At 44.8% G+C, this 144,179-nt stretch overlaps 1 protein-coding gene across 1 annotated transcript; it reads left to right on the forward strand.

Annotated features, from left to right (window-relative positions):
• Window positions 1-5,417: 5,417 nt before the first annotated feature.
• On the forward strand, window positions 5,418-8,575 carry LOC130277470 (protein L-Myc-1-B-like). The gene is made up of 2 exons (XM_056528144.1): window positions 5,418-5,492; window positions 7,745-8,575. Exons 1-2 carry the CDS (start codon window positions 5,418-5,420, stop codon window positions 8,351-8,353), a joined length of 684 nt encoding a protein of 227 aa, XP_056384119.1. The 3' UTR covers window positions 8,354-8,575.
• Window positions 8,576-144,179: the final 135,604 nt, after the last annotated feature.

Below are 144,179 nucleotides of genomic sequence, written 5' to 3' on the forward strand. Positions count from 1 at the left end.
TTCCTGTGCCTCCCGCCGTGGAGGCTATGCAGGTCGACCGGTCTCGCCTGACACCTCAAGAGAGGACACGACGCCGTATGGAGAACCTCTGCCTGTACTGTGCTAGTACCGAACACTTCCTGAGAGATTGTCCTATCCGTCCTCCCCGCCTGGAAAGACGTACGCTGACTCCGCACAAAGGTGAGACAGTCCTTGATGTCTACTCTGCTTCTCCACGTCTTACTGTGCCTGTGCGGATGTCTGCCTCTGCCTTCTCCTTCTCTACAGTGGCCTTCTTGGACTCTGGATCTGCAGGAAATTTTATTTTGGCCTCTCTCGTCAACAAGTTCAACATCCCGGTGACCAGTCTCGCCAGACCCCTCTACATCAATTGTGTAAATAATGAAAGATTGGACTGTACCATACGTTTCCGCACGGATCCCCTTCTTATGAGCATCGGATCTCATCATGAGAGGATTGAACTTTTGGTCCTCCCCAATTGCACCTCGGAAATTCTCCTTGGACTTCCCTGGCTTCAACTTCATTCCCCTACCCTGGATTGGTCCACTGGGGAGATCAAGAGTTGGGGGTCCTCTTGTTCCAAGAACTGTCTAAAACCGGTTCCCAGTAACCCTTGCCGTAACTCTGTGGTTCCTCCAGTAACCGGTCTCCCTAAGGCCTATATGGACTTCGCGGATGTTTTCTGCAAAAAACAAGCTGAGACTCTACCTCCTCACAGGCCTTATGATTGCCCTATCGACCTCCTCCCGGGCACTACTCCACCCCGGGGCAGAATTTATCCTCTCTCTGCCCCAGAGACTCTTGCCATGTCCGAATACGTCCAGGAGAATCTAAAAAAGGGCTTTATCCGTAAATCCTCCTCTCCTGCCGGAGCCGGATTTTTCTTTGTGTCCAAAAAAGATGGCTCCCTACGTCCTTGCATTGACTACCGCGGTCTTAATAAAATCACGGTTAAGAACCGCTACCCCTTACCCCTCATCTCTGAACTCTTTGATCGCCTCCAAGGTGCCCACTTCTTCACTAAATTGGACTTAAGAGGCGCCTATAACCTCATCCGCATCAGAGAGGGGGACGAGTGGAAAACGGCATTTAACACCAGAGATGGACACTTTGAGTATCTGGTCATGCCCTTTGGACTGTGCAACGCCCCTGCCGTCTTCCAAGACTTTGTCAATGAAATTTTTCGTGATCTGTTATACTCCTGTGTTGTTGTATATCTGGACGATATCCTAATTTTTTCTGCCAATCTAGAAGAACACCGCCAGCATGTCCGTATGGTTCTTCAGAGACTTCGTGACAACCAACTCTATGCCAAAATTGAGAAATGTCTGTTTGAATGCCAATCTCTTCCTTTTCTAGGATATTTGGTCTCTGGCCAGGGACTACAGATGGATCCAGACAAACTCTCTGCCGTCTTAGATTGGCCACGCCCCTCCGGACTCCGTGCTATCCAACGCTTTTTGGGGTTCGCCAATTATTACAGGCAATTTATTCCACATTTTTCTACCATTGTGGCTCCTATCGTGGCTTTAACCAAAAAAAATGCTGATCCCAAGTCCTGGCCTCCTCAAGCAGAAGACGCCTTTAAACGACTCAAGTCTGCCTTTTCTTCGGCTCCCGTCCTCTCCAGACCTGACCCTTCCAAACCCTTCCTATTGGAGGTTGATGCCTCCTCAGTGGGAGCTGGAGCTGTTCTTCTACAAAAAAACTCTTCCGGGCATGCTGTCACTTGTGGTTTTTTCTCTAGGACCTTCTCTCCAGCGGAGAGGAACTACTCCATCGGGGATCGAGAGCTTCTAGCCATTAAATTAGCACTTGAGGAATGGAGGCATCTGCTGGAGGGATCAAGTTCTCCTGTTATTATCTACACCGACCACAAGAACCTCTCCTACCTCCAGTCTGCCCAACGGCTGAATCCTCGCCAGGCCCGGTGGTCTCTGTTCTTTGCCCGATTTAATTTTGAGATTCACTTTCGTCCTGCCGATAAGAACATTAGGGCCGATGCTCTCTCTCGTTCCTCGGATGCCTCAGAAGTTGAACTCTCTCCGCAACACATCATTCCACCTGACTGCCTGATCTCCACTTCTCCTGCCTCCATCAGGCAGACTCCTCCAGGAAAGACCTTTGTTTCTCCTCGCCAACGCCTCGGAATCCTCAAATGGGGTCACTCCTCCCATCTCGCAGGTCATGCGGGTATCAAGAAATCTGTGCAACTCATCTCCCGCTTCTATTGGTGGCCGACTCTGGAGACGGATGTTGTGGACTTTGTGCGAGCCTGCACTATCTGTGCCCGGGATAAGACTCCTCGCCAGAAGCCCGCTGGTTTTCTTCATCCTCTGCCTGTCCCCGAACAGCCTTGGTCTCTGATTGGTATGGATTTTATTACTGATTTACCCCCTTCCCGTGGCAACACTGTTATTTGGGTGGTCGTTGATCGATTCTCCAAAATGGCACATTTCATCCCTCTTCCTGGTCTTCCTTCAGCGCCTCAGTTGGCTAAACAATTTTTTGTACACATTTTTCGTCTTCACGGGTTGCCTACGCAGATTGTCTCGGATAGAGGCGTCCAATTCGTGTCTAAATTCTGGAGGGCTCTCTGTAAACAACTCAAGATTAAATTAAATTTTTCTTCTGCATATCATCCCCAGTCCAATGGACAAGTAGAAAGGATTAACCAGATCTTGGGTGATTATTTGCGACATTTTGTTTCCTCCCGCCAGGATGACTGGGCAGATCTCCTCCCATGGGCCGAATTCTCGTATAACTTCAGGGTCTCTGAGTCTTCCTCCAAATCCCCATTTTTCGTGGTGTACGGCCGTCACCCTCTTCCCCCCCTCCCTACTCCCTTGCCCTCTGGTCTGCCCGCTGTGGATGAAATTTCTCGTGACCTTTCCATCATATGGAGAGAGACCCAAAATTCTCTCTTACAGGCTTCATCACGCATGAAGAAGTTCGCGGATAAGAAAAGAAGAGCTCCCCCCGTTTTTTCCCCTGGAGACAAGGTATGGCTCTCCGCTAAATATGTCCGCTTCCGTGTCCCTAGCTACAAGTTGGGACCACGCTATCTTGGTCCTTTCAAAATTTTGTGTCAAATTAATCCTGTCTCTTATAAACTTCTTCTTCCTCCCTCTCTTCGTATCCCTAATGCCTTTCACGTCTCTCTTCTCAAACCACTCATCCTCAACCGTTTTTCTCCCAAATCTGTTCCTCCCACTCCTGTTTCCGGCTCCTCGGACATCTTCTCGGTCAAAGAAATTTTAGCTGCCAAAAAGGTCAGAGGGAAAAATTTTTTTTTAGTGGACTGGGAGGGTTGTGGTCCTGAAGAGAGATCCTGGGAACCTGAGGACAACATCCTAGACAAAAGTCTGCTCCTCAGGTTCTCAGGCTCTAAGAAGAGGGGGAGACCCAAGGGGGGGGGTACTGTTACGCCGAGCGCTCCGGGTCCCCGCTCCTCCCCGGAGCGCTCGCTTCTCTCTCCCCGCGGCAGCGCTCCGGTCACGTCCTCTGACCCGGGGCGCTGCGATTCCGCTGCCAGCCGGGATGCGATTCGCGATGCGGGTAGCGCCCGCTCGCGATGCGCACCCCGGCTCCCCTACCTGACTCGCTCTCCGTCTGTTCTGTCCCGGCGCGCGCGGCCCCGCTCCCTAGGGCGCGCGCGCGCCGGGTCTCTGCGATTTAAAGGGCCACTGCGCCGCTGATTGGCGCAGTGGTCCCAATCAGTGTGTTCACCTGTGCACTTCCCTATATCACCTCACTTCCCCTGCACTCCCTTGCCGGATCTTGTTGCCTTAGTGCCAGTGAAAGCGTTCCTTGTGTGTTCCTTGCCTGTGTTTCCAGACCTTCTGCCGTTGCCCCTGACTACGATCCTTGCTGCCTGCCCCGACCTTCTGCTACGTCCGACCTTGCTTTTGCCTACTCCCTTGTACCGCGCCTATCTTCAGCAGCCAGAGAGGTGAGCCGTTGCTAGTGGATACGACCTGGTCACTACCGCCGCAGCAAGACCATCCCGCTTTGCGGCGGGCTCTGGTGAAAACCAGTAGTGGCTTAGAACCGGTCCACTAGCACGGTCCACGCCAATCCCTCTCTGGCACAGAGGATCCACTACCTGCCAGCCGGCATCGTGACAATCACATTTTTCTGCCCTCATAAGTGCATACCGCATACGTACATCTAAGTAGTGTACTATTTTGTACCTTTTAATCTGTCAAGGGCCTACATACTGTGAAAGTCCAGCCAAAACTTCTCACCGGCTGGTGTTGTACTCAGATACTTTTTTAAGTGTACTGTAGAGTATTTTCTGTCCTCATTAGTGCATACCACATACCTACATCTAAGTAGTGTACTATTTTGTTCCTGTTAATCTGTCAAGGGCCTACATACTGTGAAAGGCCAGCCAAAAGTGCACACCTGCTGCTGTTCTAGACAAATACTGTTTTAAGCTTAGTGAAGCGTATTGTACTCCCCTCATATACGCACTAAGTATGTCAGGCAGAGAAGTGCCAGGACGTGCACAGAGGAGTGGCAGAGGCCTAAATCCTTCAGTCAGAGGTCACAGCAGACTTGGGGTGAGTGGCAGCAGGAGTCACAGCGAGAGGCCTTTGCTCCCGTTACCAGCTAGCGGTCGTGTCTCGACCAACAACCCGTCTGCCGTCGTCTGTTGGTTAACACGGTCATCCACTTCATCACAAATGACATCTGACACCCCCAGTCAACAGTTGGTGGGATCCTCAGACACAACCCTCAGTTGGCATGGCCCAGGAGCAGTCCCTGTCCTCCCATTGCCTCTGTCCTATGCTGTTCCCACTCCTACAGAAGTATCTTATGCTGTGGGTTCAGCTCCACTATTCACTGAGGATGATCTAATGGAGGACAGTCAGCAGCTACTGCCCAGCCAAGAAGTGGAGGAGACATGCGCTGCTTCCTCCGCTAGGCGGGCAAGTAGTGATGAGGAGAATGACCCGGGAGGCGGTGTTGCCAGGGTTCAGGGTCCTGAATCAGACACTGTTACAGTGACGTGCAGACACAACTCGATGATGATGAAGCCGATCGCAATTGGAAGCCGGGTGCAGAAGGGGCTTCATTATTATCAGGAGAAGAGAGCTGCAGGTTGCCCTTGAGGCAGCAGCTGAGCCAGCAAGGCGGTAGCATGGTTGGCAGCCAGCATAGTGGCAGAAGTAGAAATTCTGGAGCAAAACATGCCTGTGGGAGACCACCTGCTTCACATCAGCCTACCTTCCCGGGAGGTAGTGGAACAGGGGTTCCTGGAGTCGGTGGCAGTAGCAGTCAATTAGTGCGGACTGTTGGTGGGAAAATAAACTACTCGGTGGTGTGATAGTTTTTCATCAAGCATCCGGAGGAGGTTCACATAGCCACATGCAAGATATGTCGGCAGAAGGCGAAGCGTGGCCAAGGTCCAAATGTTGGCACCACAGCCCTGCGTCAATGTTCTGCAGTCTAGCCTTATTTTCATGTGTCAGGTCACCGCTCAGGTGGTGAAGTCGATCCAGTTAGTCCATGAAATAACCTTTGGATTTGTTCTGTAATGCACTTTATGCTCTTCGTGTTGCCATCGTGCCAGTGAAAGCGTTTCCTTGTGTGTTCCTAGCCTGTGTTCCAGACCTCCTGCCGTTGCCCCTGACTACGATCCTTGCTGCCTGCCCCGACCTTCTGCTACGTCCGACCTTGCTTCTGTCTACTCCCTTGTACCGCGCCTATCTTCAGCAGCCAGAGAGGTTGAGCCGTTGCTAGTGGATACGACCTGGTCACTACCGCCGCAGCAAGACCATCCCGCTTTGCGGCGGGCTCTGGTGAAAACCAGTAGTGACTTAGAACCGATCCACTAGCACGGTCCACGCCAATCCCTCTCTGGCACAGAGGATCCACTACCTGCCAGCCGGCATCGTGACAGTAGATCCGGCCATGGATCCCGCTGAAGTTCCTCTGCCAGTTGTCGCTGACCTCACCACGGTGGTCGCCCAGCAGTCACAACAGATAGCGCAACAAGGCCAACAGCTGTCTCAACTGACCGTTATGCTACAGCAGTTACTACCACAGCTTCAGCAATCATCTCCTCCGCCAGCTCCTGCACCTCCTCCGCAGCGAGTGGCCGCTTCTGGTCTACGACTATCCTTGCCGGATAAATTTGATGGGGACTCTAAGTTTTGCCGTGGCTTTCTTTCCCAATGTTCCCTGCACTTGGAGATGATGTCGGACCAGTTTCCCACTGAAAGGTCTAAGGTGGCTTTCGTAGTCAGCCTTCTGTCTGGAAAAGCCCTGTCTTGGGCCACACCGCTCTGGGACCGCAATGACCCCGTCACTGCCTCTGTACACTCCTTCTTCTCGGAAATTCGAAGTGTCTTTGAGGAACCTGCCCGAGCCTCTTCTGCTGAGACTGCCCTGTTGAACCTGGTCCAGGGTAATTCTTCCGTTGGCGAGTATGCCGTACAATTCCGTACTCTTGCTTCAGAATTATCCTGGAATAATGAGGCCCTCTGCGCGACCTTTAAAAAAGGCCTATCCAGCAACATTAAAGATGTTCTGGCCGCACGAGAAATCCCTGCTAATCTACATGAACTCATTCACCTAGCCACTCGCATTGACATGCGTTTTTCCGAAAGGCGTCAGGAGCTCCGCCAGGATTTGGACTCTGTTCGCACGAGGCGTTTCTTCTCCCCGGCTCCTCTCTCCTCTGGTCCCCTGCAATCTGTTCCTGTGCCTCCCGCCATGGAGGCTATGCAGGTCGACCGGTCTCGTCTGACACCTCAAGAGAGGACACGACGCCGCATGGAGAATCTCTGCCTGTACTGTGCTAGTACCGAACACTTCCTGAAGGATTGTCCTATCCGTCCTCCTCGCCTGGAAAGACGTACGCTGACTCCGCACAAAGGTGAGACAGTCCTTGATGTCTACTCTGCTTCTCCACGTCTTACTGTGCCTGTGCGGATATCTGCCTCTGCCTTCTCCTTCTCTACTGTGGCCTTCTTGGACTCCGGATCTGCAGGAAATTTTGTTTTGGCCTCTCTCGTCAACAGGTTCAACATCCCGGTGACCAGTCTCGCCAGACCCCTCTACATCAATTGTGTAAACAATGAAAGATTGGACTGTACCATACGTTTCCGCACGGAGCCCCTTCTAATGTGCATCGGATCTCATCACGAGAAGATTGAACTTTTGGTCCTCCCCAATTGCACTTCTGAAATTCTCCTTGGACTTCCCTGGCTTCAACTTCATTCCCCAACCCTGGATTGGTCCACTGGGGAGATCAAGAGTTGGGGGCCCTCTTGTTCCAAGGACTGCCTAAAACCGGTTCCCAGTAACCCTTGCCGTGACTCTGTGGTTCCTCCTGTAACCGGTCTCCCTAAGGCCTATATGGACTTTGCGGATGTTTTTTGCAAAAAACAAGCTGAGACTCTACCTCCTCACAGGCCTTATGATTGTCCTATCGACCTCCTCCCGGGCACTACTCCACCCCGGGGCAGAATTTATCCTCTGTCCGCCCCAGAGACTCTTGCCATGTCTGAATACGTCCAGGAAAATTTAAAAAAGGGCTTTATCCGTAAATCCTCCTCTCCTGCCGGAGCCGGATTTTTCTTTGTGTCCAAAAAAGATGGCTCTCTACGTCCTTGCATTGACTACCGCGGTCTTAATAAAATCACGGTTAAGAACCGCTACCCCCTACCCCTCATCTCTGAACTCTTTGATCGCCTCCAAGGTGCCCACATCTTTACCAAACTGGACTTAAGAGGTGCTTATATCCCATTCCTCTGGATCTGAAAGTACAAGTGACTCTGAAGAGGATGAAATTGACGTTGTGACTGTGGGAAAAAGGAAGTCTTATCACGGCCGTCAGCCAGTGACCTTAACAGTGAGAGCAGACCCACTAGATACTGTTACAAAACTCTTCCACATATCTATCCACCAACAGCAACATAACTACGCTGCACGCCTGCCCCCTGAGCCCAGTACTACCCCTCCACCGGACTGTCCATCTCCTGCTGCAGAAGAGCCTGGTGAAGTCAGCTGCCCTTCAGTGCAGCCCTGCAGCCCCATTGAACCTAACTCACCTACTCAGTCAGGAGGCTTGGACAGTGAGGACCTGGCCAAGCGAAAGAATCACAACTATATGGAGCGCAAAAGGAGGAACGATTTACGCTCACGATTCCTGGCACTTAGAGAAGAGGTGCCTGGTCTGGCCCATGCATCCAAAACTCCCAAAGTTGTAGTTCTGAGTAAAGCGACAGAGTACTTGCAAGGTTTGGTTAGTGCTGAACAACATCTTTTAGCAGAGAAACTAAAACTTCGTACTCGTCGCCAGCAGCTCTTGAGGAGAATTTCCCAGTTGAAGAGCTGTTAAGAGGGACACATGGCAGGAGTCTGTCTGGCACATTTGCACATTTGTGAAGTTATGTCTTGGGATTGCACAAAACTGAGACTTTCACTTCTGGGTCAGTGCTTCTCAAAGCGCTACTGGAGAAAGGGTTGGTCATATCAGGTGAATCTACATGGTTCCTCAGGTTCTACATATGACTTTGTTTATCTTTCTACACAACAGAATCTGGACTTTCTGCGTAGACTTTTTTTTTTTTTTTTTTTTTTTTTTTTTTAATATATAAAAATTACTCAAAGGGACCTCAAGGTACAGCTGTAACTGTTCTGCAGTCTAGCCTTATTTTCATGTGTCAGGTCACCGCTCAGGTGGTGAAGTCGATCCAGTTAGTCCATGAAATAACCTTTGGATTTGTTCTGTAATGCACTTTATGCTCTTCATGTTGCCATCGTGCCAGTGAAAGCGTTTCCTTGTGTGTTCCTAGCCTGTGTTCCAGACCTCCTGCCGTTGCCCCTGACTACGATCCTTGCTGCCTGCCCCGACCTTCTGCTACGTCCGACCTTGCTTCTGTCTACTCCCTTGTACCGCGCCTATCTTCAGCAGCCAGAGAGGTTGAGCCGTTGCTAGTGGATACGACCTGGTCACTACCGCCGCAGCAAGACCATCCCGCTTTGCGGCGGGCTCTGGTGAAAACCAGTAGTGACTTAGAACCGATCCACTAGCACGGTCCACGCCAATCCCTCTCTGGCACAGAGGATCCACTACCTGCCAGCCGGCATCGTGACAGTCAATACATGCTTCACCACCATAAAGCGGCCTAGGAGAACCGTGGCTCTGATGTAGTGGTCAAGCCTGCTGCATCACCCATTGGCATGCCGCTCCCTCTTTCAGCAAGCCAAGGCTCCACCACCTCAGCTGAAGGGAGCTGTGTGTCATACCCTCCTTATGTCGCTCCAGATGCTCCTGCTTCTCCCACTTTTAGTCAGACATTCAGTCTACAATCCATCCGCGAAGCCATGTCCAAGAGACAACAGTATGTGCTCACTCATCCAATGGTGGAGAAGCTGAATGTGCTCCTGTCTAAGTTGCTGATGCTGCAGTCCCTCACTTTTCAAGTGGTGGACTCTTCACCTTTCAGAGAACTGATGGCTTGTGCCAAGCCGAGGTGGAGAGTGCCAAGCCGTCATTTCTTTGCGAAGAAGGAAGTGCCAGCCCTGCACAATTTTGTGGAAGAGAAGGTGTGCCAGTCCTTGAGTCTGTTGGCGTATCCCAAAGTGCACGGCAGCGCCGATGTCTGGAGATCTAACTACAGTCAGGGACAATACATGTCCTTTACAGCTCCACTGACCGGACAAGTCGCAGTGGCCCTTCAGCATACCATGTGTGCAGGGCACGGCAGTGTCACGCTGTTCTTCACATGGTTTGCCTTGGCAAAAAGAGTCACACATGGGAGGAACTGCTAGAAGTAATTCGTAAAAAAATCAGAGCATGGCTTACTTAACGAAAACTGGAAATGGGAACCATGGTGACCGACAACGGGAAGAACATCTTGGCTGCGCTGCGACAAGGAAGGGTGAAAAATGTGCCCTGCATGGCACACGTCTTAAAACTGGTTGTTAAGCAGTTCTTGAAGTGTCCCCCGCCCCCCTTTGCGAGACATCCTAAGAATGGAAAGGAAACTTTGCATGCACTTCATCCACTCGTACAGCGCAAATCACACCCTCCTTGAGCTGTAGCGTCAGATTGGTATCCCCAACATAGTTTGATTTGTGGCGTTGCCCCACATTGGAATTCCACCCTCCATATGTTGGACCGACTGTACGAACAGAGAAAAGGAATCAACGATTTCTTGATGATCCAAGCGGATAGGGGTACTCTCCTGTGTAACTTCAATGTGAACCAGTGGCAGCTCATACGTGACACCTTTTCTCAGGCCCTTTGAGGAAGCCACATTATACGTAAGTCGCCAGGATTACGGGATAAACAAGGTCATTCCACTGCTTCATTTCCTACAACAAGTGTTGGAAACGATGGCTGGTCAGGGCAATGGAGACGTTGCGCCTACATCTCTTGGCCACATGAGCCCTGTGGGAGCTGAACTGGAGGAGGAGGAGGATGAGAGGCACAGTGGAGCACAGTTTAGGTTTGATGAGATGAGCGGTGTTTCTAGTCATGTGACAGGAGAGGAGGAGCATGATCAACTAGAGAAGCTAGAGAGTTATGAGGAAGGTGAGACAGAGGACCCAGATACACTGTGACAGTATGCAGTGGAGATGGAGGCAAGGAGTCCCTCTGAGTCACTTGCATAAATGGCACGATGCATGCTCAGTTGCTTGCGTAGTGACCACCGAATTGTCAACATTCGGCACCGGGATGACTTCTGGCTCTCCACCCTATTGGACCCTTGTTACCGCCACAAAATGGGGGCCTTTTTTACACCCACTGAGAGGGAGAACAAACTGACCTACTACAGAGAAATCCTACGTAGTCACTTGGCCAATCGGGTCTAGTAGTCTGCAACATCAGGTCTTACTTGGGGGGCCCTCTGCACTCACCTTCCACTGCCATGGCTGCTGGGGAGGGGTGGGGTGGCAGTAGCAGTACTGATGAGTACCTTTCTTCACCCTCATAGTGATGCAACTCATCAGCATCAGGTAGACATGGAGCAGGACCTGAACCAGCAGGTGGTGGCATACCTTGACATGGCCATGCCAACACACCTTGAAGATCCGCTGGACTTCTGGTCAGCCAAACTTGATTTGTTGCCACAACTAGCAGAGTTTGCCCTGTAAAATCTGTCCTGCCCATCCAGCAGTGTGCCATCAGAGTGGGTGTTAAGTTCGGCGGAGGCCACAGTCACCCCAAGGAGAACTCGTCTGTCCACGAAAAATGTTGAGAGACTGACCTTTGTCAAGATGAATCAGGCTTGGATCAGCCAGGATTTCCACCCACCAATGCCAGATGCATCAGAGTAGATTGACCATGGTGCTACACCAACAATTCACAAATATGGATAGTGCGTAACAGATTTAAGACACTGCTCCTCCTTTACAAACATTCCTGCCACCTTCATCACCGGGTACTGGTATTGCCACCCACCACACCATTCTGTCACCAGGTCACTTTCAGGACTCCTGACACTCCTGATGCCACCTCCAGGCTGTTTCATTCAGCCACTATTTTGTCTCCTTATGCTTCTGCCACCAACAGGCTGCACCATTAAGACACTATATGGGCTCCTTATGCTTTCCCCACCTCCAGGCTGTGTCATTCAGCCAATATATTGTTTTCTGATGCTGCTGGGACTGCCTTGGATATTAACTACAATTTTTTTATGGTAGCACTAACAAACATACATGCTCAATAGAGATTTCAACATTGATCTTTTAATGTTAGGGGATGTGAAGCCTTCTTTTGTACGTATCCTGCTGCCTGATCCAGGCTGTGTGTTTCAGGAAGTACTTGGCTTACTGATGCTGCTGGGTCTGTGCCTAAATGTTTTTGATGTTAGCACTAGCTAACATACATCTTCTATACAAATTTCAATATTCACCTTTTCATGTTAGGGGTGATTAGGCCCCTTGTCTACTTCTGCTGCTGCCTGATCCAGGCTGTGTGTTTCAGCAACTATATGGCTTAGTGATGATGCTGGGCCTGTGCCTAAAATTTTTTGATGTTAGCACTAGCTAACCTACATCTTCTATACAGATTTCAACATTATAATTTTAATGTTAGGGGTTGTGAAGCCCTCTTTTAAACTCATTCTGATGCCTGCTCCAGGCTGTGTGTTTCAGGAACTACTGTGCTACTGTGCTGCTGGGCTTGGGCCTTAAATTCTTTGATGATAGCATGAGGTAAAATACCTCTTCAATCTTAGGGGATATGAAACCCTCTTGTGTACTGCTGATGCCTGCTCCTGACTGTGTGTTTCAGGAACTTCTTGGCTTACTGATGCTGCTGGGCTTGGGCCTTAAATCTTTGGATGTTAGCACTAGCTTACATAAATGCTTATTTGAGATTTCAACATTGTTCTTTCAATGTAAGGGGTTATGAAACCCTTATGTGTACTACTGATGCCTGCTCCTGACTGTGTGTTTCAGGAACTACTTGGCTTACTGATGCTGCTGGGCTTGGGCCTTAATGTTTGCACTAGCTTACACACATGCTTCATTGAGATTTCAACATTTATCTTTCAATCTTATGGGTTATGAAACCCTCTTGTGTACTCCTGCTGCTGACTGCTCCTGTCTGTGTCATTGAGCAACTACATGGTTTAGTGATGCTGCTGGGCTTGGGCCTTACCTTTTTTGATGCTAGCACTAGCTAACATGCATCTTCAATAGATATTTCAACATTCACCTTTTAATGTTAGGGGTTGTGAACCCCTCTTGTGTACTCATGCTGCTGCCTGCTCCTGTATGTGTCATATAGCAACTACATGGTTTAGTGATGCTGCTGACCCTAGGACATTACCTATATATGTTTATGGCAGCACTAGGTACCATACATCTTCAATTGAAATTTCAAAATTCATCTTTTATTATTTGAGATTGTGAGGCCCTATTGTCTCCTTATGTGCCGCCAATTCCAGGCTGTGTCATTTAGACACCATATGGTCTCCATATATTGACTGTGTATTGTAGGAAACATGTGGCTATCCTTGAGTTACTCTCCCAGCATTATTGCCATGTTGATACCAGACCAGTAATAAAAGGAATATTGCAAAGGACTAGCAGAAACATGGAACTGTGGATACTGACCACCGGCTGTTGGAATTGACTGTCTATCCCAGGTGGTAGATTTACCATTTTGGAGTTCCTCAGTTCCAGTAGGCTTTAAGTCGTTCATTCTTTGTTGTTGTTCTTCAGTTGCAGAATTAAGTTGTATCATGTTTTCCTGTTACACCGATGAGCTAATGTCACTGGAACACACAAAACTCATATTGTCATCCAATGAAGGATCCTTTTCTTCAGAGAAAGTATAATTTCATTATTTTGAATGTCAGGTGGTATTCTGACAATTTCTGATTATAAAGGAATTTTGTAATCTGGGACACAGGTAATAATAAGTATTTTTAAGCATAATGTAGCAATTTTTTTCTGCCCTCATTAATGTATACTACATACCTACATCTAAGTAGTGTACTATTTTGTACCTGTTAATCTGTCAAGGGTCTATATACTGTGAAAGGACAGCCAATAGTAAACACCTGCTGCTGTTCTTAAAAAATACTGTTTTAAGCGAAGTGAAGTGTATTGTACTCCCCTCATATGCGCAATAAGTATGTCAGGCAGAGTAGTGACATTTCAATTACAAAATTCAATGGTCTCGTCATGTTGCTGCCAATTCCAGGCTGTGCCATATATGGTTTATTGATGCTGCTGGGCCTGGGAATAACATTTTTTGTTATGGTAGCATTAGCTACCCAAAATCTTTGGTTTAAATTTCAGAATTCATCTTGTAATCCTAGGGATTGTGAAGGCCTAGTTTCTACTCATGCTGCTGCCAACTCCTGGATGTGCCATTCAGACACTAAATGGTCTCCTCATGCTTCAGTCAACTCCAGGCTGTGCCATTCAGGCAATACATGGTTCACTGATGCTGCTGGAACTGGGTCTGGGAATAAAAAATTTGTTATGGTAGCACTAGCTACCCAAAATCTTCGGTTTAAAATTCAAACTTCGTCTTTTTTTCTTAGGGATTGTGAAGCCCTGGTGTCTACTCATGCTGCTGCCAACTCCAGGCTGTGCCATTCAGGCAATATATGATTTACTGAGGCTGCTGGGCCTGGGAAAAAAAATGTTGTTGTGGTAGCACTAGCTACCCAAAATCTTTGTTTTAAATTTCAGAATTCATCTTGTAATCCTAGGGATTGTGAAGGCCTAGTTTCTACTCATGCTTCTGCCAATTCCTGGCTGTGCCATTCAGACACTATATGGTCTCCTCATGGTGCCAACACAACCACACTGTGTCATTCAGCCACTATATGGTCTCCTCATGCTGCCAACACCTCCACGCTGTGTCATTCAGCCACTATATGGTCTCCTCATGCTGCCAACACCTCCACGCTGTGTCATTCAGCCACTACATGATCTCCTCATGCTGCCAACACCTCCACGCTGTGTCATTCAGCCACTATATGGTCTCCTAATGCTTCAGCCTCATCCAAGCTGAGTCATCCAGCCACTATATGGTCTCCTCATGCTGCCGCCACCTCCACGCTGTGTCATTCAGCCACTATATGGTCTCCTCATGCTGCCAACACCTCCATACTGTGTCATTCAGCCACTATATAGTCTCCTCATGCTGCCAACACCTCCACGCTGTGTCATTCAGTCACTATATGGTCTCCTCATGCTGCCAACACTTCCACGCTGTGTCATTCAGCCACTACATGGTCTCCTCATGCTGCCAACACCTCCACGCTGTGTCATTCAGCCACTATATGGTCTCCTAATGCTTCAGCGTCATCCAAGCTGAGTCATCCAGCCACTATATGGTCTCCTCATGCTGCCGCCACCTCCACGCTGTGTCATTCAGCCACTATATAGTGTCCTCATGTTGCCGCCACCTCCACACTGTGTCATTCAGCCACTATATAGTCTCCTCATGCTGCAAACACCTCCACGCTGTGTCATTCAGTCACTATATGGTCTCCTCATTCTTCAGCCTCATCCAAGCTGTGTCATCCAGCCACTATATGGTCTCCTCTTGCTGCCGCCACCTCCACGTTGTGTCATTCAGCCACTATATGGTCTCCTTATGCTGCCAACACCTCCACACTGTGTCATTCAGCCACTATATAGTCTCCTCATGCTTCTAACACCTCCACGCTGTGTCATTCAGTCACTATATGGTCTCCTCATGCTGCCAACACCTCCACGCTGTGTCATTCAGCCACTACATGGTCTCCTCATGCTGCCAACACCTCCACGCTGTGTCATTCAGCCACTATATGGTCTCCTAATGCTTCAGCCTCATCCAAGCTGAGTCATCCAGACACTATATGGTCTCCTCATGCTGCCGCCACCTCCACGCTGTGTCATTCAGCCACTATATGGTGTCCTCATATTGCCGCCACCTCCACACTGTGTCATTTAGCCACTATATAGTCTCCTCGTGCTGCAAACACCTCTACGCTGTGTCATTCAGTCACTATATGGTCTCCTTATTCTTCAGCCTCATCCAAGCTGTGTCATCCAGCCACTATATGGTCTCCTCTTGCTGCTGCCACCTTCACTCTGTGTCATTCAGCCACTATATGGTCTCCTCATGCTGCCAACACCTCCACGCTGTGTCATTCAGTCACTATACGGTCTCCTCATGCTGCCGCCACCTCCACGCTGTGTCATTCAGCCACTATATGTCCTCCTCATGCTTCAGCCTCATCCAAGCTGTGTCATTCAGCCACTACATGGTCTCCTCATGCTGCCAACACCTCCATGCTGTGTCATTCAGCCACAATATGGTCTCCTCATGCTGCCAACATCTCCACGCTGTGTCATTCAGCCACTCTATGGTCTCCTCATGCTGCCAAAACCTCCATGCTGTGTCATTCATCCACTGTATGGTCTCCTCATGCTGCCGACACCTCCTCACTGTGTCATTCAGCCACTATATGATCTCTTCATGCTGCCAACACCTCCACACTGTAACATTCAGCCACTATATGGTCTCCTCATGCTGCCAACACCTCCACGCTGTGTCATTCAGTCACTATAAGGTCTCCTCATGCTGCCGCCACCTCCACGCTGTGTCATTCAGCCACTATATGGCCTCCTCATGCTTCAGCTTCATCCAAGCTGTGTCATTCAGCCACTACATGGTCTCCTCATGCTGCCAACACCTCCATGCTGTGTCATTCAGCCACTATATGGTCTCCTCATGCTGCCAACATCTCCACACTGTTTCATTCAGCCACTCTATGGTCTCCTCATGCTGCCAAAACCTCCATGCTGTGTCATTCATCCACTGTATGGTCTCATCATGATTCAGCCTCATCCAAGCTGTGTCATTCAGCCACTACATGGTCTCCTCATGCTGCCAACACCTCCATGCTGTGTCATTCAGCCACTATATGGTCTCCTCATGCTGCTGACACCTCCTCACTGTGTCATTCAACCACTATATGATCTCCTCATGCTGCCAACACCTCCATGCTGTGTCATTCAGCCACCAAATGGTCTCCTTATGCTGCCAACCCCTCCCCACTGTCTCATTCAGCCACTATATGCTCTACTCATACTGATGCCACCTCCATGCTCTGTCATTGTGCCGCTCTGTGGCAGTGATTCTAAAAGCGGTCGGTAATCTGCATGTGATTCTGAATAACAGTCTTATTTCACTACCCCAGCACACTCCATATGCGTGTTAGAACACAGCAAAGTGTTATTCACCCCTATTGAGTCTGTAGGCCAGAAATAGACGTTTTTACAATAGATTCACCGCAAATAAATTTGGATCAAAAATAATTTTCATCTCTAGATGTCACAATATGGTGAAATAAATAAAACTAACAACCAAACTGGCTTGCTTTCCTATGGCAACCAATTACAGCTCAGCTTCCATATCTTTGAGAACAATGGCAAAACTTAAGCTAAGCTGTGAGTGGTTTCATTGGGAAAAAAATCCAGTTTTAATGCTAGTCGATTTTATTTATTTCCCCATATTGTCTTTACTCCAAAGTATAAATCCATGGAGATGATGATACAAAAGTCTTTAGAGTTGCATTCATTTTCTTGAATAAAAGGGTTAATGGGGTTGTAAAAGTTTAGAAAGCATGGATACTTATTTCCAGAACCAGTGTCATGCCTTTTGATAGGATGTGTGTGGAATTGCAGCTTAGCCTCATTAAAGGGTTATACAGAAATAGAGAAAAAGAGCTAATTTATTTTTAAAAAAACGCTCCCCGTCTGTCTCCAGGTTGGGTGGGATTCTGCAGCTCAGTTCCAATGAATTGAATGGAGCCAAGTTGTAATACCACACCCAACATGGGAACAGACGTGAAGCTGTTTTTGAAAGAAATTAGCTCTGTTTTTCTATTCCTGAATAACCTCTTTAATATAAGGAGAACACTACAGAAAGAACTCCTGTAATGCTGACTGGAGTGTCTTATAATGATGTCATCAATAATATTAGAGTTATTAGGATTTCATTTTCAGGTAATTTCCACTTAATCACCCTCCTCCGTTCCCTCCGGGGGCCTGTCTTAATGAAGTCATTCCCTTACTCATTAAACTATTACATTTAGCCTAAATCTACACAATCTTACTCATTTAGCCCAAGTGAGAAGGTTCTGTAGAGTTCATCTCTTTAATTTGGGGTATAATAGACCTGACATTTAGAGCAAATAAGAGGCTTAGAACAATATTTGGATGAGTAATGAAAGTAATGACCAAGACCAAACATTCAATCATGTTGCTCTCCCAGGACCAAATCTGCCATTCGTGGTTACACCATGCTTCCTAAGGAATTTGTGGAAACCTGCATTATAGAAGCCCAGCTAAGCTTTTTAAGGCATGGGGAGTTAAAGCAGGATGGAGGAGGGATGGGGTAGAGTGGTATTAACCTCTAGAGGTTTGTGATGGTAAAGCAAGCTGCCTGGTGGTGACTGCCTTGCCGTAGGAGATGGTGCAGCAAGAAATGCATAGAGACAGTATATTTAAAATGCAGAACTTATGATGGCTGTACTTGCAAGAGGCACCTATGCTTGGTGGTACAGGAACATGTATACAAAGTACCAACCACATAGCAGTTCTGACAAATAGGCACAAGCTTGCTGTTCCTTTCCACCATGAACTAAACTTAAAGTCCCTGATTTTGCTTCCTGACCTCCTCTCTTGTGCCTTACAATAAACACAATATAACTAACTCTTACAACCAGGGTTCTTGGTATATACAAACAAAAGCTATTTACAGTTCACTGGACTCCTGCCCTAGAAGCCCTTTACAAAAGTTCTGTACTTGTTTAACCTGTGGATGTGTCTCGCCACTGCTTACTCCCATTTAAATGGTAGACATACTCTCTTACCTTGTATACACCGTTCTCACATTACAGTCATCTCAGCAGCTCAGCTTCTCAATCTCTCAACCCAGCACCATACTCTACTTGCAAATATTCTCTGCTGCTTCAGAAGAGGTTAGCACAGGTTACACTTCTCCCAGGCTTCCTCGATTCAGTCCAGCCTAACCCAGAAGACACATTACATACATAACTCCATACCTTCTCAATTTCCATTCAGCTTACATTTCCTAAATGAATGTTGCCCTTATCAATGCAGCAGCTGCCAGCCTTAAAGGGAAGATTGGCATATATTACAGCATGCAGCCTTTGCAGGTACTTCTGACATTACTTGACCCACCAGTTGTACACACATCCATAACTCTTTGTATTGAAAAAAATTTAGGGCATTAAAGAATTTCAGTCCTTCATGCCATATTTTGTTACCAACTGTTTTCTTGGTGACTATGGTCCCAGCTTCATTGAGATCATTGACAAGCTCCTCCTGTGTAGTTATTTGCTGATTCCTCTCCATTTTCATGATTATTGAAATGCCATGAGGTGAGATCTTGCATGGAGCCTCGGAACGAAAGAGATTGACAGCAATTTTGAGTTTCCTCCATTTTCGAATAATTGCACCAACATTTGTAAACTTCTTGCCAAGCTGCTTAGTGATGGTCTTGTAACCTATTCCAGTCTTGTATAGGTCCTTGATATCCTTGGACAGCTCTTTGGTCTTGGCCATGGTGGACAGTTTGAAATCTGATTTTTTTCTGTGGACAGGTGTCTTTGATACAGGTAACAAGCTAAGATTAGGATCATTCCCTTTAACCCCTTAAGGACTCAGCCCATTTTGGCCTTAAAAACTCAGACAATTAAATTTTTACGTTTTCATTTTTTCCTCCTCGCCTTCTAAAAATCATAACTCTTTTATATTTTCATCCACAGACTAGTATTAGGGCTTGTTTTTTGCGCGACCAGTTACCCTTTGTAATGACATAACTCATTACATCATAAAATGTATAGCGCAACCAAAAAACACTATTTTTGTGGGGAAATTAAAAAGAAAAACGCAATTTTGCTAATTTTGGAAGGTTTCGTTTTCACGCCGTACAATTTACGGTAAAAATGACGTGTGTTCTTTATTCTGAGGGTCAATACGATTAAAATGATACCCATTATTACATACTTTTCTATTATTGTTGTGCTTAAAAAAATCACAAACTTTTTAACCAAATTAGTACGTTTATAATCCGTTTATTTTGATGATTTCTAACTTTTTTTATTTTTCCGTATAAGCAGCGGTATGAGGGCTCATTTTTTGTGCCATGATCTGTACTTTTTTTGCATACACCATATTTGCATATAAAAAACTTTTTATACATTTTTTATAATTTTTATTAAATAAAATGTTTTAAAAAAGTAGCAATTTTGGAGGTTTTTTTTTTTCGTTCACGCCGTTCCCCGTACAGGATCATTAACATTTTATTTTAATAGTTTGGACATTTACGTATGCGGCAATACCAAATATGTCTATCAAAAATTTTTTTTTACGCTTTTTGGGGTAAAATAGGAAAAAACTTACGTTTTACTTTTTTATTGGGGGATAGGATTTTTCCCTTTTTTTTTACTTTTACTTTTACATATTTTTACATTTTTTTTTACACTTGAATAGTCCCCATAGGGGACTATTCATAGCAATACCATGATTGCTAATACTGATCTGTTCTATGTATAGGACATAGAACAGATCAGTGTTATCGGCGATCTTCTGATCTGGTCTGCTCGATCTCAGACCAGAGCAGGAGACGCCGGGAGCCAGAAGGAGCAAGGTGAGGGGACCTCCGTGCAGCGTTCTGAATGATCGGAAGCCCGTAGCAGCGCTGCGGGCGATCCGATCATTCATTGAAATCGCGCACTGCCGCAGATGCCAGGATCTGTATTGATCCCGGCACCTGAGGGGTTAATGGCGGACGCCCGCGAGATCGCGGGCGTCGGCCATTGCCGGCGGGTCCTTGGCTGCGATCAGCAGCCGGGATCAGCCGCGCATGACACGGGCATCGCTCCGATGCCCGCGGTTATGCACAGGACGTAAATGTACGTCCCGGTGCGCTAAGTACCACCGCACCTGGACGTACATTTACGTCCTGCGTCCTTAAGGGATTAAGAGAGTGCTCCTAATCTCAACTTGTTACCTGTATGAAAGACACATGGAAGCCAGAAATCTTGCTAAATGATAGGGGATCAAATACTTATTTGTCCGAATAAAATGCAAATAAATTCATAACTTATTTGAATTGTGTTTTTCTGGATTTTTTGTTGTTATTCTGTCTCTCATTGTTCAAATGAACCTACCATTAAAAGTATTGACATATTATTTCTTTGTCAGTGGACAAACATACAAAATTAGCAGGGGATTAAATACTTTTTCCCTTAACTGTATATAGTGAATTTCTAGGTGACCGATTCCTATTAACTCCTAAACGACTCTTGTCGTTTATTTACTTCATGGGATTATTATGGGTGTATGGAGAGGGCTGAGGACTCAAGATAATTCAGTATTCTTTTAATAGTACCGGCCTTACGAAAAAAAAAGATAACATGTCAATTTTACCGCACAGTGAATTGCATAAAAACGAAATCCTTCTCCAAATTTACAAAATTGCATTTTTATTTCACATCACAAACAATTTTTTTTTTGCTTTGCAGTATATATAAGAAGGATGTCTTTACAAAGGACTATTGCTCCTGCAAAAAACAAGCCCTCATATGGCCCTGTAGATGCAAAAAATGAAATAGTTAAGAGGTTAAATTTCAACTAACCAGAACTAAAGAAATTGTTTAATTGTTGGCGGTTTGTGAAGACTCTGCAGCACATTGCAATAATTCATAATGATGAAATATGTATTCTATATGGCATGAGATGGGTGGGGATTTTTACAGATTTTTCGTCAGGCCCTGAAGCATCAAGTTACATGTCAATCACTGTCTTGTCTTTGGTTTTACATAAGATTTTTTTTACATAAGGGGAATGCTAGGCCTCCCACTAGCAGTTAACATAACAAATGATCACGTATGTGGCACTGATGGCACAATTAGTCTGGCATCTACATCATTATCATCATGTCTACCTCATCCATCAGATGCAATTTTCTTCTCTTTATTTGTTGTACAATTCATGTGCTGCTTGAAGACAGGGAGTAAACAGAGCAAAGCAGCTGTAGAATGTGAAATTTTCAATCGATACCTGTAGGTAGAGTGGAGAGGAGGCTATTTCAAGCACCGAGTGCAATCTGTCACAATTACTTAAATAACTACAATGCAATCCAGTGTCATGTCTGCTCCCTCTTGGTGCTGCTGCTCTCTTTACTCTACTTTACAAGAATTGCTTATGTCCTCAAGGCACCTTGTGCAGTCTAAACGAAGGCAAAAGTAAATTTGGGTTCACGGGGCTGATTGATTTAAGCTCAGACCGATAGAGAATTAGTTTTAAAGGCCATAGACAATAGATGATCAACACATCCAATTGTCTTAAAGTGACAACAAATGTCTATTGTACATGCCAAGGAATTTCCTAACATATCTTAATATCAGCCAGAGCTCGCAGGTGCTCTTTAAATCTGCTGTATAAATAAAGAGTCAAATTATAAGTTTCTGAATTATTGTAAACACCACTAGGGGGACCTTATGGGTGAGCAGACTGCATATTGTTATGGTACAACACTAGTAGTAAAATATGTTGTAACCAACCCTGACTACTCTGGTAGTAGCTGCAGGTAGCCAGAATATTTGACCTTATAGTAACATGATGATTAAAACCACAAGGATATTGATATTGAACTGCTACAATGTTACATAACTGATAACTGTACTTATGAATCATATATCAAATTTAGTTTCTTATATCCCTTCCTACAGTTCCATGCACCCTGGTGTGAAGACTGTAGCCCAGTTGGGGCCACCATTTAGGGAGGATCATCCAAATAGGTAGGGACAGTGGTTTGGGGTGAGCTCAGGTCTGTACTGCTCCCTACCTGATGTGACAACTTAACTTTTAGGACAGTAACATTTAGAACAGTTCCTCCTTATTCTCCTCCTTCTTAGGGTGCATTCACACTGTGGAATCTCCGCTCGCTAAATTCCGCGAGCGGAGATTCCGCCTGGTGGCCACCACAGAAGATGCTTCGGCACTAGGGCTGTGGGGCAATAAGCCACCACCATTGATGGTTATGTAGTGCTCACTAGTGTTGAGCGGCATAGGCCATATTCGAATTCGCGAATATTCGCGAATATATGGACGAATATTCGCATATTCGTAATATTTCCGTTTTATTTTCGCATATACGAAAATGTTCATATGCGAAAATGTTCATATGCGAAAATTTTCATATACAAAAATTTGCATATACGAAAATTAACATAAACGGAAATTCGCATATGCGAAAATTAGTATATGCAAATTTTCGCATATGCGAAAATCCGCACACCAGTCTCATACAGTAGTATTAGAGCCTTCTTTACACCACACAAGCTGGAAGCAGAGAGGGGTGATCACTGTGATGTGTATTGTGAAAAAAAAAAAAAAAAAAAACGAATATTCGTAATTCCGAATATATAGCGCTATATTTGCGAATATTCGCGAATTCGCGAATATGCGATATTCGCGAATAAAATTCGTATTGCGAATATTCGCGAGCAACACTAGTGCTCACGGAATCCGCGCAAAGAATGAACATGTTCTTTCTTTGCGCAGACCAATTTCAGCAGCGAAATTGTCCGCCTCTGAAATTCCGCAGTGTGAACGAGTCTCTCGGAGACTCTATCACACTAATGTTAAGTTCACATCGTGGAATTCCGCTTGCAGAGTTCCGCTCGTGGAATTCCGCAGGAATTCCGTAGTGTGAATGCACCCTTACTGAGAAGAAGGTAAAAATTACAAAGAAAATTGTAATATACTAAGGCAAAGCAGTAAGAGAGGATTGGTAACCTAGGGGCACTATTGTGGCTCACCCCAGTGACTGCTACTCAGCATGTGGTACCAATAAATTGACTAGTGAATGAAAGGACAGACCTTCCCACATGTTATTTACAGGTCATTTTGTGAATTTTGAGAAAACTAGTATAGTATTTTAGCTTTAAATAACATTCTTAGCATAAACCAATTCAACAGACAGTGTAAGGTTCATAGTGAAGGTTATGATCACATTATGTGTGGTTTGCCGATGTAGCGCAATAAAATAGAGTAACACTTCTCACCTAGAACATTAAAGGCCATGCAGAATAGACAGGTGTCCTGAGTAAATAACTTAATACATAAAACATAAGCAGAATTGGGCATATTAAGGTATTTTTTCTCAAACCTTCAGGATAGGATGCATTAATATACAGTATCACTTTAAAGGACATGACAGAAGAAACAGTTGGTCTTTGTCATTCTGGGTTCCTTTCACAAATCCTAATAATTGATCTATGATGTGTCCAGCCTTATATAGATAGTTTTTTTTTGTTTGTTTTTGTTTATGTTTAAAGGATATCTATCACTATGCCTCCAGTAAATATGCCTCAGATATAGGCTTTAATCACATCTGTGTTGGAGGGGCAACATTGTTTAAATAACGGGACAGGACAACACTGCATACAGTATTTTTTCCACTGTTAAAATCCTAAAAATAAATGTCACCTGACAGACTCCATTTAAAGGGGAACTCCGGTGGAAAACCTTTTTTATTTTTTAAAAATTAACTGGTGCCAGAAACTTAAACATATTTGAAAATTACTTCTATTAAAAAGATCTTAATCCTTCCAGTACTTATTAGCTGCTAAAAACTACAGAGGAAATTATTTTCTTTTTGAATTGCCTTTCTGCCTGACCACAGTGCTCTCTGCTGACATCTCTATCCATTTTAAGAACTGTCCAGAGTAGGAGAAAATCCCCATAGCAAACATATGCTGCTCTGGACAGTTTGTAAAATGGACTGAGATGTCAGTAGAGAGCACTGTATTCCAAAAAGAAAATAATTTCCTCTGTAGTAATAAGTACTGGAAGGATAACGATTTTTAATTGAAGTAATTTACAAATCTGCTTAATTTGGCACCAGTTGATTAAAAAAAAATTCCACCAGAGTACCCCTTTAAGTCAATGGGGTCTCTACGGGTCCATGAGATTCCATCATGCAGCAGACCGTCAACAGCTCTGAAGTTCTTCACAATCCAGTTACCCAGTGTCTCCCCAGCCCCTAACCCCCCTCCCCCCTTTACTTGTCAGTTTGGCTACATTCTCCTGGCTATCACCACTATTTCAATGGTGGCTTGTCACACATAGGCCAGAAATGCTCCCTTGCAAAACACTTCACTTACAACTCTATAGCTTATACTGCATATACAAAACTGCCTGTTTAACCCCTTAGGGACCAGGCCAATTTTCACTGTAGGACCAGAGCGTTTTTTGCACATCTGACCGCTGTCACTTTAAGCATTAATAACTCTGGGATGCTTTTACCTTTCATTCTGATTCCGAGAATGTTCTTTCATAACATATTCTACTTTATGGTAGTGGTAACAATTTATCGATATTTGCATCATTTCTTTGAGAAAAATTCCAAAATTTGATGAAAAATTTAGCAATTTTGCAATTTTCTAACTTTGAAGCTCTCTGCATGTAAAGAAAATAGACATTCCAAATAAATTATATATTGATTCACATATACAATATGTCTACTTTATGTTTGCATCATAAAGTTGACATGTTTTTACTTTTGGAAGACATCAGAGGGCTTCAAAGTTCAGCAGCAATTTTCCAATGTTTCACAACATTTTCAAAATCTGAATTTTTCATGGATCATTTCAGGTTTGAAGTGGATTTGAAGGGCCTCCATATTAGAAATACTCCATAAATGACCCCATTATAAAAACTTCACCCCTTAAAGTATTCAAAATGACATTCAGTGTGTTAACCCTTTAGGTGTTTCACAGGAATAGAAATTCACAATTCACTGAAATTCACAATCTTAATTTTTTACACTCGCATGTTCTTGTAGACCCAGTTTTTGAATTTTTACAAGGGGTAAAGGAAAAAAATCCTCCTAAAATGTGTAACCCAATTTCTCTTGAGAAAGGAAATACCTCATATGTGAATGTAAAGTGCTCTGCGGGCGCAGTAGAGGGCTCAGAATGGAAGGAGCAACAATGGGATTTTGGAGAGTGAGTTTTTCTGAAATGGTTTTTGGGGGGCATGTCACATTTAGGAAGCCCCTATGGTGCCAGAACAGCAGAAAACTATTTGAACATGGCATACTATTTGAATGCTACAGAGGAAATTCCTTTCTTTTTGGAACACTGATGACATCACGACCACAGTGCTCTCTGCTGACATCTCTGTCCATTTTAGCAACCGTGCATATCAGATGTATGCTAAGGGAAGCATGGTGGCTTAGTGGTTAGCACTGCTGCCTTGCAGTGCTGGGGCCTTGGGTTCAAATTCCACTAAGGACAACACTAAATAAAGACTTATTCTTTTTAGACTTATTATAACGTCAGCAGAGAGCAGTGTGTTCGTGATGTCATCAGAGAGCATTCCAAAAAGAAAAGAATTTCCTCTGTAGTAATCAGCAGCTAATAAATACAGGAACGATTAAGATTTTTTAATAGAAGTAATTTACAAATATGTTTAACTTTCTGGCACCAGTTGATTTAAAAAAGAAAAGAAAAAAAATTGTTTTTCCACCGGAGTACCCCTTTAACAGTTTGATGACTTTTTGTTAAATTTGGATGTGTCTAAAATGCTGTTTTTTCCCCAAATTTTTAATTTTTACAAGGAGTAATAGGAGAAAATTCCAAAAATACTCCTTGTGTGGACGTCAAGTGCTCTGCTGGTGCACTACAATGCTCAGAAGAGGAGGAGCGCCATTGAGCTTTTGGAAAGAACATTTGTTTGGAATGGAAGTCAGGGGTCCTGTGCGTTTACAAAGCCCCCATGGTGCCAGAACAGTGGAGCCCCCCACATGTGACCCCATTTTGGAAACTACACCCCTCACAGAATTTAATAAGGGGTACAGTGAGTATTTACACTCCACTGGCGTTTGACAGATCTTTGGAACAGTGGGCTGTGCAAATGAAATCTGGCTCTGAGATGTCTGGACTGGACTTGACCTCAGCAGAAAGTGCTGTGTAAGAGAGAGATTGTAGTACTTCCCCCTCTTATAAAGGGGTGCTGAACACGAAGCCCATAGGCTAACTGCGGGTCACCTGGTGCTCTCTGGGTAACAAAACATATGACTTAAATATGTGACCATTATCATGTGACTAACAAACATATGACCATATCAAAGGTCCTTTACACTTAATATGCAACCTATACACAAAATGGGGGAACACTGTAGGAAAGCCCTGAGGACATACAGGGACTCAACCTGACAGGACTGTAGGAGCATATCCCATATTGGGACATCACAACCCCCCTACTTAAGCAAAGTCGCCCTTGACGTCCGCCCTGGAAGGCTTTGAGGAGTGAAAGGTCCTGGAGCATTGTAACCAGCGTCCATTTCCAGACTGTTGTTGACAAAACTGATAATGCAATAGAGTCTCTGTCTCAATGTCCATACATGCTCTGATAACTTATATAACTGAATAACCTTAGGATTACTGGTGAATAAGGACTATGTATAGCAATGAAAACATACCCATGACTATGAATTTAACAACACTTTATACATGTGACTAAGACATGACACTGGTGGATTGAGTTGCCAGAGACTTTCTGCCCTGCGTTGGTTACTGGGGTCCCTTGTCATTACACACTTCTCCCCAGAACACTAGTTATAAAGACATTTATTCAATAACATTATATATTTATTACCTTTGACTTTTAAGGTTACGTGCATTGTGGGAACAGGAATACCTTCTGGCCAGCAAAGTATCCAGAGCATGTGGACACAAGAAAAATCACATTAGACATTTTAGACATATGATTCATTTGTACGGACTGTGTAGTTGTGAGTGTTACAGAATGTACAGGAGACATGTGTACATGACTTTATGTGTACTTATGTTCTATGTGTAGTACACAACTTTACTCTTTACTTTACATGATGCTAATCCTTGTATTTTGTGGGTAATTGACCCTGGGTAGACCATTGGGATCTACGCAGCACCAGCTCTTGCAACTCAGGAACACTTCCCTCTTCGGGAGCTCTTAGCACGGCTGGAGTGATAGAGGCCTCTTGAAGATCCATTTCCAGAGTTGGAGTTGGTTCTGGGCTATCTGGACTTAGGCTGGCTGGCAGAGATACTGGAGGCAAGGAAACCAGAGTGTAGACTGGTGCTAAAAGTGACAGGACTTGAGCTGATGAAGTTACTAGAGTTGAATGCACTGGCCCCTGAGATGGCATGATACCGAAGATTGCAGATTGGCTGGGAGAGAACATGGGGACATCCATGAATGGAAGGATCCCTTATCCTGGTACTTACTCCCGTATAGGTCTGACAGCTGGTGGAGGAGGTACAGGAGGTTAAGGCAGGTCTTCCTTGCAGCATAACTTTTTCCGGTTACGGTGGATGACTTGCAGCTCGTACCCTGGTTTCTGGATTGCATACACATCTGAGTCTGGGTAAAGTATGGCCATCACCTTGTAGGGCTCCGTTTCCCAGATAGAGTCCAGCTTCTGAGTCCTTGGGAACTTTCGCAGCCAGACCTTGTCGCCTAACTGGAGAGGATTGGCAGAGGCATGATGCTTATAGTCTTGCTGTTGTCTTTGCTGAGCCGCGCCCATCTTTTTATCTCTTATGCTTCCTGGATCATTCTTTGGTGATCAGAGACCCACTCCATAGAAGCTTGTGAAGAATTGTTGAAGGGAGTTTGAAGTCCAAACGTCCGATCTTTTGGCAGCTGCCCGTGTCGACCCATCATCAAGTAGAACAGGGTGTATCCAGTAGAACAGTGGACTGTGTTATTATAAATTTCCAGCAATTTGGGCCACAACCGGGGCTTTGCTTTGACACAGACTCTGCTTGCAGCATGTGGATAAAAACTTGATTGATGCGCTCACAGAGCCTGTTTCCTTGAGGGTGATAAGTAGACATGTGCAATTCGTTTTGGCACGAATGTCTAATTGACCGAATTTTACCGTTTTTGGGGAATCAGACTGATCCGAATGCACGAAATGATATTTTGAACATTCCGGAATAGCCACGATAATACGAATAGCAAAATAACGAATGCATTCGTTATTTACCAAATGCATGTGGTAAATAATAAATGCATTTGTTATCCGTAAAAAGCTCATTCTAATAAAAAAATTATAATAAAAAAAAAGATACAGTAGTGATGGAAAAAACAGAATCTAACGAAATGTATCTTTTTTATTATGAAATGTTTATACATTTTTAAACAGGGATCAATTTATGTGAGCGGGTAAAACACAAAAAATGTAGCCGACAATAATAAAAATGTAGTGTGTGCGTGTTTTTCACTTTTTTTTTTTTACATTTTTTAGGTAGTACTACTACTCCCAGCATGGAACACACTGTTCCATGATGGGAGTAGTAGTTACCTGTACTAATTGACAGATCGCCAGGGTCCCTTGCGATCCTCTTGTATAATGTATAGATGCGGTGGCCGTTCTTCTATGGTCCCCTGCACTGACGTATATATACACCTATTCATATTTCCCGCAGAGCTGTGATTGGCCAGATGGTTCCAGCCAATCTCAGAAATAGGAAATAGGAATATGTGTATATATACGACCGTGCAGGGGACCATAGGAGAGCGGCCGCCGCATCCATACATTATACAGGAGCATCACAGTGGGTGTCAGGAGTGATACCCGCAGTGATCTTTCCTTAACTACAAGTACTACTACTCCCAACATGGAGTACACTCTGCTCAATGATGGGAGCTGTAGTACCTGCAGATTGCAGCGGGTGTCAGAAGTTACACTCACTGTGATATGTCTATTAATGCAGGTACTACAGCTCCCAGCATGGAGCAGAGTGTGCTCCATGTTGGGAGTAGTAATACCTGCAGTAAGGGACAGATCACAGCGGATGTCACTCCTCCTGACACCCACTGCGATCCTCCTGATGTGAATGTCGGGATCAGCTGTCCTCAGGGCTATAGAGCTGGGAGAACAGCTGACACTGAGCCGTAGGTATACATCGTATGTCTACTGCCCAGCAAGAAGTTACAGTGAGCCTACAATGTGTATACAGTATACACATTGCTGGCTCACTTAACCGCTTGCTGAGCTGTGCACTATGCGCAAGCCCAGTAAGGAAAGAGTTAACTTACACTGCTGGACAGTGTAGGTTAACCCTTTGGGCGGTATACACTATATACAGCTATCTATAGATAGCTGTATATAGTGTATACAGAAGACGAAGTCCGCTTACTTCCCTCGAGTCCCGGGCAGGTCCATGTAGCTCCACCCCTAGTGATGACTTCATTAGGGGGGCGGAGCTACAGACGGGATTCAGGCTAGTCTGAAGCTCTGTTCACATTGTCCATTTTGGATAATAGGAACAGACCCTTGTGCCAGTGTCTACACAGACAGGGAGACTCCAACTGTTGCTAAACTACAACTCCCAGCATGCCCAGACAGCCAAAGGTTGTCTGGGCATGCTGGGAGTTGTAGTTTTGCACCAATTGGTGGCTCCCTGTTTGGGTAGACATTGCATCATAGGTGCTCTCCCCAGCGGACAGCGCCAAAAATGTCCTAACCAATTTTTTGTGTTTTTTTTCTTCTCGTTTCAGATCCGTGTATGCAGAGGATTACAGCGGATTCGATGGATTACGGCGGATATTTTTTTTTCTTTTAATAAAATGGTTAACGAGGGCTGTGGGGGAGCGTTTTTTAAAATAAAATAAGTTTTCCAATGTGTTGTGTTTTTTTTTAATTCAATTTTCAGGCTTAGTAGTGGATCCGGTCTTATTGAAGGAATCCATTACTAAGCCAGGGCTTAGCGCTAGCCCCAAAAACAGCTAGCGCTAACCCCCAATTATTACCCTGGTACCCACCGCCACAGGATTACCCTGGTACCCACCGCCACAGGGGTGCCGGGAAGAGCCGGTACCAACAGGCCCGGAGCGTCAAAAATGGCGCTCCTGGGCCTAGGCGGTAACAGGCTGGTGTTATTTAGGCTGGGGAGGGCCAGTAACAATGGTCCTCTCCCACCCCGGTAACGTCAGGCTGTTGCTGTTTGGTTGGTATTGTGCTGAGAATGAAAATACGGGGAACCCTATACGTTTTTTTTTATTTTATTTATTTAAATAAATAAATAAATAAATAAATAAATAAAAAATGCTTAGGGTTCCCTGTATTCCTGGACCTGGGACCAGGAATGAAGCAGGAGGTCAGTAGGCAGGCGGCACAGGAGCAAGGTCAGGAACGTAGCAGGAGGTCAGTAACAAGGCAAGGCAAAACACAGTAATGCTTTCTCAATGGCACAAGGAAACAAAGACATGACAAGGATGTGGGGGAGGAGTAGGAACCTATAGAGGAGACACAGGTTAACACATAATTAACCTGTTGGGGACCACGGGCATATGGTACTTGTGCCCTGGTACTTAAGGACCAAGGGCATACCTGTACCCGTGGGAATTTCGATCCCCGCTGCTAGCCGGACAGGGATCGGAACGGGATGCCTGCTGAAATCATTCAGCAGGCATCCTGTGCAAATGCCTGGGGGAGTCCTGAGACCCCCCAATGTCGGTCGGATGTCAGATTCAGATCGGTGATGACCCGATAGCCTGGAAAATTGGGATGACCGGAGCTGTCAGAGACAGCCCTGATCATCCTAAAGGATAGAAGCAAGGTTGTAGGGGCACCACCTCCTCCTATCCCCTGCGATTGTTCAGTCAGGACTGACCGGCAAATAGCAGGGCAGTGGCGGGGGGAAAGTTCATTTCCCCCGCTCTGCCCGCCCATGGATGTCAGGGCAGAGCGGGGGAAAGATGGCATCGATGTGCGGGATCCGTGGATGCAGCGGGGGCCACCAGCGCCAGTTACCTGGGTTCACACGGGGACCAGCGGCTGACTGGAGGCGGCAGGCAAGTGGAGGCAGCGACGGTGGTGTCCCAGATGCAGCAGTAAAGACTGCCGTGAAGTAATCTTCACTGCTGCTTCTAGGAGTTTCAAAACTACAACTCCCAGCATGCCCAGACAGCCAGTTTTGCAACATCTGGAGGGCCACAGTTTGGAGACAACTGTCCTTCCAGATGTTGCAGAACTACAACTCCCAGCATGTCTGGACAGTCTCAGCATGCTGGGAGTTGTAGTTTTGCAACATCTGGAAGGGCACTGTTTGGAGACCACTATACAGTGAAGTCCAAACTGCAGCCCTCCAGATGTCAATTCAAAGCATGTCGACACTGTCGAGGTATGTTGGGAATTGTAGTTCAGCAATAGTGTTGCTCGCGAATATTCGCAATTCGAATATTATTCGCGAATATCGCATATTCGCGAATTCGCGAATTTCGCGAATATAGCGCTATATATTCGTAATTACGAATATTCGTTTTTTTTTTTTTTTTTCTTCACAGTACACATCACAGTGATCACCCCTCTCTGCTTCCAGCTTGTGTGGTGTAAAGAAGGCTCTAATACTACTGTGTGAGACTGGCGTGCGAAAATTCGCATATGCGAAAATTAGCATATGCGAATATTCGTATATGCGAATTTTACCTTATGCTAATTTTGTATATGCTAATTTTCACATCTGTAAATTTTCGCATACGCGAAGTTTCGCGTATGCGAAAATAAAACGAGGATATAACGAATATGCGAATATTCGCGAATATATGACGAATATTCGTCCATATATTCGCGAATATTCGCGAATTCGAATATGGCCTATGCCGCTCAACACTATTCAGCAACATCTGGCCATTCAGATGTTGCCGAACTACAACTCCCACCATGCTTGGGCAGTTTGGGCATGCTTGGAGATGACGTCTTGCAACATCTTGAGGGCTACAGTTTGGAGACCACTACACAGTGGTCTCCAAATTGTTCTCCTCCAGTTGTTTAATAACTACAACTCCCAACATGCCCTTCGGCTGTCTGAGCATGCTGGGAGTTTTAGTATTGCAACAACTGGAGGCACACTGGTTGTCTGTTTCCTAACTCAGTGTTTCCCAATCTGTGTGCCTCCTGCTGTTGCAAACCTATAACTCCCAGCATGCACTGACAGACCATTCATGCTGGGAGTTGTAGTTTTGAAACTTCTGGAAGGGCACTGTTTGGAGACCGCTATACAGTGCTGTCCAAACTGTAGCCCACCAGATGTCAATTCAAAGCATGCCAAGACTGTCGAGGTATGTTGGGAGTTGTAGTTCAGCAACATCTGATGCCGAACTACAACTCCCAGCATTCCTGGGCAGTCTGGGCATGCTTAAAGATGAAGTCTTGCAACATCTGCAGGGCTACAGTTTGGAGACCACTACACAGTGGTCTCCAAATTGTTCTCCTCCAGTTGTTGAATAACTACAACTCCCAACATGCCCTTTAGTTTTAGTATTGCAACAACTTGAGGCACACTGGTTGTCTGTTTACTAACTCAGTGTTTCCCAACCCGTGTGCCTCCTGCTATTGCAAACCTATAACTCCCAGCATGCATTGACAGACCATTCATGCTGGGAGTTGTAGTTTTGCAACAGCTGGAGGCACATGGGTTGGAAAACACTGAGTTAGGAAACAGACAGTGGTGCGGAAACACTGCGGTCGTCTGTTACAAAACTCAGTGTTTCCCAATCCCAACCAGTGTGCCTCTAGCTGTTACATAACTACAACTCCTACATGCATAGTCTGTCTGTGCATACTGGGAGTTGTAGTTTTGACCGCCCCCCCCCCCTCCCCACGTGAATGTACAGGTTTGAGATGCGGCAAATTTTCCACTGCAGCAGGAAACCCACTGTGAACCCCCGCCCGTGTGAATGTACCCTAAAAACACTACACTACACTACGCAACTTTAACCCTAAATAAAGAGTAAAACACTACATACACACTACACACCCTTACATTGTCACCGCCTCCCCCCCCCCCCAATAAAAATGTAAAACCTCTTGTACGTCAGTTTTTCCAAAACGAAGCCTCCAGCTGTTGCAAAATAACTACTCCCAGTATTGCCGGACAGCCATTGACTGTTCAGGCATGTTGGGAGTTTTGCAACAGTTGGAGGCAGTTTGGGGAAAACTGACGTACAATATTTTTGGTGGAGGAGGCAAGTGAAACGCTTGCATCCGGGTACACCAATATGAAAATCCCTAATTTTGGCCTCAAATGCGCATGGCCCTCTCTCACTTCAGAGCCCTGTTGTATTTCAAGGCAACAGTTTAGAGCCACACATGGGGATCTCCGTACTCGGGAGAAATTGCACAACAAATTTTGGGGGGCTTTTTCTCCTTTTACCCCTTATGAAAAGGTAAAGTTGGGGTCTACACCTGCATGTTAGTGTAAAAAATTAAATTTTTTTACACTAACATGCTGGTGTTGCCACATACTTTTCATTTTCATAAGAGGTAAAAGGAAATAAAGACCCCCTAAATTTGTAACACAATTTTTTCCAAGTACGGAAATACCCCATACATGGATGTTAAGTGCTCTGCGAGCGCACAACAAGGCTCAGGAGTGAGAGCACACCATGTACATTTGAGGCCTAAACTGGTGATTTGCACAGGGGTGGCTGCTGGTTACAGCAGTACTGCCATAAATGCAAAAAAAATAAACACCCACATGTGACCTCATTTTGGAAACTACACCCCTCACATAAGATAACAAGGGGTATAGTGAGCCTTAACACCCCAAAGGAGACTGACAGATTTTTGAAACAATGGTCCGTGAAAATTAAAAATGTAATTTTGTTACAAAGATCTGTGAAACGCCAGTGGGGTGTAAATGCTCATTGCACCCCTTGCTACGTTCCTTGAGGGGTGTAGTTTCCAAAATAGTGTGCCATGTGGGGTGTTTTTCGCTGTTCTGGCACCATAGGGGCTTCCTAAATGTGACATGCCCCCCAAAAACCATTTCATTAAAATTTGCTTTGCAAAAGCCCAATGTTGCTACTTCCATTCTGAGCATTGTAGTGCACCGGCAAATCACTTTACATCCACATATGATGTATTTCCTTACTCAAGAGAAATGGGGTTTCAAATTTTGGGGGACATTTGCACCTATTTAAAAGTTGGGGTAACATCAGCATTTTAGTGAAAAAAACGTAAATTTTTCATTTTCACGTCCAACTTTATTGAAAATTTGTCAAACACCTGTGGAGTGTTAAGGCTCATTGTACCACTTGTTACGTTCCTTGAGGGGTGTATTTTCCCAAATAGTACACCATGTTTTTTTTTTCCGCTGTTCTGGCACCATAGGGGCTTCCTAAATGCGACATGCCCCCCAAAAATAATTTCATCAAAATTCGCTCTCCAAAATCCCATTATAGCTCCTTCTCTTCTGAGTCCTAAAGCACTTTACATTCACATATGAGGTATTTCCTTACTCGAGAGAAATTTGGTTACATATATTGGAGGACTTTTTCTCCTTTTACCCCTTAAAATAAAATATGGGTCAACAAGAACATGTTAGTGTAAAAAATGAAGATTTAGAATTTTCTCCTCCACTTTGCTGTGAAACACCTAAAGGTTTAACAAACTTTCTGAATGTAATTTTGAATACATTGAGGGGTGCAGTTTTCATAATGGGGTCCATTATGGGGTATTTCTAACATAAAGACCCTCAAATTCACTTCAAAACTGAACTGGTCCCAGAAAAATTCAGATTTTGAACTTTACTTGAAAATTTGGAAAATTGCTGCTATAATTTGAAGCCCTCTGATGTCTTGAAAAAGTAAAAACATGTCAACTTTATGATGCAAACATAAAGTAGACATATTGTATATGTGAATCAATATATCAATTATTTGGTATGTCTATTTTCCTTACAAGCAGAGAGCTTTAACCTCTTCAGGACACAGGGTGTATGGATACGCCCTGCATTCCGAATCCTTAAGGACCGAGGCCGTATCCATACGCCCGTGGGAAATCCGGTCCCCACCGCTAGCCGGTTGGGGACCGGAGCCGGATGCCTGCTGAAATCATTCAGCAGGCACCCTGGCACATAGCCCAGGGGGGTCTTGAGACCCCCCATGTCGGCGATCGGAGAAAATCGCATGTCAATTCAGACATGCGATTTTCTCCAATTCCGGGCTGATCGGGTCTCTGGTGACCCGATCACCCGGAAAATAGGGCTGATCGGAGTTGTCAGCAACAGCCCCGATCAGCCTAAAGAATAGGAGTGAGGTCGCAAAGCTGCGATCTACTCCTATCCCCTGCCATTATTCAGAACAGAGTTCTGACCAATTGCAGCGCCGGACAGGTGGTTGCCATGGCAACCCCTCGTTCTGCCTGCCCCTGGATGTCGAGGGGCTCTGGAAAGAAGATGGAGGCCGTACCTGCAGGAGAAGATGCCTGGGGACCTGGGATCTTCGCTGGAGCCTGCAGGATCCTGATCAGGTAGGGAATCGACAGTGGGGGGGGGGGGGGGGAATTGAAAGTGAAAGTAAATAGATCTTTACTGTGGCAACCACTAGGGGGGCCAAACTGCAACTCCCAGCATGCCCAGAGAGCCAAAGGCTGTCTGGGCATGCTGGGAGTTGTAGTTTTGCAACATCTGGAGGGTCACAGTTTGGAGACCACTGTTACAGTGGTGCCCAAACAGTAGCCCTCCAGATGTTGCCAAACTACAACTCTCAGCATGCCTCGACTGCCCAGGCATTCTGGGAGTTGTAGTTCTGTAACATCTGTCCCTTCAGATTTAGCAATGTTCATGACATTTTTGAAAATTGCTGCTCTACTTTGAAGCCCTCTATTTTTTTCAAAAAGCAAAAGTATGTCCATTTTATGATGCCAACATAAAGTGGACATATTGTGTTTGTGAAAAAAAATAAAATTTTTTTGGAATATCCATTTTCCTTACAATTAGAGAGCTTCAGTTAGAAAAATGCAAAATTTTACAAATTTTCATGAAATTTTGGGATTTTTCACCAAAAAAGAATGTAATTAACGCCAAAAGTTTACCACCAAAATAAAGTAGAATATGTCACGAAAAAACAATCTCAGAATCAGAATATTCGGTAAAAGTGTTTTTGCGTTATTAATTTGTAAAGTGACGGTGGGAAAAAGGGCTCAGTCCTTAAGGTGAAAAAGGACTGCGTCCTTAAGGGGTTAAATTTATAAAAATGCTACATTTTCAAATTTTTCATGAAATTTTTGAATTTTTCACCAAGAAATTTTGTAAGTATCGATGAAAATTCACCACTAACATAAAGTAGAATATGTCACGAAAAAACTGTCTCGGAATAAAATTCATAAGTACAAGCATCCCAGAGTTATTAATGCTTAAAGGGACAGTGGTCAGAATTGCAAAAAATGCTCTGGTCCTTAGGGTCAAAATATGCTTGGTCCCTTAGGGGTTAATGGTGTGCCAGAATAAAAAAAAAAAAAAAAACTGAACTCCGCGATCCAAAATGATATGCTGTGGAAGACCATGTAGTCGAAAGATATGGAGCAAGTACTTAGCCAGCTGTGGAAAGATGGGACACCAGGAAGAGGGATAAAATGTGCAATTTTGGAAAACTGATCAACCACAACCCAAATGACCGTGTTATTCCGGGAAGGAGGCAGATCGGTGATAAAATCCATAGTGATGTGGGACCAGGGAGTCTCCGGAATGGGCATAGGCTACAAGTGTTCAGCTGGTTTCTGCCGAGAAGTTTTGTCACAGGTACAAGTTTCACAGGAAAAGACAAAATCAGAAATATCACGTTCAAGATGCGGCCACCAGTAATGCAGAGAAATAAGGAGTAAAGTCTTACGTTCACCAGGATGACCTGCCAACAGAGAAGAATGACCACACTTCAGTACCTTGCTTGTCAATCTGGCAGGCACAAATGATTTTCCAGGAGGCACTTGCTGAATTTCGGCTGGAGCGACAGAAATCAAGCGATCTAGAGGAATAATATGCCTTGGCGTGGAGTCCAAACCTATGACGTCAGAGGACCTGGAGAGAGCATCAGCTCTGATGATCTTGTTAGCTGGACGGAAATGAATGTAGAAATTGAATCTACAAAAGAACAAAGACTACCTTGCCTGGCGAGGATTCAATTGTTGAGCAGACTGCAAGTACAGAAGATTCTTATGGTCTGTTTAGTTGCTGACCGGATGAAAAGACCCTTCCAATAAATATTGCCATTCCTCCAAGGCAAGCTTAATGGCGAGGAGTTCTCAATCTCCAATGGAGTAGTTCTTTTCAGCAGGAGAAAAAGCCTTGGAAAAAAACCCACAAGTTACAGTCTTACCCTTGGCGTTTCTCTGGGTCAGAACGGCATCGGCTCCAACAGAAGAGGCATTAACCTTCAAAGCAAAGGGCTTCTCCAGATCAGGTCTAGAGAGCACAGGAGCAGAGGAAAATGCAGACTTTAAGCGGGTGAAGCCCTGTTCTGCTTCAGGAGGCCATGACTTGGGATTAGAGCCCTTTTTAGTGAGAGCCACAATCGGGGCAACCAAAGAAGAGAAATGTGGGATAAATTGATGATAGTAGTTAGCGAATCCCAGAAAGCGTTGAATAGCCCGTAGGCCAGAAGGACGAGGCTAATCCAAAACCGCAGACAATTTATCTGGATCCATCTGCAGGCCTTGTTGAGAAACAATGTAGCCTAGAAACGGGAGACTTGACTTCTCGAATAGACATTTCTTCAGTTTGGCATGAAGATGATTCTTCTGAAGGCGTTGAAGAACCTAACGAACATGAGTTTGATGCTCCTCTAAGTTAGTAGAGAAGATCAAGATGTCATCTAGGTATACGACAACATAGGTGTAGAGAAGATCTCGGAAAATGTCATTGACAAATTCCTGAAAAACGGCAGGAGCATTGCCGGGACCAAAGAGCATCACAAGATACTCAAAATGTCCATCACGATTATTGAAGGCCGTTTTTCATTCATCTCCCTCGTGGATACGAATGAGGTTATATGGTCCTCGCAAGTTCAACTTGGTGAAGACTTTGGTTCTTTGGAGACGGTCAAAAAGTTCAGAGATAAGAGGAAGTGGATAATGTTTTTTGATTGATTTTGTTGAATCCCCTGTATTCAATACATGGACGGAGAGACATCCTTCTTCCCTACAAAGAAGAAACCTGCCCCGGCAGGAGAATAAGACTTATGGATAAATTCCTTGTTACGCTGAGCGCTCCGGGCCCATGCTCCTCCCCGGAGCGCTTGCGGCGTTCTTCTGTGTGCAACGCCCTGGTCAGACCCGCTGACCGGGAGCACTGCACTGTTATCACCGGTGAGGATGCGATCTGCGTAGCGGGACGCGCCTGCCCGCTCACGGGTCACATCCCAATCACCTTACCTGCTTCGTCCTCCTGCTGTTCTGTCCCGGCGTGCGCAGCCCCGCTCTCTAGGGTGCGCGCGTGCCGGCTCTATGAAATTTAAAGGGCCAGTGCACCATTAATTGGTCACCATTAATTGGTGCCTGGCCCAATCAGTACCTACACCTTCAATACATATAAAAACCCACTTCCCCTTCCTGTCCTTGTCGGATCTTATTGCCTTGTGCCCTGAGAAAGCATTTCTGTGTGTCCCACAGCCTGTGTATCCAGACCCTTGCCGTTGCCGCTGACTACGAACCATTGCTGCCTGCCCAGACCTTCTGTTACGTCCGACCTTGCACTGGCCTTGTCCCTGTGTACCGCGCCTGACTCAGCTATCAGTGAGGTTGAGTCGCTATTGGATGGAACGACCTGGGGGTTCCATCCCGCTTTGCGGCAGGCTCTAGTGAAAACCAGTAACCCCTTACATTCCGTTCCCCTGGTATGGCCCACGCCATCACCTCACTGACACAGAGGATCCACCACCTGTGTCCTCTCCGCATTCAAGTCCGAATCCTGACATTCCTTTTGGAGTTTCTCCTGGATATACTCTGCCATGGCTTTGGTCTCAGGAACCGATAACGGGTAAATTTTTTCCCGAGGAGGAGTGGTTCCAGGCAGTAAATTTATATGGAAATCGTAAGGACGATGTGAAGGCAGAGACTCAGCCTGCTTCATGCAGAATAGGTCAGAGAAATTGTGGTAAGATGGAGGCAGACTAGGCAAAGGATGAGGATGAGAAACAATTTTAAGCTGGACTGGACTGAGGCAAAGATTTTGACAGAGCTGTCCCCAGCGATGCATTTCTCCAGTTCTCCAATCTAGTTGCGGAGAGTGACATTGTAGCCACACTGTAGTGCTGAAGAAAGACTTGACAGAAGCGAAGACTTGTACAGAAATGGTCAAGTGAAGAGAGGTTGTATTCACACCTAGGGCCGCCTCTCCTATCTGCCATAGGTGTGAGCATTTTCCTGGATACTGTGGACGAACAGAACAGTCTTTGAGGAAGTGTTCCAAAATTCTCACTGCGTCGTCGTGATCTCTCCTGTTGCAGGTTCCTCAAAGACACAGCAAAATTCTGCCAGAAAAGCCTTCAAGTTGGAAGCTACCGGATCACCACAATCCAAAAGGGGGGTAGCCCAGGCCAGGGCTTTTCCGGACAGTAGGCTAATAACAAAGGCCACCTTAGCACTTTCCGTCGGAAACTGTTCAGACATGAGCTCCAAATGCATGGAGCACTGTGTAACGAAGCCTCTGCATAACTTGGAATCACCATCATATTTAGAGGGTAATGGTAGCCGTAGCTGGGAGCCAAAAGACACTGCTGGAGCTGGAGGAGGGAGTGGGACAGGTTGCGCGTGCTGCTGCTGTTGCAAGCCAAAAGCTGTTGCATCATAGCTGAAAGTTGAGAGAGTTGCTGCACCTGTTGGGCCAACTGCTGCGACTGATATACCACAACGGAGGGAAGATCCGCGACTCTAGGCAGGGGTACCTCAGCAGGATCCATGACCGGAACTTACTGTAACACTCACTGTTCAGAAGACAAGAATACTCTGGGTAGTAGATCCACTGGACCTGGGTGGCACATGACGCGGCAGTACCAGAGCCCGCCGCAAAGCGGAATTGACTTGCTGTGGCAGGCGGCACCCAGGTTGCTACCCCTGGCATGACTCGATTACACAGGCGACTGAAAAGATTTGAGGTACAGAAGGAGAACAGCAACTCATAGTCAGGATAGCAGAAGGTCTGGGCAGACGGCACTGGTGAGGAACGAAGCAGGAGGTCAGTAGGCAGGCAGCAGAGGAGCAAGGTCAGGAACATAGCAAGAGGTCAGTAACAAGGCAAGGCAAAACACAGTAACGCTTTCTCAATGGCACAAGTCAACAAAGATCTGGCGGGGATGTGGGGGAGGAGCAGAAACTTATAGAGGAGACACAGGTGAACACATAATTAAGAGCATACTGGCCCTTTAAATCTTAAAGCCTTATCAAGCGCATGCCCTAGGAGACAGGGGACACGTGCGCTGGAGGTGAGAGGCAGAAGAGGAGGTGGCAGAGGACCGGGGTTAGTGACGGGCCGGGATTCGCATGAAGGCGCGTCCCGCGATGTGAACCCCAGCCCCGCCGGCAGCATCAGATGACAGGGAAATGCGCTCACGGCCAGCACAGGTGGCTGGATCGCAGACCGTAACACTTTCCAATGTCCAGATTTATTGCAATAGGTACAAAAGGGTCTTTAAGTCCCTGGGGTCCTAATGGGCAGAGGAGTGCGGGGGTTAACATGGCGGGTAGCAGAAACAGAGACAGGTTTCCTATGATGGGGCAATTGTTCAATGTCCTGCTTAACACTCTTCTGAGGCTGTAGCGACTGGTAGGGTAGTGGACACTGGGGTGGGAGCCGGTAGTGGTGGCATGGATCTGGCTACCGCCCCTGGTGGATCTGGGACAGGGGCACAATTTTCTTCTGACTCAGTTTCGGACTCTATGACCTGAATAGCCAGCCTCTTAAAAGCGGGGAAGGACAGAATAGGGTTTTGGACTTCTAACATCCTCAACTGAGCTTTGTCCCACTTATTATGAACCCCATCAATAAATCTGTCCATCAATACTTTGTTACCCTGATCGGGAGTGATGCCATCTAGCTTTTAACCCCTTAAGGACCAGGCCATTTTACACCTTAAGGACCGGAGCATTTTTTGCAATTCTGACCACTGTCACTTTAAACATTAATAACTCTGGAATGCTTTTAGTTATCATTCTGATTCTGAGACAGTTTTTTCGTGACATATTCTACTTTAACTTAGTGGTAAAATTTTATGGTAACTTGCATCCTTTCTTGGTGAAAAATCCCAAAATTTTATGAAAAAAATTAAAATTTTGCATTTTTCTAACTTTGAAGCTCTCTGCTTGTAAGGAAAATGGATATTCAAAATATATATTTTTTTGGGTTCACATATACAATATGTCTACTTTATGTTTGCATCATAAAATTTATGAGTTTTTACTTTTGGAAGACACCAGAGGGCTTAAAAGTTCAGCAGCAATTTTGAAATTTTTCACAAAATTTTCAAACTCACTATTTTTCAGGGACCAGTTCAGTTTTGAAGTGGATTTGAAGGGTCTTCATATTAGAAATACCCCATAAAAGACCCCATTATAAAAACTACACCCCCCAAAGTATTCAAAATGACATTCAGTAAGTGTATTAACCCTTTAGGTGTTTCACAGGAATAGCAGCAAAGTGAAGGAGAAAATTCAAAATCTTCATTTTTTACACTCGCATGTTCTTGTAGACCCAATTTTTGAATTTTTGCAAGGGGTAAAAAGGAGAAAATTTTTACTTGTATTTGAAACCCAATTTCTCTCGAGTAAGGACATATCTCATATGTCTATGTTAATTGTTCGGCATGCGCAGTAGAGGGCTCAGGAGGGAAGGAGCGACAAATGGTTTTTGGGGGGCATGTCACCTTTAGGAAGCCCCTATGGTGCCAGGACAGCAAAAAAAAAAAAAACCATGGCATACCATTTTGGAAACTAGACCCCTGGGGGAACCTAACAAGGGGTAATGTGAACCTTAATACCCCACAGGTGATTCACGACTTTTGCATATGTAAAAAAAAAAATAATTACCTAAAATGCTTGGTTTCCCAAAAATTTTACATTTTTAAAAAGGATAATAGCAGAAAATAACCCCCAAAATTTGAAGCCCAATTTCTCCCGATTCAGAAAACACCCCATATGGGGATGAAAAGTGCTCTGCTGGCGCACTACATGTCTCAGAAGAGAAGCAGTCACATTTGGCTTTTTGAAAGCAAATTTTGCTCTGGGGGCATGCCGCATTTAGGAAGCCCCTATGGTGCCAGAACAGCAAAAAAAAACACATGGCATACCATTTTGGAAACTAGACCCCTCGGGGAACATACCAAGGTTTAATGTGAACCTTAATACCCTACAGGTGTTTCACGACTTTTGCATATGTAAAAAAATATAATTTTTTTTTACCTAAAATGCTTGGTTTCCCAAAATTTTTACAATTTTAAAAAGGGTAATAGCAGAAAATACCCCCCAAAATTTGAAGCCCAATTTCTCCCGATTCAGAAAACACCCCATATGGGGGTGAAAAGTGCTCTGCTGGCGCACTACAGGTCTCAGAAGAGAAGGAGTCACATTTGACTTTTTGAAAGCAAATTTTGCTCTGGGGGCATGCCGCATTTAGGAAGCCCCTATGGTGCTAGGACAGCAAAAAAAATAAAAAACACATGGCATACCATTTTGGAAACTAGACCCCTCGGGGAACGTAACAAGGGGTAATGTGAACCTTAATACCCTACAGGTGTTTCACGACTTTTGCATATGTAAAAAAATATATATATTTTTTACCTAAAGTGCTTGTTTTCCCTAAAATTTTACATTTTTAAAAAGGGTAATAGCAGAAAATACCCCCCAAAATTTGTAACCCAATTTCTCCCGAGTACGGCGATACCCCATATGTGGCCCTAAACTGTTGCCTTGAAATACGACAGGGCTCCAAAGTGAGAGCGCCATGCGCATTTGAGGCCTAAATTAGGGACTTGCATAGGGGTGGACATAGGGGTATTCTACGCCAGTGATTCCCAAACAGGGTGCCTCCAGCTGTTGTAAAACTCCCAGCATGCCTAGACAGTCGACAGCTATCTCCACTACAATGTAAGCGGGCTCAGCAACATCAATTAGAAAAGGGGTGCTGCTATACGTATCAATGTAATACAGTATCCAGAAAGAAAAAGAAACACGCAAAACAGCGCACACCCATAAATATCAAAAAGTACTCTTTATTAATACATGAATCAAAAAAAAAAAAAAAAACAGACAAGATTCTTAAAAACATTTAAAACAGGCCTAAAGCAGCCAAAGCACAAAACAGGGTGAGCCTCCTAAACAAAGGAACCCCACCCAGGACACCTGCCTATTACAGTACATCAATATCGTCACTATGTCATGCAAATAAGCTACCGCATGACACTATATTCATCACAACAGCCCATATACAACCTGTATTCTCATGTAGCAAGTAATGATGAAGTGACACAGGACGGTTAGTGGAGGTGTTACCAGGCAAGTGCCCCCCTAAAGACCCCACGCGTTCCGTTGCCCGTCGGCAACTTCCTCAGGGGTGTTGTGCTTCTATTTCCTTACATCTGTCTTATATATATTACATAATCAACTTAATTACAAAGGTCTGTTTGACCAGAAGGAGATACCTGTGAGTCTCTGTGGTTTCATGTCCGAACGCTGCCTCTCGTTTCTACTTCCGGGTCTCCTACCCGAGCGCTGTCGCTCGCTTGTACTTCCGGATCACACCCGTAGCTCCACATATCATCCACGTATGCACACTCCATACTACAGACTTCCGGATCACATCCGTAGCTCCAAACACCATCCACGCATGCGCACTCCATACTACTGACTTCATTGCTTGCGCTTGCGCAGTGCGCTCCAGAATACACTCCGTCATTCATTCATTCTCGGGCTACGTCCTGACATACCCCTATGTGTATCACTTGTAGCTGTGCGCTCTAACACTATGGCCACAAGCTAATTCATCCATTCCCCTCACTACGAACCATAGTCTTTCACAATAATGGTCCCTCAATACTATGTATTTCAATAAGCCGATCTTATATTTTTCATATGGACATAAAAATATACACATAGAAGACTTTATAGATAAATTTAAAATCATTATCTTAAGCTAGTAAAATATATATATATATATATATATATATATATATATATATATATACAGAATAGATAGCATACCATATAAACTCTGTGTGATACAGCCAATTTTGGCAAAACCTATATATCTCTTATGGGGGACCATCCATAGATGTGCATCACATAGTCCATATTTAACACGACAAGTTTATACCTCATGAGGGACCATCCATAAATATACATCACATAGTCCATATTTAACATACAAGTTTAGACCCTATATAGAGAGGGCCAGCTAATACCCCACACATCAGTATAAGAAATGGTTATTATTATTGATATCCAGCATACAAGGGTAGCAACCCACGTGAACACACACATAAACATAAACATAACCATGGACATATATATAGAATGTCTTATCACCTAATCCACCTATGTGCACATCAGAACACACCTACATATATCTAAAATAAATAAATAATAATGAAATAAAATATATTATATAAATGGTAAATCGTTAGATAGCAATATATATATATATCCATATCCCTAAATAATTTCATACAATATTCCCTAGATAAACTCATCATAATACATCCAAGTGATTATAGCTCCCACTGAGTATAAATTAACATAAATACAAAATCACAAAAGTTACATATAGTGTTAAAAAGCAATAAAAATAAATATAAACTAAAGCAATTTTTATTATAATCATAGACAATTTGTGTGCCATTATTATTATGTATCATCAATAGAAACCATTTGGTTGTTATTTCAAATGTTGCCATACTCAATACAGGCATAGCCATAATGAAAAGTACGCACTACAGAGCCCATAGAATAGGGCCCAGTGCATTTAAATAATCCAGATGAGGTACCTATTTTCTCTCATATAGTACAATAGAGTACATGGTTAGGCCAAGGGGAGCGCACTCCCACATATCCCAATAAATACCCCAACATACATCAACCCACATCACTTCATCATGCCATACCACGTGTGCACATCATACATGCAGTACCACACAGTTATTCTTCATCTTCTACCTACTAGACCACAGGTATCTCCTTCGAACTCAATGTATTGTCATATAACTACATTTTATTGAACAGACTAATTATTTATAATCAAGTAATCAAAGACTAATGTCATATACATATGCAATATACATAGTGCGGCCAACCATAGCCCCCACCAACTCACTTTACCCTACTGTGTTTCTGGTGGTTCTTTCTTTGGAGGGCAAAAACAATTCCAAAAACAAGACCTATCATCCATTATGTCCTGTGTCCCCCATCAATATGGGCACATTCCGCATTATTCCCAGACATAGCGTATCTTAGTGTTCCCCATCAGTATGAGCACATTCCACATCGCTTCTAAACGTAACATATCCTAGGGAGTCCAAATCTCCTCCGTGGCCAGGATCGTATCTCATAGAGTCGGATATCCTCTGATAGCATTTAGATGTCCTCATCACTCCAGTTACTTCAAACTCTCCAATCCTTATCTGCCTCAATATATGGATGTTTACACGAACAGGTAATCTAAAATATCAATGTAGTATAAATTGTTAGAATTTAGGAAATATATGCCAACAATTCCGAGTATCCTCCTTAGTCATAATCCCTGGGGATCTAGTGTTGTAGTTCCTGGGGCGCACGGAGCAGTTCGTAGGCGTGAAAGCATAATCTATATACACTATAATCTATATATACTATATACTAGACTCAATAACAAGGTAAGATAATTGTGTGTGTCCCCCATCCAAAAACATCCAGCGTGAATAAGTGATCAACTAATAACCCATCCCTCAATTCCTAATTATATCGTGATGTGCCAACTAAATCTATTGTGAAGATTGGAAGCTGTAGGTGTGCGCCCCGACACACCTTATGTGCGTCCTGGCGCCCACCCACCTCCCCCAATGCAGTGTGCTATGTCAATGAAAACGTGTACCCGTGTAAGTGATATGTTTATTATTTGTGCAACCCAATGCAATGACCCCTATGTGCTAAATACTAAATGTAAATCGGGAGCCATAGGTATGAGCCCCGGAGCACAGAATTGCGTCAACGGCTATCTGGCAATACTGGGAGTAGTTGTTTTGCAACAGCTGGAGGCTCCGTTTTGGAAACAGTGGCGTACCAGACGTTTTTCATTTTTATTGGGGAGGGGGGTTGTATAGGGGTATGTGTATATGTAGTGTTTTTTACTTTATTTTGTGTTAGTGTAGTGTAGTGTTTTTAGGGTACAGTCACACGGGCGGGGGTTCACAGTAGTTTCTCGCTGGCAGTTTGAGCTGCGGCAGAAAATTTGACGCAGCTCAAACTTGCAGCCGGATACTTACTGTAATCCTCCGCCCATGTGAGTGTACCCTGTACGTTCACATTGGGGGGGGGGGGGGAACATCCAGCTGTTGCAAAACTACAACTCCCAGCATGTACGGTCTATCAGTGCATGCTGGGAGTTGTAGTTTTGCAACCGCTGGAGGCTCCGTTTTGAAAACAGTGGGGTACCAGATGTTTTTCATTTTTATTGGGGAGGGGGGCTGTGTAGGGCTATGTGCATATGTAGTGTTTTTTACTTTTTATTTTATTGTGTGTTAGTGTAGTGTTTTTAGGGTACAGTCGCACGGGCGGGGGTTCACAGTAGTTTCTCGCTGGCAGTTTCAGCTGTGGCAGAAAATTTGCCGCACCTCAAACTTGCAGCCGGATACTTACTGCAATCCTCTGCCCATGTGAGTCTACCCTGTACATTCACATTGGGGGGGAACATCCAGCTGTTACAAAACTACAACTCCCAGCATGTACGGTCTATCAGTGCATGCTGGGAGTTGTAGTTTTGCAACAGCTGGAGGCACACTGGTTGTGAAACGCCGAGTTTGGTAACAAACTCAGTGTTTTGCAACCAGTGTGCCTTCAGCTGTTGCAAAAGCTACAACCCCCAGCATGTACGGACAGCGGAAGGGCATGTCCCAGCATGCCCATAAGGGAATGCTGGGAGTTGTGGTGGTCTGCCTCCTGCTGTTGCATAACTACAGCTCCCAGCATGCCCTTTTTGCATGCTGGGAGCTGTTGCTAAGCAACAGCAGGAGGCTGTCACTCACCTCCAACGATCCAGCCGCATCAGGTCAGTCCCTCGTCGTCGCCGCCGCTGCTCCTGGGGCCCCGATCCCAACATTAACGCCGGGGATCGGGGTCCCCAGCACCCGGGGTGCACGTCCCGCACCCGCCTCCAGAAGAGGGGCGGAGCGGGTTGCGGGAGTGACACACGCAGCAGGCGCCCTGATTGGTCGGCCGGTAATCCGGCCGACGAATCAGGGCGATCGTGAGGTGGCACCAGTGCCACCTCACCCCTGCTGACTATGGCTGTTCGGGGCCATCTCTGACGGCCCCGATCAGCCAATAATTCCGGGTCACCGGGTCACTGGAGACTCGATTGACCCGGAATCCGCCGCAGATCGCTGACCCCCCTGGGCGATATGCCCCGATGCCTGCTGAACGATTTCAGCAGGCATCGGGCACCGGCTCTGCTCCAGATGGTTGCGGGGGGCCGGTAAAACACATGACGTTCATGAGAACGTCATGTGTTCTTAAGGGGTTAAAACTGTCTCTAGGGCATCCTGTAGGGCATCTGCATAAGCTCTTGGAGTCTCACCTGGTTTCTGACGCCTCTCATACAACCAGAGATGTACCTCTGATGGAGAATGTGACTCCAATACCTGGTACTTCAAAGATCTGCTCTACATTCGCCAGGTGCGGACTTCCTCAAGTGTTGGTCCTTGTAGTTGTCCTGTGAGAAGCTGCACCTTTTGATTAGGAGGGAGAGAGTAAAAGACAAACAAACTCTGGATCTTCTCTTTGAAATCAATCCGAATGAAGGGGTCTCCGTTGTAGATAGGGAGTAGTGTTGGGCAGAAATATTCGCATTTCAAAATTTTATTTCGAATATCGCAAATTTGTGAATTTGCGAATATATTTGAAATTATGAATATTCACTGTTTTTCTGTATATACGCATATTCGCATATACGCATATTCACTAGGGGTGTGAATCGCCAAGAATTTGGCGATTCGATTCGAATCGCGATACCATTGTGGCGATTCGATATATCGCGATATATCGCGATACCGTCTAGGTGACGATACATCGCGATATATCGCCCACCTGGGAGCATTCATAGATCCCAATAGACGCCGCTGTCAGCTTTGACAGCGGCGATCTAGTACTCCGGTGCTGCAAAATAAAATAAAACACACTTTATCTTACCTTCCAACGAGCCCCCGGAGCTCCGGTACAGTCCAGTACAGGTGTTCGGTCCCCGGGCTGTATTCTTCTTACTTCCTGTTAGTCCGGCACGTCACATGGAGCTTCAGCCTATCACCAGCGGAGGCGGGACATCGCTGCGGCTGGTGATAGGCTGAAGCTCCATGTGACGTGCCGGACTAACAGGAAGTAAGAAGAATACAGCCCGGGGACCGAACACCTGTACCGGAGCTCCGCGGGCTCGTTGGCAGGTAAGAAAAGTGCGTTTTATTAAAAATTCCACATCCCTAAAAGAATCGATTCAAAAATATTTTGAATCGATTCTGTATCGGCAAATGAAAAATCGCGATTATCGCGAGAATCGATTTTTTCTTACATCCCTAATATTCACATATGTGCATATTCGCATATTCCTTCTGTTAACTTGTGGGCCAATTGGAATGATGCAAATACACTTTTCAGAGGTTATCAACAACATCCCTAGCAACCAATAGTAAAGTTGCTCACTCTCTCACTGTTTTCTTCCTCGAATACGCTAATATGCAAATATAATGAATATGCGAAATTCGTGAATATTCGTAGGATGAATATTCGTCTATATATTCGCAAAATATCGTGAATTTGAATATGGTCAATGCCGCTCATCACTAATAGGGAGGACAGGATTCCCCAAGAACACTAGTAATGACACTGGAACACCCACATTGTTGACGTGAACTGCAACCGGAATCGGCAGCATCCTGACCGCTGGAGCAGCAGATGCTGGTGCTGCTGGTGATGAAGGGGTACTGTCACTGGGTTGATCTGGAGAGTTGGGTGCTGAAATCTTGTAAATCTCTTTAAGTGTGCTGTCATGTTAAGATGATTTGAGTGTGTTGTCTCTTTAAGATGATTTGAATGTGCTGTCGTTTTATGAGGATTTGAGTGCGCTGTCGCTTAAAGAATATTTTAATGCGAGGTCTCTTTAAGATGTCTGGTAAAGTGCTGCAGCAGCTTAATCTTGGCTAACTGGAACCCTCTAAGTGGCGCTCCCCCACTATACTGCAAGTACTTGGGGACACTGTTGGGCACTAAGGGGTTAATGCGAGTCTCCACTGATGCAGGAGACTTACTGCAGGAGATTGTTGGTTTATGCAGAGTCTGTGCTGCATCTGGTGCCTGACGGTAAATCGCAGAGCTGGACGCAGCTGTCGGAATCTTCAATATGGCTGCGCCCAGGGAACTTCCTGTTTCCCCGTGTCAGACATGGGGCGGATCTTTAGTTCCTCTTTGCACACAGAAGAGGCTTCACCGCTGGGAAATGAATGGGGTGGAGCTGTGAACACTTGCGCACACAGGAAACACCAGACAACGTTTAACCCTTTCAAGTACTGACTTTACATACTCTGCAATGGCAATTAACAGTCTTTCCTTCAACTCCCCCTCTACTTCACCAGCGCCTGCCAGTAACACTTTGCAATTAGCACAGTCCCGTACACTTTTGTGACGCAACCTTTTTTGCATCGGCATGCAATTTTTCTCGGACACAGTTCAGACTCAGACTAGGGTGGAGGACTTGTGGCTTTGTTTCATATGGCACACACCCGAATCCTGTTTGTGATGCCAAAAGAGTTGTGGTGCCGGAGTGCAATGTGAGGTGTAAGGGCAGATGATATTGCCCAGGGGAGATGGTGTTAACCCTTTAGTGTTCATGACGCCAGAGCATGGTTTGCCTATGTAACCACCTGAAGGTAGCACCACTAGTCCTAGGTTAGGCATGGCAAATAATAGTCCAAGGCCAGTAGCTTTTACTGCTACAGTCTATACAGCTACAGTCTGTTACAGTCTATACAGTTCGGCCAGGATCCCAGAGAGGTGACCAGTAACACAGGGGACCTCGCAGCTTGCTCGGACATGCAGTGACTTGACAGACTTTAGCCCAGCCAGGCTGACAATGACTGACTTGACTTGACTGACAATAGTGACAGCAGACAAAGATGACTTGACTTACTGACTTGTGGCGGCAATTTAGAATTGAGGCCTCCAGACGTGCTGGACACTGGCCCAGAGATGTCTAGACTGGACTTGACCTCACCAGAAAGTGCGGTGTAAGAGAGAGATTGTGGTACCTCCCCCTCTTATAAAGGGGGCTAAGCAAGGAGCCCATAGGCTAGCTGCGGGTCATCTGGTCACCTGGTGCTCTCTGGGTAACAAAACATATGACTTAAACATGTGACAACAATTATCATGTGACTAACAAACATGTGACCATATCAAAGGTCCTTTACACTAAATATGCAACCTAAACACAATATGGGGGAACACTGCAGGAGAACCCTGAGGACGTACAGGGACTAAACCTGACAGGACTGTAGGAACATATCCCGTACTGGGGCATCCAATAAGGAATTGATAGTTCATTGCTTGACAGGTAGAGGTAAGAGAGGAAAGAGGAGACAACTGTGTTAGTAGAGAGCTAATGTTGGTGCCCATTAGTAGTTGTTATGGGAAGATACATGGTCAATCTCTTATTTTTGGATAAAGGTGCAATATAAGTCAAAAAAGTTACTTCTCATAGACCTGCAAATGTGAACTTAAAAAAAAAATATTACTGTTGTCTGGGGAAAAGAAAAATCATTTTAAGACAGATATCTTAAATCCCTGACTCTTTCTTCTAGTTAAAAATGACTGCAATTTTATCCAAGTAGGGTTGAATTGGTCTTGATAAGTCCTTAATGTGGTTATAATGATGCTTTTCTGAGCCGGATAAAAGACACAGTGATATCAAGACAGTGGGTTTATCAGCACCGTCTTCAAGGAAGTTATTCATTTTTCTTTTTGATACATTCACAAAGTCTATTAATAATTTCAGATGCAGTTTTTCCTTCATAAAGGAGTCAGGCCAGCTAATGGTGTGAGGAGAGAATGTCTATGCATATATTTATTTAAACTGTTTCCCATACTATTATAAAACATTTGGGATGGGCTGCAGCTTTTTAAGATCATCACTAAACCGTCTGCTTGCAATGATGTCAGGACTTGCAGAAGACCCAGGGGTGCCTGGACATGCCTCTCTTATGTATCCCTGATAGTAAATCACAGAGAGAGAACCTTTTTATCCATCCAGACTTGACTTAGAATATAGAGTGTAAAACATAATCTGGTCAGGGACCGGCAAGTGTCCGGCATGGAGACATAACTTGAGACTCCTGGACTCCAATGCAAAATTTGTAACATTGCACCCATCTACCACTTGACACTTGCAGTTCTGGTTTCTTACTTTAGACCTCAAAAATAGACCTCTGCAGAGTATATGAAGACATTTTGGGGCCTTGTGTGCCACGTGGGGCTAATACAAGAAAAAAAATTAAACAATTACAATATTGGAACACAAATATTTACACAATATTGGAGCACAAATATTTTGTAATTAAATCTATGCTCTGTGTGCTCCGCTTTTCAAGGAGAGGTGAGAAGAAATGAAGGGGCATAGCAATAAGATGAGCACTTCTGCCCCTTCAATCTAATGATCTGTGGGGATCTCAGCACCCGGACCCCACTGATCCATACTTCTAACATGTCTCTTCATATGTCAGAAGTCTGAAATCTTGAAAAGTTGCCCAAAAAAAAATTGAAAGAAAAAAAGAGACCTCTAAATCCACTACATTTGAGTTAAGTGGCAAACTATGGCCACATATTGAATGTTTTTAAAAACCAAGAAACCAAAGTCATACATATTGAGATGACTTATTCTGTTTCTTACAGTAAAAACTAGAGAAGAGTGAATTTTTGAAAAATTCGATTTGGCCGATTTGACGAATTTTCCTGAAAAATGTGGTTCAGTCAGAATTTATTTGCGGCCAATCGCTATTAAAAACAACTATTACTGGACTATAGAGAGGTTCAATAGGGGTGTAGAACACTTTGCCTTGTCCTAACACGCATAGGGAGTGTGCTGTGTTAGTGAAATAAAATTATTCAGTATGACATGCAGATTACAGGCATCACTATTAGAATCACACCGCAGAGCATCTGGATGTGGCAGATTTTTAATGTAATTTTTATTTCATTTCATTTGAATTTATTTTAATTTTTTGATTACCCATTCTGGTGAGCATCAAGCTGGCAGTCTGCTGCAAGGGGAGCTACCACCTGTTCCAGCCCCTGCCTCTCAGCGCACCCCATATTCTGAATGTCCACTTGAAAAGGGAGGGACTGCAGTACCAGCAACTTGGACAGGTGCACATTCAGCTTCTGTGCCATAGGATAAGTGGGCGCATAAAGCTAGAAGTGGCTACAGTGAAAAAGCTCGTACTTGTATCTTAAAATCGAGCTGGTGGTCCTACGCCAGGCGAGATATCACCTGTTAAAGCCCCTGCCTCTCAGCGCCCCCCTGACTGTGAAAGTGTGAATGTTTCATTTAATCAGTTATCGTTCTGCTGTACTGGACTGGCCCCGACCTACCAGCTTAAAAGCTATTCAGCGCTTTTGGTTTTGTCAATTACTATCGGCAATTTATTCCTCATTACTCCACCTTGGTGGCTCCCATTGTATTTCTCTGCAAGAAGACTTCTAATCCCAAGGTTTGGACTCCAGTGGCTTAAGATGCTTTTAAACAGTTAAAGTCTGCCTTCACTTCGGTTCCAATCCGTTCTAGACCCGACTCTAGCAAGCTTTTTCTTTTGGAGGGGGATGCTTCTTCAATTGGAGCAGGTGCTGTCCTAATACAAACATCGTCTAAGGGAAGAATTGTAACCTGTGGTTTTTACTCGAAAACTTTCTCTCCCGTGGAGAAAAACTATACTATAGGAGACTGTGAACTTATGGCTATAAAGCTGGCCTTGGAAGGGTTCGTCATCTCTTAGAGGGTTCTGTACATCCTATTACTATATATTCTGACCACAAGAACTTGCTCTATCTTCAGACAGTCCATCGACTCAATCCACGGCAGGCCCTATGGTATCTGTTCTTCTCCAGATTTGACTTCTACATCCACTTCCATCCTGCAGAGAACAATTTACGAGCTGACGCTCTTTCCACGTCTTCTGGTGTGCATGAGCGAGAATCTCCTCCTCAGCATCTTATTTCTCCTGAGCGTCTCATCTCTGCAGCGCCAGCAAATCTTCAGCAACTGCCTCCAGGAAAGACTTACGTATCTTCCAGTTTAAGACTCTGAGTCTTGAAATGGGGCCATTCCTCTCTTCTGGCCGGTCATTCTGGAACTCGTAAGTCCCTTCAGCTCATCTTATCCGTCTCAAGCAGATAAGAAAAGATGTTCTCCTCCCAAGTCCTCTCCTGGTGACAAAGTCTGGTTGTCAGCCAAATATATCCAATTCAAAGTACCCAGTTATAAACTGGGCCCTCCCTATCTTGGTCCCTATAGAAACAAGAAACATTTAAATCCAGTGGCCTACTCTCTCCATCTGCCGTTCTCTCTCCGGATCCTGAATTATTTCCATGTTTCCTTCTTGAAGCCTGTCATCCACAACCGCTTCTCTAAAATCTCACCTACTCCCATCTCTGGTACCTCTGATGTTTATCTATATCCAAGTTTATCAGAGGAAAACGCATTTTTCTTGTGGCCTGGGAAAGATTCGGTCCGGAGGAGAGATCTTGGTAGCTAGAAGAAAATATCCTGGACCGTGACCTTCATAGTAAATTTCTGAACAGCAAAAGGAGGGGGAGACCAAAGGGGGGGTACTGTTACACATTGCGCTCCAGCCACTTGCACTGGCCATGAGCACATAACTTCTGCTGCCGATGCGGCTGGGATTTGCATCGCAGAATGCACCCATGCGAATCCCAGCACATCACTTACCTCAGTCCTCCGCTGCCTCTTCCTCTGCCTCTCAGCTCTAGCGCACGTGTACCCGTCTCATAGGGTGTGCGCGTGCCGGAGCTCTGAAATTTAAAGGGCCTGTACACCCATAATTATGTGTAACACCTGACACCAATCTATAAGTCCCTGCACCTCCCACTCTTCCCTGCCAGATCTTCAGTGCCATTTGCCTGAGATTAAGCGTACCCTTGTTTGTCTAGCCTTGTTTGTCTAGCCCATGTTCGGACCCTTCCACTACATTATTGACTACGCACCTTTGCCGCCTCCCTTGACCTTCTGCTAAGTCCTACTTTGGCTCTGCCTCATCCTACTGTGCTTTGCCTCACCAAGTGACCTGTGTGATCGAGTCGTATCGGGGGTAGCGACCTGGGTGTCGCTTTCCGCAGCAAGCCCATCCTGCCTTGCGGCGGTCTCTGGTAAAGACCAGCAACACCTTAGACTCCGCTCCCCAATACGGCCGTGTCATCAGCCACATAGGTCGGAGGATCCACATCCAGCAGCGCTACAGCCTGGAGTTGGTATCAGCTAGAGCAAACCATATAGTGGCTGAATGACACAACCTGGAGTTGGCAACAGCATGAGGAGACAATGGGGCTTTACAATCCTGAAGCTGAAAAGATGAATTTTCAATTTTATATTGAAGTTTTATGTTAGCTAGTGCTACCTTAAAATGTTTAAGCAATGTACAAGTAGCAGGAAGAGACCATATAGTGGCTGAATGACACAGCCTGTAGTTGGCAGAAGCATGAGGAGACCATGCAGTGGCTGAATGGAACAGCCTGAAGTTGGCAACAGCAAGAGAGGACCATGTAGTGGCTGAATGACACAGCTTGGAGTTGGCGACAGCATGAGGAGACAATAGGCCTCACAATCAGGAAGCTTAAAAGATGAATTTTCAATTTTATATTAAAGTTGTATGGTAGCTAGTGCTAGTGCATGAGGAGACCATATAGTGGCTGAATCACAGCGCTATTGTTGGTGGCAGCATGAGGAGACCATACAGTGGCTGAATAGCACAATCTGGAGTTGGTGGCAGCAAGAGAAGACCATAAAGTGGCTGAATTACACAGCCAGGAGTTGGCGGCAGCAAGAGGAGACCATATAGTGACTCAAAGGCACAGCGTGGAGCTGGCGGCAGCAAGAGGTGACCATATAGTGTCTGAATGACACAGCCTGGAGTTTGCGGCAGCATGAGGAGACCATATAGTGGCTGAATGACACAGCCTGGAGGTGGCGGCAGCATGAGGAGAACATAAAGTGGCTGAATGACACAGCGTGGAGGTGTCGGCAGCATGAGGAGAACATATAGTGGCTGAATGGCGCAGCCTGAAGTTGGCGGCAGCACGAGGAGACCACATAGTGGCTGAAAGACACAGCCTGGAGGTGGCAAAAGCATAAGTAGAACAAATAGTAACTGAATGGCACAGCCTGGAGTTGGCGGCAGCAAGAGGAGATCATATAGTGGCTGAACGACACAGCCTGGAGTTGGCGACAGCATGAGGAGACCACATAGTGGCTGAAAGACACAGCCTGGAGGTGGCGAAAGCATAAGTAGAACAAATAGTAACTGAATGGCACAGCCTGGAGTTGGCGGCAGCAAGAGGAGATCATATAGTGGCTGAACAACAAAGCCTGGAGTTGGCGACAGCATGAGGAGACCATATAGTGGCTTAATGACACAGCGTGGAGGTGGCGGAAGCATGAGGAGAACATAGAGTGGTTGAATGACACAGCCTGGAGGTAGCGGCAGCATCTGGAGAACATATAGTGGCTGAATGGCACAGCCTGGAGTTGCCGGCAGCAAGACGAGGTCATATAGTGGCTGAATGACACAGCCTCTAGTTGGCGGCAGTATGAGGAGACCATATAGTGGCTGAATGAAACATGGAGGAAGCAGCAGCATGAGCAGACCAAATGGTGGCTGAATGACACAGCGTGGAGGTGGCAGCAGCATGAGGAGAACACATGGTGGCTGAATGACACAGCCTGAAGGTGGCGGCAGCATGAAGAGAACATATGGTGGCAGAATGAGAAAGCCTGGAGGTGGCAGCAGCAGCATCAGGAGTCCTGTAAGTTACCTTGGGACAAAGTAGTGCTGTGGGTGGAAATACCGGTACCCAGTGTTGAAGGTGGGTAAAAAAAGGTCTCATACAAAGGAGTGTTTGTAACTGGGGAGCAGCACCCTAAATCTGTTTTGAACTATCCATATTTGTGTTGGTGTGGCACCATGGTCAATCTACTCTGATGAATCAGGCATTGGTGGGTGGAAATCCTAGCTGATCCATGCCTGATTCATCTTCACAAAGGTCAGTCTCTCCACATTTTTTGTGGACAGACGAGTTCTCCTTGGGGTGACTGTGGCCTCCACCGAACTTAACACCCACTCTGATGGCACACTTCTGGATGGGCAGGACAGATTTTACAGGGCAAACTCTGCTAGTTGTGGCAACAAATCAAGTTTGGCTGCCCAGAAGTCCAGCGGATCTTCAAGGTGTGTTGGCATGGGCATGTCAAGGTATGCCACCATCTGATGGTTCAGGTCCTATCCCTGCTGCTGATGAGTTGCTGCACTAGGCGGGTGAAGAAAGGTAATCATCAGCGACTGTAGACTCAGGCTGCTGCTGATGGAGCAGTTACTGCTCCTGCCATCCCACTCCTCCCCCAGCAGCCATGGCAGTGGAAGTTTAGCGCTGAGTGAGACCTGCGAGAGGATGGACGATGGCGCCGATAGGCATCGGCCAACTGACTACGTAGGATGTCTCTGTACTAGGTCAGTTTGTCCTCCCTCTCAGTGGGTGTAAAAAAGGCCCCCATTTTGTGCCAGTACAATAAAGTGGAGAGCCAGAAGTCATCCCATTGCTGAATGGTGACAATTCGGCGGTCACTACGCAAGCAGCTGAGCATGCATTGTGCCATTTGTGCAAGTGACTCGGAGGGACTCCCTGCCTCCATGTCCACTGCATACTGCCATGGTGTGTCTGGGTCCTCTGTCTTGCCTTCCTCATAATCCTCTTGCTCCTCTGGCTGCTCCTGATCTTCCTCTCCTGTCAGATTACTAGAAAAACCGCCCATTTCACAAAACCTAAACTGTGCTTCATTGTGCCCCTCCCCCTCCTCCAGTTCAGCCCCCACATGGCTCATGTGGCCGTGAGATGTAGGCGCCATGTCTCCAGTGCCCTGACCAGCCATTGTTTCCAACACATGTTGTAGGAAATAAAGCAGTGGAATGACGTTGTTCATCCCGTGATCCTGGCAACTTAATAATTATGCGGCTTCATCAAAGGGCCTGAGCAAACGGCAGGTGTCACGTATGAGCTGCCACTGGTTGACATTGAAGTTACACAGGGGAGATCATCTATCTGCTTGGATCATCAAGAAATTGGTGATGGTTTTTCTCTGTTCATACAGTTGGTCCAACATATAAAGGGTGGAATTCCAATGTGTGGCAATGTCGCAAATAAATGTTGGGGGATACCGTTCTGACGCTGCAGCTCAAGGAGGGTGTGCTTTGCGGTGTACGAGTGGCTGAAGTGCATGCAATGTTTCCTTCCCATTGTTAGGATGTCTTGCAAATGGGGGAAACACTTCAGTAACCGCTTGAAAACCAGATTGAACACGTGTGCCATGCAGGCACGGTGGAGGATGGAGTCACAAACTGTCACAGGACCAACGGCCTGAGAGCATGAATGAAGTAGCGGTGTGTCCTGTCCAAGTTGCTGTGGCTGTGCAGGAACCACATTCACCCAGTAGGCCATAAAGGACATTTATTGTCCCTGAGCATAGTTACAGCTCCAGACGTCGACTCTTTGATACACACCGAAAGGCTGAAGAACTGGCCCACCTTCTCTTCCACAAAATTGTGCAGGGCTGGTACTGCCTTCTTTGTAAAGAAATGACGGCTTTGGACTCTCCATCTCAGCTCAGCACAAGCTATCAGTTCTCTGAAAGGTACAGAGTCCAGCACTTGAAAAGGGAGGGACTGCAGCACCAGCAACTTAGACAGGAGCACATTCAGCTTCTGCGCCATTGGATGAGTGGGCGCATACTGTTGCCTCTTGGACATAGCTTCACCGATGGATTGCTTGTGGAATGACTGACTCAAAGTAGGGGGAGCAGGAGCATCCGGACCGACAGAAGGAGGATATGACACACAGCTCCCTTCGGCTGAGGTGGTGGAGCCTTGGATGGCTGAAACAGGGAGCGGAGTGCCACTGGGTGATGCAGCAGGCCGGGCCACTACATCGGAGCCATGGTTCTCCCAGGCCACTTTATGTTGGCGCAGCATATGTTGAATCAGGGTCATGGTGCTAACATTAGGGCCCTGGCCACACTTCACCTTCTGCCAACACATCTTGCATGTGGCTATGTTAACCTCTTCCAGATGCTTGAAGAAAAACGGCCACATCGCAGAGTAGCTGATTTTCTCATCAACAGTCTGCACTAAATGACTGCTACTGCTGCCATCACCAGGAACCCCTGTTCCACTACCTCCTGGGAAGGTAGTGCTGCTGCGAAGCAGGTGGCCTCTCCTGGGCACATTTAGCTCCAGAATTTCCACTTCTGCCACCTTGCTGGCTCAGCTGCTGCCTCACGGGCAACCTGCAACACTCTTCTTCTGATGATGATGAAGCCCCTTCTGCACCCGGCTCCCAATTGCGATCATCTTCATCATCATCAACAAGTGTCTGCACGTCACTGATGCCCTCTTCAGATTCCTCAATAGTGTCTGCTGGCAACACCACCTCCCACGTCAATCTTCTCATCACCACTTGCCCACCTAGCAGAGGAAGCTGCAGATGTCTCCTCCACTTCTTGGCTGGGCAGTAGCTGCTGACTGTCCTCTATTAGATTGTCCTCACTAAATAGAGGAGCTGAACCCACAGCATAAGATACTTCTGTAGGGGAGGGAACATCATAGGACAGAGGCAATAGGAGGACAGGGACTGCTCCTGAGCCATACCAACTGAGGGTTGTTTCTGAGGAACCCACAGACTGTTGACTTGGGGTATCAGATGTCACTTGTGATGAAGTGGATGACCATGTTAACCAATCGATGACGGCAGATGGATTGCTGGACGAGACACGACCGCTAGATGATACCGGGAGATCAGGCCTTTCGATATGACTCCTGGAGCCACTTGCCCCTAGTCTACTGCGACCTCTGCCTGCGCCTGATGAATTTAGGCCTCTACCACTCCTCTGTGCACATCCTGGCACTTCTCTGCCTGACATACTTAGTGTGTATATGAGATGAGTACAATACGCTTCACTACCCCTTAAACAGTATTTGTCTAGAACAACAGCAGGTGTGTACTTTTGGCTGGCCTTTCAAATTATCTAGGCCCTTAAGACTTTAACAGGAACAATATAGTGCACCACTTAGTTGTGCGTTTGTGGTATGCACTTATGAGGGCAGACAAATTCGCTAGAGTATGTTTAAAAAAGTATTTGTGTATAACACCTGCCGGTGAGTATTTTTGCCTGGTCTTTAACAGTATCTAGGCTCTTGAGACTTTAACAGGAACAAAATAGTACACCACTTAGATGTATGTATGTAGTATCCACTTATGAGGGCAGAAAAATTTGCTTCAGTACGCTTAAAAAAGTTTTAAGCCAGTGAGTACTTTTGCCTAGCCTTTCACAGTATCTAGGCCCTTAAGACTTTAACAGGAACAGCATAGTACCCCACTTAGATGTACATAAGTGCTATGCACTTATGAGGGGAGAAAAATGCGCTACAGTATGTCGCTGTGTACTACACCAAAAATTGCCCTTTCTTTCTCAATCTCATTTCCTTATCTATCAGTGCTTCTAGGCAGGAATTGTGCTTGAGCTGAATCGCTGCTGTTCTTCTGTGGAACACACTGCTCTCGGTAATACAACACTGTAGACAATGACTGGGAGGTAAATCGCCGCAAGTAAGAATGCTTTTCTGTGAAACACACACTGCTCTCTGTCCCTCTCTCTGTGCAACAGAACGCTGATTTGACTAGGAGGAGAATTACTGCTGGAAAAGTTTTTCTGTGCAACACACAGCACTATCTGCCCTATCTATCTCTCTACAGTGAAAGGCTGAAGTGACTGGCCGCAATATGGCTGCCAATTAAAAGGTCTGTGACATCACAGGGGTTACTGACTGCTAATAGGCTTCGTCCTGCATGTGATTCTGGGTCTTCCCGACTACCCATGTTCCTGCCTTCCCAGGATTCGTTGCCCCATGTCCTACCATGTGGATCAGCCATTTTAGATGCCCTGGAGCCTGGACCACACTAAATGGAGTTTAATGAAGCGATTATCACGATAGAATCGTGGCTATATCCGCATTCATTGCGAATCGATTTTTTCCTGAAATTCGTAAGGAATTCGGATTTTTCAGATTCAATCCGTTCATCCCTAGTAAAAATTATTACTTTTGAAAATCTACAAAACAAATATAATTTTTTGTCTCAATCAGACACATATACAGTGTGTGTGTGTATATATATATATATATATATATATAAATTATTATTATTTTTTTTTTTTTTTAAAGCAGCCTAATGATTTATTTATTTACTCATAAATGTGGTAATATTATCTCATTTAGAGCCAGAGGATTTCAGAATTCTATATATATATATATATATATATATATATATATATATATATATATATATATATTTTTTTTATAACCACAAAACATATTTACCTAAATTGATCAGAAAGTACAATGTGACAGGAAAATAAACTATCTTAGAATCATTTGGCTAAGGTACAGTATCCCAATGTTAACTGCCTGCAAAATTACACATTCTAGATTTAAAAAATGTGACTATATCAAAATTTTCAGCATCCTTAAAGGGGTACATTTTTTTTTTTAATCAACTGAGCCAGAAGGTTAAACAGATTTGTAAAGTATAAATAAAATAGGAGTACGCACTGGGAAATATAGTAATAAAAAAGCAATGAAGGTAAAAGAAACACTGACCTACCTTCCAACTAGTAGTGCTTCAGTAGTAGCAATAGTGTTCTGAAACATGAATATAATATTAAAAATAATCGCAGGTGATTACTGATTACATGAGCTAAATTTGTACATGTAAAAATACCTGATATAGAAATTGCCGTATAGGATGGGCAATCAGGTAAGTGGTTATGTAGCAGCAATTAGATAAATCCTTCCTTTAATGTAGAGGGCCCATTAAGGGGTACTCCAGCAATTATGCAATTATGTTAAAAACAAAGTGCTCTCTGCTGACATCATGACCATTGTGCTCTCTGCTAACATCCTGTCCATTTTAAGAACTGTCCAGAGTAGGAGAAAATCCCCCTTTAAAGCCTATTGACACCTTTAAAAATAATTTTGCCATTCTCAATGTACTCATATTATTATGCAAAAACACATTTTCTTCATAGGTCTTTATTAAAAAAAATTATTGTGCTGTATGAGCGCTATTGTCTCTCTATAAACAGCTTTTGTTCTATTCTTTAGAAATATCCTAGGGGGCCTTTATAGATGGATGCTGCAGGAGCCATGCTCCTTCATCTTATTTTACAGCCTTCAGCCAGGCATGACTTGGAGATCTAATACAGCCATTAGAATACAAAATAATATTTGAACTGCATGGCTTATTTCATAATGACCCCCATACAACACAATACTTTGATGCAATGTAATGTGTGCTGATGAACCTTGAGGGGGATTGATTTACTTATGCACCATGTAACTTTGCCGTGTAATCTGTTTACAAACACAACTAACAAGTAATGAATCTTCCTTTATTGAACTTGCTTAATGAGCATTATGGGGAATTCCCTCTGCCCTGGAAATGAATGCGCTGATTTATTTTTAGAACTCAGGCCCCACGAAGATACAAATACAACCAAAATAACTCTTGCTACAAGGAAGACTTGTCCATAATGACTTGCTAACTTCTGGGTTTGGATGTACTTTGTGAACTAGAATTTATAATAAAAATACACTTTCCTCAAAGTCATTCAGCGTGCCCAGAGGAGGCACCATTAGATCTGGAACTCCCAGCAATGTTTTTAATTACCAGATGCCATGGGTCAGCTTAAAGGGGTTTTCTCATTTACACAAATCTGGTCCATATGCCATATTAGGATTTCTTGCTCAGGAGGACAATCTTTAATATGAAGTAAGACTGGCTCCTGGACTGGCATGCCATGGTTGACCATTCATTTGAAACGTATGATACTGCATTGCAATGACTGTTGTTTGAGTTGGGGGTTTCTGGAAAAAGCCCTTTTTAGCTACTTGGGAGATCAGTTATCACACCTATTAAACACTCAGCCTGTAGAAGATGCAGTGGCCCAGTTTTCCGCTTCATCAGCCCAAATATAATATTATGTACAGTGGACTCAGGTGTTTGTATGCCCTTGATTTAGAGAACATGGAAGCACATTGGGGGAAATTCATCAAAACCTGTCCAGAGGAAAAGTTGCTGAGTTACCCATAGCAACAAATCAGATCGCTTCATTCATTTTTCAGAGGCCTTTTCAAAAATGAAAGAAGTGATCTTATTGGTAGCTTTGGGCAACTCAGTGACTTTTTTTCTCGACGGGTTTTGATAAATGTTCCCCAATGATCTCAATGAGACTGGTGTAATACTTTATTTCACTTACTCTCATGTTCCTCAATAGATAACAGTTCACCACTTGGAGTATCAGTAGGGAAACACCCTGGGGTTTGCATAAAGGTTTACTATCATATGAAAAAAAACTTTTAAAAAGTCAAATAGAAATGCCAAAAGTTTTGATCGGTCAGGGTCTGTGTGTTTAAATCTCCACCAATCACTATATCAAGGTGGGAGAAGCATTCAGCTTACTGCTTCTCTCTCCACCTAGCTGCTCTCATCTCATTATGTCATAGACTAACTAGAATCTGTCTTCTACACTGAGACAGAGTAAAATGCATGGCTGCATTAAGTGATTGGTGGGGGTTGAAACACAGAGACATGCCTGTATGACATTTCAAAAGTTTTTTCTAATGATAGCAATGCTTTAAATGGGCACTGTCATGAAGTAAAAAAAATTCATATGTTGTAGTTCTTAAGTACTACAACATATCTCTAATATACTTTATTTTAAAAAAGTGATTTTAAAGAAGTTTAAAATCACTTTTAAATTCGGCCACTAGGGGTCACCCTACTAGTAGCCGAATGCATTCGGCAGTGACGTCACTACTGAATTTCGACTCATTAAGCCTGGCAATGAGTCGAAGTTCAGGCAATGCGGTGCTCGCTCCCACCTGTCAATCAAACAGGCGAGAGCAAGCACACTGATAGCTGGGGCTGCACGCATTGGCCAGCTCCACTGGTCTTGTGACACTATGACACTAGACAATAGGGTGCCTCCAGCTGTTTCACAACTACAATTCTAAGCATGGCCTGACAGCTAATAGCAATCATGGCATGCTGGGAGTTGTAGTTGGGAAACAGCTGGAGGCACCCTATTAGATAAATAACACTCATGCATAGACGATCTGAGGAAGGAAGCAAGCGCCCAGCAAGGCGTCAGTGACATCACGCCTGTTGGGAAGTGCTGCTTCCTGCCCTGCTTTATAGAGCAGATTTAGAAGCACTAAATCTGCTCTATTAAAGCGATTAAAAAAAATTTTGAAGCCAGGTAGGGGGTTAGGGCTAGATTACTACTAGGTGGGGACATATTAGATTATATAGTATTTGGTGGGCGCTACCCTTTAACATATATACACCCTTCCCCCAGAGAGTGATTGTCAAAAGTAGAGAACCTCTTTAAGTACACAAGCATGTAACTGTTATTAAAAATAAAACTTGGTTACCATTATGTATGCAAATAACAGCTGGAACTATATAGTACTATATGTCAAACTACTATGAAGATGTTCTGCAACAGCAATTCCCTCCTAGCCAGCTATCACATTGAAGCTTACCTTGTATCCCATGGATAATTGGTCCATGTGCCCTGAAGCCAGGATGACAGCCATCTGTCACAGCACACTTGAGTGGCTACCGCATGATGTTTTCTGCTGGATGCACAAAAATGATAATTAACTTGGTTTGTTTATTCAGCTGTTTGTGAAGATTTGTTGTAACTGTTTATCGATCGGTGTGTCTTATAGAGCATTTATGAGTGAAAAATATTTATAAAAGGATACAATTAATGTTCCTGTGTAAATTTTACATGGGGTACTATGTAAAAATAAATAGCAAAAATTCCTGATCTAGGAAAAGTATTTAATTTGGTGTAAACTGTCTACTCAAAGTATGCCTTAGCTATTACTACAACTTATGGGTTCTCTAAAAAGATCATTACCTCTGGAGCACCAGTACTAACATGTAACTTTTATTAGAATAAAATAAAACAAGTGTCCCTAAAATAAAATAAAAACATTGAGATTAGAAATATATATATCACCTACTGGTTCATATGCCAAACATGGGTTACAATTAGAGATGAGCGAACTTTTGAAAAAATTGATCTGGCCAATTTGCCAAATTTTTTGAATTTTTTTTATTTGATCTGAATTTATTTGCAGCAAATCTATATGAAAAATGGCTATTTCTGGACTATAGGGAGCCTCAATAGGGGTGTAGAACACTACTTTGTTTTATTGTAACACGCATATGGAGTGTGCTGGGTTACTGAAATAATACTGTTATTCAGTATGACATGCAGATTACAGGCATCGCTTTTAGAATCACTGCCGCAGAGCCTGGAGGTGGCATCAGTATGAGGAGACCTTATAGTGGCTCAATGACACAGCTTGGAGGTGTTGGAAGCATGAGGAGACCATATAGTGGCTAAATGACACAGCGTGGAGGTGTTGGCAGCATGAGGAGACCATATAGTGGCTGAATGACACAGCGTATTGGCAGCACGAGGAGACCATATAGTGGCTGAATGACAGAGCGTAAAAGTGTTGGCAGCATGAGGAGACCATATAAAGGGTGAATGACACAGCGTGTTGGCAGCACAAGGAGACCACATAGTGGCTGAATGACACAGCGTAAAGGTGTTGGCAGCATGAGGAGACCATATAGTGGCTAAATGACACAGCTTGGATGTGGCTGAAGCATGAGAAGACCATATAGTGACTGAATGACACAGTGTGGAGGTGTTGGCAGCATGAGGAGACCATATAGTGGCTAAATGACACAGCGTGGAGGTGTTGGTAGCATAAGGAGACCATATAGTGGCTAAATTACATAGTGTGGGGGTGTTGGCAGCATGAGGAGACCATATAGTGGCTGAATGATAAAGCTTGGATGTGGCTGAAGCACTAGGAGACCGTATAGTGGCTGAATGGTACAGCATGGAGGTGTTGGCAGCATGAGGACATCATATAGTGGCTGAATGACACAGCTTGGATGTGGCTGAAGCATGAGGAGACCATATAGTCGCTGAATGACACAGCGTGGTGGTGTTGGCAGCATGAGGAGATTTATGGTAGCTACTCGGCTACCATAAACATTTTTAGGCCCAGGCCCAGCAACATCAGTAAACTTTATATATATTGGCTGAATGACAGCCTAGAGGTTGCTCAAGCATAGAGAGACCATATAGTCACTGAATGACACAGCCTGGAGTTGACTGAAGCATGAGGAGACCATATAGTGTCTGAATGACACAGCCTGGAGTTGGTGGCAGATGAGGAAACAATCTCTAAGAATAAAAGATGAATTTTGAAATTTCCATTGAAGATGTATACTACCTAATCCATAAACATATATATATATAGGTAATGTTCTAGGCCCAGCAGCATCACTAAACCATGTAGTTGCTGAATGACACAGACTGGGGCAGGCTGAAGCATCAGTAAACTATATATTGGATGAATGGCACAGCCTGGAGGTGGCTGAAGCATCAGTTAAACATATATTGGATGAATGGCACAGCCGGGATGTGGCTGAAGCATCTCTAAACCATATATTGAATGAATGGCACAGCCTGGAGGTGGCTGAAGAATCAGTAAATCATATATTTGATGAATGGCACAACCTGAAGTTGGCTAAAGCATCAGTAAACCATATCTTTGATGAATGGCACAGCCAGAAGGTGGATGAAGCATCAGTAAACCATGTATTGGATGAATGGCAAAGCCTGGTGGTGGCTGAAGCATATGTAAAGCATATATTGGATGAATGACACAGCCTGTAGGTGTTGGCAGCATGAGGAGACACTAGAGCTTCACAATCCCTAAGATTAAAAGATGAATTTTAAATTTAAATTGAAGATTTATGGTAGTTAGTGCTACCATAAACATTTTTAGGCCCAGGCCCAGCAGCATCAGTAAACCATATATTGGCTGAAGGACATAGCCTGGAGGTGGCTGAAGCATGAGGAGACCATATAATTGCTGACTGACACAGCCTGGAGTTGGCTGACGCATGAGAAGAGACCATATAGTGGCTGAATGAGACTGCCTGGATGTGGCAGCAGCAGCATCAGGAGTCCTGAAAGTGACCCGGTGAGAGAGTGGTGTGGCAGGTGGCAATACCAGTACCTGGTGACGAAGGTGGGTGAAAAAAGGTCTCATGTGGAGGAATGTTTGTAACTGGGGAACAGCGCCTTAAATCTGTTTGGCACTATGAATATTTGTGAAGTGTTGATGTGGCACCATGGTCAATCTACTCTCATGCATCAGGCATTGGAGGTTTGAAATCCAGGCTGATCCATGCCTGATTCATCTTTACAAAGGTCAGTCTCTCCACATTTTCTTGTGGACAGACGAGTTCTCTTTGGGGTGACTATGGCCCCCGCCGCACTAAAAACCCGCTCTGATGGCACACTGCTGGCCAGGCAGGACGGCTTTTCCTGGGCAAACTCTGCTAGCTGTGGCAACAAGTCAAGTTTGGCATGGGCACATCAAGTTATGCCACCACCTGCTGGTTCAGGTCATGCTCCAGGTGTACCTGCTGCTGATAAGTTTCTTCAATATGCGGGTGAAGAAAGCTACTTATCAGTGACTGTAGACTCAGTCTGCTGCTGATGGAACTGGTACTGCTCCGGCCACCTCACCCCTCCCCAGCAGACATGGCAGAGGAAGGTGAGCGCGGAGGGCCCCCCAAGTCAGACCTGCAAGAGGATGGATGATGGCAACGATAGGCATCAGCCAACTGACTACATAGGATGCCTCTGTAGTAGGTCACTTTGTCCTCCCCCTCAGTGGGTATAAAAAAGATCCCTATTTTGTGGCGGTAGCGAGGGTCCAATAAGTTGGAGATCCAGAAGTCACCCCGCTGCCAAATGGCAACAATTCGTCTGTCACTACGCAAGCAAGTGAGCATTCATCGTGACATTTGTGCAAGTGACTGGGAGGGACTCCCTGCCACCATCTCCACTGCATACTGCCACAGTGCGTCGGGGTCCTTTGTCTCGCCTTCCTCATAACTTTCTAGCTCCTCTGGCTGCTCCTGCTCCTCCTTTCCTGTCAGATGACTAGAAAAAACACCCAATTGGCGAACCCTAAACTGTGCTCCACTTTGCCCCTCCTCCATTTCAGCCCCCACAGGGCTCATGTGGCCGTGAGATGTAGGCACCATGTCTCCAGCGCCCTGACCAGCATTTGTTTCCAGCATGTGTTGTAAGAAATTAAGCAGTGGAATGATATAGTTCATCCCATAAACCTGGCGACTTACTAATAATTTGGCTTTCTCAAAGGGCCTGAGTAAACGGCAGGTGTCACATATGAGCTGCCACTGGTTCACATTGAAGTTACACAGGGGAGTACCCCTATCCACTTGGATCATCAAGAAATCGGTGATGGATTTTTTTGTTTTTGAACAGTCAGAACAACATATGGAGGGTAGAATTCCAACGTGTGGCATTGTCACAAAACAGACTATGTTGGGGAATAACGTTCTGACACTGCAGCTCAAGGAGGGTGTGCTTTGCCGTGTACGAGTTGCTGAATTGCATGCAAAGTTTCCTTCCCATTGTTAGGATGTCTTGCAAATTGGGGGAACACTTCAAAAACTGCTTGACAACCAGATTGAACACGTGTGCCATGCAGGGCGCATGCCTCAGCCTTCCCAGTTGCAGCACATGCAAGATGTTCTTCCCGTTGTCAGTCACTATGGTCTCCATTTCCAGTTTTTGTGGAGTAAGCCATGCTCCGATTTCTTTACAAATTACTTTTAGCAGTTCTTCCCCTGTGTGACTTTGTTCGCCTAAGCAAACCATGTGAAGAACAGCGTGACACCGCTGTGTCCTGCACACATGGTATGCTGAAGCGCCACTGAGACTTGTCTGGGCACTGGAGGCTAAGGACATGGTGGAGGATGAGGAGGCAGAGTCACAAACTGTCACAGAACCAACGGCCTGAGAGCGTGGAGGAGGAAGCGGCATGACCTGTCCAGGCTGGTGTTGTGGCTGTGCACATTTACCCGGTGAGCCGTAAAGGACATGTATTGTTCCTGACCATAGTTACAGCTCCAGATGTCGGCGCTGCGGTGCACTTTAGTACACACCGACAGGCTCGAGGACTGGCCCACCTTCTCTTCCACAAAATTGTGCAGGGCAGGTACTGCCTTCTTCACAAAGAAATTACGGTTTGGCAATCTCCACCTCAGCTCGGTACAAGCCATCAGTTCCCTGAAAGAGTCCACCAACTGAAAAGGAGGGACTGCAACACCAGAAACTTGGACAGGAGCATATTTAGCTTCTGCGCCATTGGAGTGGGCGCATACTGTTGTCTCTTGGACATGGCTTCGTTTATGGATTGTTGGCGGAATGGCTGACTAAAAGTAGGAGGAGCAGGAGCATCTGGAGCGACAGAAGGAGGGTATGACACACAGCTCCCTTGGTCTGAGGTGGTGGAGCCTTGGCTGCAGGCTTGACCACTAAAAGGCAAACTTCCCTGGGCTGAGGGCTGCACTACAGGACATAGACTGGGGGGAAGTGTTCTCAAATACTGATACAGAAGGTAAATGGGACATCTTTAAATCAACTCTAAATAACTATACAGCTAAATATATACCAAAGGGGAACAAATATAAACGATTAAAATTAAATCCTACATGGCTGACACATGATGTTAAAAGAGCAATAAACAACAAAAAAATTGCCTTCAAAAAATACAAATCTGATGGGTCAGCGATAACATTTAAACAGTACAAAGAGCTTAATAAAATCTGTAAAAATGTAATAAAAACAGCAAAAATTCAAAATGAGAGACAGGTGGCCAAAGAAAGCAAAACTAATCCTAAATATTTTTTTAGATATATAAATGCAAAAAAAAAAAGGACAGAGCATGTAGGACCCCTTAATAATGATAATGGGGAGGTTGTCACAGGCGATCAAGAGAAGGCGGAGCTACTGAATGGGTTCTTTAGTTCTGTATATACTAGGGAAAAAGGAGCTGACATTGGCCAGGTCAGTGCTGGTAACACATCATGTAATGTACTGAACTGGCTTAATGTAGAGATGGTACAAGGTAAGTTAAGTGATATAAATGTAAGCAAATCCCCAGGGCCGGATGGACTACACCCAAGAGTTCTTAGAGAGGTAAGTTCAGTAATATCTGTACCCCTGTTCATGATATTTAGAGATTCTATGGTGTCTGGTATTGTGCCAAGGGACTGGCGCAAGGCGAATGTGGTGCCAATCTTCAAGAAGGGCTCTAGGTCTTCCCCAGGAAACTATAGACCGGTAAGTTTAACGTGCATTGTGGGTAAATTGTTTGAAGGACTTATAAGGGATTACATACAGGAATACATAGGGGATAATTGTATTATAAGTGATAGCCAGCATGGGTTTACTAAGGATAGAAGTTGTCAAACCAATCTAATTTGCTTTTATGAAGAGGTGAGTAGAAGCCTTGACAGAGGAATGGCTGTGGATATAGTGTTTCTGGATTTTGCCAAAGCATTTGATACTGTCCCTCACAGACGTCTGACAGGTAAGTTAAGGTCCTTGGGCTTGGAAACTTTAGTTTGTAACTGGATTGAACACTGGCTCATGGATCGTACCCAGAGAGTGGTGGTCAATGATTCGTACTCTGATTGGTCCCCGGTAATTAGTGGTGTACCCCAAGGTTCAGTACTGGGCCCGCTGTTGTTTAATTTATTTATCAATGATATAGAGGATGGTATTAACAGCTCTGTTTCTATCTTTGCAGATGACACCAAGCTTTGTAGCACGGTACAGTCTATAGAGGATGTGCATAAGTTACAGGATGACTTGGATAGACTAAGTGTCTGGGCATCCACTTGGCAAATGAGGTTCAATGTGGATAAATGTAAAGTTATGCATCTGGGTACTAATAACCTGCATGCATCGTATGTCTTAGGGGGGATTAAACTGGCAGAGTCACTGGTAGAGAAGGATCTGGGTGTACTTGTAGATCACAGACTACAGAATAGCATGCAATGTCAGGCTGCTGCTTCCAAAGCCGGCAGGATATTGTCATGTATAAAAAGAGGCATGGACTCAAGGGACAGGGACATAATACTCCCCCTTTATAAAGCATTGGTACGGCCTCACCTGGAATATGCTGTTCAGTTTTGGGCACCTGTCCATAAAAGGGACACTGCAGAGTTGGAAAGGGTGCAGAGACGCGCGACTAAACTAATATGGGGCATGGAACATCTTAGCTATGAGGAGCGATTAAAGGAGTTACAATTGTTTAGTCTTGAGAAGAGACGTTTAAGGGGGGATATGATAAACGTATATAAGTATATTAATGGCCCATACAAAAAATATGGAGAAAAACTGTTCCAGGTTAAACCCCCCCAAAGGACGAGGGGACACTCCCTCCGTCTGGAGAAGAAAAAGTTTAGTCTCAAGGGGCGACACGCCTTCTTTACCGTGAGGACTGTGAATTTATGGAACGGTCTACCTCAGGAACTGGTCACAGTAGGAACAATTAACAGCTTTAAAACAGGATTAGATACATTTATGGAACAAAATAACATTAATGCTTATGAAGAAATATAAAATCCCATCCCTTCCCCAATATCGCGCCACACCCCTACCCCTTAATTCCCTGGTTGAACTTGATGGACATATGTCTTTTTTCGACCGTACTAACTATGTAACTATGTAACTATGTAACTACATCGGAGCCACGGTTCTCCCAGGCCGCTTTATGTTGGCGGAGGGTATGTTGACGCAGGGCCCTGGTGCCAACATTGGAACCCTGGCCACGCTTCACCTTCTGCTGACATATCTTGCATGTGGCAACGTGAATCCCCTCCGGATGCTTGATGAAAAACTGCCACACTGTCGAGTGGCTGATTTTCCCACCAACAGTCCGCACTAATTGACTGCTACTGCCACTGTCTCCAGGAACCCAGGTTTCACTACCTTCCGGGAAGGTAGGCTGCCGAAAAGCAGGTGGTCTCCCCAGGGAACGTTTGGCTCTAGAATTTCCACTTTTGCCAACATGCTGACTGCCAACCATGCTTTCACCTTGCTGGCTCAGCTGTTGACTCATGGGCAACCTGCAATACTCTCTTCTCCTGATGATGATGAAGCCCCTTCTGCACCCGGCTCCCAATTGTGATCGGCTTCATCATCATGAACAAGTGTCTGCACGTCACTGATGTCCTCCTCAGGTTCCTCAACAGTGTCTGCTTCAGGACCCTGAACCCTGGCAACGCCGCCTCCCACGTCACTCTCCTCATCACTACTTGCCCGCCTAGCGGAGGAAGCAGCGGATGTCTCCTCCACTTGTTCGCTGGGCAGTAGCCGCTGACTGTCCTCTATTAGATCGTCCTCAGTGAATAGTGGAGCTGAACCCACAGCATAAGATTCTTCTGTGTGGGAAGGAAAAGCACTGGACTGAGGCAATGAGAGGACAGGGACTGCTCCTGGGCCATGCCAACTGAAGGATGTGACTCAGGAACCCACCGACTGTTGACTGAGTGTATCAGATGTCACTTGTGATGAAGTGTATGAGCGTGTTAATCAATCGATGATGGCCGATGGGTTGCTGGTCGAGACATGACCGCTAGCTGATACCAGGTGCTCAGACGTCTCGATGCGACTCCTGATGCCACTCGTCCCAAGTCTGCTGCGACCTCTGTCTGATGAATTTAGGCCTCTGCCACTGCTCTGTGCACGTCCTGGCAATTCTCTGCCTTACATACTTAGTGCGTATATGAGGGGAGTACAATACGCTTCACTATGCTTAAAACAGAATTTGTCTAGAAAAGCAGCAGGTGTGTACTTTTGCCTGTCCTTTAACAGTATCTAGGCCCTTGACAGATTAACAGGTACAAAATAGTACTCTACTTAGATGTAGGTATGTGGTATGTACTTATGAGACCAGAAAAATGCGCTACAGGACACTTAAAAAAGTATCTAAGTAATAACACCAGCTGGTGAGTACTTTTGCCTGGACTTTCACAGTATCTAGGCCCTTGAAAGTACAATATTTAGATGTAGGTATGTACTATGCACTTATAGGGGCAGAAAAATGTGCTACAATATGCTTAATAAAGGTATTGGAGTAAAACACCAGTCAGTGATTACTTTTGTCTGTCCTTTCACAGTATATAGGCCTTTGACCGATTAACTGGTACAAAATAGTATACTAATTAGATGTAGGTATGTGGTATGCACTTATGAGGGCAGAAAAATGTGCTACAGTATGCTTAATTTACATATTTAAGTAAAACGCCAGCCGGTGATTACTTTTGCCTCGACTTTCACAGTATCTAGGGCCTTGACAGATTAACATGTAAAAAATAGTACACTACTTAGATGTTGGTATGTGGTATGCACTTATGAGGGCAGAAAAATGTGCTACAGTACACCTAAAAAAGTATCTGATTACAACACCAGCAGCTGAGTACTTTTGCCTGGACTTTCAGAGTATCTAGGCTCTTGACAGATTAACAGGCACAAAATAGTACACCACTCAGATGTAGGTATGTGCTATGCACTTATGAGGGCAGAAAAATGCGCCACAGTACGCTTAAAAAACATATTTTAGTAAAACAACAGCCGATGATTACTTTTTCTTGGACTTTCACATAATCTAGGCCCTTGACAGATTAACAGGTGTTACGCCGAGCGCTCCGGGTCCCCGCTCCTCCCCGGAGCGCTCGCTTCACTCTCCCCGCGGCAGCGCTCCGGTCACGTCCTCTGACCCGGGGCGCTGCGATTCCGCTGCCAGCCGGGATGCGATTCGCGATGCGGGTAGCGCCCGCTCGCGATGCGCACCCCGGCTCCCCTACCTGACTCGCTCTCCGTCTGTTCTGTCCCGGCGCGCGCGGCCCCGCTCCCTAGGGCGCGCGCGCGCCGGGTCTCTGCGATTTAAAGGGCCACTGCGCCGCTGATTGGCGCAGTGGTTCCAATTAGTGTGTTCACCTGTGCACTTCCCTATATCACCTCACTTCCCCTGCACTCCCTTGCCGGATCTTGTTGCCTTAGTGCCAGTGAAAGCGTTCCTTGTGTGTTCCTTGCCTGTGTTTCCAGACCTTCTGCCGTTGCCCCTGACTACGATCCTTGCTGCCTGCCCAGACCTTCTGCTACGTCCGACCTTGCTTTTGCCTACTCCCTTGTACCGCGCCTATCTTCAGCAGCCAGAGAGGTGAGCCGTTGCTAGTGGATACGACCTGGTCACTACCGCCGCAGCAAGACCATCCCACTTTGCGGCGGGCTCTGGTAAAAACCAGTAGTGGCTTAGAACCGGTCCACTAGCACGGTCCACGCCAATCCCTCTCTGGCACAGAGGATCCACTACCTGCCAGCCGGCATCGTGACAGTAGATCCGGCCATGGATCCCGCTGAAGTTCCTCTGCCAGTTGTCGCTGACCTCACCACGGTGGTCGCCCAGCAGTCACAACAGATAGCGCAACAAGGCCAACAGCTGTCTCAACTGACCGTTATGCTACAACAGTTACTACCACAGCTTCAGCAGTCATCTCCTCCGCCAGCTCCTGCACCTCCTCCGCAGCGAGTGGCCGCTCCTGGGATACGCTTATCCTTGCCGGATAAATTTGATGGGGACTCTAAGTTTTGCCGTGGCTTTCTTTCCCAATGTTCCCTGCATCTGGAGATGATGTCGGACCTGTTTCCCACTGAAAGGTCTAAGGTGGCTTTCGTAGTCAGCCTTCTGTCCGGAAAAGCCCTGTCATGGGCCACACCGCTCTGGGACCGCAATGACCCCGTCACTGCCTCTGTACACTCCTTCTTCTCGGAAATCCGAAGTGTCTTTGAGGAACCTGCCCGAGCCTCTTCTGCTGAGACTGCCCTGTTGAACCTGGTCCAGGGTAATTCTTCCGTTGGCGAGTATGCCGTACAATTCCGTACTCTTGCTTCAGAATTGTCCTGGAATAATGAGGCCCTCTGCGCGACCTTCAAAAAAGGCCTATCCAGCAACATTAAAGATGTTCTGGCCGCACGAGAAATTCCTGCTAATCTACATGAACTTATTCACCTAGCCACTCGCATTGACATGCGTTTTTCCGAAAGGCGTCAGGAACTCCGCCAAGATATGGACTCTGTTCGCACGAGGCGTTGCTTCTCCTCGTCTCCTCTCTCCTCTGGTCCCCTGCAATCTGTTCCTGTGCCTCCCGCCGTGGAGGCTATGCAGGTCGACCGGTCTCGCCTGACACCTCAAGAGAGGACACGACGCCGTATGGAGAACCTCTGCCTGTACTGTGCTAGTACCGAACACTTCCTGAGAGATTGTCCTATCCGTCCTCCCCGCCTGGAAAGACGTACGCTGACTCCGCACAAAGGTGAGACAGTCCTTGATGTCTACTCTGCTTCTCCACGTCTTACTGTGCCTGTGCGGATGTCTGCCTCTGCCTTCTCCTTCTCTACAGTGGCCTTCTTGGACTCTGGATCTGCAGGAAATTTTATTTTGGCCTCTCTCGTCAAAAGGTTCAACATCCCGGTGACCAGTCTCGCCAGACCCCTCTACATCAATTGTGTAAATAATGAAAGATTGGACTGTACCATACGTTTCCGCACGGAGCCCCTTCTTATGAGCATCGGATCTCATCATGAGAGGATTGAACTTTTGGTCCTCCCCAATTGCACCTCGGAAATTCTCCTTGGACTTCCCTGGCTTCAACTTCATTCCCCTACCCTGGATTGGTCCACTGGGGAGATCAAGAGTTGGGGGTCCTCTTGTTCCAAGAACTGTCTAAAACCGGTTCCCAGTAACCCTTGCCGTAACTCTGTGGTTCCTCCAGTAACCGGTCTCCCTAAGGCCTATATGGACTTCGCGGATGTTTTCTGCAAAAAACAAGCTGAGACTCTACCTCCTCACAGGCCTTATGATTGCCCTATCGACCTCCTCCCGGGCACTACTCCACCCCGGGGCAGAATTTATCCTCTCTCTGCCCCAGAGACTCTTGCCATGTCCGAATACGTCCAGGAGAATCTAAAAAAGGGCTTTATCCGTAAATCCTCCTCTCCTGCCGGAGCCGGATTTTTCTTTGTGTCCAAAAAAGATGGCTCCCTACGTCCTTGCATTGACTACCGCGGTCTTAATAAAATCACGGTTAAGAACCGCTACCCCTTACCCCTCATCTCTGAACTCTTTGATCGCCTCCAAGGTGCCCACATCTTCACTAAATTGGACTTAAGAGGCGCCTATAACCTCATCCGCATCAGAGAGGGGGACGAGTGGAAAACGGCATTTAACACCAGAGATGGACACTTTGAGTATCTGGTCATGCCCTTTGGACTGTGCAACGCCCCTGCCGTCTTCCAAGACTTTGTCAATGAAATTTTTCGTGATCTGTTATACTCCTGTGTTGTTGTATATCTGGACGATATCCTAATTTTTTCTGCCAATCTAGAAGAACACCGCCAGCATGTCCGTATGGTTCTTCAGAGACTTCGTGACAACCAACTCTATGCCAAAATTGAGAAATGTCTGTTTGAATGCCAATCTCTTCCTTTTCTAGGATATTTGGTCTCTGGCCAGGGACTACTGATGGATCCAGACAAACTCTCTGCCGTCTTAGATTGGCCACGCCCCTCCGGACTCCGTGCTATCCAACGCTTTTTGGGGTTCGCCAATTATTACAGGCAATTTATTCCACATTTTTCTACCATTGTGGCTCCTATCGTGGCTTTAACCAAAAAAAATGCTGATCCCAAGTCCTGGCCTCCTCAAGCAGAAGACGCCTTTAAACGACTCAAGTCTGCCTTTTCTTCGGCTCCCGTCCTCTCCAGACCTGACCCTTCCAAACCCTTCCTATTGGAGGTTGATGCCTCCTCAGTGGGAGCTGGAGCTGTTCTTCTACAAAAAAATTCTTCCGGGCATGCTGTCACTTGTGGTTTTTTCTCTAGGACCTTCTCTCCAGCGGAGAGGAACTACTCCATCGGGGATCGAGAGCTTCTAGCCATTAAATTAGCACTTGAGGAATGGAGGCATCTGCTGGAGGGATCAAGTTCTCCTGTTATTATCTACACCGACCACAAGAACCTCTCCTACCTCCAGTCTGCCCAACGGCTGAATCCTCGCCAGGCCCGGTGGTCTCTGTTCTTTGCCCGATTTAATTTTGAGATTCACTTTCGTCCTGCCGATAAGAACATTAGGGCCGATGCTCTCTCTCGTTCCTCGGATGCCTCAGAAGTTGAACTCTCTCCGCAACACATCATTCCACCTGACTGCCTGATCTCCACTTCTCCTGCTTCCATCAGGCAGACTCCTCCAGGAAAGACCTTTGTTTCTCCTCGCCAACGCCTCGGAATCCTCAAATGGGGTCACTCCTCCCATCTCGCAGGTCATGCGGGTATCAAGAAATCTGTGCAACTCATCTCCCGCTTCTATTGGTGGCCGACTCTGGAGACGGATGTTGTGGACTTTGTGCGAGCCTGCACTATCTGTGCCCGGGATAAGACTCCTCGCCAGAAGCCCGCTGGTTTTCTTCATCCTCTGCCTGTCCCCGAACAGCCTTGGTCTCTGATTGGTATGGATTTTATTACTGATTTACCCCCTTCCCGTGGCAACACTGTTATTTGGGTGGTCGTTGATCGATTCTCCAAAATGGCACATTTCATCCCTCTTCCTGGTCTTCCTTCTGCGCCTCAGTTGGCTAAACAATTTTTTGTACACATTTTTCGTCTTCACGGGTTGCCTACGCAGATTGTCTCGGATAGAGGCGTCCAATTCGTGTCTAAATTCTGGAGGGCTCTCTGTAAACAACTCAAGATTAAATTAAATTTTTCTTCTGCATATCATCCCCAGTCCAATGGACAAGTAGAAAGGATTAACCAGATCTTGGGTGATTATTTGCGACATTTTGTTTCCTCCCGCCAGGATGACTGGGCAGATCTCCTCCCATGGGCCGAATTCTCGTATAACTTCAGGGTCTCTGAGTCTTCCTCCAAATCCCCATTTTTCGTGGTGTACGGCCGTCACCCTCTTCCCCCCCTCCCTACTCCCTTGCCCTCTGGTCTGCCCGCTGTGGATGAAATTTCTCGTGACCTTTCCATCATATGGAGAGAGACCCAAAATTCTCTCTTACAGGCTTCATCACGCATGAAGAGGTTCGCGGATAAGAAAAGAAGAGCTCCCCCCGTTTTTTCCCCTGGAGACAAGGTATGGCTCTCCGCTAAATATGTCCGCTTCCGTGTCCCTAGCTACAAGTTGGGACCACGCTATCTTGGTCCTTTCAAAATTTTGTGTCAAATTAATCCTGTCTCTTATAAACTTCTTCTTCCTCCCTCTCTTCGTATCCCTAATGCCTTTCACGTCTCTCTTCTCAAACCACTCATCCTCAACCGTTTTTCTCCCAAATCTGTTCCTCCCACTCCTGTTTCCGGCTCCTCGGACATCTTCTCGGTCAAAGAAATTTTAGCTGCCAAAAAGGTCAGAGGAAAAAATTTTTTTTTAGTGGACTGGGAGGGTTGTGGTCCTGAAGAGAGATCCTGGGAACCTGAGGACAACATCCTTGATAAAAGTCTGCTCCTCAGGTTCTCAGGCTCTAAGAAGAGGGGGAGACCCAAGGGGGGGGGGTACTGTTACGCCGAGCGCTCCGGGTCCCCGCTCCTCCCCGGAGCGCTCGCTTCACTCTCCCCGCGGCAGCGCTCCGGTCACGTCCTCTGACCCGGGGCGCTGCGATTCCGCTGCCAGCCGGGATGCGATTCGCGATGCGGGTAGCGCCCGCTCGCGATGCGCACCCCGGCTCCCCTACCTGACTCGCTCTCCGTCTGTTCTGTCCCGGCGCGCGCGGCCCCGCTCCCTAGGGCGCGCGCGCGCCGGGTCTCTGCGATTTAAAGGGCCACTGCGCCGCTGATTGGCGCAGTGGTTCCAATTAGTGTGTTCACCTGTGCACTTCCCTATATCACCTCACTTCCCCTGCACTCCCTTGCCGGATCTTGTTGCCTTAGTGCCAGTGAAAGCGTTCCTTGTGTGTTCCTTGCCTGTGTTTCCAGACCTTCTGCCGTTGCCCCTGACTACGATCCTTGCTGCCTGCCCCGACCTTCTGCTACGTCCGACCTTGCTTTTGCCTACTCCCTTGTACCGCGCCTATCTTCAGCAGCCAGAGAGGTGAGCCGTTGCTAGTGGATACGACCTGGTCACTACCGCCGCAGCAAGACCATCCCGCTTTGCGGCGGGCTCTGGTGAAAACCAGTAGTGGCTTAGAACCGGTCCACTAGCACGGTCCACGCCAATCCCTCTCTGGCACAGAGGATCCACTACCTGCCAGCCGGCATCGTGACAACAGGTACAAAATAGTACACCACTTAGATTTAGGTATATAGTATCCACTTATGAGGGCAGAAAAATGCACTACAGTACACTTAAAAAAGTATCTGAGTACACCAGCCGCTTTGTACTTTTGCCTGGACTTTCACAGTATCTAGGCCCTTGACAGATTAACAGGTAGAAAATAGTACACTACTTAGATGTAGGTATGTGGTAAGCACTTATGAAGGCAGAAAAATGCGCTACAGTATGTTTAATAAATGTATTGGAGTAAAACACCAGCTGGTGATAACTTTTGCCTGGTCTTTCACAGTATCTAGGCCCTTGACAGATTAAAAGGTACAAAATAGTACACTACTTAGATGTACGTATGTGGTATGCACTTATAAGGGCAGAAAAATTCGCAACTTTACACTTCAAAAATGATTTGCATATAACACCAGCCGGTGATGCTCTGCACTTATGAGGGCAAAACTACAGCCGATGAATACTTTTGCCTGGACTTTCACAGTATCCAGGCCCTTGACAGATTAACAGGCACAAAATAGTACACCACTTAGATGTAGGTATGTGCTATGCACTTATGAGGGCAGAAAAATGAGCCACAGCCGGTGATTACTTTTTCCTGGACTTTCACAGAATCTAGGCCTTTGACAGATTAAGAGGTACAAAATAGTACACTACTTAGATGTAGGTATGTGGTATCCACTTATGAGGGCAGAAAAATGCACTATAGTACACTTAAAAAAGTATCTGAGTACACCAGCCGCTTAGTATTTTCACCTGGACTTTCACAGTATCTAGGCCCTTCACAGATTAACAGGTAGAAAATAGTACACTACTTAGATGTACGTATGTGGTATGCACTTATGAGGCAGAAAAATGCGGTATAGTTCGTCAAAAAAATTATTTGAGTAAAACACCAGCTGTTGATTACTTTTGCCTGTCCTTCCACAGTATGTAGGCTGTTGACAGATTAAAAGGTACAAAATAGTACATCACTTAGAAGTAGGTATGTGGTATGCACTTATGAGAGCAGAAAAATGCTGTACATTACGCTTAAAAAACATAATTTAGTAAAACACAGGCCGGTGATTACTTTTGGCTGTCCTTTCACAGTATCTAGGCCCTAGACAGATTAACAGGCACAAAATAGTACACCACTTAGATGTACGTATGTGATATGCACTTATGAGGGCAAAAAAATGCGGTGCAGTATGCTTAAAAAAAGTATTTTAGTAAAACACCAGCTGGTGATTTATTTTGCCTGGACTTTCACAGTATCTTGGCCCTTGACAGATTAACAGGTACAAAATAGTACACTACTTAGATGTAGGGATGTGGTATGCACTTATGAGGGCAGAAAAATATGCTAGAGCTCATTCCAGCAGCGTTTCACATCTTAGTCACATCAGCGTTTTGGTGGACAGAGAGCAGTGTTTTTTTCACTGAAAAGGATTTTTAGTGCAGCCATTAACCTCTCAGTCACTTTCTTCAGCATTGTATTACAGAGAGGGGCAGATAGCTGTGTGTTTCCTCATACATTTCAACAAGCTGCCTCAACTTCATAAACCTTAGCAGAGGAGGTAAGAATAATCATCTGCTGGTTATACTAGTCTGTAGACAGTACAATACCCAGCAGTCCATTCCTAATAGTCTGTGACAGAGTGAAATTTTGTGTTTAGTACACAGCTTTTTTGTGCTGCGTCACTGTTGTTTTCTGCCATCATAAGTGCATACCACATACGTCCATCTAAGTAGTGTACTATTTTGTGCCTGTTAATCTGTAAAGGGCCTAGATACTGTGAAAGTGCAGGCAAAAGTAATCACCAGCTGGTGTTTTACTAAAATAGATTTTTAAGCGCACTGTACCGCATTATTCTGCCCTCATAAGTGCATACCACATACCTACATCTAAGTAGTGTACTATGTTGTGCCTGTTAATCTTTCAAGGGCCTACATACTGTGAGAGGGCAGTGAAAAGTAATAACTGGCTGGTGTTTTACTCAAATAATTTTTGAAGTGGCATATTTTACTGCCCTCATAAGTGCATACCACATACGTACATCTAAGTAGTGTACTATTTTGTACCTTTTAATCTGTCAAGGGCCTAGATACTATGAAAGTCCAGGCAAAAGTTATCACCAGCTGGTGTTTTACTCCAATACATTTATTAAACATACTGTAGCGCATTTTTCTGCCCTCATAAGTGCATACCACATGCGTACATCTAAGTAGTGTACTATTTTAAACCTGTTAATCTGTCAAGGGCCTAAATACTGTGAAAGTCTAGGTAAAAGTACTCACCAGCTGGTGTTTTTACTTATATACTTTTTTAAGCATACTGTAGCGCATTTTTCTGCCTTCATAAGTGCATACCACATACCTACATCTAAGTAGCGTACTATGTTGTACCTGTTAATCTGTCAACGGCCTAGATACTGTGCAAGTCCAGGCAAAATTGCTGGTGTTTTACATAAAGATGGAGTTTTTAAGCGTACTGTAGCACATTTTTCTGCCCTCATAAGTGCATATCAAATACGTACAACTAAGTAGTGTACTATTTTTTACCTGTTAATCTGTCAAGGGCCTAGATACTGTGAAAGGACAGCCAATAGTACACACCTGCTGCTGTTCTAGATGAATACTGTTTTAAGAGAAGTGTAAGTACGTGCACACAGGCCTAAATTCATCAGGCGCAGGCAGAGGTCACAGCTGAATAGGAGTGTGTGGCAGCCGGAGGCACAGAGAGAGGTTTGAGCACCTAGTGTCAGCTAGCAGTCGTGTCGCGACCAGCAACTGAGCAGCCGTGATTGATTGGTTTGCTCGGTCATCCACTTCATCCCAAGTGAGGTTCACTCGGTCATCCACTTCATTCCACGTGACATCCGACACAACCAGTCAACAGTCAGTGGGTTCCTCAGACTTAACCCTCAGTTTGCATAGCCCTTATGTTGCTGCTACGTCCAGGCTCTATCATTGTGCTGCTCTATGGTCTCCTCATGCTAATGCTACCACCTCCAGGCTCTGTAATTGTGCCCCCATATGGTCTCCTTATGTTGATGCTGCCACCTCCAGGCTCTGTCATTGTGCTGCCATATGGTCTCCTCATGTTGATGCTGCCACCTCCAGGCTCTCTCTTTCTGCTGCTCTTTGTTCTCCTCATGCTAATGCTACCACCTCCTGGCTCTCTCATTGTGCTGCCACATGGTCTCATCATGCTGATTCTGCCACCTCAAGGCTCTCTCATTCTGCTGCTCTATGGTCTCCTCAAGCTAATGCTACCACCTCCACGCTTTTTCATTGTGCCACCATATGGTCTCGTCATGGTGATGCTACCACCTTCAGGCTCTGTCATTGTGCTGTCATATGGTCTCCTCATACTGATGCTGCCACCTCCTGGCTCTCTCATTGTGCTGCTCTATGGTCTCCTCATGCTGATGCTACCGCCTCCACGCTCTGTCATTGTGCCAACATATGGTCTCCTCATGCTGATGCTACCACCTCAAGGCACTGTCATTGTGCCGCCATATGGTCTCCTCATTCTTATGCTGCCACCTCCAGGCTCTCTAATTGCGCTGCTCTATGGTCTCCTCATGCTGATGCTGCCACCTTCAGGCTCTCTAATTGTGCTGCTCTATGGTCTCCTCATGCTGATGCTACCACCTCCAGGCTCGCTCATTGTGCTGCCATGGATACGGCAAAACATAATTAAGGTGCTGGTCCCCAGTTTCAGATATTCCTTGCATAAGGGTCACTTTCAGGACTCCTGATGCCACCTCCAAGCTGTCTCATTCAGCGACTATATGGTCTCCTCGTGCTTTAGCCAACTCCAGGCTATGCGATTTAGCCACTATATGTTCTACTCATGATTCAGCCACCTTCAGGCTGTGGCATTCAGTCTCTATATGGTCTCATCATGCTTCAGCCACTTCCAGGCTGTGCGATTCAGACGCTACAGTGGGGATCAAAAGTTTGGGCACCCCAGGTAAAAATGTGTATTAATGTGCATAAAGAAGCCAAGGAAAGATGGAAAAATCTCCAAAAGGCATCAAATTACAGATTAGAAATTCTTATAATATGTCAACAAAAGTTAGATTTTATTTCCACCATTTACACTTTCAAAAAAAAAATGTCATCTGCAAAAGTTTGGGCACTCTGCAGAATTTATAGCATGCACTGCCCCCATGTGGTGACCTCATCAGGGGCTATATACAGTTCTGTGCATTGGTACAAGCATCCGCCTAATTTCCCAAAGCAAATCAAGATATGAGATCGCAGATGCAGTTGCAGTCTCATAGACAGTAATATAACTCAGTTGGAGTCTTATAGAGACAATGTTCAGAGGTACGTCCGGTGATTCCTGCAAGTAAAACAAACATACAGTACACTATCAGCCCGCGGTTCATTTTGGGGGTAATACATGTAGAGAGTAAGGACGGCTCACTTACATGTCCGTTGTCCTGACTGTATCTCCATGTGCGCGACCGCAGTGGCGGGGAGCCGTGCAGTACTTGCGGCTGCCAGCGCACATGTGAGAAGATCGCAGCGTCTGACCTCATATCCGCTTCCAGGGACAGTGGGCGGTGCCGCGTGAACACTGCCTCTACCAACCCTGAAGCACAGGTCAGGAGGTATGTACGCTCACAGAAGGTAACATCTAGTGTAGTAGAGGCACGGCCTGTTAACCCCACTGCCCTGGACCGCATACTATATCAATGAACAATGGCATACAGAGATAGAAAGGTTTTAATTGGCTAAAGCCTAATGTACTCCATGAAGCTGACTATAGAGAATAGGCGCATAGAACTGGATGGGACACTGATTGCATTAAATCAAGTATACATTTGCTGAATAAAGTTGCTTCAATGTACATGCAGTTCAGCATATAACTTAAAGTTATAGTAATGTTAAAATTTCAATTTCAAAATCCTCAATTTTGGTCTCCTCATGCTGCCAATACCACCATGTTGTGTCATTCAGCCACTATATATCTCCTCACACTGATGCCACCACCAGGCTCTGTCATTTTGCTGCTGTGCGGCAGTGATTCTAAAAGCAATGCCTGTAGTCTGCATGTCATTCTGAATAACAGTATTATTTCACTACCCCAGCACACTTCATATGCATGTTAAAACAAAGCAAAGTGTGTTACACCCCTATTGAGGCACTCTGTACTATAGAAATAGCCGCTTTTAATATAGATTTGCCGCAAATAAATTCGGATCAATCAAAATTTTTTTGAAAAATTCGGCGAATCGGCCAAATTGAATTTTTCAAATGTTCGCTCATCTCTAGTGTTAATACACTCTAAGGGTCTATTCACACATGCAGTATCCTGCACAAATTTAATGCTGCAGATGTTATACTGCAGATTTGAATGTAAACTAATTGATCAAGCACACTATCAAATCTGCAGCTTCAAATCCTGTGCATTAAATATGCGCAGGATACTGTACACCCTAAACTAAACGGTCAAGTGTCTGCCGGTCTTCTGTTCTTTGTAATTATGATGACCCTTCTCTTCCTGTGCTATTGTGGTTATCATAGAGTAAGTATAAAGATATATCTTAGTATAGAAGGCTACTGCTTATGATCATTCCTGGATTTTCCATGGAGTCCAAAGGTCAGGAAGGGTGTTTCAAAGCGGCTGACCACTGTCAGAGCTGTGAGAGTGCTTCCTAATAAAGAAGAAGGTTCTTCTCTGTAACACATTGCCCAAAGTAAAAGTTTATCCATAAGACTTTGAAGAAGACCTCAGATTTGTTTGCCACTTTATTCTCTACAAAATCAGCTTTACAAAAACTTCATATTACACAATCCCAATGATAACAGCAAACCACCGGAGGACAGAACGAGAAGTACTGTCTCTGGGTCAAAGAAGTAAATGGGCTACAGGCAGCTGATATTTATTTTATTTTAAAATTAAAGAAACCATCACGGCCCTTGACACTAGTGGTAGAGGAAAGATCACAAGCTGTATATATACAGTCCAGCATACAGAGCTGTGAGGGTACAGATTATCCTTGTGTGGGATGTAAAGTGCTAGTAATGGCTCCTCTATTCATTCTCCCCTCTTTGATGTTCTAATGTTTCCACTTTTATCTTTCTTTTTCATTCTCTTGTCGATTTCAGATCTCGGACGTTTATTCTGCACAGGCGGGTGATTACATTAATGTTAATGTGTTGACAGGTTTTAATTCTATAAGTGGGGACATTTGAAGCCCCAGTTCTTATTTACACATTTACAACAAATGAGAGAATAGATAAAAGATTCTGCATTTCATGAGCTTGGAGGACCCTTCATCTAGAGAACTAGACACCGCCATTCATTTAAAAAGGTTGTTATCTTTTCTCAGGAAAATAAAAGGTAAAAAAACATTTTTAGAATCAATGTCTAAGAAGCTGGCTACATAGTTGGATGATTTTCGAGATCTTAAAGATCTGTATGAGAACCCCACAAAAACTATAAATGCATTGGTCTTCTGCAAGTATTATTCAAACAATGAAGTTGTCTTGTCTTGGCAGGTGGACTCACAAAATGTGATAAAAATATAGGATAACAACATTACATTTATATGCAAATAAGGTATTATGGTGATAAAGAATAATCCATGCAGTTTATTCAATGTTTGTACTGTATATACCATAGCTTCTGCAGAATGTACTTGTATTCTTTTGTGTATATTTGTTTTTGCATTACAGTCATAGCAGACATGCACCTGCACATTTATTTGGATGTGCCAACTTTGTAAATCTGATATTTGTTTTTTTTTCTTCAGGTAAATAATTGACAGAAAAAGGGACACTGTATGCTTTACTATCCAGAAGTAAGCGACGGTGTGGAATTCACTGGTTTTACTCACAATGGCAATTGTGTCAGGCTGCCTGGCAGTTGGCAGCAATGGTGAATTTGTTAGGCCAAGCACAGGGCAGCATGTAACAGCGATACAGCATCACTACGTTTACTCAGGACATTCACTGAGCTTAGCACTGTGTTCAGTACATAGGAGTAGGGTCCTCTATCTTCGGAAAAGTGTCCTTGTCCAGTACGACAGGGTAAAGGAATAGAGAGGGCGCTACCTAGCGCATTACCACTAAAATCCAGGGTGAACAGAGGTAATTACAATGCTCACCCAGAATGTTACACTCGCCAAGTGTAAGAATGGAAAATAACTTGTATGTAATTATGCCAGCAGCCGGTCCACCTTCGGAAAGATGCACAAAGAAACAAGCAGCCTCCAAGGAGGTGGCGGACATCAGGAGGCTCTGGACACACTCGGAGGGTAAAATCAACTTTAATCACCCATCATGCAACGCGTTTCACAGATTAGCTGCTTCATCAGGCAATTGCCTGATGAAGCAGATAGTCTGTGAAACGCGTTGCATGATGGGTGATTAAAGTTGATTTTACCCTCCGAGTGTGTCCAGCGCCTCCTGATGTCCGCCACCTCCTTGGAGGCTCCTTGTTTCTCAGTACCACAGGTTGTCCTTGCCCCAGTTTGAATCCAAAATCATTCATATACAGTATGTATATAAATAAACATAAATACATATAGTATATATAGTAAGCATAGCAGTGTAATGATATTTCTCTAAACTCTGGATGGCTACTGTCTCCAGCCTTTCCCAGGATCCTGTTCAGCTAAAGACAACAGCTGATGACAGTGGGCTTGGCTTCTTCTTGTTTTTCCTGACAAGATAGCCCACTGATGACATAGGTGGTCCAGCTGTACTTGCCGCCACGCAGATTTTCAATGCATCCCTTCTGTCTGCAGACTGCTGAGATCACATGACAGCGGGAGATGTAATGCACGTAAGCACGGTAGCATGTACAGCTAGACTGAAGACGTCATCAGGGGCTGACATGCAATAAGAGAAGATGCCAAGCCAGGTAATGCAAGTAAAAGTACTTAAGACATAACTTTGCATCAGAGGCACAGTACTGAAAAGTAAAAAAAGAAACACACTAGACTATATCTTTAAAGGGGTACTCCCGTGGAAAACTTTTTTTTTTTTTTTTTAAATCAACTGGTGCTAGAAAGTTAAAGAGATTTGTAAATAATTTCTATTAAAAAAAATCTTAGTCCTTCCAGTACTTTTTAGGGGCTGTATACTAAAGAGAAATCAAAAAAAGAAATGCATCTCCTCATGACCAGAGTGCTCTCTGCTGACCTCTGCTGTCCATTTTAGGAACTGTCCAGAGCAGCATATGTTTGCTATGGGGATTTTCTCCTGCACTGGACAGTTCCTAAAATGGACAGCAGAGGTCAGCAGAGAGCACTGTGGTCATGACATCAAAGGAAATGCATTTCTTTTTTGGATTTCTCTTTAGTTTACAGCCCCTAAAAAGTACTGGAAGTATTAAGATTTTTTAATAGAAGTGATTTACAAATCTGTTTAACTTTCTGGCACCAGTTGATTTAAAAAAAAAAAGTTTTCCACGGGAGTACCACTTTAAGTGCTAAATGCATATAATGTCATGCAGAAAATGTAGGGTTTTATAAGGGGTTTCTAAAATCCATATCAGAACTGATTTGACCCTATAAAATAATGTTTGAAAATTGCTTCTAAACATGTAAATCTTTTACCCTACTAAAAAAAATAAAGGACGTTTAAAGAAACATTTTTCAACATACAGTAAATGTTAATGGTTAAATGGGCATTATCATTAAGCAAGAATTTTGCTATTTTACAGTTAAAGGGGTACTCCAGTGGAATTTATTTATTTTTTAAATTAACTGGTGCCAAAAATTTAAACAGATTTGTAAATTATTTCTATTAAAAAATATTTGTCCTTCCAGTACTTATTAGCAGTTGTATGTTACAGAGAAATTCTTTTCTTTTTGAATTTATTTCTTGTCTTGTCCACAGTGCTCTCTGCTGACAATTGATGCCCGTATCAGGAACTGTCCAGAGCAGGAGAAAATCCCTATAGCAAACCTATGCTGCTCTGAACAGTTCCTGACAAGGACAGAGATGTCAGCAGAGAGCACTGTGGACAAGACGGAAATTAAAAAAAAAAAAGAAAATAATTTCCTTTGTAGCATACAGCTGCTAATAAGTACTGAAAGGTAGAAGATTTTTTAAATGGAAGTAATTACAAATCTGTTTAACTTTCTGGCACCAGTTCATTTAATAATTTAAAAAAAAAAAAATTCCACCGGAGTACCCAGTTAACCTAATTTCAGTAAACTTTCTAATTGCTTTTCTTAGCCAAAATGTCTTATTTTGTATATTGTATATTTTGCTAATGGAAACTGTTATCACCAGGGAGCTTCCTCTATTGCCCCGCTTGCAGTCCAGTCACCCAGTCGCTGCAGGTTTGGTCTCCTGCAGTCCTGGCCGAGACCAAAATTAGGAAAAGCGGGTGGGACCTGAGCTCTGTACAGCACTCCCAGTCGCTGTGCATGCCGCTCGGTGCACGTCTCCTCTATGCCTCGGCCTCCTGTCCCTGTCTCCTTTGAACGAGGACCGCAGGTCACCATTCCAAACTTTTTCCTCTCTATATAGCACATGCAATGCAAAACACAGAGTTGGGAAATAAGGAGCAGCCTGCCACACAATTAGTTTTCTCAACTATGCACACTCCCGAGTCTGAGCGCAGCATTGATGAGAGGGCAAAAGGTCTCCCCGGCAGGGCTTCAGATGACATCATACCTGCTGGGGAATTCCCCCTCCCTCAGGACGGAGCTCACATACAGTGAGCAGCAATGGAGGTCAGCAAATATGCATTTTTAAGCAAGTAAAAAAAAAATGGTAGGAGGGATATTGGTATTAGGTAGGGACCTATAGTTATATTATTGAGTAAATAGAAACGTAATGACAGATACTCTAACCATTTTGTGTGGTATGGCTACCTGTGTTATAGATAAGCAGAGGAAATCTAATTTAATGAAAAAAATTCTGATAATTGTATTTCTAACTTTGAATCAATGTTGGTGTTTTTTTTTACAAACACAGGTTATTTTGACCAAAATTAAGCAGTAACAAAGTATAATATGTTACAATACAAATCAATAGGTGTTTGTGTATACCTAAACACTTGACAGGTGACACTGTGTGTTTGCTTATAGTACTTCATCTTAATTTCTTACACACAGATGTAGCATGAGTCAAACTGTCATATAACTCTGTGTGATACGATTTATTGCCTACATTGGGAATCTTTACAGCTTTGTATCCCAACCTGTGATTTGTTTTACAGAATGAAAAAATGTAAATTACTGTCCTGAATGTTTCTACAACCCCTGGCACAAATATGGACTCTCTACTATATGTTCACCCTAAATGTTTTACTATATGCAAATGCACCAATCACTAATATGACACAAAACAATGTTTGTATATTAGCTGAAAATTCTGAACTTCACTAATGATAAACAATATTCATAGACTAATTTTTTGACTATTCAATTGGCCTCCAATGCGACTTGTTTTCTTGTCCTGTCATTGGCTTGAAATGTCTCATCTAAAGAAAAGCAAAAAATATTTTCTATTGATAGATTAAACACCATATCATAAATGAGTTGGGAAAAGTGAATGTTTTCCTCAGGCATCAACTTTACATGTTTATTAGAACAGCACCAAACAATAGTCCCAGCATCATCTCTTTGGCCAGAGATTAAATAATTACTGAATATCACTGTAATCCAATTCTCCACACTCCACAATCACTTCCCACCATAACCTTGTTTTCTTCTGTTTAGGTGTTAGTGCTGTGTTTATATGGCTATTCTATATGTAAATCCCATTCCCACCCGTGTAGTCAATATCTCACATTTTTATCATAAAAATGTACTCATAGTTTTACACATTTGGTGTTGTACATTGTGCTTTTTGTGCATTTCTATTGTCAAGTCAAATAGCTTTGAGTTTGTTTTTTTTACTTAGTAGTCTTCCTTGGTCACCCATTATGTTTTCTTTTTATAATTTTCCTTTTTTACATAGTTCTACCAGAGCTTACACACAGCTGACTGGGAACTACAAGCATCTTTTTCCATCTTTTGCATGGGTTTTACAATCCTTTACATTGTGTCAACTGACAACTATCTTGTTGGAGGCTTCTTTCACACTGTCATTATGTCCTGGCAGTACAGCGGCCATTGAAAAAGCAGGGGAGAATAGCTGGAGAAAAATTATTGCATGTGCTGTCTTTTTCTCCCGCTATAACCAATTGTGCCCGACGGACCCCATTATTGTCAATGGGATCCATCAGGCACTGTTGTTGCCCAGTACCAATAACGGCTGTTGAAGGCAAAAAAAAAAAAAGAAAGAAAGAAGCCTTCATTTTTACCAAATATCTAAGTGGAAACAGCTCACCTCCGGACTGTTAGCACCCGTGCTCAGATAGGCCGGTTCCGCTCCTGGCCACACAATGAAGGAACAGAGAAGAAATATCCAGCATCCAGGTAAGTTCCAAGGGTATACTTTATTGGAGGTAGCAAATACACGTATATCTCTGACGCGTTTCGCGCGTTAGGGCTTAGTCATAGAGTCAATGACTCTATGACTAAGCGCTAACGCGCAAAACGTGTCAGAGATATACGTGTATTTGATACCTCCAATAAAGTATACCCTTGGAACTTACCTGGATGCTGGATATTTCTTCTCTGTTCCTTAGTTTTTATCAGATCCAAGTCCCCAAGCTCAGTAACATCTGTAAATACTTTCCCTTTTAACCAGACTTAGAAACAGAGCAGCACCGCCACCTTCGATCCAATGAACTCCAGCTGGTGAGACACAGGTCAATACTGTGGGCTTACTGACTGATTAGACTCCCGAAGGTGCTAGGATAAATGCTACAATTTTAGACAATGTACGACTGTAGAAGACTCCTGCACTCACCACAGAAATGAATGGCTCCAACTTGGATCCCTTCATTGACGGGATGGCAGGTCTGCAAGGGGCGCTCAGAGTCGACTGCTGGCGGTTTTGCGCAGTGAGATTTGCTTCTTCCAGCCTTGAGAAGAAGCGCATCTCATTGCACGAAACCGCAGGCAGTCGCCTCTGAGCGCCCCAAGCCAGACCTGCCATCCGGTCCATAAGGGATTTCAAGTTGGAGTCATGAGACATTCATTTCTGCGGTGAGTGAAGGAGTCTTTTTGTCTTCTACAGTTGTATACTCTCCCTTTTAAGGCTATGTTCACATGCATAATTCCTGCTATTCCACTTAAGTTCCATATAGAAAAGCATACAGAGGATTTTTCACAGGGCTTTGAATGGCATTCTGCAAAATTTTAAGACGTGTCTTATAATTTTGTGGAATCCGGAATGCAGAATTTCCGCTGCGGAATGTCTGCTATGGAAATTACACAGTGGAATCCCCATTGAAGTTATTGTGCAGTAAAGTAGAATCTCTGAGCTGAATTTTTTGGCTTAATTTTGCTCAGAAATTCTGGCATGTAAATGTAACCTTTTCAAAACATGAATTTCGCTTAAATTGAGAGTCCCATTAACTTTAATGGGGCTCCGAATGGAATTCCGCAAAATTTTAAGACATTTTTTTGCAGGACCGGGAATGCAGGAAATTCCAATGTGTGAATGGGACAGTGAAATCCCATTGAACATAATATGCAGTCATTTCGGAGGAGCTTCTGGGAGAATTATTCAGTGGAATTCCATGCAGAAATTTTGCCGCATGAACATAACCTTACAAGGGACATGACACTCATTAAATGTTAAACGTATTCCAGAGTTTTGTTTTGCACATATCATACACACTCACAATCACTAGTTGTACAGCACCATTTTTTCTTTTCTAGAACAACTGCATCCATGTATTTTATTACTTTAATTCGACCATGTGATCTCCTATCTGGCACATAAAGTTACAGTGCTTAATGTGTGTCAAAGTGTGACAGTTGGGTTAGCTGACCTCTTGTGAATAACATGGTAAATCATCACCAGATCCTTCAAAACTGCAAATAATGTGAACTGACACCAACCCATTTATGAGTCAAATGAGTACACCTGGGTAAACTGCAGCACCAGCAGCCTGATAACATGACCAGGTTTAGTGATAAAATTGCAAACCAACATAGAGCCAATTTCATGCCTGCTGCACCAGCTACAACAAGTAAGCACAAGGGGAAGACACAAAAACCTCCACATTATTATCTAATAATAGCCTATCCTGCACTATATTAGCAAAAAATCTTTAATGCAGTGGCCCTCATTTACTATTGCAAACCCGACATGTTTTCTCGGGTTGTGCACCAGTTTGGGGCGCATTGCACCTGAAATTTTGTCTGTGTCAGAATTTGCGCCTGAAATTCTGCCTGCGCCTGAATGTGCACCTGAAATTGCGCCTGAATTGAAAAAATCCCAACTAACTCTCCATTTTGCTAAGAAAACCCGAAAAAGGGGCGTGGTCGTTGGGAAAAGGGGACATGGTCACAGAAAAGGGGCGTGTCCCGCCATTTTCACAAAATCCCAACATATTTACTAAAGTTTCCACAAAAACACAGGTGGATTTTAGCTGAGGAAAACCCCACAGATCAGAGCATGTGTAAAAAAAAAAAGCAAAGTGTAGGGAAAGTGGAAAATGTAAGGAAAGCTTAGTAAATACTGTGGAAAATAAATTGTAGGGAATTAAGACCCACAAAGAAACCTACACAACACTCTTAGTAAATAAGGGCCAGTATCTAGGTATTTACAGGTTGTGGCATTGCTCAGAGATAATAATCTCTGTTATATTTGGTGTAATGTCAGTTTATCTGTATTTTGTATTTTCTTCTGTTCAGACATTAGGTTTGTGTCTGAACAGTTTCTGTGTTAAAGGGGTATTCCAGGTTCTTTTTTATTTGTCTACGTTACAGGGGCTGTAAGGTTAGTGTAGTTCATAATATAGTGTCTATTTCTGTGTGTGACGATGGTCTCACAATTCTTCTGTGATTATCGCCCCAATATTTATTTTTAAAGCATACCTGTAATAGTGCAAAAAAAAAAAAAAAGTGACATGTTCCTCAGTACCTACTTCTGATCAGGTACATATCATTGATATGTTTCTAGGACCTATATATCCCTAAAAAATAGCATTTATATGTTTCTCACTTGCTTTTTATTCTTTCCTTCTGAAGGGGTGTGCCCATCTCTCTCCCTCACTGTGATGACTCATCTGCTCCTAGTCTGGGAGCAGCCTGGCAGTCTGCAAATCACTGCACAGTAGTTTTTATTCATACATTTTCTATCTGTTCCTAGTAAAGCTGCATGCTAATCAACATAAGTGTCACTGTGTTTTGTTCAGCTTTCACAGACTCCTGAATGTCTGATCAGCTTCTTTGTCATTCAGGAGTCAGAGAAAGCTTTGGCTGTTCAAACATGCTGGGAGTTGTAGTTTTGCAACAGCTGGAGCTGCAGTTTTTATAAACCACTGTGTTAGAGCAGTGTTGCCTTTAACTGTTGCAAAACTACAACTCCCAACATGCCCACACCTCCTTTGTCTATAGTTTTGCAAGAGCTGGAGGCACACAGCTGGGGAATACACAGCTCTAAAACAGAGTTTTACAAAGATTGTACACCCCCAGCTGTTGGTTGTAAAAGTACAACTCCCATGATGGGAGTTGTAGTTTAGCAACAGCTGAAGGTTGTAATGGTGAAATGGTGATCTCCTATACTGGATACCAATATGCTTTACGGCCGGTATCCAGTATGCTGCAAAATACAGAGTAGTCTGTCTGCATAAAGACAGATGACCCCTAGTGGTGGCTATTTTCATTTTTGATTTTGTTTAGTAAAATTGACATTATTTTAAATAAATGTACATTTTAAAAAGTCAGAGAGTTCATTTTGCAACAGGCACCCTGATTAGAAAACACTAATGTATAAGGGATCACAGGTGTGTTTTTAATGGGTCGGGTGGCTGATGTGTGGGAGGGAGGAAAGTAACCTCATACATACAAACTATGAAACTATGGGATGTGTAGTTTAGAGAATGAAATTCAACAGGAACAACCCAGTTCTGGCAGGTATGTACTACTAAAATCACCTTATAGTGGATAACCCCTTTAATTCTCCCTGGGATGGGGAGAGTTAACCTTCCGACTTCAGCACTGAGAGAATATATAAGGCCTCTTCAGGTGCTGCTCTGTGCTGGTTATTAGACCTGTATTCTGGCCATGCACCTTACCTTTTGTATGTCTGAGCACATATCCTGAGTTTTAACCAGGGTTATCTGTTCTGTTTGTTTTTTTAGATTTTAGCTTGCCTTGTTTTAGTACCTTTGTTGTGTTTTTATATTCTTCTATTGTTTGTTCTGCTTTGTGTTTCCTTAGTTCGTATTCACACTGTGCGTTTTGTCAGTCCTATTTTGAACTTGTTTGATCCTGGATCTCCGAGGATAGAATTCCTGAGCCTTGTGCTATCTGTCTATCACGGAGTAAGTTAGTCTTGTGTCTGTTACTGTGTTTGCTTGGATTTAGGATACCGTATATACTCGAGTATAAGCCGAGTTTTTCAGCATGATTTTTCGTGCTGAAAACACCCCCCTCGGCTTATACTCGAGTGTACTCTCTGCCCTCAGTGGTCTTCAACCTGCGGACCTCCAGAGGTTTCAAAACTACAACTCCCAGCAAGCCCGGGCAGCCATCGGGAGTTGTAGTTTTGAAACCTCTGGAGGTCCGCAGGTTGAAGACCACTGCGGCCTTCGACATCATCCAGCTCCCCCCCCCTCTCACCCCCTTTAGTTCTGTACTCACCTCCGCTCGGCGGGACATTAGTGTGCGCTGGTCCGATGCTGCAGGACTGTCCGGTGGGGAGGTCGTCCAGTGGGATAGTGGTTCCGGGCTGCCATCTTCACCGGGGGGGCCTCTTCTCCGCGCTTTGGGCCCGGCCCCGCTATAGTCACATTGCCTTGACGACGACGCAGAGGTACGTTCATTACCAACATCCCTCTGCGTCATCGTCAAGGCAACGCCTCTATTCCGGGCCCAAAGCACGGAGAAGAGGCCCCCCGGTGAAGATGGCAGCCCGGGACCACTATCCCACCGGACGACCTCCCCAGCGGACAGTCCTGCAGCACCGGACCAGCGCACCCTAACGTCCCATCGAGCGGAGGTGAGTACAGAACTAAAGGGGGTGAGAGGGGGCTGGATGATGTCGAAGGCCACAGTGGTCTTCAACCTGCGGACCTCCAGAGGTTTAAAAACTACAACTCCCAGCAAGCCCGGACAGCCGATGGCTGCCCGGGCTTGCTGGGAGTTGTAGTTTTGAAACATCTGGAGGTCCGCAGGTTGAAGACCACTGTATCAGACATTGACAAGCGGTGATGATGATGACATGTGGTGATGTTGACAAGGGGATGATGAAGGGGGGGTGGGATTATGACAAGGGGATGATGAAGGGGGGGTGTGGGATGATGACAGGGGGATGATGAAGGGGGTGTGTGGGATGATGACAAGAGGATGATGACAAGAGGATGATGACAAGGGGATGATGAAGGGGGGTGTGGGATGATGTCAAGGGGATGATGACAAGGGGATGATGAAGGGGGGTGTGGGATGATGACATGGGGATGATGACAAGGGGATGATGAAGGGGGGTGTGGGATGATGACAAGGGGATGATGAAGGGGGGGATGATGACAGGCGGTGATGATGAAGGGGGGATGATGACAGGCGGTGATGATGAAGGGGGGATGATGAAGGGGGGATGATGACAGGGTGATGATGACAGGGTGATGATGATGAGGGTGTTAATGACGGGGGGTCTGGATGATGACAGGGGGGGGATGATGTATTTCCCACCCAAGGCTTATACTCGTGTCAATAACTTTTCCTGGGATTTTGGGGTGAAATTAGGGGCCTCTGCTTATATTCGGGTCGGCTTATACTCGAGTATATACGGTATGTGTTCCCTCTTAGGCAAGTATCCAGGTCACTCGGTGGAGAATGCCCGCTGGCTAGGAGCCTACTTTGCTTTGGTATTGATGTCCCTCCATGATTGGAGTGGGGTGTCGAGTGTGTTCCTTGAGTCCAGTGTTAACAGTGCTCTTGATTTCCTGACTTGTTAGTATGCTATATCCTAGCTCGTTTGTATTTATATATCTCTTTGTTGGTTATTGTATTCCTGTTATGTTCCTTACTTGTTCCTCGACTTTGTACAGTTCCGTTTGTTTTGCTGACTTTGAATTTAGCAGAAGGAAGGGACCGGCTCCAAGTTGTCGATCCGTCGTTTAGGGAGGATGGGCAAGTAGGCAGGGAAAGCACAGTATAGGGACAGCTTTATGGCTCACTTCTCCCTGTTCCCTGCCCCCCGTTCATGACATTTGGAGCATGGTATTGAATCTAATGAGAACATGAAATGTCATTGAGGATTAACATTTTAACAGGAATCTAACTAGATACTATTATAATATCTATAATAAAATTCTGTCGCCACAGTCCCGATCAGGTCCGCTGAGCTGCCGGGATAGTTTTGCTTTCAGTTTAGATGCCGCAATCAACTTTGAACGCGGTGTCTAAAGGGTTAATGCTGGGCATTGGCCCGATCAGCAGTACCCTGCATTAGCTGTGGGTCCTGGCTTTCCTTAGCAACCCACAGAATGGTTTAAACCCCTTTAGCGGGACACAGGACGTACAGGTATGCCCTGACTCCTTAAGAGGCTAAGGTCATAGTGGTCAATGCCACCTGCGGCTGTTCTGCGCTGTGTGACCGGACCAAAAACTCACCCAAAAAAGAGCAAAAAAAATGCTTATACCCCTGGGCATGCTGGAAGTTGTAGTTTTGCAACATATGGATGGCCAAAGTTTAAGGGGGAGAGCACTTACTCCTGCATCATCATCACTGCCGCTATACCTCCGGGCTCCCGCTGCACACCCGCCACTCATGCCGCACACCTGCTGATCCCGCCGCACCTGCACACCCGATCGCCGAGTGGGTTAATCAAATGGGGTCCTGGGGTGTCAGGCAGAAGTGGTCTCCTGCTGGACACACCGGGATTTTAGCTGATTAACCCGATCAGTGCCCCGGGAGCGCATATTTAATGAACGCTGTATATTTACACGGCAGAATGTGTGAAGGTATCGCGTCACCTGCCATATATATATATATACAGTGGTGTACTAAGGGGGGGCGGGGGGGCGGCCTGCCCCGGGTGCCGCTCACAAGCCACCACCACTACTGAGGATCCGGGACACTCGTCCCAGATCCCCAGCAGACAGCGGCGCCTTCTCCTGTATGCGCGATACACGCACATACAGGAGAAGGTGTCCCCTCTGTGTGAGCCGCATCTGCAGCTACACAGAGGAGACGTGACCTCCGCCCCCACGCAGCACGCAGTACAGGCGCCGATGACGTCACTCATCGGCACCTGTACTGTGCTGCAGGGGAGAAGATGCGGGCCCTGCAGCTGAGGAGATCGCTGCGTGGGATATCAGGTGAGCATTCTTTTTCAATTTTTTTTTCTCAACTCTGCATACACCTATGGGGAAGGGGAGGGGGGGGCTTACTCTACATATACCTATGGGGGAGGGGGGGTTTACTCTACATATATACCTATAGGGGAGGAGGGGGGGGGGTTACTCTACATATATACCTATAGGGGAGGAGAGGGCTTACTCTACATATACCTATTGGGAAGGGGAGGGGTTACTCTACATATACCTATGGGGAAGGGGAGGGGTTACTTTACATATACCTATGGGGAAGGGGAGGGGGTTACTCTACATATACCCATGGGGAAGAGGGGGGGGTGTAGCTGCATATACATATGGGAAAGAGGGGGGTGTAACTGCATATACCTATGGGAAAGGGGGAGGTAACTGCATATACCTATGGGAAAGAGGTGGGGTATAACTGCATATACCTATGGGAAAGAGGGGGGGGTGCAACTGCATATACCGATTGGAAAGAGGGGGGGTGTAACTGCATATACCTATGGGAAAGGGGGGGTTAACTGCATATACCTATGGGAAAGGGGGGGTGTAAGTGCATATACCTATGGGAAAGGGGGGGTGTAACTGAATATATCTATGGAAAAGGGGAGGGGGTGTAACTGCATATACCTATGGGAAAGGGGAGGGGGTGTAACTGCATATCCCTATGGGAAAGGGGAGGGGGGTGTAACTGCATATACCTATGGGAAAGGGGGGGGGTGTAACTGCATATACCTATGGGAAAGGGGGGTGTAACTGCATATACCCATGGGAAAGGGGGAGTGTAACTGCATATACCTATGGGAAAGGGGGGGGTGTAACTGCATATACCTATGGGAAAGGGGGGGGGTTGTAATTGCATATACCTATGGTAAAGGGGGGTGTAACTGCATATACCTATGGGAAAGGGGGGCGTGTAACTGCATATACCTATGGGAAAGGGGGGTGGGGTGTAACTGCATATACCTATGGGAAAGGGGGGTTGTAACTGCATATACCTATGGGAAAGGGGGAATGTAACTGCATATACCTATGGGGATGAGGGGGGGGTGTAACTGCATGTACCTATGGGAAAGAGGGGGGGTGTAACTGCATATACCTATGGGAAAGAAGGGGGGGTAACTCTGCCTATACCAATGGGGAAGAGGGGGGTAACTCTGCCTATACCAATTGGGAAGAGGGGGGGGGGATCTGCCAATACCTATGGGAAAAAAGGGGTTTAACTCTGCCTATACCTATGGGAAACAGGGGGAGTTTTTTTTTTTTTTACTCTGCCTATACCTACGGGGAAAAGGGGTGGGGGGACTCTGCTGCCTATACCTAAGGAGAAAGGGGGGGTTAACTCTGTTCCTATACCTATTGGGAAGGGGGTTTAACTCTGCTGCCTATACCTACAGGGAAGGGGGGGCTACCTAACTTTATACCTGGATGCCTAACTATTTACCTACATACCCAGCTACCTAACTATGTACATACCTGGCCTTCATACATGGCTGACTAACTACCTAGCTAGCCCCCTACCTACCTAACTTGTCACCTACATACATATCTGGCTTCCTGATCTACCTACCTAGTTACCTATTTACCTGGCTACCTACCTACCTGCCCTTTTACTGTGCAGGACACCAAGGAGGGCATTATTACAGTTTGTGGGCCTATAGATGGGAAGATTATGTAGAGGAGAGGAGGGCACTGAATATATGCAGAGTTTGACATGTTTTTCCTGCAGATGTTAAGAGATCCACAAGGCGGTCTTAGCCGGACGGAGAAGAAAAGGAAAGAGGACACCGCTGATCAGAAAATACGTAATTGTGAGTACTAAAATGTAACTGTGATCACTTATATGGTATACACATCTTGTGTACAGCTGATATCTACCGCCATTTGGTCCTGTATATAATCACTTATACAGATCCTTTATAGTATACTGGTCTGTGTATAGTGGTTTTATTCAGTACAGTATGGCGGTATTATCCAGTTATTGTGTGGTGGTATATATTTACTCCTTGTATACCAGTATTATTGGTCATGGAAATTTACCTGTGTTAAAGTGTTTCTTATATATATAAATTTTAGTTTATTGTGTGTGGGATTTAGATGGAATAGGAGCATGACAGAAGATTGACGAGCTGCAGAGCCTAGTAGGGGCCCTTGAATTGTTTTTGGTCCGTGGGCCCTTAGTGTTGTCAGTCCGCTTCTAGGAGGGGGTGTAATTAAGGGGGGGGGGGAGGGGGTAAATAAAGGGGGGTGTAATTAAGGGGGAGGGGGTGCGGGTGGGGGGTTGCCAAACAAAGGGTCCACCCCGGGTGCCAAATGCTCTAGGTACGCCCCTGTATATATATATATATATATATATATAGATATAGATATATATATACATATATATAGATATATGTGGCATTCTGCAAGAAGGGGTTAAGAAAGCATTATACTTTGTTGGGAAAATGCAGGCATTAACAGTGCCTATGGCTTCATAAGCTGTAAACACTTGGTGCAGATATATTGAGTTGTCAGGGGCAGACAGGGGGTCTAGCTTGTTTACCTACTGTTATAAGAGTGGTGTGCCCCTAGTCAGGGATTTGGTCAGACAACAGTGGGGCTCCCCCTGTGGGCCTGGTTTCGTGACGTTGGTGGCCGCTGCCCAGCAGTACACCAGATTTAGTTCAGGGACACGCTCTTATCAGGTGGCCTTGACGTGGCGAGTGGGCTTGCATGTTTTGATCAAAGGTACCCACGGCTGTATGGTTGCATGCACAGCCTATGCTATGCATAACTAATTACCTCCTTTCACTTTGTGGGCCAGGTGTTCTGCATGTGACCCATGGATTGGTACCCTAAAGGCAGTGATAAACTGGCACAAAATACAATTGTGTCATTTTTAGTCTTTTTATTCATGTGAAAAAAATGCACACAAAAACAAGTGAAAACCTAGCCTCACTAAATAACTCTCCTCTGAGGCCCAAAAGGGGAATCCATATGTATAAGGTCCTTATGGCTTAACAAGACTAATGAATATCTATATATGGATCCTAACCAAAGAGCCATCTGTATGAACCAGTGATCCTTTTGGCTGTGGTCTCCGAGATCAGTTATTTAGTACAATATGTCACTGCACGCACTTTTTTTTTTTTTTCTTTTTTTTCAAATACTGTCATTTTAACATAATTTTAGCTTTTTTAAGCAGTGACTCATTGAGCACATTATTAGATTAGCAATAAGGACCTTTTTATTGCTATTTTAAGGACATATTTTGCTATTTATTTTACAATGTGTGAACATAGTCTATGTGTGGATTTTCATCTTGAAGGATTTTTATCATCCTTTCCATTGTTTCATGAGAGCTCAGTTGCCCAAATCCCATATCTCAGTAAGGTCTGTGAGCACTTTCCCTTTTAACTGCAGACACATTTACATATTTAAGCAATATTTGTTTTAGCGATGCAAATTGCATCATTTTTATTTGAACAATTCTGTATTTTTCCTCTAATTCATCTGAAAAAAAAAACATGCCATTAATAAAATAAAAATATAAAATAGCTTTATTGGTTTGAGGTTTGTTTTACAATGTGGGAATGTTACACTATTAAACAAAGATTGTTTTGTGTCATATCTGTTCTTTGTTTATGATACCAATAAGAGGGATGAAAGAGTGACACTCACCAAGTCCAGGCAAAGAATCTTTAATCTTGCTGTAATCTTAAAGATACAGATGGCAGGGGCATTCGGGACAGCCGTTTCATGCGCGATGACGCAGCTTTGGCAAGAGGAATTGCGTCATCACTCAAATGCGTCATCAAACAAAACGGCTGTCCCGAACCCCCCTGCCATCTGTATCACATCCTGCTGTAAAGTTGTTGTTTGTGCTTTTTAAGAAGATTGAAGATTGTTTGCCTTGTTTTGGTGAATGCCACTCTTTCATCCCTCTTATTGTTATCATATTTGCCCCTCTGCATAGTTGAGCACCCCCTGTATTGCAAGAGGTAGGGTGTCATCACACATGAAACGGCTGTCCTGAATGCCCCAGCCATCTGTATTACATTCTGCTGTAATCTTGTCATCTTTGCTTTTTCAGAAGATTAAAGATTGTTTGCCTGGACTTGGTGAGTGCCACTCTTTCATCCATCTTATTGTTATTGTATTTGCCACTCTGCATAGTTAAACTGTGAACTGCCAGGGGTTTTACTTTACATTATGAGTAGAGATGAGTGAATTTTTGAAAAATTTTATTCGGCCGATATGCCGAATTTTCTGTAAAAAATTGGTTCGGTCCGAATTTATTTTCAGTAAATCTGTATTAAAAATGGCAAATTTTGGCCTACAGAGAGCCTCAATAGGGGTGTAGAACACTTTACCTTGCTGTAACACGCATAGGGTGTGTGCTGGGTTAGTGAAATAATATTGTTGTTTAGTATAACATGCAGATTAGAGGTGTCGCTATTGGAATCATTGTCGCAGAGCGGCACAATGACAGAGCCTGGAGGTGGCATCACAAGGAGGAGACCATAAAGTGCCTGAATGACACAGCTTGGAGGGGGCGGCAGCATGAGGAGACCATAGGGATTCACAATTGAAAAGATTAAAAGATATTTTTTTTTAACATTTAAAATAGATAATACAGATAAAATAGATGAACCTAAAAAGTTTAATTTAATAGGCCAGCAGCATGAGGAGACCACATGGCGGTACAGTGACATAGCCTGGAGGTGGCCGAAGCATGAGGAGACCATATAGTGGCTGAATGACAAAGCCTGTAGTTGGCGGCAACATGAGGAGACCATATAGTGGCTGAATGACGCAGACTGGAGTTGGCAGCAGCATGAGGAGACCATATAGTGGCTGAATGACACAGCCTGGAGTTGGCGGCAGCATGAGGAGACCGTATAGTGGCTGAATGATCCAGCCTGGAAGTGGCAACAGACTGACGAGACCATAGGGCCTCAAAATTTAAAAGATGAAAGATATTTTTTTAACATTTAAATTTAATATTTCAAATAGATTAACCTAAAAAGTTTTATTTAATGTGTCAGCAGCATGAGGCCACCACATGGAGGTACAGTGACACAGCCTGGAGGAGGCGTAGGCATGTGGAGACCATATAGTGGCTAACTGACACAGCTGGAAGTTGACGGCAGCAAGAGCAGACAATATAGTGACTGAATGTCATAGCCTGGAGTTGGCGTCAGCATGAGGAGACCATACAGTGGCTGAATGACACAGCCTGGAGGTAGCAGCAGCATGAGGAGACAATATAGCTGCAGAATGAGACAGCCTGGAGAAGGCAGCAGCATGAGGAGGACATATGTTGGCAGTATGAGACATCCAGGAGGTGGCATCAGCAGCATCAGCAGTCCCGAAAGTGACCTGGTGACATAGTGGGGCAGTGGGTGGCAATACCAGTACCAAGTGACGAAGGTGGATGAAAAAAGAAGAACTTGGCATCAGATATGTGGCATCAGGCGGGAGGCAGGATTAGAATATTAGCTGAGGCAGGTAGACAGAAGAAAAAGTGTTAGTGTGAACAAGTATTGAGGATATGCATTACGTAAAACTTAACTTTTAATAATACTCTTAGGATAAAATACATGTACCGAAAATTGTTTTGAAATCAAACAAATTGAAAGGTGTGCAAAAAACACCTACACCACTAAGCATACTGTGAAATGGCAGTGTTTGTAGGTGGAAATAGGGAGAGGTTCCTGTGTGGGGTTGCCCTTTTTAGGGCAAGTAGCACTTGCCAAACTGGAATTAATAATGCGAAAGTAGGGCCTTACAGGGGAAGTTTTTACCCCCCACTGGTTACAATGGACCATATGTTGTTCCCTTCCAACTTTTAGAGGTCTTTGCATCACATCAATACTTGGTGGTGTAGGTGGCACATGGTGTTTTTTTGCACAACTTTCCTCTTGTTTGATTTAAAAAAAATTGGGTACATATATTTTATCCTAAGAAAAGTTAAGTTTTAGCTAATGCATATCTTCAATACCCACAGGTCAGAGCTGCCGTGCACTTTGGAACACACCGACAAGCTCAAGGACTGGCCCACCTTCTGTTCCACAAAATTGTGCAGGGCTGGTACTGCCTTCTTAGCAAAGAAATGACGGCTTGGGCCTCTTCACCTCGGCTTGACACAAGCCATCAGTTCTCTGAAAGGTGCAGAGTCCACCACTTGAAAAGGGAGAGACTGTAGCACCAGCAACTTGGACAGGAGCACAATAAGCTTCTGCACCGTTGGATGAGTGGCCGCATACTGTTGTCTCTTGGACATGGCTTCGCCGATGGATTGTTGGCGGAATGGCTGACCAAAATCGGGAGAAGCAGGAGCAACAGAAGGAGGGTTTGATACACAGCTCCCTTCGGCTGAGGTGGTGGAGCCTTGGCTGGATGAAGGAGGGAGCGGATGGCAACTGGGTGATGCAGCAGGCTGGACCACTACATCGGAGCCACGGTTCTCCCAGGCCGCTTTATGGTGGCGAAGCATGTGTTGATGCAGGGCCGTGGTGCCGACATTGGGACCCTGGCCACGCTTCACCTTCTGCCGACAGATCTTGCATGTGGCTACGTGAACCTCCTGCAGATGCCTTATGAAAAACTTCCACACCGCCGAGTAGCTGATTTTCCCACCCGCAGTCCGCACTAATTGATTGCTACTGGCGCCGTCTCCAGGAACCCCTGTTCCACTACCTCACGGAAAGGTAGGATGCCGCGTTGGATGAGTGGGCGCATACTGTTGTCTCTTGGACATGGCTTCACCGATGGATTGCTGGCGGAATGACTGACACGAAGTAGGAGGAGCAGGAGAATCTGGGGCGACAGAAGATGGGTATGACACACAGCTCCCTTTGGCTGAGGTGGTGGAGCCTTGGCTGGCTGAAACAGGGAGCGGCATGCCACTGGGTGATGCAGCAGGCTGGACCACCACATTGGAGCCACTGTTCTCCCAGGCCGCTTTATGGTCACACTGCATATGTTGACGCAGGGCCATGGTGCACACATTGGGACCCCGGCCACTATTCACCTTCTGCCGACACATCTTGCATGTGGCCATGTTAATCTCCTCCGGATGCTTGATAAAAAACTGCCACACTGCCGAGTAGCTGATTTTCCCACAAACAGTCCGCACTGATTGACTGCTATTGCCACTGACTCCAGGAACCACTGTTCCACTACCTCCTGGGAAGGTAGGTTGCTATGAAGCAGGTGGTCTACCCCGGGCTCATTTGGCTCCAGACTTTCCACTTCTGCCACCATGCTGACTGCCAACCATGCTACCACCGTGCTGGCTCAGCTGCTGCCTTATGGGCAACCTTCAACCCTCTTCTTCTGATGATGTTGAAGCCCCTTCTGCACCCGGCTCCCAAGTGCGATCGGCTTCATCATCATCAGGTTGTGTCTGCACGTCACTGATGTCCTCCTCAGGTTCCTCAACAGTGTCTGCTCCAGGAGCCTGAACGCTCGCAACACCACCTCCCACGCCACTCTCCTCATCACTACTTGTCCGCCTAGCGGAGAAAGCGGCGGATATCTCCTCTACTTCTTGGCTGGACAGTAGCTGCTGACTGTCCTCTAGTAGATTGTCCTCACTAAATAGTGGAGGTGAGCCCACAGCATACGATACTTCTGTAGGGGAGGGAACAGCATAGGACAGAGGCAATGAGAGGACAGGGACTGCTCCCGGGTAATGCCAACTGAGGGTTGTGTCTGAGGAACCCACCGACTGTTGACTGGGGGTGTCAGATGTCACTTGTGATGAAGTGGATGACCGTGTTAACCAATCGATAACGGCAGATGATTTGCTGGTCGAGACATGACCACTAGCTGATACCGGGAGCGCTGGCCTCTCGCTGCAACTCCTGCTGCACCTCGCTCCTAGCCTGCTGCAACCTCTGCCTGATGAATTCAAGCCTCTGCCACTACTCTGTGCACATCCTGGCACTTCTCTGCCTGATGTACAATGCGCTCCACTACTAATAAAACAGTATTTTTCTACAACACCAGCAGGTGTGTACTTTTGCCTGGCCTTTCACAGTATCTAGGCCCTGAAGACTTTAACAGGAACAAAATGGTACACCACTTAGATGTACACACAGGTTACACTTAATAGGGGACAATACACTTTTAGTGCTCTGTTCACCCTAACTGGCTGACTACTATTAGCTTTTCAGTTGTTGTACACACCAGAGCTGCAGCACACAGTCGCTGTGTACTACACCCAAAATTGCATTCTCAATCTCAATCCCTTCCCTATCAGTGCTTATAGGCTTGATTTGGGCTTGAGGTGAATAACTGCTGTAAAAAAGCTTTTCTGTACAACACACTGTTGTCTGTCCCTCTTTCTCAGTAATAGAACGCTGATGTGACTGACTGCAAGATGGCTGCCGATTATATAGGGCTGTGACATCACAGGGGTGACTGGCTGCTGATAGGCTGCATGTAATTCAGGGTTATCCCACCTATCCTTGTTCCTGCCTTCCCAGGATTCCTTGCCCCATGTCCTCAACATGTGGATCCACCATTTTAGATGCCCGGACCACACTAAATGAAGTTTAATGAAGCGATTTGCGCAATTGAATCACAGCGATATTCGCATTCGTTGTTAATCGATTTTTTTCTGAAATCCGTAACAAATTCAGATTCGGCAGATTCTATTCACTCATCCCTAATTATTAGGATTTGTCAAGATAACAAAAAAGTAGAGGATAAAATGTTCAACACCTGTGCCCCTTAAAGAAGTGCCATATTCTATTGTATGCATATCCAGTCATTTCTGCAAGAGCAGCAGAAAAGTAGAATTGTAGAAAGTGTTTAGTTATATTCACAAGTCGCAAAAGCTCAGGGCAGCGCTAACATACGGCATCGTGACATAAAAAAAAGTAGCAGCTGAATGTGAGAATTTCCTGCTGGCGCTGCATCTGTGATACTTTTTTTCATCATTCATATACTCAACACAGAGGAATTAATGAGACATCTGATCTGACTCCAGGTTCACGTACCATTTCTGCTGTATTATTGGATCTTGAAAGAAGTGTAAAATATTTCAGGGGTATATAGCATCTAAGAAGTCCCATTCCCTGCAGATGTACCTGTCTTGCTGCCTTTGATTCTCCTTTAGAAAGATATTCTTTCTGATACAATGCTTCCAATAAATTCTGTCTTTCTCATTCAGAATGGGAAGAAAAGGCCAAGAAGGCAGCTGTTCTGGGTACCTATGGTAGTTGGGGCACAAAAAAAAAAAAAATAAATAAATAATATATTTTAATGGATAACACAAAATAAGTACAGACATGAAAAAACCCTATGTACCCCAATCTAGAAGACCTCTAATATTAGTATTGTCACGCTGAATAGCTGAATTAGTGCAATGGTTTTTCAGTTGATTGAAGTAAATGAAACTGAGATCTAATACCACACGTGCCCAAGCCCTCTTTGTTCATAATTTAGAAGCACTGTCATATTTTTATGTTATTTTTTACAATGTATCTACTTTATGGGCAGGCTAGTTTAGAAAGGAACATGATGTTCTCCAATAGATGTATATTTATATGACAGAGATCAAAGAGTCAGCCTTTTATAATACCTTATGTTTTGAAGTTGTAGACCCGAGTCATCTGACTTTCGCCCCTTTATCTCTATGTTTTTGTTTTGTTTGTTTTGAAATACAACCATGTAAAAATACAACCTTGACTATAGAGGAGTGTGGTGCATGGTCTTTTACTTCGGAAGACCTTGTACATTCATTGTTGCATTATGATTTTACATTGTAGCAGTTCATGGCTGATTTTTTTAAACAGTCTTTCTTGTGCCTGGAAATCTTTTTCTATTTGCACATCAATGAGCAGACATGGTAGCAAAGATACAGAGGAACCGGCAAGGCATATACCCTGGGAAGCATCATGGGCCCCTGGCTGTTCACAAAACTTAACCCCCTCCAAATACCATAACTACCACTTACACAGGAAAGGGTATGCTGAAGATTTTCTGCAGCAGGTTTGCATGCAGACAATCTGATGCGTATAAAAGCATTAGCAAAGTGGACTAATGCATGCCTCTATATATTAGTCATGCACTAACAAAGAACAGGTGCAATATTATCACATAAAACAGGTCCAATATTATCACATACATATCACTATAATAAAGTTACTGAACCAATCTAGTATATCAATAGCAAATATTACACCATAACCACATGTTACCATGACATAGACTTTAACATTTTAGCATCACACTCTTACTATATAAGACTTAGCATAACTACAGCCCACCTTACCAATATATCCACTATGCAAGGTTAAATAATACTGCTACACCCAGGGCTGGCGTGATGATGTCAGGGCAGGTGTTGGAAGATCCACAGTAAGTCTATTCTGTGTATGGGCTCTGTGCAATGGAAAAAGAAGGAAGAAGGTAATGGGAGAAAGTATGGAGGGGTGGGGTAGAATAAATATTCAATTACAGGACAGATATCGCTGCCTACCCAGAGTGGAACCACTAACAGATATTGAGGGGGGTGATTTAAGACTTTAACCCCTTGAGAACTTTGCTAAATTTTATATTTTTCCATCCACAGACCCATATGGGGCTATTTTTTTCCCCTAATTTTGTAATGACACCTTTCATTCTGGGATAAAATTTACAATGTATTTATGGAAAAATTGTTTCTCACGTTGAAGTCACAGCCATTTGGGGTTTGCAGCACAATCTCATTTACTCACATTAGCTGAGATGCAGCACAATTCAGGGAGCGCAACATAGTGATCTTTGGTCAAGCAATATGGGGGCCACATTTTGCCCCAGGGCCACACTTAGTGTAAAACTGGCCCTGGCTACACCATTACCTATTACCAACTACCAACACTATGACATATTAGGCTACGTTAACATGGCTGTCAGGATCCAGACTGGTATGCAGTGAGGACACTGGAGGTGGATCCTCTGTGTCAGTGAGGTGATGGCATGGGCCATACCAGGGGAACAGAATCTAAGGGGTTACTGGTTTTCACCAGAGCCCGCCTCAAAGCGGGATGGACTTGCAGCGGCAGGTAACCCCCAGGTCGTTCCACCCGATAGCGACTCAACCCCACTGACTGCTGAGACAGGCGCGGTACACAGGAACAAGGCAAGAGCAAGGTCGGACGTAGCAGAAGGTCTGGGCAGTCAGCAATGGTTCGTAGTCAGGGGCAACGGCAAGGATCTGGATACACAGGCTTGGGATACACAAAACGCTTTCTCAGGGCACTAGGGCAACAAGATCCGGCAAGGACAAGAAGGGGAAGTGGGTTTTTATATGTTTTTCAGGTGTAGGTACTGATTGGGCCAGGCACCAATTAATGGTGCACTGGCCCATTACATTTCAGAGATGCGGCGCGTGCACGCCCTAGAGAGCAGGGCCGCGCGCGCCGGGACAGAACAGCAGGAGGACGGAGCAGGTGAGGTGATTGGGATGTGACCCGCGGGCGGGGGCGTCCCACTACGCGGATCGCATCCCCGCCGGTGATAATAGTTCAGCGCTCCCGGTCAGCGGGTCTGACCGGGGCACTGCACGCAGAAGAACGCCGCGAGTGCTCTGGGGAGGAGCAGGGACCCGGAGCGCTCGGTGTAACAGTACCCACCCCCTTGGGTCTCCCCCTCTTTTGGGAGCCCAGGAATCTGTGGACAAGTTCCTTATCCAAAATATTGACCTCTCTTAAGGGCCCCAGGACCTCTCTTCAAGGCCACAATTCTCCCAATCAATTAAAAAAAATATTTTACCTCGGACGATCTTGGAGGCAAGAATCTCTTTGACAGTGAAGACATCAGAGGAGCCAGAAACAGGAGCAGGAACAGTAACCTTGGGAGAAAAGCAGTTAAGCACAAGAGGTTTGAGAAGAGACACATGGAAAGAGATAGGAATGTGAAGAGAAGAGGGAAGATGAAGCTTGTAAGAGACAGAATTAATTTGATTCTTGATTTTAAAAGGACCGAGGTAGCGAGGACCCAACTTGTAGCTAGGGACACGAAAGCGTATGTATTTGGCAGAGAGCCACACTTTGTCGCCAGGGAAAAAGACAGGAGGAGTTCTTCTCTTTTTATCTGCACGTCTCTTCAGGCCAGTAGGAGAGACTTTTGAGTCTCCTTCCAGATAGCGGAGAAGTCCCGGGTTACTTCATCCACGGCAGGAACTCCAGAAGAAGTGGGAATGGGGAGAGGGGGCAGAGGTGATGGCCGTACACCACAAAAAATGGGGATTTGGCGGAAGATTCAAAATTTTTGAAATTGTACGAGAATTCAGCCCAGGGTAGAAGGTCGACCCAATCATCTTGGCGGGAGGAGACAAAATGTCGCAAGTAGTCACCAAGAATCTGGTTTACTCTTTCCACTTTTCCATTGGATTGGGGGTGATAGGAAGACGAGAAATTTAATTTGATCTTTAATTGATTACAGAGAGCTCTCCAAAATTTTGACACAAATTGAACGCCTCTATGCGAGACGATATGCGTGGGAAGCCCGTGAAGACGAAAAATCTGCAGAAAAAATTGCTTCACCAACTGTGGCGCAGAAGGAAGGCCTGGAAGCGGAATAAAGTGAGCCATTTTGGAAAAACGATCAACGACCACCCAGATGACAGTGTTGCCATGGGATACAGGAAGATCCGTGATGAAGTCCATGGCTATGTGGGAACAAGGCTGTTCGGGAACCGGCAGCGGATGAAGAAGACCTGAAGGCTTTTGACAAGGGGTCTTGTCACATGCACATCCAGTTGAGGGACAGGGACAAATGGGCGTATCCGTCCAACAAGAAAAACTAGATGAGGAGAAGAAGGATGAAATGCAGATATGCAATTTTTCATCGTATATCCTCACTAAGGATCAGATTAAGCTGTTGAAAAAGGGACTATCCTATACACCTACACCACAATTTGATTCCTTCGAATGGATTAACCCCTTCATGACCCAGCCCATTTTCACCTTCATGACCTGGACATTTTTTGAAAATCTGACCACTGTCACTTTAAACATTAATAACTTTGGGATGCTTTTACTTATAATTCTGATTCCGAGATTGTTTTTTCGTGACATATTCTACTTTATGTTATCGGTAAAATTTCACTGATATTTGTATCCTTTCTTGGTAAAAAATCTAAAAATTTCATGAAAATTTTTAAAATTTCGCATTTTTCTAACTTTGAAAGTCTCTGCTTGAAAGGAAAATGGATATTCCAAATAAATTACATATTGATTCACATATACAATATGTCTACTTTGTGTTTGCATTAAAAAATTGACAAGTTTTTACTTTTGGAAGACACCAGAGGGCTTCAAAGTTCCGCAGCAATTTTCCAATTTTTCTCGATTTTCAAAATCGTAATTTTTCAGGGCCCAGTTCAGGTTGGAAGTGGATTTTAAGGATCTTCATATTAGAAATACCCCATAAATGACCCCATTATAAAAACTGCACCCCCCAAAATATTCAAAATGACATTCAGTAAGTGTGTTAACCCTTTAGGTGTTTCACAGGAATAGCAGCAAAGTGAAGGAGAAAATTCTAAATCTTCATTTTTTACACTCGCATTTTCTTGTAGACCCAATTTTTGAATTTTTACAAGGGGTAAAAGGAGAGAAATCACCCTAAAATTGGTAACCCAATTTCTCTCGAGTAAGGAAATACCTCATATGCGTATGTAAAGTGTTCGGCGGGCGCAGTAGAGGGCTCAGAAGGGAAGGAGCGACAATGGGATTTTGGAGAGTGAGTTTTTCTGAAAGGGTTTTTGGGGGGCATGTCCCATTTAGGAAGCCCCTATGGTGCCAGAACAGTGGACCCCCCCACATGTGACCCCATTTTGGAAACTATACCCCTCATGGAATTTAATAAGGGGTGCAGTGAGCATTTACACCCCACTGGCATTTGACAGATATTTGAAACAGTGGACTGTGCAAATCAAAAATTTTATTTTTCATTTTCACAGACCACTGTTCCAAAAATCTGTCATACACCAGTGGGGTGTAAATGCTCACTGCACCCCTTATTACATTCCGTGAGGGGTGTAGTTTCCAAAATGGGGTCACATGTGGATATTTATTGTTTTGCGTTTGTCAGAACTGCTGTAACAATCAGCCACCCCTGTGCAAATCGCCTCAAATGTACATGGTGCACTCTCCCTTCTGGGCCTTGTTGTGCGCCCCCAGAGGACTTAACGCCAACATATGGGGTATCTCCGTACTCAGGAGAAATTGCGTTACAAATTTAGAGGGTCTTTTTTCCCTTTTACCTCTTGTGAAAATGAAAAGTATAGGGCAACACCAGCATGTCAGTGTAAAAAAATTATTTTTTTACACTAACATGCTGGTGTAGACCCCAACTTCACCTATTCATAAGGGGTTAAAGAAGAAAAAGCCCCCCAAAATTTGTAAGGCAATTTCTCCCGAGTACGGCAATACCCCATATGTGTCCCAAAACTGTTGCCCTGAAATACGACAGGGCTCCAAAGTGAGAGAGCGCCATGCGCATTTGAGGCCTGAATTAGGGATTTGCATAGGGGTGGACATAGGGGTATTCTACGCCAGTGATTCCCAAACAGGGTGCCTCCAGCTGTTGCAAAACTCCCAGCATGCCTGGACAGTCAATGGCTGTCCGGCAATACTGGGAGTTATTATTTTGCAACAGCTGGAGGCTCCGTTTTGGAAACAGTAGCGTACCAGACGTTTTTCATTTTTTGGGGGGAGGGGGGCTGTGTAGGGGTATGTGTATATGTAGTGTTTTTTACTTTTTATTTTAGGTTAGTGTCAGTGTAGTGTAGTGTTTTTAGGGTACAGTCACATGGGCAGAGATTCACAGCAAGTTTGCCGCTGGAAGTTTGAGCTGCAGCGCAAAATTTGCGCCATCTCAAACTTGCAGCACTCACTGTAAACCTCCGCCCATGTGAGTGTACCCTGTACATTCACATTGGGGGGAGGGGGCAAACATCCAGCTGTTGCAAACTCCGAGCATGCCCTTTGGCTGTCCGTGCATGCTGGGAGTTGTAGTTTTGCAACAGCTGGAGGAACACTGGTTTGGAAACACTAAGTTAAGTAATAAACTTTCAAGTGTTTTGCAACCAAACTTAGTGTTTCCAAACCAGTGTGCCTCCAGCTGTTGCAAAACTACAACTCCCAGCATGCATGGTCTGTCAGTGCATGCTGGGAGTTATAGTTTTGCAACAATTGCAACAGCTGGAGGCACTGAGGTAGGAAACGGACAATGTTTCCCAACTAGTGTGCCTCCAGTTGTTGCAAAACTACAACTCCCAGCATGCCCAGACTGCCAAGGCATGCTGGAAGTTGTAGTTCGGCAATATCTGAAGGATCAGATGTTGCCGAACTACAACTTCCAGCATGCTTGGGCAGTCTGGGCATGCTGGGAGTTGTAGTTTTGCAACATCTGGAGGTCCACAGTTTGGAGACCACTGTATAATGGTCTCCAATCTGTGGTCTTCCAGATGTTAGAGAACTACAACTCCCAGCATGCCTGGACAGACTGAGCATACTGAGATTTGTAGTTTTGCAACATCTGGAAGAGCACAGATTGGAGACCATTATACAGTGGTCTCCAAACTGTGGACCTCCAGATGTTGCAAAACTACAACTCCCAGCATGCCCAGAAAGCCAAAGGCTTTCTGGGCATGCTGGGAGTTGCAGTTTTGAAACTCTCAGAGGCAGCAGTGAGATCGCTTTACGGCGATCTCACTGCTGCCAATGAAGATGCCGCACTGCTGCCGGAAACTCACCTCCGGGACGCAGCGCCTGGAGGACGCCGGGACCGCACGGAGGACGCTGGGACCGCTCGGGACACCGCTCGGACGGGTAAGTGACGCCGGGGGACGGGTCAGGGACACTTAGCAGAGCGGTGTGTGTCCCGATCCCCGTGATCGGGACTCACACACCGCGCTGCTAAGTATTCTGATAGCGAAACGCTGCTATCAGCTAGTCAGATTTGACCAGCTGATAGCAGCGATCGCTGGGGGGGGTGGGGGACGAAACCCCCCGTGGTCGCACGGTAAGATGGCTGGCTATCAGTGACAGCCACCATCTTTCCGGGCGCTGCGGGATGCCGCGAGTAGCGGCAGTAATGTCCATGACGTACCTGTATGTCATGGGTCGGGAACACCTTGCCACCCATGACGTACAGGTATGTCATAGGTCGGGAAGGGGTTAAGGATATTAATCTGTTCGCAAGGAAACTTGCTCTGCACAAAGTGCACAAATCACGTGATAGTGATATAGAGGCAAGGTTGGATAATCAAGTGGTGAGTGATCTTTATGAACTACTAGAGGAAGGTGAAAGTGGTATAAGGAGACCCACTCCACCTTTTTCGGATTTAAAACCTAGATGTCGAACAACACCCAATTTTACACAATTTGATAATATTAACATCTTTGTACAGATGGTTAGTACCAAATTGGAAGAGTTGAGACCTAGGAAGAGGGGAAACCAAAATCTTACCTGTGAGGAGAATCAAGCATTGCGTGATCTGGAAGAAAATCAGGACATAATCATTAAGCCCTCCGATAAGGGGGGGAATATAGTGATTATGAATAAAGATGATTACCTGGATATGGTCCGACGACTAATCCGGGATGAAACAACATATCGACGTCTTGAATCCAACCCCACTGAGAGATTCCTGAATGAACTGAGAGTGATACTTACGGAGGCGAAAAATAATGGATTGATCACTGAAGATGAATTTAGGTATATGCTGAATTTGAAGCCTACTATAGCAACAATGTATGCATTACCTAAGATACATAAAAGAAAAATACCTATCCCAGGACGTCCAATTGTATCGGGAAATGAAAATCTCACGGAGGGAATTAGCCAATATGTGAACCAGATGTTAACCCCATTTGTCCAAGCCTTACCGTCTTATGTTAGGGATACAGGGGACGCTGTATCTAGACTGCAGGAAATCTCTTTTCCACCAAATATATATGTGGCGAGTCTCGATGTTGAGGCATTGTATACTAATATAAAACATGAATTGGGCCTAAAGGCTGTTGAATACTTTCTGAACACGAGAGGAACACAATTCATTGAGCACAATCAATTTATTTTGTCACTTCTTCACTTTTTACTTATACACAATTATTTTATTTTTGATGGTCACTGTTATTTACAGCACAAAGGCACAGCCATGGGCACGTCATGTGCACCTAATTTTGCAAATCTTTTTTTAGGGTGGTGGGAAGACACTATTGTATTCACAGACACCCATCTCCAGTATACCTCGCACATTTTATTTTGGGCACGATTTATTGATGATGTTTTATTATTTTGGGACGGCACAGAAGCACTATTTCAGCAATTTGTCACCACACTTAATAACAATACAATAGGGATGTTTTTTACTTCAGAAATTCACCAGACCACCATCAACTTTCTTGACCTACAGATTTCTCTGCAGCCCAATGGCAGCGTCCAAACGTGCATATATAGGAAACCTACGTCTACCAATAGCTTTCTTGAGTGGGGCAGTCATCATCCTGCCCCCCTCAAGAGAGGCATCCCCGTGGGACAATACCTGCGTGCCAAGAGAAACAGCTCCACAGATGAAGCATTCCTACGGGAATGCAGGACTTTATACAATAGATTTATCAGTAGGGGGTATCCTAAGAAGGTTCTTCATAGAGCCTTCGCTAGGGCTCGTGACACCCCAAGACAGGAGCTACTGAAAAGTAAACAGACAACGGGAACAATAACTAAGACGGTACGATGTATTGGCACTTTTGACGAAAATAGTCGTCAGGTAATGAATATTCTACGTCAATTCTGGCCTATTCTACAGGCAGACAATGATCTGAGAGATGTCATCCCCCCTTTTCCTTCGATCACATATAGGAGAGGGAAAAACATCAGAGAACATCTGGTTCATAGCCTCTATACTGAAAAAACTGAAAGAACATGGCTCAAGTCTACAATAAAAGGGTCTCATCCCTGTGGAAAGTGTACCTTTTGTGGATTCCTGCCTAGGATGAAAGAATTTGTTAACCCAACTGATAACAAGAAATATGTTATTAGGGATTTTATCAACTGCCAGACTTCTGGAGTAATATATATAGCCCAGTGCGGATGTGGTAAGCTATATGTGGGCAAAACCACACAGCAACTGAGAAGACGGATATCTCAACATCTCAGCACTATCCGCACCGGGACTGATACCCCACTGGCGAGACATGTTAGAAATTTTCATAGAGGTGATATACAAACCCTTAAATTTTGGGGACTAATTAAGATGACATTGGGCCCCAGAAGAGGTAACTTAGATAAGAAATTACTCCGTGAAGAAGCAAGATGGATACAGCGACTCAAAAGCCTGAGCCCTAATGGACTCAATGAGGGATTTACCTTCTCAGCATTCATTTAGAATAGCTGCCATAATGTATAAACATTGTGTACAATTATCAACACAATTATTAAACACCCTGCCGAAGTGACATCAGGGAGGGAATTGTAGATGGACCAACCATGATGGACCAATATGCTGCCTTTTAATTATCAGTAAATAATTAACTACTCCTATGGTGATAATAATATACAATATAGAATAATATAGAATATCATATAGAGCAATAATGTATTTTATTGGATCTTATCCCTATTAACATGGAGCACTATGGAAGACCAAGTATGTGCGCAGATTACATCACGCAGCCCTTATATAGAAAAAATTCTGGCGCATATGAAACTACATAGTGACTGACTATTATATCTATTTTTGGAAATGCCCGTGGAGACTAAGTCCCCGCGCATATAGAACTGCGCAGCTCCGACAGCAAGGTACGCTCACTGGTGTAAGAGCTCGCGCAGGGGTCACGGCGCAGGAAGCGGATGTGAATATCGGCACTGGTACAAGAGCTCGCGCAGGGGTCATAGCGCAGGAGGCGGATGTTAACATCGGCTCTGAGATCATGACGCAGTAATCATGTGATGCATTACCGAGGCAACCAATAAACAACCATGCGGATTGGTTGAATTATGAGAGCAGCAATAGGTGCATGGAAATGTCCATCAAATTAAATAGAGGATGATTGGATGGGATGGCGTCCCACCAATCAGAAGTGAATATCACCCCACCATGATGTCACAATAGGAGGTTATTTAACCCCTGTTTTGGCGCTTTTTCATTCAGTGCCCTTAAGCCTCTTGACAAAGCCGCGTCTTGCGGCGAAACATGTCGAGGGGGGCATAGGATAGGTTTTTTAATATACAGTGCAGACTCCTCCACTAACCGTGTGTACACTGCAGGTACACACAGGTAGATAATAGGTGATGCCTGGCAGGCACAGATAATTAATAATACAGGAGGAGAGATACACTGCAAATTTTAACTCCTTTTTTGTTGGTGTTTTGAAATTAATAAAGATTATACCTTTTAACAAATATATGGGAAATATAGGGAATTAGTGGATCACTTCGGTGATCTTTTGGTGAATTGGTTTAAATAACCCTCCATATATTGGTCCGCAGTTGGATCATGCACATACAGTACAGGCTCGTACGAAATCGGTCACATCCTTTTCCAAGGAAGACCACCAATAGTGTCTGGCAATCAATTGTAAGGTCTTTTTGATTCCAGCGTGACCAGCCAGAAGGGAAGAATGGCCCCATTTGAGGATCCGGAGGCGAAGACGGGGAGGAACATAAGTCTTTCCTGGAGGGACAGGTAGCAGAGAAGCAGGAACAGAAGAGATCAGGCACTCAGGGGGAATGATGTGCCGAGGAAGGGTCTCGGCTTCAGAGGCATCGGTGGTACGAGATAGAGCATCGGCTCTGACATGCTTGTCTGCGGGACGAAAATGGATCAGAAAGTTGAAATGGGTAAAAAACAACGACCACCTATCCTGGCGAGGATTTAGCCGCTGGGCGGATTGGAGATAAGACAAATTTTTGTGATCTGTATAAATGGTGATGGGGTGTAGGGATCCTTCCAAAAGATTTCTCCACTCCTCAAGGGCCAACTTAATTGTCAACAGTTCACGGTCTCCGATGGAATAATTTTTTTCTGGAGATGAAAAGGTTTTGGATAAAAATCAGCAGGTGACATTTTTTCCTTTAGCAGATTTTTTTAGGAGAACAGCTCCGGTGCCAACAGAGGAGGCGTCAACCTCGAGGAAGAAGGGCTTCTGAGGATCAGGTCTGGACAAGAATGGAGCAGAGGTGAAGGCAGCTTTGAGGTGGTTGAAGGCTTTCTCCGCTTGTGGCGGCCATGATTTCAGATTAGCATTTTTCTTAGTCAGTGCTACAATAGGAGCAACGATGGTGGAGAAGTGGGGAATGAATTGACGGTAGTAATTTGCAAATCCGAGAAATCTTTTGATTGCTCGCAGGCCAGTGGGGCGAGGCCAATCCATTACCGCAGAAAGTTTATCAGGGTCCATTTGAAGACCTTGTCCGGACACAATGTAACCCAAGAAGGGAAGACTGCTGCATTCAAATAGACACTTCTAGATTTTGGCGTAAAGTTGATTTTAGCGTAATCGATGGAGCCCTTAACGAACATGAAGGAGATGTTCCTCTAGGTTGGAGGAAAAAACGAGGATGTCGTCAAGATAGACTACCACACAAGAGTACAGCATATCCCGAAAAATTTCATGAACAAAGTCCTGAAAGACTGCTGGGGCGTTGCATAGACCAAATGGCATAACTAGGTATTCAAAGTGGCCATCTCTGGTATTGAAGGCGGTCTTCCATTCATCGCCTGCTCGAATACGAATGAGGTTATATGCGCCCCTTAGGTCTAGCTTAGTAAAAATCTTAGCACCTCGCAGACGGTCAAAGAGTTCGGAGATGAGTGGCAGAGGATAGCGATTTTTTATGGTAATTTTATTCAGACCGCAGTAATCAATACAAGGATGGAGAGATCCATCTTTTTTAGAGACAAAGAAAAATCCAGCTCCAGCCGGGGAAGAAGATTTCCAGAGAAAACCTCTTTTGAGGTTTTCCTGTATGTACTCGGACATAGCTTGGGTTTCCGGGGCAGAAAGAGGGTAAATCCTGCCACGGGGCGGTGTGGTGCCAGGGAGCACTTGGCAGGAAGAAACTGGGTGAAGACATCGCTTGTGGCAATAAGATCCCCAGCTCTTAATGTCCCCGGTGACCCGGTCGAGGCTAGGCGAATGACGTTGGAGCCAGGGCAAGCCCAGAAGAATTTCAGAAGTGCAATTGGGTAGCACGAAAAATTCAATATGTTCATGATGGTGAACTCCAACAGTCATGAGTAGCGGTTGAGTGCAGTAATGCACGGTGCAGAACAGTCTCTCTCCATTGACGGATGATATGAAGAGAGGCTTGACGAGACGGGTAACTGGAATGTTGAATCTGTTTACTAGGGAGGCTTCAATGAAACTTCCTGCTGAACCCGAGTCCAAGAAGGCCACAGCGGAGAAGGAAGTAGCATTAGCGGGAATAGCAATCTGCACTGTCCTTGTTGCGCGATCCACTGTGATTGCTGGGCGACCACGGAGGTTAGGTCAGCGACACTAGGCAGCGGGACCTCAGCGGGATCCATGGCCGGATCTACTGTCAGGATCCGGACTGGTATGCAGAGAGGACACTGGAGGTGGATCCTCTGTGTCAGTGAGGTGATGGCTTGGGCCGTACCAGGGGAACGGAATCTAAGGGGTAAATGGTTTTTCCCAGAGCCCGCCGCAAAGCGGGATGGACTTGCAGCGGCAGGTAACCCCCAGAGAGCAAGGTCGGACGTAGCAGAAGGTCTGGGCAGGCAGCAATGGTTTGTAGTCAGGGGCAACGGCAAGGGTCTGGATACACAGGCTTGGGATACACAAAACGCTTTCTGAGGGCACTAGGGCAACAAGATCCGGCAAGGACAGGAAGGTGAAGTGGGTTTTTATATGTTTTGCAGGTGTAGGTACTGATTGGGCCAGGCACCAATTAATGGTGCACTGGCCCTTTAAATTTCAGAGATGCGGTGCGCGCCCTAGAGAGCGAGGCCGCATGCGCCGGGACAGAACAGCAGGAGGACGGGGCAGGTCAGGTGATTGGGATGCAACCCGCGGGCGGGGGCGTCTCGCTACGCGGATCGCATCCCCGCCGGTGATAACAGTGCAGCGCTCCCGGTCAGCGGGTCTGCTCCGGGGAGGAGCAGGGACCCGGAGCGCTCAGTGTTTCAATGGCCATTTACTTCCGTCCCGCTTTTCTCCCATCACTGCCTCCTAAACGCATCATACTACTAACAGATGCAAACTGATGCAAACAGATGACATTCTGTGGCATCCTTTTGCATCAGTTTTTCATCCGTTAGTATGAAAAGGCAGCCACCTACAGACTCCCGCAGCCAGGACTACTACTATCCCCATCATAGAACAAACTTGTTTCCATGATGGGAGTAGTAGTTCCCCTAGCTGTAGGAGTCTGTCAGTGGCTGGGGAGGCTATGTTAGTGCTTGTACTACTACCCCCATCATGAAACAGATTCTGTTCCATGATGGGGGCTGTAGTACAGGGGCTGAGGGATTGATCGCACTGGGTTTCACTCCTGGGACCCGATGCGATCAGAAGTTATTAAGCAGGGGAGCGGGCGGCAAGCTCCGCAACCCATCGATGTATCGTGTGTTTTCTTTCATTTTTAAATTCTCCGTGGGGAGCCCTGAATGGGCGGTACCGAGGAGCCATTCAGGTCATCAGGGTTTTTAAAATGAACATTGTGAGTGGCATTGTGTATATTAAAAGCACTGTGGGGGGCAAGATATATAGCGCTGCAGGGGGGCAGACATATAGCCTACGTATCTAGCCCCACAGTGCATTTATAATATGCCCCCCAGGGCCCATTAATAAATATATACCCCCCCCGCAGTGTATGTATAACGTGCCCCCCCCCACAGTGCATTAATAAAGATATGACCCCCGCCGGCGCATTAATAAAGATATGACCCTCGCCAATACTTTTCATGCATAGTGCTGTGGTGGCATATGTATATAGAAGCGCTGGGGGGCAGACATATAGCGTTATCTGCCCCCCACAGCGATTCTATATACATATGCCACTGCAGCGCTATGTATGAAAAGTATCGTTTCAGTATCATTGGGACAGCTGGCTACTGGCACTATGCGCTGCTGTTAAATATACTTTTCACATATAGCGCTGCGGTGGCATATTATGACAAATGCCCTGCGAGGGTATATATATTTATAAATGAGCCGGCGGGGCTCATATCTTTAATGCGCTGCGGGGGGGCATATTCTAAATGCCCTGGGGGGGCTAGATATATAAGCTATATGTCTGCCCCCCTGCAGCGCTATATATCTTGCCCCCCACAGTGCTTTTAATATACACAATGCCACTCACAATGTTCATTTTAAAAACCCTGATGACCTGAATGGCTCCTCGGTACCGCCCATTCAGGGCTCCCCACGGAGAATTTAAAAATGAAAGTAAAAACACACGATACATCGATGGGTTGCGGAGCTTGCCGCCCGCTCCCCTGCTTAATAACTTCTGATCGCATCTGGTCCCAGAAGTGAAACCCAGTGCGATCAATCCCTCAGCCCCTGTACTACAACCCCCATCATGTAACAGACTCTGTTTCATGATGGGGGTAGTAGTACAAGCAATCACATAGCCTCCCCAGCCACTGACAGACTCCTGCAGCTAGGGGGAACTACTACTCCCATCATGGGAACAAGTCTGTTCCATGATGGGAATAGTAGTAGTCCTGGCTGCGGGAGTCTGTAGGTGGCTGCCTTTTCATACTAATGGATGAAAAACTGATGCAAAAGGATGCCACAGAATGTCATCTGTTTGCATCAGTTTGCATCTGTTAGTAGTATGATGCATTTAGGAGGCAGTGATGGGAGAAAAGCGGGACGGAAGTAAATGGCCATTGTTACACCGAGCGCTCCGGGTCCCTGATCCTCCCCGGAGCGCTCTCGGCGTTCTTCTGCGTGCAGCACCCCGGTCAGACCCTCTGACCGGGAGCACTGCACTGTTATCAACGGCGGGGATGCGATCCGCATAGGGGGACGCCCCCGCCCGCGGGTTGCATCCCAATCACCTCACCTGCCCCGTCCTGCGCCGGGACAGAACAGGGACAGAACAGCAGGAGGACGGGGCGGGTGAGGTGATTGGGATGCGACCCGCGGGCGGGGGCATCCCGCTATGCGGATCGCATCCCCGCAGTTGATAATAGTGCAGCGCTCCAGGTCAGCGGGTCTGACCTGGGCGCTGCACGCAGAAGAACGCCGCGAGCGCTCCGGGGAGGAGCAGGGACCCGGAGCGCTCGGTGTAACAACGCCCATTTACTTCCGTCCCGCTTTTCTCCCATCACTGCCTCCTAAACGCATCATACTACTAACAGATGCAAACTGATGCAAACAGATGACATTCTGTGGCATCCTTTTGCATCAGTTTTTCATCCGTTAGTATGAAAAGGCAGCCACCTACAGACTCCCGCAGCCAGGACTACTACTATTCCCATCGTGGAACAGACTTGTTTCCATGATGGGAGTAGTAGTTCCCCTAGCTGCAGGAGTCTGTCAGTGGCTGGGGAGGCTATGTGATTGCTTGTACTATTACCCCCATCATGAAACAGAGTCTGTTCCATGATGGGGGTTGTAGTACAGGGGCTGAGGGATTGATTGCACTGGGTTTCACTTCTGGGACCCGATGCGATCAGAAGTTATTAAGCAGGGGAGCGGGCGGCAAGCTCCGCAACTCATCGATGTATCGTGTGTTTTTACCTTTATTTTTAAATTCTCTGTGGGGAGCCCTGAATGGGCGGTACCGAGAAGCCATTCAGGTCATCAGGGTTTTTAAAATGAACATTGTGAGTGGCATTGTGTATATTAAAAGCACTGTGGGGGACAAGATATATAGCGCTGCAGGGAGGCAGACATATAGCTTATATATCTAGCCCCCCCAGGGCATTTAGAATATGCCCCCCGCAGCACATTAATGAAGATATGAGCCCCGCCGGCTCATTTATAAATATATATACCCCCGCAGGGCATTTGTCATAATATGCCACCGCAGCGCTATATTTGAAAAGTATATTTAACAGCAGCGCATAGTGCCAGTAGCCAGCTGTCCCAATGATACTGAAACGATACTTTTCATACATAGCGCTGCAGTGGCATATGTATATAGAATCGCTGTGGGGGGCAGATAACGCTATAAGTCTGCCCCCCAGCGCTTCTATATACATATGCCACCACAGCGCTATGCATGAAAAGTATTGGCGAGGGTCATATCTTTATTAATGCGCCGGCGGGGGTCATATATTTATTAATGCACTTTGGGGGGGGCACATTATACATACACTGCGGGGGGTATATATTTATTAACGGGCCCTGGGGGCCATATTATAAATGCACTGGGGGGCTAGATACGTAGGCTATATGTCTGCCCCCCCCTGCAGCACTATATATCTTGCCCCCCACAGCGCTTTTAATATAGATATGGCCCCCGCTGCCACTTCATTCTAAAAACCCTGCTGGGAGCCCTGAATGGCTCCTTGGTACTGGCCATTCAGGGCTCCCGGCGGTGGAATTAATAATTAAAGTAAAATCACACGATACATCGCAGGGTTGCGGACCTTGCTTTATAACTTATGATTGCCCCGGGTCTCAGAAGAGAGACCCAATGTGATCAATCCCTCAGCCTCTGTACTACAACCTCCATCATGGAACAGACTCTTTTCCATGATGGGGGTAGTAGTACAAGCACTAATATAGTCTCCCCAGCCAACAGCAGACTCCTGCAGCTGGGGGAACTATTACTCCCATCATGGAAACAAGTCTGTTCCATAATGGGAGTAGTAGTACTCCCACAAAACTGCAGGAGTCTGCTGATTTCACTTCTTCTGAGCATGCTCAGAAGTAATAATGGATAGTATAAACCGGGGGCAAATGGATGACATTACAGGTTCATCCATTTGCCATAGACTTCAATGTTAAATTTAAAAGACCCGTTTTTCACCTGTTATTTTTAAAGGCCAAAAAAATTCTGCATTTAACATCTTTTGCTCATCAAAAACAGTGGATTAAAAACAAAACGGGTACAAATGGATGATAAAGGACGGTAAAAAAAAATCCCATTGAGATCAATGGGATCCTTTTACAGCCCTTTGCAACCTGTTTGCAAAAGTAGTAAACCAATTGCAGAAAGAGCATTTTTTGACGGGAGAAGGCGGCCATGTGAACGAGCCCTTACCAACATCTAATACCACTACAGTGGTCCCTCAACATACGATGGTAATTCGTTCCAAACGCTGCATCGTTTGTCGAATCCATCGTATGTTGAGGGATCCGTGCAATGTAAAGTATAGGAGGCTGTACTCACCTGTCCCCGTCGCTCCGGACCAGGTCCTCACCGCTCCCGATGCTGTCCCAGGGGCTCCCGATGCTGTCCCGCTGTTCCAGTGTCTTCTTCGCGATCCTCCGGCTTCTTCCGCATCTTCTGCAGGGTCCGGGCCTCGCTTTCTGGTGATATTATTACGCTGCTGCGTTGGCGCGGCGTGCGTAGTGACGTAATAACGACGCCGGAAAGCGAGGCCCGGACCCTGGAGAAGATGCGGAAGACGCCGGAGGATCGCGAAGTGGACCCGGAGCAGCGGGAATAGGTAAGCGAACCTGCCAGGGATGCTTAAACTGCTATCCGACAGCAGCTTAAGCATTTTGCGCTGTCGGATAGCATTTAATGCGATGGCCCCGACATATAAAATCATTGTATGCCGATGCTGACATCGACATGCGATGGCCTCTGAGAGGCCATCGTATGTTGATTTTATCATATGTCAGGGCCATCGTAGGTTGGGGGGTTACTGTATACTGTTACTGAATACAAAATGTTGTACACTGGCAAACATTACCTCCGTACAGTAACCATATACTGTAGGAGGAGATTTATCAAGGGATTTAGAGGGTTATTCTTGCTTACAAAAGTCGCACAAAAAGTCTCACGTGCACATATGCAACTTTTTCTGTGACTTTTGTGGGTAAGCAAAAAACACAAGTCAGTCCTACCTAAGCAATTTTCAGTTTTCACTTTGCAGTGGTCGGGAATTTATCAAGTGCGAAAGTTGCACATAAGCAAAAAAAGTCACAAACCCTTTTCAAAAAGTGTAAGCCAAGTCAGTCCTGGCTTACAAATGTGCTTTTGACAGGATTTTTAACCTTTTAAGGACGCCGGGCGTATGCAAACGCCCTGCATCCCGAGTCCTTATGGACGTGTGGCGTATGCATACGCCCATGGGAATTCCGGTCCCCGCCGCTAGCCGGTTGGGGACCGGACTGGGATGCCTGCTGAAATCATTCAGCAGGCATCCCGGCACATCGCCGAGGGGGGTCCTGAAACCCCCCCCCCCCTCCATGTCGGTGATCGCAAAAAATCGCATGTCAATTCAGACATGCAATTTTCTGCTATTCCGGGCTGATTGGGTCTCTGGTGACCCGATCACCCGGAAAATAGGGAGAATTGGAGCTGTCAGTGACAGCTCTGATCATCCTGAGGGATAGGAATGAGGTCGCAGTGCTGCGATCTCCTCCTATCCCCAGCCATTGGTCAGAACTGATTCTGACCAATGGCAGGGCAGGACAGTGGGTTGCCATGGCAACCCCCTGTTCTGCCCACCCCTGGATGTCGAGGGAAACATGGGGAGAAGATGGAGGGTGGTACCTGAAGGAGAAGATGCCTGGGGACCCCCGATCATCGCTGGAGACTGCTGGATCCTGACATCCTGACTCGGGTAGGGAAACTATGGGGGGGGGGGGAATGAAAGTGAAAGTAAAGTGATCTTTACTGTGGCAACCACTAGGAAGGCCAAACTGCAACTCCCAGCATGCCCAGACAGCCAAAGGCAGTCTAGGCATGCTTGGAGTTGTAGTTTTGCAACATCTGGAAGGTCACAGTTTGGAGACCACAGTTTGGTGCCCAAATGGTAGCCCTCCAGATGTTGCCAAACTACAACTCTCAGCATGCCTAGACTGCCCAGGCCTGCTGGGAGTTGTAGTTCTATAACATCTGTCCCTTAGGATTTTGCAATTTAATGACATTTTGAATTTTGAAAATTGCTGCTCTACTTTGAAGCCCTCAAATTTTTTCAAAAAGCAAAAATATGTCAATTTTCTGATGCCAACAGAAAGTGGACATATGTTATTTGTGAATAAAAATAAAATGTGTTTGGAATATCCATTTTCCTTACAAGTAGAGAGCTTCAAAGTTAGAAAAATGCAAAATTTTCAAAATTTTCATGACATTTGGGGATTTTTCACCAAAAAAGGATGCAAGTTACGCCGAAAATTTACCACCAAAATAAAGTAGAATATGTCACGAAAAAACAGTCTCAGAATCAGAATATTTGGTAAAACTGTTTTCGAGTTATTAATTCATAAAGCGACGGTGACTTTTTATACTTGCTTATGTGTGTTAAAAAATGGTATTCAAAAGTGATTTATTGTTTTTTTTCTTATGTGAGCCAAATTTATCATCACCCTGTGATAGTTTAATAAATATGTCATGCATAAGCAAAATCAAAGCAATACACAAAATGCCTACAGAACTCACTTACCAAAGCAAACAATGATAAATGTCCTTCATAGTGATTACAGGGCAGATGCATCCATTGACTCTTGTCTGTTCAGAGGCACCTGCTTTCATCATCTTCCCCATTCAGCCAAAACTTCCATGATAACATCTTCCTTTCATGGCTTATCTCCCCAAAATCTGTCAGACAAACATATATGGCGCCTCACTCACAACCTCTTGACCTCCTAAACGAAAATGTTCATCCTGTTCACACATATTTATTGTCTGTGACTGCACATCCAGCAGAAAGAGGAGGAGGAGCAGAGAGGAAATTGGGAAAGGTAAGTTTTCATTTCATTTCTTTCAATTAGTGCAAAGGGAGCCCTTTTACGCAGTGCGTGTGTGTGCGGGGGGGGGGGGGGGGAGTGGGGTGGATTAGTGTGTAGGGCACAGCTAGAGGGCATTCTACTGTGTGATTGCACAAACAGTGGCTAACTACAATGTGGGGTACTGCTAGGTGGTTAAGTGCTTTGTGGAGGCTACACATTCTACATAGGTCCTACTGGGGACAGACTATTGTGAGCGCACAATATTAGAGGGTAATAACTACTGCGTGGAGCACTGTTGAAAGGGTCACTACTGTGTAAGAGCAAAATGAGAGTGCTAACCACTGTGTGGTGCACTATTAGGGGGTAACTACTATTTGCAGGCACTATTGAGGGTAACTACTGTGTGGGGGCAATACTAGAGGTTTCATTATTGTAAAGGGTACCACTGGGGGCCAACTACTAAAGAGGCCCTATTAGGGGGGTAACTACTGTGTGGGGAGCATTGCTGGGATTTTTTTTTTTTGAATAGGTACTTTATCTGTGTATGGGTACTATTAGGGGGATAAATATTGTGCAAGGTTACTATTAGGAGTTACTAATAGAGCCCCCTGTGTGATGGCACTATTGGGGGGTAAGTACTGTGATGGTGTAATATTAGGGGCCAAGTAATGTTAAGGGACACTATACAGGGCATTAATACTGTGGATGCAAAATTTCCATTTAAGGAACTATGTATGAGAATTTTGTTAAAGAGTGTCTGTCACCAAATAAAACGTTTAATATAGTGTTCCTTGTATAATTAGCAGACACTTTACCATTCACTTGCTTTTAAAATTATCAACAGAAATAAGTTTAAAATGTAATAGAAAAAATGGTAACTAGGTGACTCTGTTCTGTTCCCTGCCACAATTAATACAGTGAGTTTGGTCTCCTCCCAGCCTGGCAGGAGACCAAACTCAGGAAATGCTCCTCTGCACTGAGCTTGATTGACAGCTGCACAGAGCCTCACTGAAACATGCACATAGCCTCACTGAAAGCTACAAAGTGCCTCACTAAAAGCATCAGAGAGCCTCATTGAAAGCTGAACAGTCGCTGAGGTCTTCTATTCATCACAGCATCACATGCCTGCTGGGAAATGTCCACTATCTCCTGCTGGGAGATTGCACTATGTGAGCAATATATAACTAATTCAGTGATGTACATAGAGTTTTGTGCATAAGTTAGTCAAATGTAACATCTAGTAAGGACTGTAGCTAAACTGAATATTTCCAGTCCACAAATAGTCAAATGTTCACATGTCTAGCCATTTTTCCTGTCCTCGTGTACAGGGTGCTCTACTGGCCAGTGGGTTCCCCTGCAACTTAAAGGGGTACTCCGGTGAAAACCTTTTTTCTTTTAAATCAACTGGTGGCAGAAAGTTAAACATATTTGTAAATTACTTCTATTAAAAAATCTTAATCCTTCCTGTACTTATTAGCTGCTGAATACTACAGAGGAAATTCTTTTCTTTTTGGAATGCTCTCTGATGACATCACAAGCACAGATCGCGCCGCGATCCCGCATCATATCGCGTCGGTCCCGGCGCTCATCAACGGCCGGGACCCGCGGCTAATACCACACATCGCCGATCGCGGCGATGTGCGGTATTAACCCTTTAGAAGCGGCGGTCAAAGCTGATCGCCGCTTCTAAAGTGAAAGTGACCCGGCTGCTCAGTCGGGCTGTTTGGGACCGCCGCGGTGAAATCGCGGTGTCCCGAACAGCTGACAGGACACCGGGAGGGCCCTTACCTGCCTCCTCGGTGTCCGATCGGCAAATGACTGCTCCGTGCCTGAGATCCAGGCAGGAGCAGTCAAGCACCGATAACACTGATCACACTGAATACACGCCTGTGATCTGTGTAGAAGATCAGTGTGTGCAGTTTTATAGGTCCCTATGGGACCTATAACACTGCAAAAAAAATGTAAAAAAAAAGTGTTAATAAAGGTCATTTAACCCCTTCCCTAATAAAAGTTTGAATCACCCCCCTTTCCCATAAAAAAATAAAACAGTGTAAAAAAAAAAAAAATAAACATATGTGTTATCGCTGCGTGCGTAAATGTCCGAACTATAAAAATATATAATTAATTAAACCGCATGGTCAATGGCGTACGCGCAAAAAAATTCCAAAGTCCAAAAAAGCGTATTTTGGTCACTTTTTATACCATTAAAAAATGAATAAAAAGTGATCAAAAAGTCCGATCAAAACAAAAATCATACTGATAAAACCTTCAGATCACGGCGCAAAAAATGAGTACTCATACCGCCCTGTACGTGGAAAAATAAAAAAGTTATAGGGGTCAGAAGATGACATTTTTAAACGTATACATTTTCCTGCATGTAGTTATGATTTTTTATTGAAGTGCGACAAAATAAAACCTATATAAGTAGGGTATCATTTTAACTGTATGGACCTACAGAATAATGATAAGGTGTAATTTTTACCATAATATGCACTGCGTAGAAACGGAAGCCCCCAAAAGTTACAAAATGGCGTTTTTTCTTCGATTTTGTCGCACAATGATTTTTTTTTCCGTTTCGCCGTGCATTTTTGGGTAAAATGACTAATGTCACTGCAAAGTAGAATTGGCGACGCAAAAAATAAGCCATAATATGGATTTTTAGGTGGAAAATTTAAAGGGTTATGATTTTTAAAAGATAAGGAGGAAAAAATGAAAGTGCAAAAACGGAAAAACCCTGAGTCCTTAAGGGGTTAAGTAAGACACGTGTAGTGACAGAATGTCATGCAAAGGTAATATTTTCATATTGTCTAAAGTACATATTGTGTTCTGGGGAGAAGTAGCTTCTGCCAATGGGCCCCAGCAGCTATGGTATCGGGTAGAAAGCCTCTGGCAGCACGATCCAAATCAGGTGAGTAAAAAGAGTTACATTTGCAGTTACAAGGTTTACAAACCCCCCATGTTCCAGATCCCACAACCTAAGGAGCATGTAAGGACATTGTCAACAAATGCCACATGGACTCATCCCCAGTTATTTGTTATTCCTTACTCAGACCTGTAAAGGACATTCGGAATTAATGCCCCAGGAACTGTTGTCATCACTAGACCCCAGTGGCTACTTCAGTCGTCCGCCCTCTAGGACTGGGCGCCGAGGATGGCTGTGTTTAAGAAGGGGAGTTTGCAGTGGCCTGGTACAGGAGTTGTACACCTGTACCCTAGCTGCCCTGTCAGGCAGCCTCCCTGTAGTGTCCCCTAGGTCCCCTGCATCTGTTCCCCTTGTATAGTTATCTTTATGCTGTGTATTGTATATAAAAGTGGTATGTCTTCTGAACTGTTGACAAATGATTAATCAGTGTCATGTGATTGTAACCCAGTGAGTTATCAGTGACCATGTGACCTTAGGGTGAACAATGGGACCCCTCCTAGTCTCCCCCATATAAGCCCTGGGAGGAGCTAGCTTACTCTCTTGTTTTCCAGTTAAGTCTTTTCTGAGGTCCAAGTCGTAAGATTGTGTCTGGAGTCCAGAGGAGGCCTCAAGCCAACCATGCAGCCACAAGTCTACAATTCCACAACCCCCAGGTCCCAGCCAGAGCCTTGTAAGCAACACTCGGGGTATAATCAGTCTCAGTCAAGTCAGTCAAAGTCAACCTGTCTTCAGTCAGTGTAGCATCAAAATTGTCCAAGTCCACTGCAAGTCTCAGCAAGCCCTAAGGTCTCTGAAGTCACTGGTCACCTCCGTGGGCCTGGCTAAGCTGTATAGACTACTCACCTGTCTAACTCAGTAAAGCTACCGTTGTTCGGTAACTTGGCGTCGGAGTCATTATTGACCCCATGCCTAGCCCAGAATCCAGCGGTATGGGGACTTATGACAAGAAAAGTGATTATGTACACAATTCTAAGTAAGTGAACTTTCAGAATGATCTTGTTTAGGTCCACAGACCCCTCTAGAAGGCGCATTAGGAGGGGATGGCCAAAAACATTGCCGACACTGTAAAGAGCTGCCAAAAGACAACATCCAACAAAGCACTGAGAAGGAGGATGTAGCAGACAATAATATTGTGGTAAATATTTCCTCATGCATTATTATACCTGACCAAGAAGAACTGTTGAATAAGGGACTTTGTTCAAGTTTCCGTACAGACTGGTTCCAATAAGAACTAGATCTTCATCAGTTCTTACATAGGGTTCAGCTAAAAGTATGGTTTGATGCCAAAGTACCATCAGTGAGTAGTCAAGCAGCTGAACTCGGTCTCTAGTTCAGCTATCTCGGTCTCTATAACCCTAGTGCATTTCAGCCTGCTATAGAATCACATGCAATCAAAACATTTATGGATTGTGTAAGGGGTGATATTGATAAACTGAAAGAAAATGCATCCAGATTTATTCATCCTAATGTCACGAGGGAAGAGTTTGACATCCTACAATTGCTTGTCCATGACCACAACTTGATTATAAAACCCGCTGATAAAGGCGGAGCAGTCGTGGTCATAGACAGGCATATTTACCTACTAGAGACGGAACTCCAGCTGAATTATACCGATGTTTACTTTAAATTGTCTAGGGACCCGAAAGGGGAGATTTAGAATAAGATCAAAAATATTGTGGATACAGCAAATAATGAGGGCCTCATTGATGAAGAAACAAAAAAACTCTTGATTGGGGATTTTCCAGTTACTCTTTTATTATATCTTTTGCCAAAAATCCACAAGACATTACACAATCCTCCAGGCAGGCCAATCATGTCTGGGAAAAATTCAATTACCTCGAATATTTCTATCTTTTTAGACAAGGTACTTAGATCTTATGCGATCAATACCAAGTCTTATGTAAGAGACACAGGGGACTTCTTATTTAAAATTAGAGGCTTGCAAATACTAGAAGGGGCCCTCATTGCTTCGCTAGATGTAATGTCACTATATACTTCTATTTCCCACCTAAGAGGTATCAGAGCAGTTACTGAGGCTATGACTAATGATGGGCATTGCACTGAAAAGGTGACATTGGTAATTTTATTGCTACAATTGATGTTGGAGAACAATTATTTCATGTTCAATTATGAATTTTTCCTACAACAGAGAGGTGTGGCCATGGGGAGCAATATATTATGAAAATATATTCCTGGCCCACCTAGAGGAGACTGTCGTCTATTTATCCCACCACTTCAGGCATGTCCTGGGGTGGTGGAGATACATAGATGACATCTTCCTCCTTTAGACAGGTGGAAAGGAGGAGCTACACACATTCAGTACATTTCTGAACACAGTGAATCCGGATATTCATTACACTTTGGTACATTCCAACAAGACAGTACAGTTTTTGGGTGTTTCAGTTTCCATCATGGACAGGGGGGGTTTGACAACTCATCTGTAAACAAAAGTCACAGACTGCAATAACTTATTAAAATGTGACAGCTATCATCCCCGGGCCACGGATTCATATTGCAATGAATAAAATGACCAGGCGGTTTCAACAGCAAGGATACTCAAGTAACTTAATCGTTAGACATAGGCGATAAAGTTAAACTTGGTAAGGAGACTCAGAGGTTGAGACAAAATTATGTTACTGATAGAATACCTCTGGTAACTGCATATAATGACTTCTCATGAAAAATTGCTGCAATAGTGAGGAAACACTGGCACCTAATGAGGGATAGTTATTCCCATATAGACTCATTTAAATTGCCACCACTGATGTCATATCGGAGGGCCCCCAATTTGAAGGATCGTTTAGTTAAAATGGATGTGTTCATCAAAAAAATAGGGACTCGGAAATACCTAACTACGCAATAAGGGATGCTTTCAATGTTGTTTGTGCGTCACATGTAGATATTTTCAAAAAGGACAAGAATTTATTCATCCGGTGACAAAAAAAATGTTTTCCTATTGGGTTTTACCTCACTTGCAGTTTGAATTATATCATTTATGTTCTAAGTTGCCCTTGCGATTTACTTTATGTGGGGGAGACCACATATGATCTAAGGACACGGCTAAACCAACACAGATATAGTATTCGCAAAGGCAAGTTAAATCTACCGGTGTCTAAACAGTTTTTTGAACAAAAACATTCTGAAAAGGACTTGAAAGTGATGATAATTGATCATGTCCCACCATTGGGGCGAGGGGGGAATAGAGTCATGCTGGTCCCGATGTTTAAAACGGGGTCACACAGTGACCCCGCATCACACTGGGTCGGTCCCGGCTGCTAATGATAGACGGGACCCTGGTCTAATAGCATGCGGCACCGATCATTGTGCCACGCGCTATTAACCCTTTAGACGCGGTGATCAAAGTTGACCACCGCGTCTAAAAGGGAAAGTAAACACTTCTCGGCAGCTCAGTCGGGCTGATCGGGACATCGCGATAAAATCAGAGGTCCCCTTACCTTGCTCCATCGCATCCGATCGGCATTTGATTGGTCCAAGCCTGAGCTACAGGTTTGAGCAACCGAGCCCCTATCTCGCTGATCCATGCAGAGCTATGGCTTTTCAGGGATCAGAGTAAAAGATCAGTGTGTGCAGTGCTATAGCTCCCTATGGGAGCTATAGCACTGTGAAAAAATTGTGGAAAAAAAGTTAACAAAGGTCATTTAACCCTTTCCCTAATAAAAGTTTGAATCACCCCTCTTTTCCCATAAAAAAAACTATGTAAGTAAAAATAAAAATAAACATAAGGGGTATTGCCGCGTGTGGAAATGTCCGACCTATAAAAATATGTCATTAATTAAACCACATGGTCAATGGCGTATGTGCAAAAAAATTCCAAAGTCCAAAACAGCGTATTTTTGGTCACTTTTCATATTATGAAAAAATTACTAAAAAGCGATCAAAAAATCCGATCAATACAAAAATGGTACCGATAAAAACCTCAGAACACGGTGCAAAAAATGAGTCCTCATACCGGCCCTTACGCGGAAAAATAAAAAGGTTATAGGGGTTAGAATATGAGAATTTTTAACGTATAAATTTTCCTGCATGTAATTATGATTTTTTCCGAAGTACGACAATATCCAACCTATATAAGTAGGGTATCATTTTAAATGTATAGACCCACAGAATAAAGTTAAGGTGTCATTTTATGGAAGCCCCCAAAAGTTACAAAATTAAATTTTTTCTTCAATTTTGTCGCACAATGATTTTTTTCCGTTTCGCCGTGGATTTTTTTGGTAAAATGACTAATGTCACTGCAAAGTAGAATTGCTGGCACAAGACATAAGCCATCATATGGAATTTTATGTGCAAAATTTAAAGCGTTATGATTTTTAGGAGGTGATGAGGAAAAAATGAAAATGCAAAAACAGAAAAACCCTGTGTCCTTAAGGGGTTAAAACACTTTAATTAAAGTGGATATACACACTAGACACTTTAAAGCCAAATGTAGAATTCAAGACTTACAATAAGATGTTTGTTAAATAGGTATACTCCCGACATAGTCCAAATGATGTGTGATGATCGGTATCCATTGTGAAATAACAAGTGAATTTTAAAACAAAATTCTAATAGTTTTCTGTTTTTCTAGGAATTTACAACTTTGAAAAGAGACTACAACACAACAGATCGGCAAATTAATGTTTTATTACGTATTTCTAATTTTCAGGATGCGGTCGGACTATCTGTTTCATTATATCAGGCCATCAGTGGGATTTTGGGGTACATGATGACAATGAAACATCTGTGATATATGGTGAAGCAGCAATACCTCTCCCAAATTGGGATCCAGTGGGGTGAGAGCCTGTGAACTGGGTTGGAGATGATGCCTAAATGGCATAGATCTACTAACTCAAGTTCATCCTAGCCGTACAGAGACATTGCCTCCATGGCTCCACTCATGCTAAGAGATGATTGGTGCTTTATTACTCTGGTGGAATCTGACTTCCTCCTGATGCGGATGTGGGCCTTTGCCTGCACCTGCCTAGTGTTTATTTCCTAACGCTCTCGTGTGTATACTGTAATTACGCCTACTTCTGTGGTGAGTGTCCGCCCTTAATTACGTATATTACTGTAATGTTTTTAATCTGCACATTCATCGGTAGCATGTTTTATACTTTTGCACATATATTGATGCACTTTAGGTGGAAGAAGATATACACTGAATAATCTCAGCTCTTAAATGCACTTTATGCTACATGTTTACATGTAATTCACTGCTTGTTATGAATTAATTGCACTGTAGATGGGACTATTTAAACCCCCAATGTATGTTCACTTGTTATGCTTGATAAAGGCGGTGAGATACCACGGAAACGTCACGCTTTGTTATGCTGAGGATGCACTTTACTTGGATGAAATATTGTGTGCTGCGGTCCTTTCTACATAGATAGATCAACACTGTGGAAAATAATTTAGTCACTCTAATACTGCAACAAAACAATATATTTACTTTAATTCTGCCCCCCTATAGACATGAGAATAGCTTGTCATCACTCCTCTTTTTCACCTGCCCCCTAACAGGAGTTTACTGACATACATTTTCAGTTAGACATTGTGTCAGCCTGCCAATGAGCAGTTCCTCCATGCTGTTTGATGCCAACACTGGCAGCTATGAGAGGACTCTTCTGATCTTTCCAAATCTTCTTTTTGTTTGCAGAAAATTAGTTAAGAAGTCATCTAATTTGCTTTTTTCCTCGCGTTGCATAGAAAGTGAGAGCGTCCTGCCAAGGGTGACCTTGTGCTTCTCTTTTAATTTTCTAATGAATGCAAAAAAGTAATCAGAGAAAGATAGCCAGCGCTTCAATCCTTCAGAGAGCCATTCAAATTCACTTGTCCCTTACCGGAGCCAAAGAAAAGCGTCATTATTAATTTAGGCAATTAAAATATGTTGAAAGCAATATCTAAAACATAAAAAAATAATCCTTCTATCACGCTCAGCCGCAATCTACAAAATATCATTTTTGCACCATTTACGGAGGTCATTTCATTTGATGCTCTGCACAAAAGCCCATGGCGGTAAAGTGGTAATCATGACAAAAAAAAAAAACGCACATTTCTACAACAGAATATAAATGCCTGAGAAAAGAGAGAACAAAGACAATGGATATTAATGTCATGACATGAAAATGAGGCTGTGTGGTTGGCAGATTTCTGCACAACATAAAAGCACCAATGGGGCAGGGGTTAAATATGGTCAAAGAGCATCAGTAATGACTTAATGGAAAGAGGAACGATGTGATGTATCCTATGTTAGAAACAAAGTGATATTAGAGGCAGATTGTGGCAAAAATGCACACAGCCTGCTGTGTCCCACTGAGATCCCTGAGCGGCCTGAGGTTGGGTGTTTTTTGTGTAGAGAAATATTTTCTATGTGCTTTTGTTATTTATGACAGCGTGGTTTTGAGCATCAAAGGATAAATAACACACATACAACATCTCAGAATCTTTCTAATAGAGGTATACAATTACAGTACAGTGCACAAAGTGAGCAGGTCTAGTGATTTGGTCCTAGGCTCATTTAAAGGGGTATTTCGCCCCTAGACATCTTATCCCCCATCCTTTGGATAAATGTCTGTTTGTTGGGGTCCCTCAGCTGGGACCCCCGCAATCTCTGTGCAGCACCCAGGGGTTGTGATACAACAGCCATGCCCCTCATGATGTCATGTCATGCCCCCTCAATGGAAGCTATAAGGTAGAGGGCGTGACATAACCTTTGGCCGTGGTCGTGATGTCATAACCCCCTGCTGCCCGCTCCAATGTTCTGAACGTACCCGTTTAAGAGCTTCATATCACAGACTTCATTCGCCATATTTTTGACATCTCTTCATATTCATTTTACACAGGTTTATGTGGGTTTTATCACTACTATATTTTCGTATGTACGTTTAATAATATCATTGCACTTTAGCAGGTCTTTCACTTTTGAAGTTTTTAGCACTTTGCACTTAATTTCATGTTGCTATGTTATCTGTTATTGTCCTATCTACTTGCATGTTTGTGTGTGCTTTTTTATTGGGTTTACATATGTCTATCTGTAGTTATTTACATATAGCTCACTGAGTTCACTGATAAAAACTTGTACTTGATTCATTTTGCAGGCTACTGTTGGCATTAACAGTGATTTGCTCTTATTGCTGCCGACTTGTGTCATGGCCACAGCCTACTATTCTGCGCATTCATGGTTGCAGTCAGAATGCTGAACAGGCTCCATGCTGTGACATCTTGTTGTTCCTCCTGACTTCCCCTTTCATAACCCACTCTGGATTGCAGCACACAGTGGCATATTAAAGGGGTAATCTGCCCCTAGACATCTTATCCCCTATCCAGAGGATAGAGCATAAGAAGATGTTTGATCACGGGGGTTCCGCTGCTAGGGACCACTGCAATCTCCCTGCTGCACCCGGTGTTTGTTTAGAGCATCGGTTGCAGCGCCGGAGGCTTGTCCCCAGCGGCAGGCCCCCCTGATCTCCCTGCTGCACCCTGCATTAGCTTAGAGCGTCAGGTGCAGCACCGAAGGCTCGTGACATCACGGCCACGCCCTGCTCCTGACGTCATGACCACGCCCCCTCAATGCAACTCTAGACTTGCATTGAGGGGGTATGGCCGGGACCTCACGAGTTGTTGTGGCCGTGATGTCATGAGCCTCCGCCCCGTGTCAACAGTCAACAGGCACGGAGCAAAGTTCACTCTATGCACTAGATGTCTGGGATGCGCAGCTGAGATCGCGGGGTCCCAAGCGGCGGGACTACCGCGATCAGACATCCTATCCCCTATCCTTTGGATAGTGGATAAGATGTCTAGGGGCGGAGTACCCCTTTAAGCACACATGTAAATTATCCCCTCATTGATATATCTGTGGCTCTGGCACCTCACCTTAGTACCCCCAGTAGAAGCCTGGTGTGAAAACACATTAGAGTCTGAAGTGAGGTCCAGAGTACCTACTGGACACTTTGGGCTATATTGTTTTTATTCCATGCGGTTTATACACTTCTGTGGTGGCATCCATTGTTTTGGTGTTTTTCATCATTGCAATGACTCAGATTTATACCCATGGTACACTATTATATGTGTTGATGGCACTTTGTTATTACTATGGACTGCAAATGTATTACCTGATTAATTGTTTTGTTATTTGGTGTATTGGTTTATATTTCTATTACAGTTATTTGGTCCAATTATCTCACCTTGCCATCAAGTGTGAACCTTCCGTCCCCACATGGTATTGTTTTATTCTAGTTTTTTAATGTGTTTAGCATCAATTGGTATTTAATAAAGATCTTTATCATGAATTACTAATAATAATAGTGTTTTTATTTTTGCTGAGAATTCATGTAGGTGTTATTTAGAGATAAGCAAACTGAACTCCAGCAACCTGATTAAGAACTTTATAAAAAGTCTGGTTCTGCTAGAACTCGAACTTCAGGTTTAGAATCTGCTAAAATAACATCAACCACATGGCAGAAAGAAAAAGAAAGGCTCACATACCCCAGGAAATTCCATAATGCCTTTTAAACAGGTCTTGCCATTGTAATAGCCTATACACATAGCCTCAGCAGCCATTTTAGAGAAAACAGGTGTTAGGTAAAGAGCTCTGTGAGGGACACTTAGCAGTGAATGACAAAGATAGGAGTAGGACCACACAAATATAACAATTGTAGTAAAGCAGAAGTTTACATTGATTGTGAAAAAGCATCATCAAGGGTTTTGTGTCACTTTTAAGCACTTTATAGGATGCCAATTTTCTATACCTCTGTGTGCATATAAACACAAGCAGGCATCTGCCTCTAAAAAGAAATAACTTTTGGACAATATATTTAAAAGCATTCAAAATTCAACTAGTACAGTGTTTTTTGTTTTACCCATTAGTAACTATCAGGTACCATCCATTTGCCCATAGCCATACACGTAGCCATAACTTTAAATTTAACTTTGCCTTGAAAACAGCACTGAAGTGTAGGATATGTACAGTACACTACCGTATATACTCGAGTATAAGCCGAGTTTTTCAGCACGATTTTTCGGGTCGGCTTATACTTGAGTATATACGGTATGTAACCTAGCAGTGTTATACACGGATTTTAGTGCTCCTAGAAAGTGCTATACACACATGTTTGGGCTATTGGTGAAGCACAGGTTCAGACAAACTGATGTGGTGTCCCAGCACAAGTGTCTGTCCCGCGGTTGATTCTGGCAGTCTAGCAGCACAGAGTGTTAGGCCAACTGGAGTTCCCTAGTATTATAAATGATGTAAATAGTGTAATATAAAAGTTATATATTTTTTTCATTAATTATGTTATTGTTCTATGTATGTAATTTAATATGTTACTGTGTCTTTAAAATATTTGAGCAGCAAACCACATGTGACCATGTGAGCCAATGAGACCCCAAAAGCTCCCTCTGTATAGTGAGGTACAGAGGAGGAGTTAGTCAGCATGCAGTTAGTTCACCCAGTGTGTACTCCTGAGCAACAGCCAAGCTCAGGTGTGCTGAGTCATGTGTCCTAAGCTGAGGCCTACTTTAGTTTACTCCTGGTCACCCTACAAGTGTCACTAATGGGAGGACTACATGCCCCTGCAGAATCAGTTTCAGTGCCTTGGAAGGACCGTAGCTACCAGAACCGCAAATCCTACAATTCTGTATGGTGAAAAGCACCACAAGTCTCAGAATGGCAACAAGGCTCGCAAGGGGTACGCTGCACTCTCACACTAAGTGGCAAAAAAGAAAGAAAAGTTGGCACTACCTTATCCCCGGAGCAAGAAGCGGTACAGTCCTGGCAGCAGCGGCAGGTTCCTTGGTGGTGCTCTGCCTTTGAAAGTGATTGAGATATGTCTTACTAACTCCTAGTGGTCGCCACACTGGCAGAACCAAACTTTTGAAAAGCTGGGTATGAGGTCTATTATTTTGTACTTCCACCCAGCCATGAACTTTTTTACATTTCCTCTGGCACTATTATATCTGAGGTAAAGTATTTGGATGAATTGGGTGACACTGCAGGTAAAGCATTGGCAGGCATATAGGGCAGCAGCAGGTGTAGTATTGGTCAAGCATCTCTGAGCAGCAAACTGCAGGTGTCAATAAAACTTATCATCTTAGCCTGGAATGGATGAAGAAAAAAGGAAGCAATGAGCTACCATCACTGGATATAATAGTTCTGTATTCTGTGACTCCGTCTGATCAGTTCAGAACTTAGACTGTCTAAGGCTGGGTTCACACTACGTTTTCTCCCATACGGGAGCGCATACAGCAGGGGGGAGCTAAAACCTCGCGCTCCTGTATGCCTTCGTATGCGCTCCCGTGTGTCATTCATTTCAATGAGCCGGCCGGAGTGAAACGTTCGGTCCGGTCGGCTCATTTTTGCGCCATATGCGATTTTCCCCCGAACCTAAAACTGTGGTCAACCACGGTTTGAGGTCCGGTCGTAAAAGCGCATAAGGCGCAAAAATGAGCCGACCGGACCGAAAGTTTCACTCCGGCTGGCACATTGAAATGAATGACACACGGGAGCGCATACGAAGGCATACGGGAGCGCAAGGTTTTAGCTCCCCCCTGCCGTATGCACTCCCGTATGGGAGAAAACGTAGTGTGAACCCACCCTAAGGCTGCATTCACATCTCGTTTTTGCAAAATGGTTCCCGTATCTGGTTTCAGTGTAAAGACCGTATGGAACCGTATTGCAAACCGTATGTATAGAGGTAGCATTCGGTTGTGTACGTTTTGCATCCTTTACGGTTTTATCAATTTTTTTCCCATACACAAAACTGTAGTCTACTACGGTTTTATGTCCCGCTGAATATCTGGATACAACCCGTACACATTTATTTATTTTTTAAATGGTGGTCAATGGGAACCGTACGCACCATACAGAAAAATGTGCGTACGGTTCCATCCGGTTTGCACAATGTGGTTTTACAGTTCTTCCCACAAATAGAACAAGAAGAACTTTCTTTAATTAAGGACAAACATAAAACTGTATCCATTTAAAAAGATAAATAAAATAAAAAATGTACTAAACCATATGCAACCGGACATCGGGACATTCGGTCCGGTTTTGAGACATACATTTTTTTTTTTTTACAAAAAAACTGATACGGGAACCATATTGCAAAAAACGAGATGTGAATGCAGCCTAAAACTGCCAAAATACAGATACATTTTAAAGCCATATTATTTCATACAGTTCTACTGAATTAAATATCAAAGACATTTACTATAGAACTTACCTGCAACTAATGGCTCCAATTGTTGTGCTGAAATATGAACCTTAAAGGACATCTGCAGCGTAATTAACACTTATCCCCTATCCACAGGATAGGGGATAAGTGTTTGATAGCGGGGGGGTCCGACCGCTGGGACCCCCTGTGATCTCCTGTACGGGGCCGCGGCTATGTCGTGGCTCTCCCATGCAGGGGGCGTGCCAGCCGCAGCATGACGTTGCGGCCAGCACGCCTCCTCCATACATCTCTATGGGAGAGGCGGGGAGGCAGTGTTCCTACCTCCCCATCTCCCCCATAGAACTGTATTGGGACGGGGAGGAGACGGGGCATCACCGTCGAGCTCTAGGTCAACGCTACGTGCCTTCAGCGCTCACTATGAGCGCTAATGGCGGTGCCCTGTTAGGGAGATTGAGGGGAGTGCCAGCGGTCGGACCCCCCGCGATCAAACACTTATCCCCTATCTTGTAGATAGGGGATAAGTGCATATTGTACTGCAGTTGTCCTTTAAAGGAAAACTGTCACTTGTTTTCTCCCGCACTATCCACAGGTACTGGTGAATAGTGCGGGAGACGCTGATTAAAATGAGCCATACCTTGTCCGGATCTGTAGTTTTATTATCTGTTTAAATCTTCCTGTAACTGGCACGACTTCGGTGCTTAACTGGCACTGATGTCAGCGCTGCTTATGAATATTCATCCCCCCTCCCTCCAATTGTCCCTCTCTTTGCTGCTCCTAACTGGGGGGACGGGGATGAATATTCATAAGCGGCGCTGACGTCAGTGCCGGTTAAGCGCCGAAGCCCCACTCGTGCCAGGAAGATTTCAACAGATAATAAAACTGCAATTGCGGGAGAACGGCGGTGCAGATCTGGACAAGGTAGGGCTCATTTTAATCAGCATCTCCCGCACTATCCACCAGTACCTGTGGATAGTGCAGGAGAAAACAAGTGACAGTTTTCCTTTAAAATACCTTCGGATTATTGAAAAGTGACACAGGCTTTAGATTTATTCCTCATTGGGTTCTTTACGTGGCTATGTGATCTGTAACAGTGAGTGCTGTATATTCTGAATGAAAAAATAAATCATACAAGAAGACCCCAAAAAATCATTCCTACTAACTTTTGGTGGGTCTCCCATCTATTTTTGGTGTAAAGTATGCAGCATTCAAAATTACTGTACAGTACAACAGTACAGTCAACTAGAATGAAGCCTTCAAGAAGTTATCCAGGATTTTGAAACACATAGCTGCTTTCATCATAAAACAGCACTATACTCAGTTTTTGTGAGGTACTACAACTTGGCTATATGCACTTCAATGGAACTGAGCTGTAAACTGAGGACAAGCGTGATGCTTTTTATACAGAAAGATTTTAGTGCCACTGTAAGTGAAAACTTTAGGCAAACCTGCTTGTATGGTTCATATTGGTCTGCACAAGTTTAAATGTCCCAGACATACATGATAAATAGCTAGATAGAGATAGATAGATAATAGATAGATATGACAAAGCTAGATAGATAGATAAGAGATAGATAGATAAGAGATGGATATGAGATAGATAGATATGACATAGATAGATAGATATGACATCGATAGATAGATAGATAGATAGATAGATAAGATAAGAGATAGATGATAGATAGTTAGATATGACATAGATAGATAGATAGATAGATAGATATGACATAGATAGATAGATAAGAGATAGCTAGATAGATATGACATAGATAGATAGATAGATAGATATGACATAGATAGATAGATATGACATAGATAGATAGATAGATATGACATTGATAGATAGATAGATAAGATAAGAGCTAAATGATAGATAGATATGACATAGATAGATAGATATGACATAGATAGATATATAGATATGACATAGATAGATAAGAGATAGCTAGATAGATATGACATAGATAGATAGATAGATAGATATGACATAGATAGATAGATATGACATAGATAGATATGACATAGATAGATAGATAAGAGATAGCTAGATAGATATGACATAGATAAATAGTTAGATATGACATAGATAGATAGATATGACATAGATAGATATGACATAGATAGATAGATAAGAGATAGCTAGAAAGATATGACATATATAGATAGATAGATAGATAAGATAAGATAGATAGATGATAGATAGATAAGATAGATAAGAGATAGATAGATGGATATAAGATAGATAGATAAAGTAGATATAGGCAGCACTCCAAATATTCGTGAAAAAAAACTTGTGGTTTTATTCCATGATGTAACAGACAACATTTCAGCGGTCTCTCACCGCCATTTTTAAGTGGATAAAAGTGATACACAGGGGGTTTAAAAGGGTACTCCAGCCCTAAGACATCTTATCCCCTATCCAAAGTATAGGGGATAAGATGTCTGACCGCGGGGCCCCACTCCCTCCCATAGACTTGCATAGCGGGGGCGGGGCATGATGTCACACGGGGGCAGAGTCTTGACGTCACGATACTCTGGCCCTGTGGTCGGCACCCCCCCCCCCAAATAGTGACATCATACAAATTTGCATAATTAGTAACATCATAAATAGATATACAAATGTAAACAAAGTGTAAAAATCTAATTTCACTCTCAATTGTAACACACATGGATGATGAGAGGTACACGTGATACATATACATAATGGGGGGTATTTATCATTGTATATAGAGCTGTTTTGTGTCAATTTTTTTGCGCAAAAATCTGCGCAAGTGTTTTTTTGCGTTTTCTTTGCGTAAATTTTGATAGAATTCTTCATTGCCTAGTTTACGGTTAAGTTCACCGTAGAGGATTTTCTACTGAAGAATCGAATTTACTAACTTTTTTTTTTCCGCAAAAAAAATGCGCAAACGCCATTTTCTTGCACAAATATACACCACCTCGGAGGACACGTACCAAAGTGTCTATTTTGGCACAGTAAGGACTGCAACTCCCATCATGGACAGACTCTGCCCATGATGGGAGTTGTAGTCCAGGGGCTGAGGTGCAGATCGCACCGGGTCATTCTGCAGAGACCCGCTGCGATCCGCATTTATTAACTATACAAGCCGGCGGTACATGCGGCTTCACTGCGCTGCCGCCGGCTGCTATAAACACTGTCATAATTCATAATCCCCGCCACCGGGACATGGGAGCTCTGATTGGTCAATAGCTATTCACCAATCAGTGCTCCCGTCTCCCGGAGGGGATTATGCAGAATGACCCAGTGCGATCTGCACCTCAGCCCCTGGACTACAACTCCCATCATGGGCAGAGTCTGTCCATGATGGGAGTAGTAGTCCTAAAAGTCCCGCAGCCGGAGGATGTGCTAGTGCCATCCCTCAGCAGCGCCACGGTACTACAACTACTCCCATCATGGGACAGACTGCCCAATGATGGGAGTAGTAGTCCAAGGGCAGAGGGGCAGATTGAAGCAGATCATTCTCTGGAGATCTGCTGTGATCCGCATTTATTAACTATACAAGCTGGCGGTACATGCGTCTACACTGCGCTGCCCGCGGGCTCCTATATAAAGTTCTTATAATTCATAATCCCCACCGGGAGACGGGAGCACTGATTGGTGAATAGCTATTGACCAATCAGAACTCACATGTCCCGGCGGCGGGGATTATGAATTATGACAGTGTTTATAGGAGCCGGCAACAGCGCAGTGAAGCCGCATGTACCGCCGGCTTTTACACTTAATAAATGCTGA

This window comes from Hyla sarda, chromosome 6, assembly GCF_029499605.1.
Source record: "Hyla sarda isolate aHylSar1 chromosome 6, aHylSar1.hap1, whole genome shotgun sequence".
Classification (NCBI taxonomy): Eukaryota; Metazoa; Chordata; class Amphibia; order Anura; family Hylidae; genus Hyla; species Hyla sarda.

Bases quoted from the DNA above. Each gene is read 5' to 3' on its own strand.
- LOC130277470 (XM_056528144.1), top strand. From the start codon at position 5,418: ATGTTGGCACCACAGCCCTGCGTCAATGTTCTGCAGTCTAGCCTTATT. The intron at 5,493-7,744 runs GTGAAGTCGATC...TGGACTTAAGAG, and splicing joins GTCAGGTCACCGCTCAGGTG to GTGCTTATATCCCATTCCTC.